The 134,406-nt window shown below is 52.0% G+C and overlaps 13 protein-coding genes and 2 long non-coding RNA genes across 20 annotated transcripts; 7 read left to right on the top strand and 8 right to left on the bottom strand.

The window, feature by feature from the left end:
* Positions 1–10,075: 10,075 nt before the first annotated feature.
* On the top strand, positions 10,076–15,855 carry Carns1 (carnosine synthase 1). The gene is made up of 6 exons (XM_038317091.1): positions 10,076–10,563; positions 10,790–10,964; positions 11,052–11,137; positions 11,787–12,018; positions 12,111–12,391; positions 14,629–15,855. Exons 1-6 carry the CDS (start codon positions 10,081–10,083, stop codon positions 15,853–15,855), a joined length of 2,484 nt encoding a protein of 827 aa, XP_038173019.1. The 5' UTR covers positions 10,076–10,080.
* Positions 15,856–18,869: 3,014 nt separating this feature from the next.
* Rps6kb2 (ribosomal protein S6 kinase B2) lies at positions 18,870–25,822 on the top strand. Of its 2 annotated transcripts, none has more exons than XM_038330971.2 (15): positions 18,870–19,027; positions 19,299–19,339; positions 19,437–19,557; positions 19,838–19,906; positions 21,628–21,775; positions 23,234–23,291; positions 23,366–23,466; positions 23,594–23,684; positions 23,767–23,857; positions 23,972–24,079; positions 24,564–24,626; positions 24,737–24,814; positions 24,908–25,012; positions 25,103–25,215; positions 25,414–25,822. In XM_038330971.2, exons 1-15 carry the CDS (start codon positions 18,950–18,952, stop codon positions 25,601–25,603), a joined length of 1,455 nt encoding a protein of 484 aa, XP_038186899.1. In that variant the 5' UTR covers positions 18,870–18,949; the 3' UTR covers positions 25,604–25,822. The 2 variants fall into 2 exon arrangements, with proteins under 2 accessions (XP_038186899.1, XP_038186892.1); XM_038330964.2 differs by having other exon boundaries at positions 24,905–25,012.
* An 82-nt stretch (positions 25,823–25,904) lies between these two features.
* On the bottom strand, positions 25,905–28,390 carry LOC119814915 (protein tyrosine phosphatase receptor type C associated protein). Its single transcript, XM_038331013.1, has 2 exons — positions 27,788–28,390; positions 25,905–26,705 (listed from the first exon to the last, which is right to left on the bottom strand). The coding sequence occupies exons 1-2, from the start codon at positions 27,788–27,790 to the stop codon at positions 26,100–26,102; spliced, it is 609 nt and encodes a 202-aa protein (XP_038186941.1). The 5' UTR covers positions 27,791–28,390; the 3' UTR covers positions 25,905–26,099.
* Positions 28,391–28,536: 146 nt separating this feature from the next.
* Coro1b (coronin 1B) lies at positions 28,537–34,078 on the bottom strand. 3 transcript variants are annotated; one of them, XM_038330995.2, is made up of 11 exons: positions 33,980–34,078; positions 33,145–33,347; positions 32,693–32,815; positions 32,460–32,589; positions 32,108–32,289; positions 31,904–32,023; positions 31,241–31,345; positions 31,010–31,155; positions 30,186–30,243; positions 29,073–29,336; positions 28,537–28,968 (listed from the first exon to the last, which is right to left on the bottom strand). In XM_038330995.2, the coding sequence occupies exons 2-11, from the start codon at positions 33,343–33,345 to the stop codon at positions 28,843–28,845; spliced, it is 1,455 nt and encodes a 484-aa protein (XP_038186923.1). In that variant the 5' UTR covers positions 33,346–33,347; positions 33,980–34,078; the 3' UTR covers positions 28,537–28,842. The 3 variants fall into 3 exon arrangements, with proteins under 3 accessions (XP_038186923.1, XP_038186931.1, XP_038186917.1); XM_038331003.2 differs by having other exon boundaries at positions 33,987–34,077; XM_038330989.2 differs by having other exon boundaries at positions 33,973–34,070.
* Positions 34,079–39,254: 5,176 nt separating this feature from the next.
* On the bottom strand, positions 39,255–40,910 carry Gpr152 (G protein-coupled receptor 152). Its single transcript, XM_038319316.1, has 2 exons — positions 39,783–40,910; positions 39,255–39,686 (listed from the first exon to the last, which is right to left on the bottom strand). The coding sequence occupies exons 1-2, from the start codon at positions 40,908–40,910 to the stop codon at positions 39,255–39,257; spliced, it is 1,560 nt and encodes a 519-aa protein (XP_038175244.1).
* A 3,291-nt stretch (positions 40,911–44,201) lies between these two features.
* On the top strand, positions 44,202–48,461 carry LOC119800719 (calcium-binding protein 4). The gene is made up of 6 exons (XM_038310899.1): positions 44,202–44,555; positions 44,942–44,972; positions 45,054–45,197; positions 47,237–47,346; positions 48,187–48,334; positions 48,433–48,461. The coding sequence occupies exons 1-6, from the start codon at positions 44,202–44,204 to the stop codon at positions 48,459–48,461; spliced, it is 816 nt and encodes a 271-aa protein (XP_038166827.1).
* A 4,514-nt stretch (positions 48,462–52,975) lies between these two features.
* On the bottom strand, positions 52,976–58,560 carry Tmem134 (transmembrane protein 134). Its single transcript, XM_038333429.2, has 7 exons — positions 58,326–58,560; positions 57,389–57,453; positions 56,893–56,982; positions 56,707–56,783; positions 53,604–53,648; positions 53,402–53,455; positions 52,976–53,322 (listed from the first exon to the last, which is right to left on the bottom strand). The coding sequence occupies exons 1-7, from the start codon at positions 58,497–58,499 to the stop codon at positions 53,240–53,242; spliced, it is 588 nt and encodes a 195-aa protein (XP_038189357.1). The 5' UTR covers positions 58,500–58,560; the 3' UTR covers positions 52,976–53,239.
* A 208-nt stretch (positions 58,561–58,768) lies between these two features.
* On the top strand, positions 58,769–61,990 carry LOC119812875. The gene is made up of 3 exons (XR_005285123.1): positions 58,769–58,847; positions 60,342–60,437; positions 60,981–61,990. It is a non-coding gene; the product is annotated as an uncharacterized LOC119812875 (long non-coding RNA).
* A 209-nt stretch (positions 61,991–62,199) lies between these two features.
* On the top strand, positions 62,200–71,010 carry LOC119812868 (aryl hydrocarbon receptor interacting protein). The gene is made up of 7 exons (XM_038327874.2): positions 62,200–62,301; positions 63,107–63,316; positions 66,577–66,756; positions 69,299–69,487; positions 70,006–70,182; positions 70,273–70,414; positions 70,689–71,010. Exons 1-7 carry the CDS (start codon positions 62,278–62,280, stop codon positions 70,892–70,894), a joined length of 1,128 nt encoding a protein of 375 aa, XP_038183802.1. The 5' UTR covers positions 62,200–62,277; the 3' UTR covers positions 70,895–71,010.
* Positions 71,011–71,498: 488 nt separating this feature from the next.
* Positions 71,499–85,189, bottom strand: Pitpnm1 (phosphatidylinositol transfer protein membrane associated 1). Its single transcript, XM_038327854.2, has 24 exons — positions 85,014–85,189; positions 83,985–84,103; positions 82,154–82,368; positions 81,943–82,064; positions 81,546–81,770; positions 79,876–80,202; positions 79,692–79,787; positions 79,494–79,601; positions 78,556–78,617; positions 78,216–78,466; positions 77,173–77,362; positions 76,962–77,069; positions 76,575–76,732; positions 76,288–76,493; positions 75,200–75,370; positions 74,525–74,689; positions 74,198–74,346; positions 74,000–74,110; positions 73,772–73,888; positions 73,475–73,623; positions 73,239–73,388; positions 72,978–73,161; positions 72,597–72,725; positions 71,499–71,995 (listed from the first exon to the last, which is right to left on the bottom strand). Exons 2-24 carry the CDS (start codon positions 84,060–84,062, stop codon positions 71,732–71,734), a joined length of 3,735 nt encoding a protein of 1,244 aa, XP_038183782.1. The 5' UTR covers positions 84,063–84,103; positions 85,014–85,189; the 3' UTR covers positions 71,499–71,731.
* Positions 85,190–86,260: 1,071 nt separating this feature from the next.
* Cdk2ap2 (cyclin dependent kinase 2 associated protein 2) lies at positions 86,261–87,937 on the bottom strand. The gene is made up of 4 exons (XM_038338496.2): positions 87,755–87,937; positions 87,351–87,451; positions 87,131–87,263; positions 86,261–86,766 (listed from the first exon to the last, which is right to left on the bottom strand). Exons 1-4 carry the CDS (start codon positions 87,834–87,836, stop codon positions 86,699–86,701), a joined length of 384 nt encoding a protein of 127 aa, XP_038194424.1. The 5' UTR covers positions 87,837–87,937; the 3' UTR covers positions 86,261–86,698.
* Positions 87,938–98,045: 10,108 nt separating this feature from the next.
* Positions 98,046–102,931, bottom strand: Cabp2 (calcium binding protein 2). 2 transcript variants are annotated; one of them, XM_038344467.1, is made up of 7 exons: positions 101,606–101,662; positions 100,967–101,125; positions 100,274–100,304; positions 99,502–99,636; positions 98,962–99,071; positions 98,698–98,845; positions 98,046–98,177 (listed from the first exon to the last, which is right to left on the bottom strand). In XM_038344467.1, the coding sequence occupies exons 1-7, from the start codon at positions 101,660–101,662 to the stop codon at positions 98,152–98,154; spliced, it is 666 nt and encodes a 221-aa protein (XP_038200395.1). In that variant the 3' UTR covers positions 98,046–98,151. The 2 variants fall into 2 exon arrangements, with proteins under 2 accessions (XP_038200395.1, XP_038200389.1); XM_038344461.1 differs by lacking the exons at positions 100,967–101,125; positions 101,606–101,662 and adding an exon at positions 102,369–102,931.
* A 5,811-nt stretch (positions 102,932–108,742) lies between these two features.
* Positions 108,743–111,438, top strand: LOC119823311 (glutathione S-transferase P-like). The gene is made up of 8 exons (XM_038343249.1): positions 108,743–108,856; positions 108,973–109,065; positions 109,168–109,203; positions 109,584–109,690; positions 109,802–109,889; positions 110,713–110,813; positions 110,921–111,028; positions 111,189–111,438. Coding segments are annotated over exons 2-8 (630 nt in total). The 5' UTR covers positions 108,743–108,856; positions 108,973–109,064; the 3' UTR covers positions 111,378–111,438.
* Positions 111,439–123,838: 12,400 nt separating this feature from the next.
* On the bottom strand, positions 123,839–126,199 carry LOC119800590. 2 transcript variants are annotated; one of them, XR_005283063.1, is made up of 2 exons: positions 125,637–126,199; positions 123,839–124,688 (listed from the first exon to the last, which is right to left on the bottom strand). It is a non-coding gene; the product is annotated as an uncharacterized LOC119800590 (long non-coding RNA). The 2 variants fall into 2 exon arrangements; XR_005283064.1 differs by having other exon boundaries at positions 126,050–126,199.
* A 67-nt stretch (positions 126,200–126,266) lies between these two features.
* LOC119817596 (glutathione S-transferase P-like) lies at positions 126,267–129,987 on the top strand. The gene is made up of 8 exons (XM_038334921.2): positions 126,267–127,224; positions 127,379–127,570; positions 127,817–127,852; positions 128,063–128,169; positions 128,265–128,352; positions 128,633–128,736; positions 129,474–129,581; positions 129,733–129,987. The coding sequence occupies exons 1-8, from the start codon at positions 127,182–127,184 to the stop codon at positions 129,919–129,921; spliced, it is 867 nt and encodes a 288-aa protein (XP_038190849.1). The 5' UTR covers positions 126,267–127,181; the 3' UTR covers positions 129,922–129,987.
* Positions 129,988–134,406: the final 4,419 nt, after the last annotated feature.

The following is a 134,406-nucleotide window of genomic DNA, read 5'->3' as shown; positions in this document are numbered from 1 at the left end:
TGGGCTACCTAGTGAGACCCTGTTTAAACGGCACTTCCCTATCCCCTGCCCAGAAAAGGAAGAAAAGCAAAGCACCCCATATACACTTTTGTGGTACCTGCCAGGTCCAGGCAGACCTGTTTCCCTCACATGAAGCCTGCTCTGGAGGAAATACAGAAGGCCAGAGCCTTATCCGTACTTTCCCTAGGGAGGCTGAGGCTTAGAAGTAGAGTGAACTTGGCTAAATCCTTACTACCATGTGAGACCCAAAATCAACCTCCACTCTTGGCATTCCATGAACCAGCAGTCCCTCCTCTCCCAACCCTGGACATTCACTTTGGCCTACTCTCCAGGATGGCCTTGTTAAACATCTCAAAAAGGTAGGCCTGGTGGTGCAGGCCTCCATTCCCAGCTACATGGGAGAGTGAGGCAGGAAAGTCACAAGTTCAAGTCTTGCCCAGCCTACTGAGTTCAAGGTCAGCCTGTGTAACTTAGGGAGACTGCATCTCAAAACAAGAAAGTAAATAGAGGGCTGAAAACATAGCTTAGTGGAGGAGTACTTGTCTAGCTTGTGTGAGACCTTGGGTTCCATCCCCACTGCAATAAGGGAAAGAAAAAAGACATGGGACTTCTGGGGCCTCCTTCCCTGCCTCTTCGTCACTCACTAGGGTATCTATTTACAGCTTATTATTTTATGTGGGGTTCATAAGGCTGTTGCTCAGATCCCTGCCCAGCTCTGAACAGGTCCTCACAGCCTTACTAGAGGAAAGGAGGCCAGGAGGGAAGTTAGCATGCAGCCCTAGGCGACAATGGGAGGCAGAGGCAGCTAGGACTTCCAGGGACATAATCTCAGAGCCTCTAGTCAGTGCCTAAACCTTGGCAGTCAGAAGTCTCTCTTGCCAGGAGATGGCACACACCTTAAATCTCAGCTCTCAGGAGGCACAGGAAGGTGAATCTCTGTGAGTTCGGGCCAGCCTGGTCTACAGAGTGAGTTCCAGGACAGCCAGAGCAACACAGAGAAACCCTGTCTCAAAACCCCCAAAACAAACAAACAAAACAAAAAAACTATCTGGAAAGGGGCCGAGTCAGGAAGTATACCTAAGGTGTCAGCCTGTGAGACAAGCTGGGATGACAGCCAGAGGCGTCTGTCAACCTGTAACTTTACAAAAGATGTGAACTGGGACAGGAGCAGGGCTCAGTGATGAATCCTCGCCCTAGGATGGGCGGGAAGGGGACTTCTGATCCTGATCTCCATCCTGTGCTTTCACCCACGACAGACGTCTCCGATCCCGCAGCCTCCCAGCTTCAGAGCCCGTTTTACTTTCATAATGACACCAGGCAGAGTCTGTCCTAACCCTGCCAGGCAAAGACATTGACACAGCTCTTCCCATATGCCTGGCCCACATCTCAGTGCCCTAAGCTCAGACTCCAGTTGCCCAACTTGGATTGGTCATTTCTTTCATAACTCTTGAGACAGAGATGTCCTTGAAATAATCGGCTTATTGAACCACCACAATGATGCTGGCCCGAAAACTGGAGCAGTTCTGCCATTGCCCAGCAGCAAGGGAGATCAAATGCAAAGAGACATAGGCTCACTTTTTTTTTCTTAGACAGGGTTTCTCTGTAGCTATGGAGCCTTTTCTGGTACTAGCTTGTGTAGATCAGGCTAGTGCCTTGAACTCACAGAGATCCGCCTGCCTCTGCCTCCTGAGTGCTGGGATTAAAGGCATGTGCCACACCGCCTGGCGAGGCTCACATTTTTGATGTTAAGAGTGTGTGTGTGGCCGGGTGGTGGTGGCGCATGCCTTTAATCCCAGCACTTGGGAGGCAGAGTCAGGCAGATCTCTGTGAGTTCGAGACCAGCCTGGTCTACAAGAGCTAGCTCCAGGACAGGCTCTAAAGCTGCAGAGAAACCCTGTCTCGAAAAACCAAAAAAAAAAAAAAAAAAAAGAGTGTGTGTGTGTGCGCGCACGCACTTGCACCATAGCATATGTGTAGGCCAGAGGACAACCTGCAGGGGTTAGGTCTATGGCTTCCAGGATTGCAGTCAGGTTATCAGGCTTGGCATCAAGTGTGTTTGTCCACTGAATCATCTTATCAGGTATTTTTGTTTATGTATATGAATGTTTTACACACACACACACACACACACACACACACACACACACACACACACACACACACACACACATATATATATATATATATATATATATATATATATATATATATGTACCATTGCTTGACTGATGTCCAAGGAGGTCAGAAGAGGATGTTGAATTCCCTGGAACTGGAGGGGGGAGTTGCAGACAGTTATGAGCTACTATGTAGGTGCTGAGATTTGAACCCGGGCCCTCAGGAAGAAAAGTGGATGCTATAACTACTAAGCCATAGACTGAGCCATCTCTTCAACATCTAACCTTTAACTTGCTAACACAGCCAAGGCTGGCCTTGAACTCTTAACTCCTGTTCCTGCCTCCATCTTTCTAGTACTGAGATTACAGGTGTGTACACTATACTTGGCTATTTTCCTTCTCTCTCTCTCTCTCTCTCTCTCTCTCTCTCTCTCTCTCTCTCTTCTTTTTTAGACATGCTATTGATAGGTAGCCTAAGTTGGGCTGAAACTTGCTGTAGACAAAGCTGGCTACAAAAACATGGTGATACGCAGGACAGTAGTGGCTCACGCCTTTAATCTCAGCACTCAAGAAGCAGAGACAGGCAGATCTCTGTGAGTTCGAGGCCAGCCTGGTCTACAGAGTGAGTTCCAGGACAGGCTCCAAAGCTACAGAGAAACCCTGTCTCGAAAAACCAAAACCAATATTGAAAGCGGAGGGGCACAATGGAGAAAGGTGAGAAGAAAGATGGGAAAGGAACAGGATAGGACCAACCAAAACTAAGTGGGTCATGATGATTGGGTACGTGGAGCTCTGTTCCATTCTGGGGGGAAGTTTATTTTGAGTTGTGCTGATGACAAAACTCTCCGTGTATGGAATTCCAAGAACAAGCGATGCATGAAGACCCTCAATGCGCCTGAACACTTTGTTACCTCCTTGGATTTCCACAAGACGGCACCCTATGTGGTTGCTGGCAGTGTAGATCAAACAGTGAAGGTGTGGGAGTGCCGTTGATTGAGTCTCATTTGGTTCTTCCTCCCTTTTTTCCCTCTGGATGCACTCTGATGATGCCATGGTTACCCCATTTGAGCTCTGTTTAAATAAATATTGTCCTTTCATGTAAACTTAAAAAAAAAGCAAACCAAAAAGACATGGTGCTCCTACTTTAGGATTACAGGTGAATGCCACTATGCCTGGCTGGTTCTCTCTTATTGAGACAGGGCCTTATTTGCTTGTGTTTCGAAACAAAATCTCATGTTGTTCAGACTGGTCTCAAACTCCATATGTAACCTAAAATGATTTTGAACTCCTCCTAATCCTCCTACCTGCCTCTGGAATGCTTGGATTACAGGTGTGGGTTACCATGCCTCCCTCAAGCCAGTCTTTCTGTGTAGCCCAGGCTAGCCTTCAACTCACCGTATTTCCTCAGCCTCCTGATTTGCTGGGATTGCCACACCCAGCTATAGTGTCTTTGTCTTGTTGGGTTTTGTTATTGTTTGGTTGTGTTTTCTTTCTTTCTTTTTTTTTTTTTTTTTTTTTTTTTGGTTTTTCGAGACAGGGTTTCTCTGCGGCTTTGGAGCCTGTCCTGGAACTAGCTCTTGTAGACCAGGCTGGTTTGGTTGTGTTTTCAAGTCGGTTTTTCTGTGTAGCTCTGGCTGTCCTGGAACTCACTCTGTAGACCAGGTTGGCCACAAACTCAAGAGATCCACCTGTCTCTGTTAACCAAATGCTGCAATTAAAGGTGTGAGCCACTACCACCTAGTTATCTTCTTTTGTTTGAGGTAATGGAATTGAGCCTAGACCCTTACTTGTGCCAAGCAAGCCCTGTTACTGAGTCACACCCCCAGTCTTCCCTGTGATTTTTCATTTTGAGACAAGGTCTTATAAAGTGACCCATGCTGGCCTTGGCTTGCTCTGTGGCCCAGCCAGGTATGAACTTGTCACCCTACTGCTTCAGACTTTCCAATATCCGGAATGGGGGCCTGTGACAGTTAGTATTACTTTAATTTTCTTGAGATAGTAAGCTTAGTAAGCCAACTAAGTAGCCAAGGTTAGCCTGAAATTTGCAGCAATTTTCCTTCCTGTCTAGTGCTGGGATTTTTTTTTTGATAGTGTCTCACTAAGTAGCCAAGGTTAGCCTGGAATTTGAGGCAATTTTCCTTCCTGCCTAGTGCTGAGATTTACAGCAATATTGCTTTTTTTTTTTTTTTAAGGCTTTTCCAGACAGGGTTTCTCTGCGTAGCACTGGCTCTCCTGGAACTCGTTCTTTGCCCTGTATACCAGGCTGGCCTCGAGCTCACATAGATCCACATGCCTCTGCCTTCTCAGTGCTGGTATTAAAGGTGGGCATCACCAATGCCGGGCTGCAATATTGCTTCTTAAGTGGTTGGATTGTAAAAACATGGCACCCTCATGGTTCAACTCCTGGAGTGTGGCCCAACCTTTCAACAGTTTAGAAGCTGCTAGTTGTTTACTTCTGTTACTTCTCCTCCCCTTCCCTCCCCTCCACCACTTGTAAGTACATTTAAGACATCTCGGAATTTTCTTTTTCACCTGCTAGGCAAACACAAGAGGCCTGACGCCTCTTCAGGTTTGCCAGGGGTGGACGGCATGCTGTTCCCTGAGCAGCGAGCACACAGTGGAGCACAGGAGGGATTCTAGCTAGCTGATTCTTACCAGTTGTGTGACCTTGGACAGAGCACACTACCTCTCTGAGCCTCCCTTCCCGCTTCCCTACGCATACTGGCAGAGTCCTAGCAGCTTTCATAGTGTTAGGAGCAGAAGTACGGCATGCTCTCACACAGGGCCTGTTACAGCAATAAGCACTTGCAGGCCGGGTAGTGGTAGTGGAGCACACCTTTAACCCAGCACTGTGGAGGCAGAGGCAGGTTATCTCTGAGTTAGAAGTCAACCTGGTCTACAGAGGGAGTTCCAGGATGGCTAGGACTACACGGAGAAACCCTGTCTTGGAAAGAGAAAAAAAGAAAAAAAAAAAAAAAAAAAGGACCGGAGAGATGACTCAGTAGTTAAGAGCACTGACTGCTTTCCCAGAGGATCTGGGTTCAATTCCCAGCACCCACATGACAGCTCACAACTGCAACTCCAAGATCTGACACCTTCACACAGACATACATGCAAATAAAATAAAAATAAATCAGGAAAAAAGAAAGAAAAGGAAGGAAAAAAGAACTAGAATTTGCTGAAATCACAAGCTCACCTAGTATCCAGAACCCCTACTCCGCCAGACCTGTAAAGAATGCACAGTAACCCCCATTTGGAAGTGAGAAACTGAGTCTCCAGAGGCTGCATGACCCGTCTGTACTCCACTTTGTCCCCACAGTAGGACCCCTCTGGAGCAAGGAAGTGGGCGGGGTTCCTGGGGTGGCTCCCCCTTATTGTAGGAATCAGAATGGTGACAATTAGGGTGTGTACCTGGAGCAGGATTGACGTGGAGGACTAGGGAGCCCTGGATAAGCCACCTTCCTTCCTGAGAGGTAGACAGAGGGGGCCCTCACAGACTACTGTGTCGGCACTCACTGAGAAACTACAAAAGCTGCTTACCTCTCCTCTGTCCCCAAGAAGTGCTGGGCCTCCTTAATGCTCTCCTTGCAAAGCTACTCTTGAGAACAGTACAGTTCTGGGTAGCTAAGCAGGGGGAGGGAGGATCAGAGTGTTTGGGGGAAGGTAGAAGCCGTATGGGGCTAGACCCTACGGTGGAACTGGGGCGGAAGGAAAGTGAAGGGCAGATGTCCAGATCCTGCAGCCCAGAGCTCAGATAAATGATATCCACAGCAGATGGCACGAGCTCCGAGTAGAATTGTGTGGTTCTCAGGAAGACTGTGGGTGCAACTGCAGGTGCAGTGGTCAGGTGTGCGGGCCTCTGGAAGGTCTCCTCCTGGCTGGTGGCCTTGCCATGGAAACCAGTGTATTGCTGGCTTCACACCAGCATTTTATTGGGCTGCTTTCATGCTACCTAATAGGCAGAGACCCTGACTCAGGAGGCGCTGTGAGAGTGTCCCTGGTAGCCAGGGGCTCCTGATTAGGATTGACAGCTGCCTGGCTGGGAGCACCAGGAGCTCTGCTCCAACTAAAGATAGACTTCAGCCTGTGCCCAACCCCAGGCAGTCAGTGCCAGTGACAGGCTGGGCTCAGCCCTCCCTACACTGCCTCTCCTCACCGTGATCACCCACAGCTTTTCCTCCCTTCTCCCTGTGGATCTCACTGTAGATCTGTCTGTGTCTGGACAGTCTTTGCCTGGGATCAGGGCTGTGTCCGAGGATACCCCTCTGTCCTGTGAACTACCTCTTTCAGTCGTTGATCCCAACACCCTCGGGCCCGCAAGTCCCTTGTCCTAAGCCTGAGGTGCAGAGAGGGGGAGCCACAAGGGAAAGGGGGAGGCGGGGCCCTGGCATGAATGCAGGCTGCCCCGCCCCAGCATGGCCAGGCTCACTATATAAGGGCACACCACTAGCAAAAGTGCCGCCACCACTGCTGTGCTCCCTCCATCTCTGCCACCCGCTCGCTCGACTGCCCAGCTTGGCTCAGTTGCTGCTACCAGCAGGTACCCCGTTCCTCTCCTACCCCAGGGGAAGCAGGGAGCAGGGATAAGTGGGAATGCAGGTTGGGAACCCTGAGAACCTGTAGAGCTGGACACTAACCTTACATACTCACAGGGACCCTGAGTGCAGGGGCTGAGCCAACATCCCAGTATAGCTGGAGTAACGCGGGGAGGGGTGAGGTGGGGTGGAGGACTCAGAGGTGCATGGCTCTTGGGGTCCATGGAGCAGAGCCTCTCTTTTTTCCTTGAGGTGGGGGGTGGGGCAGGGATAGGACAGAGGGTATCTGGGTTCCTTAAAGTCTTCAGGGCTGAAAGGTCTGTTAGGGACCTGGCTGCCCTGATCCCTGCTTTGTCTCTCTGTCCCTTAGTCTCTCAGCCTCTCCACCTCCAAGATGGTGAGTCTCTTGTGGTCCCTTCCCACAAAGGCCCAAGTCCCTGGATAGAGGGAGGGCAAGAACTGGCACCCAAAGAGTCCTGTTTCTGACAGCTCCCACCCCATAACCAGCTCCTTTCCTTGACCCCTACCCAGTGTACCCGGCACTCACCTGGGCCCCATTATTCCCAGGAGGTAGGTGCTGTCAGCCCAATGACAGTTCCTCATTCCCATAGCACCTACTGACTACCACCTGTGTGCCCAGGACTGGTCTGGGGTTGGGGACACAGCGATGAGCCTACAGTTCGTGATATCAGAGTACTTTTCTAGGAAAGGACACAAAGAATTCAGCCCTGGTGTCCTGAGATGCATGGAAGGTCTGAGGCCCAGACCTTGGATGTCTGGGGCATAGCTTACAGTTTCTGAACCAATAGATGACAACCCCTCCCCCCCGCCAGATGTTTCTTTGGAACCAATGGGGTGGGAATAAGTCCTGCACCAGGCATCCAGGTGAGAGCTAACCAAGCCAGAGAAAGCTAACAACCTGTCCAAGGTGGCTCAGTCTATCTCCTGAAAGACAGGCCCAGCTTCCAGGCTTGTATAGGTCAAGACACTGCAAGGAGAAATGTCTCCATTTCACACTGAGACTCAGCCTCAGAGAGGAGACAGGGGTGTCAGACTTCCTGCAAAGAAGACAGTGCCAGGACACCATCTACCTGTAGAGATGGTTAGCCAGGTGTGGTGGGATTGACAGTTCAAGGCCAGCATGGGCCACACAGCAAAACAGCAAAAGCAAAACAGAGCGGAGGGTATAATTTGTTTAGAGGAATGCTGGCCTAGCATGTGGTGGGCGGGCCCTGGTTTAATCCCCCTCCCTATGAGAGCAGATGTAGTGGGGTACACCTGTAATCTCTCCACTTGGGAAGTGGAATGCCTTCAGTTCTCAGCCTTGTCGAAAGAGCAAAACCCCATCTCAAAAAAAGAAAAGGAAAAATGAAGAAGAACAAGGATTGAATGGAGGGACTGAGGTTGAAGGCAGTTGGCAGAGTGCTGGCTCAGCTTACAGGAAGCCAGAGGCCAGGTTCCAGCCCCAGTACTCGCATGGAAACCTGTCATGGTGGCACACGCCTGTAATCTCAGTACTCAGAAGGAGAGACAGATGCATCAGAAGTTCAAGTTCAAGGCCATGCTCCATTACATACAAGCTTGGGGCAAGCCTGAACTATGTGAAACCTTGTCTCAAAAAAAAAAAAAAAAAAAAAAAAAAAAGAAGAAGAAAAAAAAGAAAAGGATTCCAGTCCACAGTCCACACCCAGAGGCCCTGCATAGGGGTGATGAATAGAAAATAAATTCACCTAATCGGTAATAGGTGACAGCAAGGTCGTGATAGTAGATGAGTCACTGAGGCCCAGAGAGACCAGAGCTGGACAATGGTTGAGGTATTTAGTGAGTAACTATCTGAGGAGCAGTTACTGTGTCCACACTGTGTGGAACTGGGATTGCAGTGAAGCAAAGAACAAACCCTGGGCTCCGGGAAAGCCAGTTAGTGTGGGGTGGGGCTCGGCAGTCCCTTCAGGGGACTAGCCTCAGGACACCATGTCTAGCCACAGGCCCCACTCGTAAGCCTTCCCTCCACCTAACTTCTTCCTCTTCTGGTCCTTTGAACGGGAGCGAGGTGGGAAGACTGGGAGGCGGGTTTATACCATTAAGTGACTTCAAGTGCTCCCTTGCCAATCCTGCCCAAGATGTACCGTTTCTGCCCCCTGCTCAGCTCTGCCAGGATCCACTGAGTACGGAGTGGGACTGTCCCCTGGGCTCCAAGGACCTGGATGGAAAGGAAGGACCATGGAAAGGAGGCGTTCCCCTGCCACCCACAGGCTGCTTCCCTGGGCCCTGGCGCCAGGATGTTAGGCTGGACTGCAAGGGCTCCCCAGAAGAGGCTGAGGCTCGGGCCTGGACTGTGTACTACTATGGTCTCCTTCAGAGCTGTCTGCAGCAAGCTGGCCTTCCTGAGACCCAGGACCGCAGCCAGGCACCTCGTACAGGTGCCTCCCGGCTCCACAAAGGGGGTCTCCCAGAGACAGGGAGGGACCTTCAGTCCAGTTGCTCCCCTGTCTGTTCAGGCTGTCTCCCCCAGGCTCTGGTTCTGTCTAAAGGCAAAACCAGCGGGCCTAAGGCAGGCAGGTATTGTCTCCAAGGACATCCGGTCAGGGCTCCCCACCATGTCCCACTCTACCCCACCCTGCTCCCTGGAATTCCACGGTATCATTTGCATATTCTGTGGAGCGGAAACGTCTAGAATGATGTCTTAGGAGATGCTGTGGAGGCAGCTGAGCAGTTGCGATCCCAAGATGCCTCTTGTTTCATAGATCAGGTGGGTCATGAACAATTTTGTGTGGACCAAATGATCTGCAGCTAGAACACAAACTTGTTCCCATCACACAGACTGGAAAACTGAGGCTTAGAGAAACAGTGACCCTTCTGAGGTCACAAGCAAAATCCAAACTCAGGTTAGACTCATCCTCCTGAGCCTTCTGGATCAGATGCAGATAAAACAGTTAGTCTCAAGGCAGGATGGCAGACCCCTCCCCCTTCACGTTCAGCTCCCTCTGTCCTCTGAGAGGGTGGGAATGGGAGGTCACAGGAAATGGGCAGAAGGGCAGCCAAGAGGAGGACTCCTGGTGGACATGGCGATATTCTCTTCCCTCAGGCCGCCCTGGAGCAGAGGTGACCTTGTGCATTCTGGGTTCCCCCAGCACCTTTCTGTCTCTGTTGCTGGAGGGTGGGGTCCAGAGCCCTGGTGAGTGTGTGTCCAAGTTCCCTACACTCTCCTCTCTCCTCCAGAAAGGGCAGCCCCGCCCTAGCCCCGCCATATCCCAAAATACCCACCAGCCTTGGCAACTGCCTGCATTCCACAGGACCAGCTGCTCTGAGCAGGGGTGGGTTCTGGGAGCCACTGACCCCCATGACACTGAAGCCTGGGCAGGAGGTGGAGGGTGTTGGCACCATTTAGTATTCCCTGGCCAGCCACTTTGTTCCCTTTGCCCACAGGAAACATGCTCCTTTGCCTGTCCCCTGCATGGCTGATGAAGGTGGCAGTTCCAGGCCAAGAGGGTGAGGCGTCCCTGCTGGTCTCCAAGGCCGTGAGCTTCTATCCAGGAGGCCTGACATTCCTGGATGATTTTGTTCCCCCTCGGCATGCCACCTACTTCCTGGCAGGCCTGGGGTCAGAATCTGGCCATGGCAGGGAGGCGGCAGAGCTGGCTCGGAACCTCGCTTGCCCCACAGGAGCCTCAGCGGAGCTGGCACGACTGCTGGAGGACCGGCTGTTGACTCGGTGGTTGCTGTCCCAGCAGACCGGTGTGGCGGTGCCAGCTACCCTGGCTTTCACTTATAGGCCTCCAGGGCTGCTTCGGGGAGGGGATGCCAGCCCTGGACTACGGCTGGTGGAGCTGAGTGGGAAGGAGGGCCAGGAAACACTGGTGAAAGAGGAAATAGAGGCCTTTGTGCACTCGGAGGCCTTGGGTGAAGCATCACAGGTAACAGGTGGTCCCTCTCTGCACTGAGGTCTTTGTGGGTACCCAAAGGAGGGAACCCATGTGACGATTACCAAGTCCTACTGAAAAACTCTCAGCTCTGCCACTGCCCCATTTCTCCACAGCAGTGCCCTGTGCCTCAGTTTTCATACTGAATATGTGGCTTGAGCACCCTACATATCAGGCCCATGAGGTGGTGGTGAGGAGGGTCCTCCCTTTTCTGCTGTAGGTGGCTGTGAGGCTTAGCGGCTGGCGCTGGCGGGGACAGCAAGCATTGCGCCTGCACCTGCGGGTGGAGCCGTCTGCAGTGGTGAACACGGTGCTGGCATTGCTGGAGAAGCTGGAGGAGGAAGAGAGTGTCCTTGTGGAGGCCATGTGCCCACCTGCTCGCCTACCTTTGCCAGGTTCTTGCCTGTGCTAGCCAGAAACTGGGAGCAGAGATTGGCCTCCCAGACCCCGCCTCCCGGTTAACTTCTCCCTGTTCCCCCCAGGCAGTCCCGCACCTGGCCCCGAGCTGGCTGTGCGAGCCTGCGCAGTGGTGTGTCGGATCCAGGGTGATAGGCCCCTACTGAGCAAGGTAAGAAAGCCATAGATCATGGCCCTGCCCCTAGCTCTGCCCAACCCCACTGATCTAATGAGGGCCTGGTGCAGAGAGGACATGATCTTTGGGGGGGGGGGGGAGGAGACTTCTGAGGTTGACACTTCCTTCTGTTCAACTCTCCTGATCCCTTCTTTATCAGGAGCCCGCGGTTCCTGTGCTCAAGGCCCATTCAGGACCCTAGGGGCATGATTCCTTTTCCAGTATGTTCCTCCTTACAGAAGAAACTAATTTAGGGTCAGTCCCACAGGAAGGTCTCCAAGCTGGGGAGCCTAGGAAGGCTGGGGGGACCTGGGTACTCAGCAGAACTCCAGGGGAGATGAGGAGGGTCTTCAAGAGACACCCTAAGGCTAGGAAAAACCAGAGTGCTTTATAAGTAGGAGCAAGCATGCTTAGAATCTTCCAGCTGGGCCTGGAAGGGAGCATAACCCCGAGGGATCTGGGGACCAGATGGCCAGTGTGAAGCCAAGAGTGATTTATACAGTTTAAGTCTTGATGGAAGAAAGGGGTTCTTGAAGCGCAGGAAAGGTGGGGCCTGTATTTTGGTGCAGGGAAGATGCTCAGGGGTCGAAGGGGTACTTAGAAAGGTAAGTCTTGGCCAGCCCCTTCTAAGCTGCACTGTGGTCAGGTGGTGTGCGGTGTGGGCCGTGGGGACCAGCTCGTGCGGCATCACAACACCCTGCCGAGGACACTGGAGGTGGCCCTGGCCCAGTGTGGCCTGGAAGAAGCGGCGCAGGTGGCGCTCCTGGGGCAGCGCATCAAAGAAGCAGCAGAAGCTGCGTTGGCCGCAGTGCTGGCCCTGGAGGCCGGATTGAGTGTTGAGCAGCGCGGTGGGCGCCAAGTGTATATCGACTTCCTCGGTGAGCACTGGAGGCGCGGCTCGGTCTGGGTGGCGTGGGGACCGGGTTGAGGGGAAGGGGATGCTTAGTTCGCGCATCCTCTCCCGGCCCAGGCGTGGACTTCGTTCTCACAGTGGCCGGCCGCACTCTGACCCCCGTGGTCCTTAAGCTGAACAGTGGCCTGTGCCTGGAGGCGTGCGGCGCGCTTGAGGGGCTATGGGCCGCGCCGCGCCTGGAACGCTCAGTGAAGGAAGCGGCGGCAGCACCGCTGGTGGAGACCATGCTGCGGCGCTCGGGGCGCCGCCTCATGGAAGGAAAGCAACTGCTGGTGATCGGCGCCGGCGGCGTCAGCAAGAAGTTCGTGTGGGAGGCGGCGCGCGACTACGGACTGAAGGTGGGCGGGGGCGGGAGCGGGTCCCGACTCCCAAGTCGCGGTCTGATTGATGAAGGTGGGGGCGGGGCCTCCTAACCGGGGCGGGACCGGTTGCTGTGAAAGGCCCCTCAGAGGGCAAAGAAGGAAAAGAGGTGGGTTAGATGGGCTGGAATGTGCCAGAAGCAGGTGGTACTCCACGTCAGCCCCAGAGCTCAGATCTCTATTTTCTTTATTTTTGAAAAAGGGTCTGCCGGGCTGTGGTGGCGCACGCCTTTAATCCCAGCACTTGGAAGGCAGAAGTCTGGGATTCACTATGTAATCAAGCATCAGACTCCCAGAGATCCTCCTGCCTCTTCCACCCTAGTGCTGGTACATTAAAGCGTGCACCACCTTGTTAATTGTTTTGTTTTTGTTTTTCCTTGCTGTTTTAGGGATTGAGTTTAGGGTCTTGCGTATTCTATGCGAGCAAGCACTCTATCACTGAGCTAGAGCCCCACTTTTCCTTTCTTTTCTTTTTTCTTTTCTTTTCTTTTCTTTTATGTATATGGGTGCTTTGCCTGCATGCATGTCTGTGCACCAAAGTGGTGCTTGGTGCCCACTGAGGCCAGAAAAGAGCATCGATCCCCTAGAACCGGAGTTACAGACAATTATTAGCTGCCGTGTGGGTGTTGAGAATCAAACCCGGGCTATGGAAGCGCACCCAGTGCTCTTCGCTGCTGAGCCATCCCTCCAGCCCTGATTTATTTTATTTTTTCAAATGTATGTGTGTGGGCCTGATGTATATATATGCACAAGTGTGTGCCGGTGTCAGTGGAGTCCAGAGAAGGGTGTCATCGGATCCAGAGCTACCTAATGTGGGTGCTGAACTCTGGTCCTCTACAAAACAGCAAGCGCTCTTAGTGGCTAAGCTAAGCCAGTTCTCCGGCCCTCAGTAGTTTGGGATCTTCGTGACAGGTTCTCATATAGCTCTTGGTGGTCTCAGCCCTCCTTATATAGCTGCAGCTGCCTTTGAATTGGTCTTCCTACTTCCATCTCCAGATTCTGGGATTTCAGACATGTTATTTTATTTTTGTATTTTTGTTTATTTCAGTGGTTGTTTATTTATGTCAGACAGGATCTAACTCTGCAGCCCAGGCTGGCCTGAAACTTAAAAGGAAAATCAGGCTGGCCTTCAACTTTCTGAGGTTCTCTTTCCTCTGTCTCCCAAGGGCTGGGATTACTCTCTTGAGTTGCCCCTCCATGCTTTGTTTTTTGAGCCAGAGTTTCACTATGTAGACTTGGCTCTCAAAACACAATCCTCCTGCTTCAACTTCCTGAATGCTGGACTTACAAGCATGTACTGCCACATCTTGTAGCTCCTAGGTCTGGAACAACTGGGTAAGGAAAAGGTCTTTGGAGTCGAATTCCTTCAGGACCCTTGGCACATAGGGTCCTCTGGGGGCGAAAGAGTAGTTTGCAGATCTCAGGTCAACTCTACTGTTGGGAGGAGGCAGGAACTCACGTTGTAGGATATGGAGTTAACCAGGCAACAGACATTCTCATTCCTATTGAAACAGAAAGGCTGAGGCTCTTCCAGGCTGGCCCTAGTCCGCCACAGTGGCCTCCTTGCCTTTTTTCCCACCATGCACAGTCCTTGAGGAATTTTCAAACAGCCTTGGTATCATAGTTCCTACCTGATAGTGTGTATGCCAGTTGAAATACTGAAAGACTCCTGATGCCAAGTTACCTTGCAAACAGCCCCTTCCCCTCATCAGTGGCTGCTTCTGCCCTGAGTATCAGCTGCCTTGTGCCTGTGTTTTCCCCCAGCAAACCACAAACTTTGGGGACACGGCCCCTCAGGAGTCCTGCACATCACATTACAGTGTTAGAACATGCAAAATGAGTGATAACCAAGCCACCTGTCTCCAGCCCCAGCCCTGATGGCTGGTCTCCAAGCCCCGCGGCGGGTGGGGGTGAGGACAGGGAGCTGCTTGTGAGCGTGTCCTAGTGAGCCCTCTGGTGTTCTCTCCTTGCTCCTGGCCCCTCAAGCCCAGCCTGCTCTTTCCTCCTGAAGTTTTTCCTTCTGACTTCGTGCCCCTCCAGTCTGAAGCAGGTGTCCCACCTCTGCACTTCCCATTTATTCAACATGTCATCAATAAACATATTCCGAGCTCCTGGTGTTTATGATTCAGCCTCCCCTGTGAGACACCATCCTGTCTCCTCCATGACCCAACACCTGCTGACACGGAGGCCCCTCCTGCTCACTTCTGTTTCTGCAGCTGCACCTGGTGGAATCGGACCCTAACCACTTTGCCTCCCAGCTGGTGCAGACCTTCATCCACTTCGATGTGACGGAGCACCGGAGAGATGAGGAGAATGCACAGCGGCTGGCTGAGCTGGTACGGGCACGCAACCTGAAGCTAGACGGCTGCTTCTCCTTCTGGGATGACTGCTTAGTGCTTACCGCTCTGCTCTGCCGTGAGCTGGGTCTGCCCTGCAGCCCTCCAGCTGCCATGTGCCTGGCAAAGCAGAAGAGCCATACCCAGCTACACCTATTGCGATGTCTGGGCCCACCCTGGCCTGCGACCTCCCTCCATGCTGTGGCCTGCTGCCCATTGGAAAGTGAGGCTGATGTGGAGAGAGCCATCGACCAGGTACCCCTGCCAGGTGTGATGAAACTGGAATTTGGCTCAGGAGCAGTGGGTGTGCAGCTGGTGAAGGATGGGCCCCAGTGCCACGAGCACTTTTCCCGGATCCTCCATGACTTGCAGGGTGAAGCTGACCACCCAGGCATTGGGCTGGGCTGGGGCAATGCCATGCTGCTGATGGAATTTGTCGAGGGCACAGAGCACGATGTGGACCTGGTGGTGTTTGGTGGACGGTTGCTGGCTGCTTTTGTCTCTGATAATGGCCCCACAAGGCTGCCTGGCTTCACGGAGACTGCAGCCTGCATGCCCACTGGGCTAGCACCAGAGCAGGAGGCCCAGCTGGTACAGGCAGCTTTTCGCTGCTGCCTGGGCTGTGGGCTGCTAGATGGAGTTTTCAATGTGGAGCTCAAGATGACTGGGGCCGGACCAAAGCTCATTGAGATCAACCCACGCATGGGAGGGTTCTACCTTCGAGACTGGATCCTGGAGATCTATGGGGTGGATTTGCTGCTGGCTTCTGCCATGGTAGCCTGTGGCCTGCAGCCGGCCCTGCCTGCCCACCCTCGTGCCCGTGGCTACCTGGTGGGCATCATGTGCCTGGTGTCCCAGCACATAGAGATGCTGAGTTCCCCTAGCAGTCGAGAGACTCTGCAAGCCCTCCATGACCAGGGTCTATTGCGACTCAACCTGCTGGAGGAGGCCTTGATACCTGGCCAGTATGAGGAGCCTTACTGCAATGTGGCCTGTGCTGGGCCCAGCCCTGCTGAGGCCCGTCTCCGCCTGCTGGGCATCTGTCAGGGCTTGGGCATTGACAGACCCAACTACCCAGTTGCCCATTTCCTGTCTCATTTCAAATAGCAGGGATGAAGTGCTAGGGGGAGGGGGGTAGTGATGCTCTGTTTCCCTGCCCCTCTTTCCAAACCTTGCCCAAACCTAGTTCAGCACACTCCTCTGCCTCAGGCCTATTCCAGAGCAGTAAAGCCATTTTGACATCATAGTCTTTTGCACTCAAGGACCATAAAACAAGTATCTGGACGTTTCTGGGTCTTCTTGACTTCCCAAAAGCCTCCATCTAATCCCAGGTATCCCCAGAACTCTAGTGTTGTGGAATATTATTTTAGCTAGGCAAAGATGTGTTACATTTGTTTATGCTGTGGAATATTACTTTAACAACTATGTAAAAGTGTGTTACATTTGTTTATGCTGTGGAATATTTAACTATGTAAAAGTGTGTTACATTTGTTTCTGCTGCCTTTGTTAATGTTGTAAAGATGTGTTACACTTGTTTATGTTGCATTTGTTTAATTATGTAAAGATGTGTTGTTATTTCGCCTTGCCTGCCTAAGGAACCTGATTGGTCTAATAGAAAGCTGAATGGCCAATACCTAGGCAGGAGAGGGGTATGCAGGGCTCGTGGGCAGAGAGAATAAGTACGAGGAAAATTCTAGGCTTGAGAGAGAAGAGGGGGGAGAGAACGAGGGAGAAAGAGAGGGACACACCTGGGGCCAGAAGCCAGGCAACTGCCAGACAGACAGACACAAGAAGCAGTGAAAGAAAGAAGAAAGAAAGAAAGAAAGAAGAAAGAAAGAAAGAAAGAAAGAAAGAAAGAAAGAAAGAGTAAAAAGCCAAAAAGCCCTGAGGCAAAACATAGATGAAGAGAAACAGGTTAAGTTATAAGAGCTAGCAAGAAACGAGCCTAAACTATGGCCAAGCTTTCATAACTAATAAGAATTCTCCATGTCATGATATGAGAGCTGGCTGGTGGCCTAAAAGATAAAGCCTGGGACACTCTAGCCTTTAAGTAACTAACGAACAGCAGCTTCATGTCCACACTGTCGTGCCCAGCCCAGATGGTAGTGGGTCCAAACCCAGGTCCTCCCCACCACCCCTTCAGGTCACCTATAGGAGGAGGGAACCTACATGGATCTCTGTCCTTGGTCAAAGCCCATGAAAACTGAGATAGCACTCCTGTCTAATGCCTAGGATAGTTGTAAAGCCTGCTGGAAATGTCTAGCAGTGTTTCACTGTGACTGTTGGCCTGAGCAGTAGGAATAACCATCTCCCATCACACCTCCAGGCAGACACTAATGTCCCCATGTCATGGATGAGGAAGCCGACTCAGAGAGTTGACTCTGCCTCCAAGGTCCTATCAGTGGATGTAGACAGGATGTACAGACCAGCCTTTTCTGTTTACTGTTTTTGCTTTTTGGGTTTTGTTTTGTTTTTGAGACAGATTTTCTCGGTAGCTTTGAAGCCTGTCCTAGAGCTGGCCTTGAACTCACAGAGATCCACCTGTCTCTGCCCCCCCCCCCCCCCGTGCTGGTGGGCGTGCACCACCACCGCCCCGGGGCCTGTTTACTATTTTACACGCTCATTCAGCTTCCAGGTCCTACCCACTCAGAAGTAGAACTCAGGCTCCTGACACCTTCCTCTGATGAACCCCACACAGTCTCTACCAGCTCCGCTGCTTTACCTTCCTCTGATGAACCCCGCACGGGCTGCTTTGCCCTCTGGGTACCTAACTAGCCTGGCTGCAGGACTTCTGTCTGCACCACCTTCTGCATTCTGGGAAGCTACTCTGAAAACGCCTGCTTCTGCCCAGCACGGGAACTGTGGACAGCTCCCCAGTCGTGCCTACCCAATAAAGACTTGTCAACTAATGAAGTTTTCTGGGCTAGGTTAGTTTCATACAGTGCCCCACCTAAGTTCAGTAGGTGTGGAGCTGGGGAGAGGGATGGAGAGGTAGGAAAAACACCCCATTGTCTGAGCCCCTGGGCTGACCTTTGCCAGGGCCTACCTTATACTTACATCTAGGCCTAAATTTGAGGTTTTCTTTTGGTTGAACTACAGCCCTATGTCACATGCAGATAGTAAACACTCTGCTGGCCTGGAAACCCATAAATTCTGTACATCTGAGTTCACACCCTGATCACAAGGGGCCTCTCCCGTGCAGTGGGAAGGTCCATCCAGACAGACTCAAATCCAAAATCACAGGTGTGGTCTGAAATAGAACCCAAGTGGTTAGGCTTGTGTGACAAGTGATTTTACCCCACCCCACCCCCTCACCCCCCTACTCTCCAACCTCCCCATCCTCCCAGCCCCCAGCCCAACCATCTCACCAGCTCTCCTTCATCTTTTCAACCATATTCTTTTGCTTTGGTTTGGTTTGGTTTGCGTTTTTGAGACAGGGTTGCACTGTGTAGACTGACTGTCCTGGAACTCACTCTGCAGAGATTCGCCTGCCTCTTCCTCCAGAGTGCTGGGATTAAAGGCCACCACCGCCTGGCCTTTCAAACACATTCTATTTAAGTACCTATTCTGAACCAGGAAGCAGGAACACTTAATATGCTTAAGTTCATAAAAGGCCATATTTATTTCGGTCTGCTGAGTCCTTCAGAACGGGAGCCTGGTAACAAAACCCAGGCAGTCATCCAGCAAATGTCAGACCTGCAGGATCTGTGAGCTTTAGGGAGATTGTGGGGAGTGTCCCTAATACAGCCAACTGGTTCCTGGTAGTCACTACTTGCCTGGCAACTCAGCTCCAAGAACGGCTGACGATTTGCTATTTTAACTCAAACCTGCATGCGCCTGTGATTCTGCCCATTCAATCTCGAACTTGCCCCAGAGCCAAAATAGGAGGCTCTGAGCTGCTTGCGTCGGGTGCGGACCCGGGAGAGCAGGATTAGGAAGAGACAGTCTAGTAAAGCCTGTTCAGAAGGCTGCAGGATGGATGGTCCAGATCTCGGGAACTATAACTCCCGAGAGACTTTGCGACAACCACCATCTTTCCTCCCCGCCTGGCTAAAGGGCTTGCGAGAGAGTAGGCGACGCTACTTGCGTCATCAGCGCGCGCGGCTGCCGTCGCGGAGAGATAACGCAGCGCCCAAGCCTGGGGCTGTCAGTCAGAACTCCGCCTGGTCCGGGCCAAGGGGCCGGCGGGACCGGCGGAGCCATGGCTGCCGTGTTTGACCTAGACTTGGAAACCGAGGAAGGCAGCGAGGGCGAGGGCGAGCCGGAGTTCAGCCCTGCGGTGAGTGTTTCCCGCCGGGCACGACTGGACCCGGGAGTCCAGCCGATTAACCAAAGGCATGGCACTCCCTACTCTGAGTGCCCCATCCTTCCCAGACCAAGCCCCAGCCCCTGGACCCAGTCTTCCCTTTCTGCCCTTGGTCGCTCTTCCCTACCCTTTCCCCATTCCTGTCTCCCATCCTTGGTCCTTTCCCCTGGGCCAAGCAGTTCCCCCTGGATTGGGAAGAGATGTTCTTGCATCTCCATGGTTCTTACCCCTCGGTTTCTCACAGGAGGTGTGTCCCCTTGGCGAGTTGAGGGCTGCTGGCCTGGAGTGAGTGAGGGTCTTTCTGGGAGCCGGGGGCTCGGAGTAGGGGATGGGACTTGGGGTACACCAGAGCCTTGCTCTCATTAACATTCTGTGTCTTTAGGACGGTGGGACAATATGAAGAAGTGGAGCTGACAGAGAGCAGCGTGAACCTGGGCCCTGAACGCATCGGGCCCCATTGCTTTGAGCTTCTGAGTGTGCTGGGCAAGGGGGGCTATGGGAAGGTACAAGCACCCCTTCCCCTCATGGTGACCTCAGCTCCAGCCTGGGGCAGCATATCATCCTTCACACCCCATAGTCTTCTGTGTGGAGCCTCTGAAGGGATTTAGAGCTGGAAACCTGAGGGAGGGAAGGGCAGATCCTCTCAAAAGCTGATAGAGATCTTTAGTGCTCCACCCTTGAGCTGAGTTTAGGCCTTTTGGTCCCAGTCCTAGAGCTTTGGGGTGGGGCTCCTTGAAAATAGGATGTGTGAGGAATGTTGATCCTGTCTCCCCTGTCCTACAGGTGTTCCAGGTGAGAAAAGTGCAAGGCGCCAACTCGGGGAAAATATATGCCATGAAAGTCTTGAGAAAGGTGCGCCATTTGCCCAGCCAGCAAATGCTGAGTCGCTACCACCCCACCACCTGTTCTGGGCTTTGGGAGGACAATCGTGAACTTGGTGGAGACAGCCTTCACTCCACAACCTGTTCCAGACTTTGGGAGGATAACTGTGAATACGATGAAGACAAACTCTGTCTTGTCGCTTGCTGGCTTAGTAGCTATTTCACGTACTGTTTTTCAGCCATTCTTGAATGGGAGTAACCTGCCTGCTGGGGCACATTGGCAAGTTTTGATGGCCAGGACTAGTAGGGGAAGTGCAGTTGACATTTGGTGACTAGAAGGTAGAGAGGCAGATAAACAGGAACCCACAACAAAGACTTGTCTGGCTCAGCGTGTCAGTAGTTCAGCTGAATTTGATAGGATACACCCTGTAGTCTCAGGACTTGAAGGGATGAAGCAGGAGGCTCTGAGTTGGTCTAGGACAGCCTGGGCTACATAATGATATCTTGTCTTGAACAACAAACAGTGTCAAGGTTGAGAAACTGAGAGGATAAACCAGTTCCTGAAAAGGTTTACTATTCATAGCAGTAGAATTATACAGAAATTCAAGTGGCAAAAGATGGCGCAAGGGCCGGGCGGTGGTGGTACACGCCTTTAATCCCAGCACTTGGAAGGCAGAGGCAGGCGGATCTCTGAGTTCGAGGCCAGCCTGGTCTACAGAGCAAGCTCCAGGACAGGCACCAAAGCAAAAGAGAAACCCTGTCTTAGAAAACAAAAAACAAAAATAACAAAAAAAGATAGCAGAAGGGCCGAGGCTGAGAAGCAAGAAGACAGGTGTGGTAGTGGGGTAGCCTTTAACTGCAACTAACGATCTTTCGCAAATCCTAATCATCTTAAACTAATGTATGATTTATACATGATAGAGGCCAGAGGGGAGCATAGGATCCCCTACTCTATCACTTTTATTCTCATGTGACTGGGTCTCTCACTGAGCCTGGAGCTGGGCTGGTGGCCAGCAAGCCCCAGTGATCCGTCTGTCTCTACCTCCCACAGTGCTGAGGTTACAGGCACACACAGCCATCCTTGGCTTTTTTTTTTTTTCTTTTTTTCTGAGACAGGGTTTCGCAGTAGTTTTAGAGCCTGGAACTGGCTCTTGTAGATCAGGCTGGCCTCGAACTCAGAGATCTGCCTGCTTCTGCCTCCCGAGTGCTGGGATTAAAGGTGTGTGCCACCACCAACCAGCTTCACCCTTGACTTTTTCTGTGAATACTTGGGGATTTGGACTCAGATCTCCAGGATTACATAGCATACACTTAACATCTGAGCCTTGTCCCCAGTGCTCTGGTCATCTTGTCCTGATGAGATGATCATGACATCACTGCATGTCCATGTCTACACAGACCTAGAGCCTAGACACTTATATGACCAAGTTGTATTTTTTTTTTTTTGACTCAAGGTTTCTCTGTAGTTTTGGAACCTGTCCTGGAACTAGCTCTTGTAGACCAGGCTGGCCTCGAACTCACAGAGCTCCGCCTGCCTCTGCCTTCCAAGTGCTGGGATTAAAGGTGTGTGTCACCACCGCCCGGTTCCAAGTTGTATTTTAATGTATATTTGAAACCTGACTTTCGTTGTACTTACTAGAACACCAACATGGTTGAATACTGGGGTTGAATGTTCTGCAAAACAGTAAACCAGCAGAGCCAAAAGGAAATCACTCTGGTTCTTCACCTTCTAACCCAGTCCTGCATCTCTAGGCCAAGATTGTACGCAATGCCAAGGACACAGCACATACCCGGGCTGAGCGGAACATTCTAGAATCTGTGAAGCATCCCTTCATTGTGGAGCTGGCCTATGCTTTCCAGACAGGTGGCAAACTCTACCTCATCCTGGAGTGCCTCAGTGGTAGGTGTGTGGGCAAGGCTGAGTAGTGGGGGGCAGGGCACGAGCATGGGGAGCATGAGGACTTAGGGAATCCTGAGTGGTGGAGGATGGCTGGAAGGCTCAAACACCATGCCTGGCCATATGTCCATCTGTCTGTCCTACATTTGTTCATTCATTCAGCAAACATCCATCCAGTGCCTAGTGTTTGTGGGGTGTGTGGGTCTGGTGGGAGTTTGTGTAGATGTCCAGAGGGAATCCATCCAGTTTTGCTCCCTTTCCTGCCTGTCCCCCATGTGCCAGGTCCCCATCCAGCTGCATCCTTCTTCATGTTGGACGTCTCATGGATAGTTACTGTTTCTATAAGGTCTAGTTTTTTTTTTTTTTTGAGACAGGGTTTCTCTGTAGCTTTGGAGCCTGGCCTGGAACTAGCTCTTGTAGACCAGGCTGGTCTCGAACTCACAGAGATCCGCCTGCCTCTGCCTCCCAAGTGCTGGGATTAAAGGCGTGCGCCACCACCGCCCGGCTGTTTTTGTTTTTATTTTGAGACAAGGTCTGCTTATGTGTAGCCTTGGCTTGCCTGGAACTTACTATATAGACCATGCTGGCCCTGAACTCAGGAGATCCACCTTGAATTGAGATCCTCAAACTCAGGAGGTCTGCCTGTGTCTCCATACTGAGCGCTGGGGTTGAGGCATGTGCCACTACACCTACTTGTTTTGACCTTTTGAGACACGGTCTCACTGTATAGCATTGACTGACCTGGAACTTACTACATAGAACTCAAAGACACTCCTTGTCCCTGTCTTGGATTAAGGCATGTGCCACCATACCCAGCAAGTCTGTTTCTAAACTGGCTTTGAGGGTCTAGCCCACTTGGGTTCCTGCATATCCTCCACTAATTGCAAAGGCCATCTTCCTAGAGCACGCACCTCTAACTACCCAAACAAAGCCTTGGCCTTTTCGGTCGCACCACTGCTTACCAAGGCTGACCGAGGCCCACTCTTTCCACCTGCTTCTCTCGTACCAGCTGAGCCCCACGAGCTTCTGTCCGCATTCTCGGCATCCTTCTTCACTGTATCGATGCCCTGAAAGCCATACCTGTGCTGCCCTTTCTCCATCTTTGTGTTGAGATTAGCTTCCTATGTCCTCCACCACGAGGCTCCATGGTGAGGTTCTCAGAGCTGTTGCCTGCGCCTGGCATCCTAGAGCACTGTGCACATGTCTGTCTCCCCCATCAGACTGAGCATCCTGAGGGCAATGGCTGGGTCTCCTCAACTCTGCCCCAGCTTCACCCAGCACAGGGCCAGGCACCGAGTGAGTAGGCGACGGTAGATGTTTGCTGATTGAATTGAGTCCCCACGGCAGCTCTGGGAGGCAGGTAGGGTGGGATCTACACGCCCCATTTTCCTCTAGAAGAAACTGGCAGGCAGCAGCAGGGCTGGGCCTGAGTCCGCAGCTGCTGTTATGCTTGTGTCGCAGGTGGCGAACTCTTCACACATCTTGAGCGAGAAGGCATCTTCCTGGAAGACACAGCCTGGTGGGTCTCTGGGGGTGCTTGTCCTTGCTTGCGCTCCACCTTTGCCCTGCCTTCACCTTGTCCTATCTCTGCAGCTTCTACCTGGCTGAGATCACACTGGCCCTGGGCCATCTCCATTCCCAAGGCATCATCTACCGGGATCTCAAGCCGGAGAACATCATGCTCAACAGCCACGGTGAGCATGTTGCAGGCGCGCATGCTCACACCCGGTCTTGGTGATCTGCAGGGCAGGGCTGAGGAACCCACCCGCAGGCCTGGGCCATATTTCACCCCATGTTATCCCTTTTAATGTTCTTTCTCAGGCCACATCAAATTGACAGACTTTGGACTCTGCAAAGAGTCCATTCATGACGGTGCCGTCACGCACACCTTCTGTGGCACCATCGAGTACATGTAAGTAGCACCTGACTGGCCCTGGGTCTGAGAGAATAACCAAGGAAGGCTTGCCCTTACTGACAGTTCACCTGCCTCCCAGGGCCCCAGAGATTCTAGTGCGCAGCGGCCACAACCGGGCAGTCGACTGGTGGAGCCTGGGGGCCCTGATGTACGACATGCTCACTGGATCGGCAAGTCCAGCTCCTTGGGAGGAGGGTGGGTGTTGGGGAGACCCCCCTTCCAGGCTGGGGCAGGACTGGGTGGGAAGATCCCCCTAGGCTGCTCTCACCTTTTGTCTCCTCCAGCCGCCCTTCACCGCAGAGAACCGAAAGAAAATTATGGATAAAATCATGAAAGGGAAGCTGGTGCTGCCCCCCTACCTCACCCCGGATGCCCGGGACCTTGTCAAAAAGGTGGGGCTCCCTCCTGTCCAGGCTCCCATCTCTTCCCCTAAGCCCTGTCAGTAAATCTGTACATATGCTTGAGTGTCCTTAGGCCCTGGGGGAAGGCCAGGCCCCCATCCTGTGCAGTTTGCCTCTGGAAATGATAGGAACATTGAGTGCAGGCCTGGATTCTGAGAGCCTCACCACTGCCCCTGAGCAGTCCCGGGTCTGTCTTCATCAGCAGGGTATTCTTGTGAGCTAGCCGTATTCCATCAGAAACGCTAGCATCATTCTGTTAAGGGGAGGAGTGTCACATAGATCCTAAGCCCTCTGAGGTGGCCTTGAGCAGGAGCTTTGCCAAGGCTTCATGAAGAGGGCACTCAACCCAGCTCTGAAAGTATTGAGGGGTTCAGTGGGCAGAGGCCATGTTCCAGAGCCTATACCTTGTTTCTGCTTGCCTTTTCCCCATTCTGGAGACTGGGCACCCACCCTCACCTCTTCTCTGCTTCTGCAGTTTCTGAAGCGGAATCCCATTCAGCGAATTGGGGGTGGCCCAGGAGATGCTGCTGAAGTGCAGGTGGGTCTGGGGTTAGCATAAGGAGTTGGGGCCAGAGGATGAAGTGGGCTAAAGCAGGGAGCTAGACAAGGTGAGTCTCTGACATGTTTCTGGGTACCCTCCACCCTCAGAGGCACCCCTTCTTCCGGCACATCAATTGGGATGACCTCTTGGCCCGCCGTGTGGACCCTCCCTTCAGGCCGAGTCTGGTGAGTATCTGGGGATCCTTTTGGCTCCCATGGCAGGTGGAGACCCTGCACTTTAGATCCCCCTAATTTTCCACATGGATCTTCCCACAGCAGTCAGAAGAGGACGTGAGCCAGTTTGATACACGTTTTACACGGCAGACTCCAGTAGATAGTCCAGATGACACAGCCCTCAGTGAGAGTGCCAACCAAGCCTTCCTGGTGAGGGCATAGGGGTTATGGGACCAGAGCAGGGATTGTAGCCAGAGACCAGAAATGCCAAGCATCGGCTGACCTGGCCTTTACCCACAGGGCTTCACGTACGTGGCACCTTCTGTCCTGGACAGTATCAAGGAGGGCTTTTCTTTCCAGCCCAAGCTGCGTTCCCCCAGGCGCCTTAACAGCAGCCCCCGCACCCCCATCAGGTACCAGGGACAGGGCCGGCGTGTGACTGGGGTGGGTCTCTTGCACAGACTACCTTTGGGCTATTCAGTCTCCTGCCCACCGTGGGACCCAACCTTATACATCTACAATGGGCTGCTAAAACGGCAGTTTGTGGACCTACTGCCAGTATTCCTGCCTAAGCTTAGGAGGCTCTGACTCTGCCTTGGTTTTTCCTGCAGCCCCCTCAAGTTCTCTCCCTTTGAGGGGTTCCGGCCCAGTCCTGGCCCACCAGAGCCCATGGAGCCATCTCTACCTCCACTCCTGCCACCACCATCACCACCACCACCCACAAGCACTGCCCCTCTTCCCATCCGTCCCCCCTCAGGGACCAAGAAATCCAAGAAGGGCCGTGGGCGCCCAGGACGCTGAGAACAGAGGAAGAGGGCAGCCCCGAGGCTGGCTCCCTGTCGGCTGTGAGGACCCGGCTGCCTCCCACCTGGGTGTATCTCTTGGGTTGCTGAGCCCTGTAATCATGTACATGGAGGGCTGCAGCGTGCAGCCCTGGCAGCGACTCACCACAGGTCTAACACCCATCCCACCAGAAGGGACTTCACCTGTGCCCTTAGAGAATTAAAGGACTGAATCATGGCAGAGTGGCTTTCGCTGGACTCCAGGACCCCAGAATGCCGGCCCACTTAGGGAGAGGAGGGATGATGAAGGACTCCAGACCTCAGGACTTAAGAAGTTTTATTTTCAGTATCTGCCCAGTGCCTGGGGAGTGGGGGGGGCACTCTGGGAAACTGATGGGGGTGGCAGTCTGAGAAGCTGCATGGGATGATGATGGTCCAGGCTGGTTTTTGTTTCATCAGGACAGCATGGAAAGAGAGTCAGAGGCTGGGGCAGGGACAGGAGAGCAGGCTGGCTCCTACAGTGCGGTGACATGAAGGCGCTGGCCCCCCGCTTTTCCAGCACTGTCATCCCAGGCTGCACTACCTGAAAAGGCGTGCAGGTCACTCAGAAGGGCCTCAGCACTGCTGCCTGAGCCCACGGGACCTTGCGAGCTGAGGCCCAGGCCCCCTTCACTGTCTGTGTCATATGCTGCTGGGGCCTGCTTTGCTTGAGCTCCGGCTTCACACCGCTGCTCCTCTTCCTGGGGACCAGCTTCCTCAGGGCCACCATCCATCATGAAATCCTCTTCTGCATCCTGCTCATCCTCTTGCTGCCCTGGTTCCTCTGGGGATCCCAGGTCAGTGCGGGCCCGAAGCCAGCGGCCTGCAGGGCTGGCCCAGAGTAGGCGGCGGGTGTGGCCCCACAACGCAGCACCCAGGCGAGCTGGGTGGTAGTAGCCCCCTGAGGCACGACTGAGGCGATGCCAGGCGAAGGCCAGGGCAGTGACAAGTAGCAGCAGGAGCAGGAACAGCAGGATGATGGTGACAGCACTGGAGCCTGCACCATCCTCTGTGCCTACCCCGGAGGCCAGGACCCCGGGCAGGGCTAACAGCACCCTAAATCTGAGGGTACCAGGCAGAGCCTGTGGGAGACAGCAGGGAGAAGTTGTTACTGATCTCTTCTGACACGGTCCTTAGTTGCCTCAGGCAAAACAGGGACAGTCAAGCAGAAAATCCCGGCCCTTATTTGGTTAAGGCCTTGCCCTAGTGTGATGGCCTTCAACTCAACCCAGCAGTCACTTCTCACTGCCCCTGGTCTGCCTTGCCTGAGGCCTGTGCACTGGCTGGCCCTCTGCTCAGATGCTGGACTTCCACAGCCTCAAGCCTGCCTGCTTGCCATGGTCTAGGCCCTGCTGATGAGACCCACCAGACCTCTACAGCTAACCGGCCCCTTAATTACTCTTCTCCCATCAAATCCCACACCAGAGAAAAATCCATTATTCTGTTCCCTCTCCCATCAGAATAAGCTCCTTAGATGATAGAATTGGGAGGGGGACACCACTTGAAACCATGGTGGTGCCTAGGTGTTCAGTGGCCATTAGCTGGATGTGTTAAAATGGCCTGCCTGGGCAGTGGGGGAGGCTGGGGGGCCCAAGAAGCAGGTGGCTCTTTGGAGGCCATGATGGAGGTATCTAGATCAACTCAGGTGGACTGGTCCTAGGATGGGGGGGGATCTTTGAAGCCCCTCCTCTCAACCATGGGACTGCCCCAGCTGCAGGGTTTCCGTTCAGCTCCCCGTTCTGCCCTGGAGGGCCTCAAGTGTGCAGGGCCAAGACTGTTTGGGGCAGCATGTATAGCTATCAAAGGAAGCCTGCGGTTGGAACAAAGCAGGTGGGGGGTGTGGTAGGGGTGGGGGAGGGGTGCTGGGTGCAAGCCTCCCTTAGCACACCAGGCTCCAGGGAAGGAGTCACACCCAAACTCAGCTCATGAGGGGATCAGAGAAGGGACTATTCCAAAGGTCTCAGAGTAAGGCCACAACTAGAATGAGGTACTGCAGGACCTACCCTGAATTCCAGGGAGCCCAGCTCTGAGGTGAGGGCCAGGTTCCACCCCATGTTAGTCCTGGGCTTTTCTACCCCAGGTCTCTTGTGAGGGGACCCACAAATCCCGAAAATCCATCCCTAGCCCACTGTGCCCCAAGAACCCAGAGGGCTCCACAGCTCACCATTGATCCGATGGCCTTTGCACGGGCACCCACCTCTGACTGGCTGTGTTTAGTGAGAAGTGAGCTCCGGAGCGCGCTCAAGTATAGTAGCTAGTAGGAGTTACTGACACTTCCGTTTCCTGCCTGAAACACCCCACCCACTCTAGCCTATCATAGGACCCTCATGGGGTCTCAGCCTCTCAGGATCCCCAGACCCATACCAAATCTTCCCAGGCCTCTCTAGGTGAGGTTGTGGCCACAGGATCTAAGACCAGAACTCCAAAGGGAGGAAGTGTGCATCTAACTGAAACAGGACATCCACTGTGTGGCTCTGGCTGGCCAGGAACTCAAGGTGATCCTCCTGCTTCTACCCCTGGAGTGCTCTGGGACTAAAGGTGTGTACCAGACTAGCCTTTAGAAATCAAAACAAAGGCAAAGGCAGGTGGATCTCTTGAGTTCCAGGCCAGAGTGAGTTCCACAATGGCCAGGACTATACAGAGAAACCCTGTCTCAGGAAAACAAATCAACTCTGCACATGTGGGTATATACGGAAGTTAGATCCCTCTATCGTGGGTTGCAGGGATCAAGTTCAGGTCATCAGGCTTGCTTAGCAAGTGATTTTATCCACTAACCCATCTCTCACACCCATTTTGCCTCAGTTTCTCTGCATGGTGGAATTCGAGTATGCAGGAGCTACTTTCCACATAAAGTTTGCAGTTTCCCTTCCTAGTGCTCCCCACCCCCAACTGTCCACAGCAGCAGGTCAAACCTGGCTTTAAAAAGAGCATTTTATTTAAAATGAAAATATAGAACCATCTCTGCTGCTTTCTCTGGGGAGGGGGCAGTGGGCTGGGCAGGTTGAGAAGATGGTCCCTTAAAGTACTTGGGAGTTTGCCTTGGTACAAAAATCTTCCGAAAGCCAGGTGGTGCTTCCAACCTGGGCCCCAGGCTGTGGAGAGGTGCAAACTGGCCGTGACCTGCCCCAGAGGCACTAAGCAGCCTGATGTGACCTGGCCACAGAAGCTAGGTGAAGGGGGTGCGGAGGAGGCAGTGTCCGGAGCAGGTTCCTGGTGGTCCTATGTGTCCCCATTCTCCATGCGGCCCAGCTGTTCCTCCAGGCGGCTGATACGCTCCCCCTGCTCCTTGACCAGCACCCGAAGTGCCCGAAGCTCTTGCATCACCTCTTCCAGTTTCCCAGATTCCTGCAAGAACATGGAAGTCAGAGGGCACCAGCCATAACCTACCCCTACAGTAAAGGCCCGAGGCCCAGCCAATTGAAAAGCACCCCCAAATGTAGGAAACATACACCAGCCCCAGCAAGGGCGCCAATGGGAACATCCGTAATTGTGGTAGCTGTGGCTGCTCCGGGACGGCTGGAACTGGCAGGCCGGCTGTCCGATAGCACATTTCGCCGGCTGACCTTCAGGTCCCGTTGTTTACTGGGCACATAGGCTTCTCGCAGTGAGATCAGGATCGGATCAGCATCCTGCCCGCTCACCCAATCCTCTGCCTCAAGAGCAGCCTCAGGTCCGGCTGTGTCAGGGTACAGATCATCCTGGAAGAGATCAGACTGCGCACCAGGTAGGAGAGGTCAGAATCAGTTGGGGGCCCTACCAGGGGTCTCGTATCTGGTCTGAGTAGCTGCATCCTCAACACCCTCCTGACTTTTTTTTTTTCTTTTTCTTTTTCAAGATGGTTTCTGTGTAGCCCTGGCTGACCTGGAATTCACCATACTGGCCTCAAACTCAAGAGATCCACTTGCCTCTGCCTCCCTGAGCGCTGGGATTAAAGGTGTGCGCCACCACTGCCCAGTCTGACTTGTGGACTCTTATCAACCCATCTTCCAAAGATCTGATCCCCAGGGACCTTGAGAACGCCAATCTCCCCTTTCACTTTCTTTTCCAATGTTCCCACTCAAGTCTTGTCGGATCCTCCTGGGCACAGCCCTTGCTGGCACCCTCTCCAGCAGACCACAAGGGCCAGCTGTATGGCTCTGTGAGTCCCGCGAGCCAGATCTGTGCCCCATAGAAGGATTGTGGGCTTTGCTCCAGGATGTGCCTGGCACACTGAGCCTGTGAATACCAAATGGAGGACAGCGGGAATGTGTTCCAGGCTCCAGGCTCCAGGCTCGGCATCCGAGGACAAGTCATTTGTAGCCAGGCCCCTCCCCATGGGATTCAGGGCCAGAGCCCCTGTCCTTCTAGACCCCTCCCAACAGAGCACCACCCGATCTTACAGTTGGTCCTTCCTCCTATGAAGGCCCTATATCCCTACCACCCTGCTCTTTAGTGCCTGGCCTCTGTCACTGCAGGGCCTCAGCGCACGGTGTCATCCCTCAGCTCATCTCCCGACCTCGCCCATTGCCCTGGCATGGCCCCTCTGCTGGGAAGGGCGTGGGGGGCGGGGTCAGCAGCCTCACCTTTCTTGGCACAGTCATGACTATGGGCTCGCACTTGCGCTCATGCAGTTTGTAGAACCTGGAAAAGGGAGGGGAGCCACGGTGGAACCTGGACATTTTACAGGCTGCCTGGTGACTTCCGCTTATGGCCTCCCTGTCTTAAGGGTGTCTCTAGAGTGATCCTAGGCAACTTTGTGATTGTGATTTTCTTTTCTTTCTTCCTTTCTTTCTTTGAGACAGGGTCTCATTGTATAGCCGTGGAAGTCTGAAACTCACTATGTAGACTGTCCTTTCTTCAAACTCATGGAGATCAGCCTGCCTCTGCAGGAAACTGGGATTAAAGGCCTATGCTATTCCTTTTATTTTTTGAAGCATGGTTTCCTATATCCCTGGCTGGCCTTGGACGTCCTAGAGAGCCAAGGATGACCTTGAACTTCTGATTCTCCCAGCTCTGCCTCTTGAACCGCAGCTTTCGCATTACAGTGCTGTGGTGGGACCCCGGGCTTTGTGCGAGGCAGGCACGCCACCAACTGAGCTACACTGTCAGCCCTTTCCTTTGCTTTCTGCTTGAGACAGGGTCTTGCTATACAGTTCAGACTGACCTTGAACTTACTAGGTAGCCCAGGCTAGCCTCTGTACTTGCAGTCCTCTGAACTCCCAAATGCTGGGATAACAGGTGTATGGCGCCATGCCTAACTTAGCTTAGCCTCCAGCATCTGAACTCTTCCTGTGGATACTGATGTCCTGGCTGTGCTCAGTCTGAGCCACCCCGCCCCTCCCAATCCTGACTGGGTCCTCAAAAAAAAACTCTGCCTATAGATAGCTGCCTCAGAGAACCTTCTTACCGGGCAATTTCACACTTGCTGACCTCCAAGCCCCTCTTAGGCATGCTACCCATACCCCTCTGGGGTTCTTTGCTCGTGAATGTGTTCAGGAAGTGAATATAGGGAGGCTCGTCTGTGATCTCAAAGTACCGGATGCTGGAGTCGCCCTGTTGTGGGGGGAAAGAAGTTCAGCACTTGACCAGACCCTTTCCCGGCCTCTCAGCCCCGGTCTGTTGCCCCACTGAGCCTCACCTTGCCACAGACATAGACCACACTGGTGTCTGGGTCATAGAAGGGCAGCAGGGCCCCATTGCTTGAATCCAACTCCTGCAGGGCCTTAGGCTCCTCAAAGTTGTCCTAAGTACATGGGGGACAATGGGGCCAAGTCAGAATCTTCTCATTCTGAACCCTCCAGGACTGGCCTTGGCCAGTCTCACACAACAGATAGCAACACTCCCAACATGCTAATGGTTTTCTCTATTCCCAGGTCCCACTTTCCCAGCCTTCTCTGGGCCATAATCCTATTCCCAAACCAACAGGCTAGGGCTGAGAAAGTCTGGTTACAGGAAGGCTACAGGGCCAGATGGTACCAGCCCAGGCCTCAAAGGGGCCCTCGAGTTCACTTTGCTGAGAGACAGAGTGTAGCAGGGCAGGGCCTGGGGGGCTCCCAGGAGGAGGGCACCTTTATGGTTTGTGCAAGCAGAAAGAAGAGTGTAGGAGGCACTGGAGGAGAGCCAGGGAGAGCCAGAGAGCTGGAGTCAGGGGAGGGAGGGAAGTCTCAAGGGCCAGGCTGAGGATCTAAGCAATGCAGGCTTCTCCTCCATGCTGATCTCTGTCTGCCTGGCCCAGGGAGGAGTATCCTAGGGTGAGGCCCAGGTCTCAAGCCTGCCCGCCTTAGGCTGGCAAATCACTCACTGGGTCCCAGAGTGCCAGCTGACGTTCACTCATGCGGCTGAAACCGGTGGTGAACACCTTGCCATCGGCCAGAAAGATGGCCCGCATGGGCCGAGCCCCCTCGTGAGCCTTCTCCCGCTCCTGTAGGATGGACAGGTGGTCAGTGCAGTGCTGGTCAGGACCCTGAGTCTCTATATTGCCATTCTTGCCCTCTGGGATACCTACTGCCACCAGGGTGCCCCGCCTGGGATCAATGATGCGGACACTCTTGTCCTTGCAAGCTGAGCAGAAGAGGCTGCCATTGTGGTTCCAGCTCACGTTGTAGATGAGGTCAGGGTGCAAGCTGTCGAGGCGGTACAGCTCTTCTGCAGTGCCCACATTCCAGATAAGCACCACATTGTCACAACCTGGGAGGCAAACGATCAGCAGCTCTATCAGGCTTGGGGCTGCAGCTGTGAGACCGTCAGCCCGCTAGACCCACTCTCCCCACTGGTGCTAAACTCGGTTTCCCTCTCTGTAGGCATCAATTTCCGGATTGGCCTGTGAGAGGGTATGAAGGGGCAGGGAGTGTGCAGACCTGCACTGAGAAGCACATTCCGGGCTGTGGGGTGCCAGGTGATGATGCCCACACGCTTGGTGTGCCCCTCAAGCACCACTACTGGCTCAGTCAGAGGTGAGGTCAGCCCATTCTCTGGAATCTGCCATACCTGTGGTAGGGAGAGGGAGGATGGGCACAGGCCTGTGTTGGCCCCACTGCCAGCAACCTTCGGCCATACCCCGAGACCCTCATTTGAACAGTCCTATGCTCACCATGACTGTGCAGTCCTCTGAGCCACTGGCAATGACTTCATCATTGTGGGGACACCAGTCAATGTCCAGAACAGGTCCCGTGTGCCCACACACTGTTGGGTAGGCCTTGTCAATGCGGCCTGTCTGTAGGCATTAAGGTGCAGTCAGAGGGGAACCAACAGCCCCAGTCCCCATTCCTCCCAGCATCTGTGTCCCTTTCATGATGCAAGAATGAGGTGATTACCCTCGTTTCTGGTGGCCCAGATGTGACTCCGTGCAGGAAATGCCTGCAGCCTACCATCCAAACTTGGTGGCAATAAACACATTTTATTTGCACCAACACCTCCTGGGCAATAAATCTGGACTATAACTTGTCCAGCAGTTGCCATGGGCCAAGAAATGGCACAAACTGCCCTGTCCACAGGTGTGTCTGTCCTCATTCCTCCTCTCCACCCTGACCCCCTGGGGCCCACCTTGCTTAGAGGGAGCACCATAAAGGCTCCCCCGCCACTGGCTTCCACAATCACTGCCAGGAACTTGGGGTTGACGGCGCAGAAGGTACTGTCCCAGGTGACCCGGGACACTCGAATGTCCTCATAGCACTGGTCATTCTTGACCGGCTGTCCGAACACATGCCGGAATTTGCTCTGTCGCACCACTTTTCGGAAGGACATGTCTACAGGGCAGAGACACCTGGATCAGCTCTGGCCTCCAAAGAGACATATTGGTCACGATGACATTGGGAATTCCAGTTTCCCCACTTATAGAATGGGTTCATAGGTGAAGACCAGCAGACTCTTCCCCCCAAGGCCTTCCGTGGCTCTGTTATCTGTGTGTGTGTGTGTGTGTGTGTGTGTGTATGCGCGCATGCACGGATGCTGCTGCAAGGAAGACAGAGCTTAGATCTATAGCTCCCAAATGATTCCAAGCAGCTTTACACGACCAGAGTTTGGAGGTTGGGTGATGGGGAGACGAGGCAGCAAAAGGGTTTGGTCTTCCAACTAGGCCGCAGCTGATTCCCAGGGAATGTGCAAAGAGGTGCAGGCAGTCCGGCATAGAGACCCTGGCAGGGCAGGGGTCTCGAGGATGCTACCAGGTCCTCAAAGTAGCCTCAGAGCACCGTCCAAAGAACACCAGAGACCCAACTTCCAAAGATCCCTGCCCAGGAAAGGAAAGATGGGCCGCTGGGGGAGGGGGGTTGGGATTGAGGGTGTGGCGCCGCGGAGGGGATGCACTCTTCTGACTCATGCCCCCCGCCCCAGCCCACGTCTGCGCCTCTACTCCGGCCACGCCGCGCTCACCGCTCACCGCTCACCGCTCGCCAGGGACGCCCGGGACTGCGGCAGCAACCTCGGGCCTCCGGATCCCGGCCTCTGGGAAGCAGGAAGCGGGAATCAGGAAGTGACAGAGGAGTGGAGCGGGGGCGGGGCAGGTCACGCGCAGAAGGCGGGTCTTTGTAATGACCCGCCCACGGGGCGAGGCCTGGTCTCTAGGCCCTCCCTGAACCAGCAGAGTTGCACCGGGCTGGGCCTGGTTGATTACTACCGCACAGGTACAACCACAACCGTAGAGTCTCCTGGAGAAGGGTGAAACTTGCCCTCCGATTTCCCTACCCGGTGCTACTGGCCAGGATCCTCTCGCTCCGCCTTCACCCTTTTCACGTGTTTTTTGTTTTGTGTTTGAGACAGGATCTTACTATGCACACTTGGCTGGCTTGGAACTGGCACAGAATGCACAGAGATCTGCCTGCCTGCGTTTGCCTCCCAAGTGCTGCAAATAAAGGCATGCGCCACCACACCCAGCCATAGGTGCCAGTTTCAAGGTTGGGAGTGCATGATGTCAGTTAGCTATGTAACCTGACGAAGTGGAAGTCCATCATACATCCTGGTGGACATTTGTGGTTCCTGCTTGGGCTTAGTAAAAATCGAAGTAGAAGATGACTTGTGGATCCTGTGCGCCTTCCTCTCCTCCATTTCAGAGGAGCCTAAATTCGCCTGTTTGCCTCCTCAGATTCGCCCTATCTTTTCTCTTTCTGGAGAACTTAGGGGCCCCCTTAGGACCATAAGATAGCATTCCTTCCGCTGCGGCCACCTCCCTGGGTGACCAGTGGTGACAGTGGGTGTCTTTCCCAGAAAGAAAACAGGTACATGGGAGGAAGCAAGAGCGGGGAGGTAAGAAGTGCTTTGTTTAGCCTGCACGAAGCCCCCCCAGCCCGCCCCTATGTGTGGGAGGGAGGTGGGCTTGTGACCCTTTTCAGGGGTCACCACACTCTGTGAAGTAACAGGCCGGGAGGGGACAGATGCTTGATTGAGGCCTCCCAGCTGGGATTCCGTCTTGTTCTTTTATTCCCAAAGACTTTGGGTTTCTCACTGTTCACAAACCCCGGAGCCAGGCAGGCAGGCAGGCAGGATGTGGCATGACAGGTGTTGAGGGGTTCTGTGGGAAGCCCACATCAGGTCAGGTGCGACAGTTCCAAATATACCCCCTCCCCCACATCACCCCACTGCAAATAGAATCCACAGTTCCCATGTTCCTCTCCCAGAATTCCTGCCTGACTCCTGCCGACCATTCTAGGACACCTACCACTAGTCCTCTCTCACTAGATACAAACCCTCACTACCTTCTCAGGCTGGCACATCCTGTTCTCTTCCTCCTTCTGGAAGCTCTTCCTGGTCTGGAGCTTCAATGACTCCAGGCCTCTGCTCAAGTGTTGCCTCTGCTGAAGTGTTACCTCGGCTGAGGGCCCTTTGGGCTCCCCTCTCACCCAGTTACTGCCTGGCTTTTCCTTATCCCCATTTACTGTTCTTAGTCCCAAATACCACACTGTGTAATTGTTTGGCACCCTGCTAAGATTCCTGCCAGCAAACAAAAGTGCCCCCCCCCCGCCCCCGCCTTGTCCTTCTGGTACCCAGAAGACCCCGCCCAGCACCCAGTGTCAAACCACTTCATGCTGGGTGAATAAATGAGCAGCAGGCCTGAATATAGAATTGCAAAATATTAATATTCACAATCCTCAGAACCAACATCTAGTTCCTTTTGGGAGGGCACAGGGATCTTACCTGGAGGAAGGAGTCCCCCAGAAGGCAGCAAGTCCCCTGGGGTGTGTTCCCTGAGCTGGGGGCTGTGCTCTCCATTTCTGGCTCCATCTTTTTTAACACAAACACTTGGAAAACTCCTCTTTATCCTGTAAACTTCCCAGGGTGAAGCTCTTTCTTCTGGGTAGCAATTCTCCCATACTGGTGAGACTCCCCCTGGGGACCTTGGAGATAGGACTGGCTCACTCCTTAAGGGGTAGAACTTGTGGGGTGGCCCACAGTTGAAGGCAGGGAAGTTTTATTTTCTGATCTGATGTTGAAGAGGCTTTAGGACCCCTGTCAGGAGAAGGGATAGGATCCCTGAAGAGTGCCCCAAAGGAGACCAACATCTAGGCTCTGCCCTCAGAGACTCCAGCAAGTGGACAGGGACGGAAGAAGGTAAGCCTTTCCTGAGGAGAAGGCTCCATGGTAGTGTAAGGAGATGGGTAATTGGTGCCCAAACTACCTGCCAGGAGGGCTCTGGCCTAGGCCTCATTTGGTTTCAGGGTGCCCATTAGCAAATCAAATTTAACGACTGGCTGTGATTGAAGGCTTACTCTCTACCAAAGAGCCAAGCATGACAGAGAGGCCAGTCATTATAATACCCATTTTACAAATGGGCAAAACAAGTCCCAAAAAGTCAAAGAGCTTTGCTGAAGGCCACACAATGAATGAATGGTGAAGCCAGGGCCCAGCAACCTTTAGAGACACCCTGAACTGTAAACATGAATCTCTAAAATGCAAGGCTGGTCAGAAAGCTATCTGGTAGGTAAATGGTCATTAAATATTTGTTAGAGTCAGTTAAAGGCAGTGGTGGTACACGCCTTTAATCCTAGCATTCAGGATCTGAGTTCGAGGCTAGCCTGGTCTACAAAGTGAGTTCCAGGACAGCCAGGACTACACACAGAGAAGCCCTGTCTTAAAAAACCAAATATATATATATATATATATATATATATATATATATATATATTCGTTAGAGGAGTTAATTCAACAAATACTTCAGAAATCTCTCTCTCCCACTGACTTTGTTGCCTGTGGTGGTTTGAATAAGAATGACCCCTATAGGCTGGCTCATATATTTGAATACTTAGGAGTAGGATTCATTGATAGAAGGATCCAGAGGTGTGGCCTTGTTGGAAAAAGTGTGTCACTGAGGTGGACTTTGAAGTTTAAAAAGCCCATGGGGCTGGAGAGATGTCTCAGAGGTTAAGAGAACTGACTGCTGTTCCAGAGGTCCTGAGTTCAATTCCCAGCAACCACATGATGACACACACCCATCTATAATGAGATCTGGTGCCTAGAACACTATATACATAATAAATAATTTTTTTTAAAAAAGCCCATGCTAGGCCCATTTCATTCTTTCTGCCTGAATTCCAGGATGTAGCTCCTGACTACTTCTCCAGCACCATGCCTGCCACAGTACTTCCTGCCATGATGATCATGGATTAAGCCTCTGAAACTGCAAGCAAGCCCCCCAGTTACTTTCTTTTAATGAGTGTTGCCTTGGTCATGGTGTCTCTTTGCAGCAACAGAACAGTGACTAGGACGGTGCCTGTCACCCCATCAGGCCACCATTACACTTTGAAACTGCCACAGCCGCTCTGTGCCTTTTCATGAGTGTACCCCATACTTGTGATCACCAGCAAGAGAACATTCCATCATTTTGCAGTGCTGTTGACTGAGCCCAGGCCTTGATTGTTTTAGGCAAGCCTCCTACTATTGAGTTGTATCCCTTGTCCCTCCTTTTTTCTTTTCTTTAGATCTATTTAATCCAATTTATATGTGTATCTGTCTGCGTGTGTATATGTACACACGTGTGTGCAGGTGCCCATGGAGATCAGCAGGGGGCACTGGAGTCCCTGGAGCTGGAGTCTCATGTGTGTAAGTTGCCACATGTGGGGGTTGAGAACCAACTTTGGTCCTTTACAAGAATATTCTATGCTCTTAGGTGCTGAGCCATCTCTCCAGTCCCACAACCCTTGTATTTTTTTTGACCCAGAATCTCACTATGTAGCCCAGGCTGACCTTAAACTTATGAGACTCCTGCCTTAGCATCCTGAGTGCTAGGACTGCAGGAGTGAGCCATGCCCGGCACATTACCCCCATCTTACAGATCAGAAAATCGACAGACGTGCAGATCTGGCTGCACCCTCCCCGTTGCCTGCATAGCCTGCCACCTTGCCTTTCTAAGATGCAAGTTTCCCAGGAAAAATTTCCCATCAACTCCCATCATCAGGGACACCCTGCTGCTGAGGTCATTCCCTCATCCACCCACAAATGGGAAGGGGGAGGGGGGGACCTGGTCTGGGAGAGGCTGAGAGGAGAACACTCATCTGGGTGAAGAGGGGCTCATGGGAGGGAGGTGGGTGGTAAACAATTTGCTGCACTTCCTGTTTCACTTTTCCCTTGCAGCATCTGCAGCTGGAGGGGAAGAACTGGCTTTCTTATGACTCTGGGAGCTTTTGCCCTTCCTGGGACCGTGGTGCCCAGGGATCTCTGCCTGTGTGTGTCCTGGGGTTTGAATTCCAGCACACTGTGCACCCTGCAGCTCCCCCCCACACACCCCGATCCTGTCCGGTCATCCCTGAAGGCTGGAGGCAGGTGACGTTAGTTAGGCTCTTGGATGGAGTCAGACTTTGAAGATTTGTGAGTCTTCCACTAACTTTGTCAACCTAAGCAACCAGAGGATCTTGGGTGCTCCGGGCAGATGGCGGCATTGTCCTGCGAACCAGTCCCAGCCCCTGAAGAGCCACGTTTGTATGTCAGTGAAGGAAAAGGTCATCTGGCCCAGAGCTTCGCTGTGTGACAGGCTCTTGTAGGTGCCCATTCACTCTCTCTGTTAACCCTCAAACAGCCCCAAAGCTTGCCCAGTTACCAGGCCAGGGTGTGGCAGAGCTGGATTTGAATCCAGGCTTGGCCGCTCCTCAATTTTGTCTGGTTGCTCCCCACTCTTGGATTCACCTTGCTAGGAAAATCGTGTCCCAGGCTCTGTGTGTTAGGGGCAGGAGAATGTCTCAGTCAGCTTGGCTGGGCTCAGCCAACTGGTTCCTGCTTTGGGTTGTGAGCTCCTAGAAGCCTCCCCTCTCTACAGGGACTTTTCTGTTTGATGTCCATGCTAGAGAACCGGACAGGGACGGGGAAAGTGAGGGAAAGGTTAGAGGGCCATCAGAGTAAGTGCCCCCTGTTGTCTTCCTCCACCAGGATGGAGGCAAGAAGGGGAAGCATGGATCTGGGGGCACTGGAACCCAGCAGGACAAGGATGTGGGGTGGCTGTGAGTGTGTGGGGTAGTAATGGGAAAGCCTGGTGAGGCCAGGGTGGAGATACAACACCCCAGCTTGGACCTTTGGCTAACCGGTTTCACTTCTCCTCAGCCCTCCCGGCAGGCTCAAGGGAATCAATGGGGTTTTTCACTGTTTCTTCATGTTCCCACCGCTTGCCTAGCTGCTCCATTGGCTCTCTCTGACTCTTCCTCCGCCCTGGTAAGCCTGGGCTTCCAGGTCACTCAAGTAGGACTTGTGCTGGGGGCCTCTTGTGGTGGGACACTACTCGGGCCTTCTCCCTCAAGAACAGCCGGCTCATCTAGGTTCTCGGGGGCCCCAAGCTTGGGATCTGGAGATGGACTGGGGGAGCTTTCCTCACCAGGGTTAGAGGCTGACTCAGCCCCATAGGCAGGGGTCTGGGCCTCTGTGCTTGTTTGTGGCTGGGCCATAGGATCCAAGTGTGCCTGGGATAGGGAATCCACTTGAGTCTGGACCACAGAATTTGACTGTGGTTGGGCTGGAGGATTCACTTGAGGTTGATCCATGGGTTCCAACTGTGACTGGGTTAAAGGGTTCACCTCAGGTTGAACTACAGGATCCAATGGTGGCTGGATTAGGGAGTCCACCTCAGGCTGGAACACAGAGTCTGATTGTGGCTGTACTGAGGGGCTCACCTCAGGCTGGACCACAGAGCTTGACTGTGGCTGTACTGAGGGGCTCACCTCAGGCTGGACCACAGAGTTTGACTGTGGCTGTACTGAAGGGCTCACCTCAGGCTGGACCACAGAATCAGACTGTAGCTGGACAGAGGGATTCACCTGAGGCTGGCTCACGGGATCCAACCGTGGCTGGCCTTCAGCTGTCTGTCCTGGCGGAGTCAGGCTCACAGAAGCCACCTGGGTCTGTGGCTGAGTTGGTGTGAAGCTGCCAGGCTGTTCCTCACAGGCAGCAGCTGCGAAGGAGGAAAGTACAGCACGCAGCAGGGTGCGGAGATCGGCACTAGCTGCCAGGCACAGGAAGGGGCTCAGGCAGCTGTTGAGCAGGATCAGGTAGTCGGAATAGACAAGGGCTTCCCAGAGCAGGTATCCAGGGTAGACATCCCATAAGAAAGCCAGATAGAGCAGCTGCGCCAGCTGGTAGGGCAGCCTCAGAATCACATAGGCGGACAGAATGGTCTTGGCCACACGGGCAAAGCCATGGCAGACCATAGGCCTAGGCTGGTGCCCACAACAGGTCCTGCAAGTGATGGCTTGGGTAAGCACGTGGCAAACCAGCAGCAAGAGGAAGGGCAGGAAGCCCCCCAAGATCTCAAGCATCCGCAGAGGCAGCTCCTCGCTGTCCCAGAAGTCCAGGCAGATGACCAAGTCATACCACCAGACAGCAGCCTCAGGGAAGACCAACCAGGGCACACTGAAGAGTGTGGCCAGCACCCAGACTCCAGCGCACACCCAGAGGGGCAGGCGGGCTGGGCGGTGCCCTGGGTACCAGCGTGGGCATAGTGCTAGCAAGCAGCGGTCCAGGCTGAGGGCTGTCAATAGGAAGAGGCCGGAGGAGTAGGACACACCCCATAGGAAGTAGTAGAAACGGCAGGCGGCAGTGCCCAGTGGCCAGTGCCCTCCATGCTGGATCTCCAGGATTTGGAAAGTTGCTGCTGCCAGGAATAAGAAGTCAGAGAGGGCCAGGCTGAGCAGGAGCAGGGCTAGTCTCGTGCCAGCCCCGTGTCGGGCCTGCGAGCCAGCCAGCCATGCCATCAGCCCATTGGCTGGTAGTCCCAGGAGCAGTAAGGCTACCAGAAAGACAGTGTCCCAGCTGCCCTGAGGGTAGTAGTCCTCGTCATTGAGCTCTGTGCGGGGACCGTGGCCAGCAGCGCCCAGGTTGGCTCCCATAGCGGTGTCCATCCCGGGTCCTCAGGGTGGTGCTGGACATGGACTGCCAGTCTGCTGAATCAACAAATGTGTGATGGCTTGGTGTGAGAGAGATGGTGCTGGCCACCCCGGGCCAGGCACTGCTCCTCTGTGGGCCAGCAGTTAGCCCGTGCCCGGCACTCACATACATAATCTCATGTGGTCCCCCTATAATCAATGTTACCAGTGAGGAGAGGACTGTCCACTAGCTCTGTGACTTGGTGAAGGTTCCAGATATGGTCAGCAACCCAGACTAGACTTAACCATCTTGCCACATAGAATCCACATGCTGAAGTGGACTAAACCAGAGGTTTTCAAGTTTATTGAGGAGGCTGTTAAATATTGCCTTGAAATAAGATCTTGCTGTGGAACCCTGGCTGGCCTGGCACTTGCTGTGTAGATCAGGACTGCCTCAAACTTGAGACCATCCTTGTCTTAGCGTCTTAAATGCTGGGGTTACCAACATGTACTACCATGCCAGCTTTGACTTTTTTTTTAATTTATTTTTTGGGGTCAGGCATGGTAACAAATGCCTTCAATTCTGGCACTTAGGAAGCGCAGACACAGGGGACTGAATTCAAGGCTAGCCTGGTCTACATAGCAAGTTCCAGACCAGCTATGGGCTACATAGTGAGACTCTGCCTCAAAAAAAGAAAAGAATTATTTATTATTTTATGGGTATGAATGTTTACATGAATGTATATATATGCACTTTGTGTGTGATGGTGCCTGTGGAGACCAAGAAGGGGCATCGGGTCCCCTAGAGCTGGAGTTGCATGGCTGTCGGGAGCTATCATGCAAATGCTGGGAACTGAATCTGGTTCCACTGCAAGAGAAGCAAATGCCTTAACAGCTGAGCCCTCTCATCTCTCCAGCCCAGTTTTTCAATTTTTGAGACAAGCCGGAGGGCAGTGGCATGAGACAAGATCCCATGTAGCCCAAACTGGCCTCAGACTCATTACAGAGCTGAGGATAGCCTTGAACTCCTGGTCCTCCTGTATTCGCTACCTGGTGCTCGGATTACAGCCATGCACCACTGTGTTCACCTTATGCAGGCTTGAGAGGATTGGACCGAAGGCCTCGTGTGTGCCTGGCACACCATCTACCAACTGACTCACATCCCCTGACCCTGCCTCTTGTTTCTTTGAGACAAGTTGTCACTATGTAGAGCAGGCTGGTCTCAAAGTTTAAATGATCCTCCGGCCTCTGCTTGTTGAGTATTGGAATTCTAAGGAGTGCACCATCATGCCCAGCCTGGTTCTTTTCCCTCTGCAGCTCCAAGTCTTGTTCTAAGGTAAAGCGCTAGAGTGGACCATCTCCATGGATGGAGAAGGGGTGCTCCGAATTAAAGGTGCAGGAGCAAGCCGGGCGGTGGTGGCGCATGCCTTTAATCCCAGCACTCGGGAGGCAGAGGCAGGCGGATCTCTGTGAGTTCGAGGCCAGCCTGGTCTACAAGAGCTAGTTCCAGGACAGGCTCTGAAAAAGCTGCAGAGAAACCCTGTCTCGAAAAACCAAAAAAAAAAAAAAAAAAAAAAAAAAAAAAGGTGCAGGAGCAACCCCCTAGTGTGCCCAAAGACAGGGTTTGAAAACCGTTTAAAGGTAGCAATGCTGGTAATCTCAGTACATGGGAGGCAGAGGCAGAGGAATTGCCATGAGTTTAAGGTCAGCCTAGAAAACAGGGTTTTAAAACCTTTCAAACAAAAGCAGCAACTTGTGCACATCCGAAGCGTCAACATTGGAGAGTGGAGCAGAGGATCAGGAGTTCAAGGCTAGCCTTTGATAGTTGGGGTTTTGAAGAGGATCAGGAGTTCAAGGCTAGCCTTTGATAGTTGGGGTTCTGAAGGCAGCCTGGGATACATGAGACATCATCTCAAAACAGGAAGAAAGAAAAAGAAAGAAACTATTGGATTATCCCTTCACATGATCCTGATATGGGGTTTCAAATGCTTAGAATTCCCGGAGGGACAGTGCCTTTAGTGCCCTCCTCAGGACGCCAGGTGAGGTCTGTGCCTCCAGACCCTGGCAGGCTGGCCTGGAGTGTCCTGAGAGAAGCTTAAGATTCTTCAGTGTCTTGCACTGACACCCATGCTGCTCCCATGTTTGTCCCTGGAGCTACTATAGAGAGGAGGCAGTGGGCTCAGTGGGATGATGACAATGAAGTGGGGGAGGGGCACCCGGGCATGAGTCCCAAGTGCCTTCTGCTGTCCTTACTCTACCTCCCCCAGCTGGTGGAGGGAAGAAAGCACCCCTTTGAAGGTTGAGAGGGACTAGCTACCAGCTACATACCGAACACGCCTGGATCATGCCTGGAACCCACGGTTGCAGCCACTATCCCCACAGCTTCCCACCACCGCCTCTTTCTTGGCAGAGTCTCCTGTATGAGTTCTAGCCCTGATGGCTTCAGATCCTGGATGCCCCTCCCTCAGGGCCTGTAGCATTTCCTAGCTTACCTGGGAGATGCTGACCAGGTAGAAGGAGCAGGGTGCTGCCTGATTGCCCAAGGTCCACCACCAACCAGCCCCACGATGGGGCCTGCCGCATGGCGCCCAGTGGAGATATGAAGGCGGACAGGCAGGAAACCCAAGCTGAGGGCATCAATCATTCATGGGTCTGCTCTCTGGGAAACCCTAACCGTGGCCCCATAGGGCTAAGTCACCAGCCAGGGCCCCCCATCCCAACAAGGTTAGGTAACAGAGACCCTTTGCTTGTGGCTCCTCTAGACCAGGGAACACTATGTCAATCCCACCCCTCTGTCAGCATCCAATGCCTCTTTTCTAAAATTTCATATGCCCTCTGCTCCAACTAGGATGTCACTTCATTGCACACCCAAGGTGACAACTCTTCAGTCTTTTCCAGCAGTCCTCATCCTGCCTCAGGGGCCTTCACTGGTCTTTGCTACACTAAATTCAGTCATGTCACACTCTGGGATGAGTGTGCTTAACTCTGCAGTAGTGTGCTCCCATTTCATAGATGGATAAACTAAGGCTTGAAAGGATGAATTGGCTGCTTTTACTAGGTAAGAAGTGGTTGAGTTTAAGTATGAGCTCATTGCAGCTGCTGTGTCCTGGTGTCCTCACTCCCAAGAACAGTTTTCAAGACCCATCTGGTGCTGCCAGGACACCCTAGGGCAGAGGGCACAGATTAGGCTTGCTGCCTGGTTCGTTTACCCTAATCCCCCTCACTGTGGATCCCAGGTGATCATCTCAAGCCCCTAAGCAGTTTTCTGGACCCTGAAAACCAAGGGCACTTCAGGGAGCTGCATCGCTGAGTCCCATTATCCTTTACATGGCAACAGAGCATGGCTCTCGGCGGATTCCTGGCCTCCAGAAGACCCCTGAAGGAGTTGTATCTCCCGGGAGTGCTACTGAGGGCCCCACCTTGACCAGAAGAAGGAGCAAGAAGGAGAGGCAACTGCCAGGGTCCCAGAAGGCCAGTTCTGGGAAGCAGTCCTCTGGCCAAGGCTCCGAGGCCTCAGGAAGCAGCAAGAACCCCCCAAAGACCAAAGCGGGACAGGGTGAGCCACCTTCAGCACCGCCCAGGCAAGCCTCTCACCGACAGTCCCACCGACATCGTTCTGACCCCCAGCAGGATGCTGCCCAAAGGACTTATGGGCCCCTGCTCAACCGCATCTTCGGAAAGGTCAGGGGTATAGAGGTGGGGGGTTGAGGCTAACTCTCCTTATCTTTATCCCTTCCTGACACTACCTGTCCGGGGGGCCTCCTGTCCCAGATTGGGAAAGACAGGACAGGGCAGAGTTGTGGCTTCTTGTACCCAGACGGGGGAGGGGGGAGTGAATGCGGGACAAGGTTGGCTTCTGACCAACTGGCATAGGGAGCAGAAGACTCCTCACACCAGGCATCTTGGAGAACCAAGAGCATGGGAGAAGGTGGCTCTCTACTCATGGGGTCTGTAGGATTTCGGCCGTCTTCAGGTGCTTCGGTGGGGCCAGCCCTGCACAGTGCACTTGGGGTGGGGGGTTGGAGAAGCTATGGCAAGTGGGGACATGTTGCCTTATTCCTATACAGGATCGGGAACTGGGTCCTGAGGAGCTCGAGGGTGAGTGTCTCTCACTGTTGCTGGGAGGTGGAAGGTGACCCTGGGTATGACTTCCTGGTCTGACTTCGCTAACCCCTACAGAGCTGCAGGCTGCCTTTGAGGAGTTTGACACTGACCAGGATGGCTGCATCGGCTACCGGGAGCTGGGTGACTGCATGCGGACACTGGGCTACATGCCCACGGAGATGGAGCTCCTGGAAGTGTCACAGCACGTGAAGATGCGCAGTCAGTGGTGGAGCCCTGCTGGGTGACTGGGTTGGGAGCCAGACTGGTTACCTAGAGGGTGGGTGGGCCACAGCCATGCTATTGTTAATTTTAGTTATTATTAGTGTGTGGGTGTGTGTGGGTGTCATAGCGTGCATCTGGAGGTCAGAATACAACTGTCAGGAGTAAGTTCTTCAATCGTGTGGGTCCCAGGGATCTACTCAAACTCAGGTCATCCGGTTTGGTGACAGGCATCTTTGTCCATGGAGTCATCTGCTGGTTTTGTTATACAATTTCAAAACGAGCATGGGATTTGAAATTGATGTACACATCCTGGCTTGATTTCTATTGTTGTGATAAATACCATGGCCAAAAGCAATGTGGAGAAAAAAGGGGGTTATTTCGTATTACAGTTTATAATCTATCATTGAGGGAAGTCAGAGCAGGAACTCAAGTCAGGAACCTGGAGGCAGGAACTGAAACAGAAACTGTGGAGACATGCTGCTCCCTGGCTTATCTCCAGGTTCCTGGCCAGCTACCTTCCTTATTTTTTTAAAAAAAGATTTATTTATTTGTTATGTACACAGTGTTCCGTCTGCACATATGCCTGCAGGCCAGAAGAGGGTGCCAGAACTCATTACAAAAGGCTGTGAGCTAACACGTGGTTGCTGGGAATTGAACGCAGGACCTCTGGAAGAAAAGCCAGTGCTCTCAACCACTGAGCCATCTCTCCAGCCCCTCAGTTCCCTTTCTTATACCTCCCAGGACCACCTTTCCAGAAGTGGACCCTCTCACATCAATCATTATGTCCCACGAACTTGCTTTGCCTATGGGCCACTCTAATGGAGGCATTTCCTCAATTGAAGTTCCCTCTTCCTAAATGACCTTATGTCAAGTTGACACACAAAAAAGTAACCAGAGCCAGGCGTGATGGCACATGCTTATAATCTCAAACTGGGGAGGCAGAGGCAGAGGATCTCTGTGAGTTCAAGGCCAGCCTGGTCTGCAGCGTGAGCTCCAGGTCAGTGAGGACTTAACACATTCCATGCCTCAAACACAACCAAGAAGCACAATGCACATTCGAGGGCCGTACATCTCTTTCCCCCAAAGCTGTTGCTTGATCCTTGGAGTCTTAGGGGACTAATGACATCTTAGAACTGACATGGCTGTGCTTTTTTTTTTCTTTTTTCTTTTTTTGGTTTTTCGAGACAGGGTTTCTCTGTAGCTTTTTTAGAGCCTGTCCTGGAACTAGCTCTTGTATACCAGGCTGGCCTCGAACTCACAGAGATCTGCCTGCTTCTGCCTCCCGAGTGCTGGGATTAAAGGCGTGCGCCACCACCCCAGGCATGGCTGTGCTTTTTAAATGTATTTTGTGTAGATGGACTTTTTTCCCACTGCCAGCCCCAAATAATGATACAGAGACTTATTATTAATTATGAAAGCTTGGTCTTAGCTTAGGCTTACCCCAGTAGCTCTTATAACTTAAATTAACTCATCTGCTTTAATCTCTGTTCTGTCTCATGGCTCATTACCTCATCTCTCCATACTGCCCATAATGCTTCCTCTGTGTCTGGCTGGTGACTCCACCTTTCTTTTCCCCAGAGTCCTCTCTAACCCTGGAAGTCCCTACTAACCTCTTCCTGCCTAGCTATTGGCCATTCAGCTCTTTATTAAACCAATCACAATGATACATCTTCACACAGTGTACAAATATCCCACAGCATTTTGTGCTTCCTGTTCAGCTCTACCCAGCTGAGACCTCATTTCCAGCAGCTGTAGCCCTGCTCCGTGAAGCACCTTCTTCCAGGCCCATCCCAGAGAGCAAGAGGATTGGTAAACCACCCGAGACCTCATACAGCAGGATTTGAACTCGGGCTGCCTTCTCTTTCTGGCCCACTGGGGCTTCATGGAGAAGAGGAGCATCCCTGACCCCCAGTAGCCAAGAAACCCCTCTTTGAGCGAGGAACTAGATATGCCTTCTTGGGCTCAGAGCCCTGGAGGGAGGGCAGAAGATGTAGCAGCCTCACTGAATAGGTTCTGATGCTCTGCCTGGTCCACAGTGGGCGGCTTTGTGGATTTTGAAGAGTTTGTGGAGCTGATCAGCCCAAAGCTGAGGGAGGAGACAGCTCACATGTTGGGTGTACGAGAGCTGCGCATAGCCTTCCGAGAGGTAAGGGGTACAAGCGGTGGCAAGCATGGACTAGTTTACTGGGAAATCCCTGCCTTCAGGGGGTCCGGAGAGGCAAGACTAGGGTGTAGGGACAGGTAGAGAGGGCATGGCTCATTCCCTGAGGTTTTCAGTCAGGGAAACTGATCTTTGAGGAGGGGGAGGTTTAGATACCTGGCAGGGAGCATCATGGCCCTGGGTCAGGCAGTGGCAAGGGCAGAACCAAGAATAGGACGTAGTTCAGCTGGCATAGTGCATATCTAATATGCACAAAGCCCTGGGCTCAATCCTTAGCACCAAACAAAGCCAGGGCATGGTGGTGCACATGTATAATACAAGGATTTGGGAGATGGCGAAGGCGGGAAGATAAAGAGTTCAAGGCTGTATTCCACTACATAGTGAGTTGAGACACTGTCTCGACAATATAAACCGAACAATTAAACAAACCCAAGGAGTTAAGCATGTTATGTTGGTTGGCCCATACTTTTTTTTTTTTTTTTGGTTTCTCGAGACAGGGTTTCTCTGTGTAACAGCCCTGGCTGTTCTGGAACTCACTTTGTAGACTAGGCTGGTCTCAAACTCACACAGATCCGCCTGCCTCTGCCTCCCAAGTACTGGGGTTAAAAGCATGCACCACCACAGCCCGGCCTGGCCCACACTTTTAATTTCAGTACTTGGGAGGCAGAGGCAAGAGAGACTGTGAGTTTGAGACCAGCCTGGGCAGGATGTCATAGTGAGAGACTATCTCAAAAAAAAAAAAAAAACCCAAACCAGAATGGAACCACGGAACCACATACAGAGACAACAGGGTAGGAGCCCTGCTTGGACTCTCTTTCTTGACAGTTTGACAAGGACAGGGATGGACTGATCACAGTGGCAGAGCTGCGACAGGCAGCGCCAGCTCTGCTGGGGGAACCACTAGAGGGCACTGAGCTGGATGAGATGTTGCGAGACATGGACCTCAATGGGGATGGCACCATAGACTTTGACGGTGAGTCATCCTCACAGACACCCCACCCATGCCTCTGGCACTTTGGATCTCCTTCAATCCCTGACCTGGGTTGGCCTTTCCCTACCTCTCTCCTACAGAATTTGTAATGATGCTATCTACTGGCTGAGGCACCCGCAGGGCGACCTACTGCCCCTGAGGCCCACATACCTGCGAGAACCAGACAACCACGCCCTTCCCGAGGCTGGGAGCTCCTCCCCAACTGTAGGCTGCAGCTACCCCTGAGCAGGCCTGCCTCCCCTATCTGAAGCGTTGTCTTCTCCTCCCACTCCCAAACTGTGGAGGGAAAAATCCCAGCTGGGTGCAGTTCTCAGTAGAGAACAAGATTTGAAATCTCTCCAGGCCCTGGAGAGGTAGGGAGTTCCCCAGCGTTGACTGCATTAGAATAAACCAGGCAGAGTGTGTTGTGGGGAATTCTTAGGGCCTGGTGGATTGAGAGGGCGGCCAAACCACTTCCCACTACTTGTGTGCAGAAAGTGCTGTTTTGAGAAATGAACTTGGGCCTGGTAAAAATGGCTCAGCAGGTAAAAGCTCTTGTCACCAAGTCTTGATATTCACATGGTGGGGGCCGGGCAGTGGTGGCATCCTTCTTTAATTCTAGCATTTGGGAGGCAGAGGCAGAGGCAGGTGGATCTTTATCCAGGCCAGCTTGGTCTACAGAGTGAGTTCCAGGACAGCCAGGGATACACAGAGAAACCCTCTTTGAAAAAGATCAAACCAACCCCCCCAAACAAACAAACAAAAAACAAACAAAAAATTCACGATGGAAGGAGAGAACCAACTTCATAAAACTGTTCTTTGGCATGCACATGTTCTGTCCAGCCCCACCCCCTGCCGCCCACCACGCACCCCTTTGCCATAAATGAAAAGTGAACTGGAATCTGGGTGTGGCAGCACCTGCTGGTAATCTCTGTACCAGAGGCCAAGGCAAGAGCCTTAGAAGTTCCAACAGTGAAAGAACGGGAAAGGAGGGGCTGCTTTTAGGTTCTCAAAGCTTGGGGACCTCAGTGTGGGATCTTGGAGGAACTGACACTGGGGAATTCAGTCCTGGATTGAGGCTTGGGGGCCTGGGCTCTAACACTCCTGAGTGATAGACCCCCATTTGAGTCTGGGGGTGTATGAACCACCTGCTTACATCCAGAATCTGAAAAGGCAACCCAGCAAAGGGGCCTCAAGGATGAGAAAGGAGCATGTTGGGGGGGGGTGGTCAGGGCCTTGCCTTTTTGCAGAGGCAAAAGTAGCACAAAGGAAAGATGTGACCTGGGCCTTTTCTACAGGTGTTGGAGAGAAGGGTAGAGTGAGTGACAGTGGACTTCACTGAAGCTTAGCCTGGAGGATAAGGGACACAGAATACACCATTCACTCATCCAACAGAGGAGGCAAGGAGGAAAATGAAGAATTTTGATTTAAACTGGGGAAGGCTGGGGAAGAGATAAGCTATTTTTTTCTTTTTTCTTTTCTTTTCTTTTCTCTTTTTTGAGACTGGGCAGCCTGGCTGGCCTGGAACTCACAGAGATCCTCTTGCCTCCACCCCGCCCCCCAATGCTGGGATTAAAGGCACGTGCCACCCACCCACAGCCGCTAAGGAAATACTTGTTTCTCCTATGAGTGTGCCTCAAGATAATGAGATACTGTTTATTGTGTCTGCGTGTCTGTTCAGATCTTAGAGAAGTGTCGTGGTCAGAGTCGTCTGGGTGAGATGGGTTAATCAGCAAGAGGCTAGCTCTGGGCTCTGGGCTGGAATGTGGCTTAGTGGCAGAGTGCCTGCGTGACATTGGCAAGGTCCTGGGCTTGAGAGCCTCACTAAAAAAGGAGAGAGAGAGAGAGAGAGAGAGAGAGAGAGAGAGAGAGAGAGAGAGAGAGAGAGAGAGAGAGAGAAGGGCCAGCAAGATCTGCGAGATGGCTCAGTGGGTAAAGGTGCTATGTCTGAAGACCGAGTTCAGTCTCTGGGCTCCACATGCCACAGAGTGACCCACATTTGTCCTCTGACACGCACACATAGGATGTTGCCTGTGTGAATCTCTCCTAAATAAATGATGTAACTTTAACAAAAGAAGAAAGCTCATTGGTTACATTTCAGCTTTAAGTGATATGTACTGGGTCAAAGAACGTAGTTGGAATTGAATCTATTTACTTTTTTTTTTTTGCCATGGTGACAGGTACCTTTAATCCCAGCCCTGGGGAGGCAGAGGCAGGTAGATCTCTGTGAATCTGAGGCCAGCCTGGTCTACGGAGCGAGTCCTAGGACAGGCTAGCATTGTTTGTGAGGGCAGATGAGTGCCTGCCACGATGCACATGTGGAGGACAGAGGACAGTTTTGGGGAGCCAGTTCTCTCTCCACAGTAGATCTGGGGGTCGTGTAATAGCAATAGTGCTCTGACCCAATGAGCCATCTTGCCAGCTCTCTTTTTAATGAATGGTTTTGAAAGTTCTCTTTTTTCTATGTTCTCATTATGTTTGTTGGATGATAACTGTGTGAATGTGCTGATAATACAAACTGTGGGCTTGGATTTTGTCTTTTTCACTTTTCTAAAAAAAAAAAAAAATCAGGTTGGAGAGTTGGCTCGGTGGTTCTTGTAAATGAACCTGTGTTAAATTCCCAGTATCCACATGGAGCCTCACTACCACTCTGGGCACCAGGCACACATGTGATCCACAGACATACACGCAGGCAAAACACTCATTCACACAAAATAATAAATATAAATTTAAAACAATCTAGGGGGTGGGGCAGGAGGATGCCATAACACAGATGTAGAGCTCAGAGGAAAGCCTCAGTTGGAGCCGGGCAGTGGTGATGCACACCTTTAATCCCTGCACTCAGGAGGCAGAAGCAGGCAGATCTCAGTGAGTTTGAGGCTAGCCTGGTCTACAAAGCGAGTTCCAGGGCAGCCAGAGCTGTTACACAGAGAAGCCCTGACTTGAAAAACAAAAACAAAAAGAAAGAATGAAGGAAAGGGAGGAAGGAAGAAAGAAAACCTCAGTTGTTCACCTTCCACTTTGAGATAGGCAGGGCCCTTGCTGTCTTGGAACTTCAGATACCAGGCCTGCAAGCTTCCAGGGACTTTCCTGCCTCCACCTCCATCTCTGTAGAAGCTGGGATGACAGACATCCACTGTGTCTCGCTTTGTGTGTTCTGGAGATTCGAACTCAGATCATCACAACTGCATAGCAGATGCTTTATCCGCTGCTCCATCTCCCAGTTCCTTCTGTTTTTAAAGATTTATTTATTGATTTATTATGTATATGTTCTGCCTGCATGTATGCCTGTATGACAGAAGAGGGCACCAGATCTCATTACAGATGGTTGTAAGCCACTGTGTGGTCTCTGAGAATTGAACTCAGGACCTCTGGAAGAGTAGCCTGCTGTGCTCGTAACCTCTGAGCCATCTCTCCAGCACATCCCTGGGTTTTCTCTTTATGGTGTGTGCATGCTTGCGTGCTCAAGCATACCATGGAGCATATGTGGAGCTCAGCAAAGAGCTTGTGGGAGTCTGTTCTCTTTCCATCGTGTGGGCCCCAGGGATTGAACTCGGGCTGTCAGGCTTGGCAGCAAATGCCTTAACCCGTGGTGCCATCTCAACAGACCTCTACGGTCCTTGCCTTGGCTGGTTGCAGAACAGCAAGTTACTTAAGGTGTTCTGACTGGAGGTCTGGGGGTGGAAGGTCTAGGTGGGTCAGGAGAGGAGCAGGTGAAAAGACTAGGTGTCCACTCATTCAGCAAAGGCAGAGGCCTCAGGTGCCCAGCCACCTGATCTCTCTGTGGACGTTCATGCTTTCGTCTGGAGGAGGGAGCACCTGCAGAGGACACCAGCCTTCTTCCATTTTTCTCCCTCTCCCTGAGTTTCAGAAGGGGCTCAGGTTGTGTTTTGTCCTTGATGAGCTGGTTCTCACCTGTAAACTGGAGGCCTTGGGCTTCTCGTGTGTGAAATGGCGCTGAGGCAGTAAGGGTTCTAAGAGTTGATTTAGGGAAGTGCTTGACACAGCTTGTTTCGTGAGAACTACCATGAGCTCAGATTTCCATACAGAGTTTGGGTTTTTTGTTTGTTTTAGGTTTTGTTTAACTTTTAGACATTATTAGAGGTCCAGATTTTCCAAAAATCTAAGATGGTGTTTCAAACATTTGGTGACAAAAGTCTTTGTCAGTGGGGTGCTCCCCTGAGGAGCTGTGCTCTCACACCCCCATCAACTCCCTAGTCCCCAGCTGCTGGGCCTTGGAAGTAGGGCAGTGGGTGGGGGAGCACTGTCCCACATAACCCTTATTTAGAGATGGATACGGCAGCCTAGGGCCCCAGAGCCAGGCTGGAACCGGGATACCAGCCTCCAGGCCCCAGACCTGCGTCATTTCTCAGTGCCCTTTGATGAGGCCACCAGGACAAGTACTGGCATGCTACATAGATGGGGACAGTTGAATCTCCTCAGGGTTGAAGGCAGGAAGGCCGGCCACTTCTCCACCCAGCTCCCCTGGACATAATGGTGACCTTGGCACATCTGAGATTACCAGGTTGTCCTAGATGCCATGAGAGATTGGTGGTCCTCCACACCCCAGGTGAGTCCTCCACTAAACCTATGTAGAAGGGGCTGGGCCAGACCTGGTGGGAGAGAAAACTGCAACTGTCCCACTGGGATTAATTACCCTTTTATTAGCACAAAATTACACCAACCCAGGAGTCCAGGGCCCAGGTTATGGGGCAACGCCCCCAGGCTGGCATGCCCCAAACTTCCTGAGCAAATCCAGAGGGGCTCTGTGGTTGTGAGGGTCCCAGAAGGCCTTTTTCCTTCCAAGAGAAAGGGACAGATCTGGGCGTAGGTTGGAGAACCGCCCCGGGGACATGTGGAGGCGGCCTGAGGCCTTGGAGCTCTGGTATCCCACTGGCCAGCTGCAGCTCACTTTTCAAAGTAGGGCAGGTAGAAGAATTGGAAGCCCCGGTGGCCCTTGACAGCGCAGTAGATGAAGATCACGTGGTAAACTGAGGGGTGGTGTCTGTCAGTAAGTGGATCTGGCCCCTCCCCACCCATGCTCCGCCCCACCTCACGTCACTTTCTCACCTCCCGGTACTAGCAGCAGGAAGCCTGGCACAAAGATGATGGCGCTAGAGACACCTGAAGCAGGAAGAAACGGACAGCTCAGGACTAGGGGTCCCTAGGGACGATGGCTGCCCGGGAAGGCCTCCCTCTCTCCTGGAAGATGGCTGATTCGTGCTAGAAGTTGGGAGGGTTTGCCGAGGACCCAGGCAGGAAGGGCGCTCACCTGGAGAGGGGGCCACCTCCAGTCCCACGCCGACCAGGATAAGCACTGTGTACACATGAGGTTGTAGAGGGGAAGGACGGGAGGGGTGAGGGTAGGGTCTTCCACACCCGACTCTCAGCCCGGCTCCCACCAGATGTATCTCCCACCTAAACTGATGCCCTCTGGCAGAATACCTTCCCAGGATGCTTACCAAGCTGTGTTTTCAGGGCAACATACTTGGCAGACCCTGGGAAGTAGCTATGAAATGGGAGTTTCTACTGCTGTTTGGTGTGACTTTCAGTCACTCGACAGCCACTTACAGAACACCCTCTGCATGCCAGGTACCAAGATTTCCATCATAAAAAGGCAGATGGGGCCTTGCATGGTGGTGCATGCTCTCTTTTTTTTAAAGATTTATTTATTAATTATGTATACAGGGTTCTTCCTGCATGTATCCCTGCAGGTCAGAAGAGGGCACCAGATCTCATTACAGATGGTTGTGAGCCACAATGTGGTTGCTGGGAACTGAACTCAGAACCTCTGGAAAAGCAGTCAGTGCTTAACCTCTGAGCCATCTTTCCAGCCCGTGGTGCATGCTCTTAATCACAGTATTCAGGAGGGAGAGGCAGACAGATCTGTGAGTTTGAGACCAGCTTGGTTTACATATGGAGTTCCAGGACAACCAGGGCTGTTTCCCCCAGCCAAAAAAAAAAGGGCAAATGGGGGGCAGCAAGATGGCTCAGTGGGTAGAAGAGCTTGCCCTTGGGCCCAGGTGGTGGAAGCAGAGAACTGAATCTTGCAGTTATCCTCTGACCCCTACCCTTGGGCTGTGGCATGCACGCGCTCCTTCTACCCCTGCACACGTACAAAGAATTAAGAAAATGTAATAGAAAGGCAGATAGGTGCTTGTCTGGCAGCATTTCTTACTGGAGGGACCAACAAGATCCACGTGTAGGAAGAGGTCTGTGGGAGCCTGAAGCAGCTGCCTCACGTCAGCCTAGGGAGCAGTAACATGGCACTGCCAGGCCCTGAGCTACGCATTCTGTGCCGTGCCTTAGTAGACTACACCATGACCCAGTGGGACCCAGGAGAAGCTGTAGTGTGGCCATCATACAAGCAGAGGTGACAGCACAGCCACGGCTCAGATCTTGAGGGAACCTGGTTTTCTAAGATCCACCAGCACTGGATGAGACTAAACAGGACTCTGGGCTAGAGAGGTCTGGGATGGCCTGTTGTCCCAGGCAGGGATATGGCCTTTGGTGGAGAGGTCAGACCTGGACACATTTTTTTGTATCCGTCCTTGAGAACTATGGGGTAGGGTGGAGCCAGTGGGCCCGCGGGGCTACCGTGGATTTTTGTAGACTCCATGTTCTACAAAGAGCACCTCAGAAGGGGGTTCACACTCACTCCCTGCCCCTGGCAGGGCTTCGGCTTCTGCTTAGAGTAAACATCTTTTTTCTAATTCCCTAGAGCTCTTGGTGGCCTTCTGGTGATCCTGAGGCTTGTTAGTCACAGGTGTGGGTCTAAATCCCAGCTCATCCTCCTCCCAGCTGCCGCCTGAGGAAGCCCCTCTGCAGTCCGAGCCTGTGTCCTTACTTCCAAAACCAGGACGCTATCAATGTTTGCCTTGCTGGGTTGGGGAGAAGCTGGCAGTTGGTGTCACCAGTGCCTGGCCTACAGTGGTGCTGGCAAGCTGCAGTTCTGTCCCCTGCACTCAGATACCTAGAGGTGGAGATTTGATTTCTGGCCAGGAGACCTAGTTGATTGGGGTCTTTGATCTTCCTAGAGAAGGAAGGGAAGGGGACCTAGGGTGGCAGCCATAGTTGGTCCTTCCTTATGGCCCCCTGTTGACCTCAACCCTGGATATTCTGGGGACTTTGCGTCTCAGTCCCAAAAAGAAGTAGAAATATCTGTCTGTGAAACTTGCCTGTGCTGGGCCTCAGTTTCCCCACTAAACAAGTTGGGGTAGAGAAAGGTCCTGGTCAGATCACAGACCCCAGAGAAGAAGAAGCAGGTCTGATACCTGACCTCAGGGACACTAGTATCCTGAACCCTGGACCTGACCTTCATGATCGGGCTCTGGACCCTGCCTCTCACTTGCCCCCTTGGTAAGGTAGGTAACACAGAATAAATGGAAGCTGTTAGCTCTCCATTCTCTGGTTCTCTGGTAGATTTATAAACAGGTCAAATTTAAAAAGAAAATAAGAAGCCAGGAGGTGGGGTGGGGTTTGGGAGGAGGGGTGAGGCACACGCCTTTAGTCCCAGCACTCAGAAGTCGGAGACAAGATCTCTGAGTTTGAGACCAAGGTCAACTTGGTCCACAGATAAACCCATTTCAAAATAATAATAAATAAATAATTCTATTAATTAAAAAGAAAGTAAGCTGGCATAGTGGTACATACCTGTAATCCCAGAATATGGGAGGCAGGGACAAGATGATCAAATGTTCAAGAACATACTTCACTTTCTGGGCTACATGAGACTCTGCCTCAAAAAAACTTAAAAGGGGGTAGGGGAGCTGGAGAGATGGCTCTTGCAGAGGACCCAGGTTTGGTTAGCATCCATGCAGTGACTCACAACCCTCTACAACTCTAGTTCCAGGGCATCCAATTCCCTTTTCTGACTTCATTGGAGACTGCAAGCACATGGTACATATACATACACATACAAAATAAATATTACACTTGATCTTAGCCAAAAGGCTGAGAAGTGATGACAAAATAAATATTAAAAATAATTTTTTAAAAACTTAAAAAAAAATAATTTAAGCCGGGCAGTGGTGGCGCACGCCTTTAATCCCAGCACTCCACTCGGAAGGCAGAGGTAGGCGGATCTCTGTGAGTTTGAGGCCAGCCTGGTCTACAAGAGCTAGTTCCAGCACATCCTCCAAAGCTACAGAGAAACCCTGTCTCAAAAAGCCAAATAAAATAAAATAAAAAAATTTAAAAAGCCCCAAGTCAGGTTCCAGTTCACCCTTTGTGACTATTGAGACAGATGATCAGGACCCTGGGGTTAATCCTCTTATGGCCCCAGTTGCTCCATTCTAACAGGGAAGCCCAAAAGGCCAGGTGGCTACAGAGCCTGCTCATGGGAGGGAGGGAAGACAGGCCATCAGGACACTCACCTAGCCCCAGCAGCAGGAGCAGAAAGGAGGCCAAAACTACCCGTCGGTTTTTCTGGATCAAAGGATGTTGGGTCCAGCTGGGTGGCAGGAGAGATAGATGGACAGATGTCAAGGAGGGGAAGAAGGTGGGGAGCCAGGGCTGGCTGGCAGACAGAAGCAGCTGAACTCCAAGTGAGGGGCTCTCACCTGCAGCAGGCATTGTAGGAACGCTGGGTGGTGTTGCTGATGGTACTGAAGGACCACTGAGAGCTACGGATGGATATGCGCCCAGAATCCCTGAAGGACAAAAGGATGGGGAGGGAGAGAGAAAGAAGACGATAGAGTCAAGATGAAATGGGTGTGTGTGCAGGGGCTGAGGCGAAACCCTGCAGGATAGAGGGCCCCAAAAGGGGACAAGCTTGGGGGTGAAAGTGAATTATAAAGTGGGGTGTGTGCTAAGACAAATGAAAGAGGGAAGGTGGGTGAGTTAAACTGAGCATCCCTAGGAGATAAAAAGCTTGGCAGAGATTAAGTGGGAGGCCCTGGGCACTAGGGGAAGGTGACCCAGCTGGCCAGGTGATCCCATGAGGGACTCCTTATAGGACAGATGAGTACAGTGGGGTGGGGACTGGGCAGATTTTTGCAGATAGGTGTCAGAGACATGGGGCTTGGGATGAAGGGTGGTTCCCCACCTGGCCCTGACCTTGTGCTGACTCCCCCATCGAGCTCTGGAGAGGCCTGGGCTCCGTCCTCATCATTTTCCAGGTTCTGTTCCAGAACACAAGGTTCAGAGAGGTTGCTGGGTTTGGGGCTTTTCACTCCCCTCTGGGGAGAGGAGAAAAGGTGCCAGCCAGACAACTTCTGCCTGGCATGTCTGGCAGGTGCTCTCCTGCCTCTCCCTGCCCTCCCAGCACAACCGGTTTGATGATTCAGAAACTGAAACCCAGATAGAAAGTAGGTGTCTGCTGGGGGCTTTGCACAGAAGTCAGCAGGGGTGGGTGGAGAGCTCCTGCTGACTCTCACCATGGATCCCAGGAGCAGGTGACCACCCAAATGGGGTTCTTGGGATTTTTCTGGGGTCCAACATAGAGGTTTTGGAATTGGTGTAGCAGAGCACAGGTCTCTAATTCCTATGTTTCAAAGAGCGCTAGGGCTGGGGGAGGCTATCTGGGACAATGATTTATGGTGTAGTTGGAGTCAAGAGATGGGCAAACACGAAAAGTGTGGCGGTCCTCCACTGCCAGGATGAGTCTCAAAACAGGATGCAGATTTTACATTGGTCGTGTAGCTTGGGGCTCAAGGGATGCTGCAAGGAATGGCAAGGTCTGGTTTAGATACAAAGTGCTCCCCAAACCCAGAGTGGTGGTACTGGGGTGTCACTCTCCAGGATGGGTGGGCTCTCCACTGTTGCTGAGTTCTGAGTTTTTGGTCCGGGCTTGTGGCTCTCCAAAGCTGCATGGGGACCGAACTCGAGTTCAGAGGGCAAGGCCATAATTCTGGATGAGCAGACACGACTGGGGAAAAGTTTCCCGCTCCGCTGGGGTCTCTAGGCAGAGTCTCCGGAATTAGGGTTCTCCGGGGCCCGGCATGGAGTCCCGCCCTATCCCGGACAAGAGGGTGAGATGGGCCGGGCCGTTCACCTGGTAGCGCAGCCGGGACTGCTTTTCTTCATCAGCCACCTCGAACCTGGACCGGCGGTCGAAGTGCAGAGGCCCGAATCGGGCGACCCCACTGGACTCGGGCCCAGGCCCCGCGTCTTCCAGGCTCAGCTCGAAGGCGTCATCGATACTGAACTGGGGTCGGGTGGCGCTCATGGCCCCCGCCCGCCTAGGCGCCCAGCGCCGCCGCCATCTGAGCTCTCCTCGGTCCCGCCCACCAAACAGGTCCCGCCCCCGGAGGCCCCGCCCCGTCGCTCTAGGCGAGAAGTCCCGCCCTCTACAACGGCCCCGCCCTGCCCGCTCGTTCTCCGCAGGCCTGGGCGGCGGAGCGCCGAGTAGATTCGGGATCACGTCAGCGTCTCGCGGGAGGCGGAACCCGCGGCGCCACCTAGAGGCTGCCTTGGTGAGCGACAGTCCGGACTGTGACCAGACACAATTTAGGCTCCTGCTTGCAGGGGCGGGAAGGAGGGGAGGAGTGCCCGTGCCAGCGGCTCAGGCCTCAAGGTGTGGCCTGAATTTCGGTCCGCAAGCCTGTGCCTTCCAGACTTTTGGACCTATTCCTCTATCCTACTCACCACGGCTTCCGGTGGAGGAGTGTTCTTGTCATTTTGCAAATATAGAAACTGAAGCTCAGCTCTTACATGGCTTCCTCCAATTCAGAATTCACGAGGCAGGCAGAGTGATTTTTTTTTTTTAAAAAAATATTTCTCGCATCATGTCTGCACTCCTTTCTATCTTAATTTTTCTTGGGAGAGGGTCTGTCTATGTAGCTCAAACTGGCCTTGTGCTCTGAATCTTTCTGCCTCAGCTTCTCAAGTACTGTGATTACAGGCGTACACCAACCACCATGATCTCTCTCTCTCTCTCTCTCTCTCTCTCTCTCTCTGTCTCTCTGTCTCTCTCTCTCTCTCTCTCTGTCTCTCTCTGTGTGTTTTAAAACAAGATTTCATGTAGTGCATGCAGCTGATCTCAAACTCTCAAACTCAATATGTAATGGAATAATGTCCTGGAACTTTTCCTGCTTCTGCTGCCATCTTGTATCACCATGCCTGGTTTATTCCATGATGGCAATTGAACCTAGGGTCACTGAATCGTAGACAAACATATGTGTGTGTATCTGTGTGTGTTCCAGGCTGGCCTCAGACTTTCAATGCTCCTGCCTCATTCTCCCATCACTGTGTTTGGGAGGTGGCTTCTATGTATGTGATGTGTATGCACATGCGAGTGAGTACCAGCAGACTCCAGAAGACCATGTCCCTTGGAGCTGGAATTGAACCAGGTCCTCTGCAGGGGCAGTACTTCTTCTTAATTCCCGAACCACCATTTCACCCTTTCTCTCTCTCTCTCTCTCTCTCTCTCTCTCTCTCTCTCTCTCTCTCTCTCTCTCTCTTTGGGCACTATTTTTGTTCACTGCTCTCTCCTCAGTGCCCAGGAGTGTTTGGAACTGAGTTTGTGCTCAGTAAATAAATACACGTGGCAGGACTGAGTGGGCAGGTTGCCAAAGTGGAGCATCTGGGATCTGAACCCACATCTTCCTAGCTCACAAAGTTTTTGTCCCCCATGCCCACCCACGCTCTCATTTTATGATCTCCCATAAAGAACTTAGGCGACTCCATTTCTCAGTTTATGCACCTCCCTACTGTGAAAGAGGCTCCCATCCAGTTATGGTGGTTCATTTTTCCCTCATCTTCCTCCTCTCCACTTCTCCCGAAATCTAGCCTCTCTGAGCTTCAGCAGACCGTGCCTGTCCTGTCCCACACATGGCACTGTCTTCTGTGTGGATGTGTTTGCAATTTACAAACATGGTGTCATGTACCAAGCTCATTTTGTTGTTTACATTTTCCTGTTTTTCCACTCAGTGATAATGGCTTCCACATGCATCCTGATGCTGTCTCTACCAGTCATAGGCACGGTACCAGTTGGGCTCCCAGCACATAGCCCCACAGGGACCCCACTCAGGTTGACCTCATGCACACATTGCTGCTATCTCCTGTGCAGGGTGGGAGGACTCCTCTTCCAGCAGGAGGATGACCAGGCCATAGGACATTTACCCTGGCAACTTCACAGAGCTTGCAGATGCTCTCCTGAGCTGTGGTGAGTTGACATCCATCTTGAGGCTTCTGGCTTTTTCTCAGGCCTTGGTATCATCCAGTTTCCCAGGAGCTGGCAGGTCTCCTGAGTACAAGGCAGTACTTCTCTCCTTCCCTAACTTCCTTTCTTTGTTTGTTTGTTTAGGGCTTTTTTTTTTTTCCTTTTTGGCACTGGTATCTGTCTTTGTAACTCTTACAGGGCTAGAACTTTTCATGTAGACAATGCTACAGGTTCTTCTGCCTCAGCCTCTTTGATGATGGGATAACAGGCCTACGTCACTACCCTTAGTTTTCTTCCTTTCTCTCCTCCCTCTTGCTCTTCCTTATTTATTCATGTATTTGCTTTTTTATTCTGCGTGTGCACACAAGCATGTATGTGAATGCATATGCCCTGGCACATGTGTAGGGCAGAGAAGGACTCAAAGGGAGTCGGCTCTTTTTGTCCACCGTGTGGCTTCAGGGGGGTCTTCCTCGGATTGTCAGGCTCTGTGGCAGATGCCTTTACCAGATCTCCTGTCTCTCTTCCCTCCCCCTTCTTCTTTTTTAGGTTGATATTTCTGTGTATTAGTGTTTTACATGCATGCATGCCTGTGCATCACATGTGTGCCTGGTATCTGTAGAGGTCAGAAGCGGGCGTCAGATCTCCTGGAACTGAAGTTATCGATGGTTGTGAGTGGCCATGCGAGTTCTGGAAACCAAACCCCAGTCTTCTGGAAGGGCAGCAAGTGCTCTTATCCTTGGAGGCATCACCCTACCCTGTCAAGGGCTTTTCCCATTGACATCGCTCACTCACTGGTCTTAGTGATGAATACTTCTCATGTTAATCCAGTCTTACATCGTTAGGGAAAACCCAACTGATCTTTAGTTTGTCTTCATCATCAGGCACTGTTCTGTATACGGAACAAAATTCATTCTGGAAACAAAATTTGTCCTTGAAATAAAATACACATTATATATACATCACATCAACACTCCCTCCTCAGTTTCAAACTGTACAGTTCCATTATATATTCACAGTATTGTGCAGCAAGTCTCTAGAGCTTTGTAATTCTGCAAAATAGAAACTCAGTTCTTACTTAAATTACATCTTCCCCATTACCACCCCACAATTCTACTTTCCCTCTACAAACTAGCTGTTCAGACACCCCAGTAATCATGATTGTACAGCATTTTTGAATGTGTATGAGTGTTTGCCTACATGTATGCATGTGCATTACATACATCTGGTGCCTACAGAGGCCAGAATCCTCTGTTACTGGATTTACAGGAGGTTGTGAATTGCTGTGTGGGTGCTGAGACTCGAACCCCTGCTCTCTGGAGAGAAACCAGTGCTCTTAACTGCTGAGCCATCCCTCCAGCCCATACAGTATTTTTTCACAACTGTATTTCTCTGAGAATACTGATATGTTTATGGAAAGTGTACTCAGCTTAATTTGTGGATATGCGTGCTGGAGAAAGAACCCAGGGCCTCTCACACGCTAGGCAAGTTTTTAATACTGGGCTACACCCTCAGCCCCTAGGTTAACATTTCATTACTTTTTCTGTGTATATATTTCTCTTTCCTGCTGTGGCATATACTTATTTGGCTCATGGATCAAAGTAAATCAGCCATGTTGGTCAGCTTTCATTCCTGTTTGACTTTCTGGAACATAAGGACAGCAGACCACCTTTTACTAAAATTTGATATAGCTTACCTGTACACTCTCAGTGTTGGTAAAAAAAAAAAAAAAAAAAAAACAAACAAGCATGTTTCCCCTTCCCTTCAGAAGCCTTGCCCTCTCTGAGGACTTCTTACTGGGAGATGAACCAGTACAAATATGAGAAGCATTTAGCACCTGGGACTCATGGGAAAGACGGTAATCCTCCAGGTATGGTGACAGGCTGAAGATGCTACAGAGGCCTGGAGACTCCCTTACCTGTGAGAGCAGGAAAGTCTCACAGCTATTGTTTACAGCTAGATTCCCGCCGGGGTTTCACCCCCTAACGTAGCTCTTTCCCTTTGTATTCATGGGCACCTATTATGTGCAATCACCCATAGGCTCACCCAACCCCACAAGCTGTTGGGTTCTCATAGGGATACTGACCCTCAACTCGCTTTGAACAGGTGGGGTTGGGGAGGGGACGGCTAAGCATGCCCAAGCAAGTGGTCTACCACTGAGCTACATCCCAGTCCAGTCCTCTTCCTATTGTTCTTAAGACAGGGTTTTATGTACCCCATGTTCGGCTATGTATAAACAAGGATGACCCTGAACTCCTGATTCTCTTGCTTGCCACCTTCAAAGCGCTGGGATTTTAAGTGTGTGTTACCACAGTAGACTTCTTTCCCTTTATCTGAAAAGAGTTCAGAATCTTTATGTCATAATTTATGCTAAGTACGCAAAATAAACGGGTCAAAAGGGAATACACGGGTGAATTTGTTTTTCGTTTTCATTTTCCTAACTGGAATGCCGTTAATAGGGCATCTACAACTTAAATGGAATGGCACCCAGCTTCAGTCCCAGTGAAGCCAACAGCACAATTGTTGGGGGAGGTCCCGACCGCGCCCCACTGACAATCAAGCCCCGCCCCTAGGTAGATTAGGGTCCCGCCCCCGGCGCAGCGTTAAAGCCGCTGCGCAGAGAGCCAATCGCGGCTCTTTTTTTCATTTCCTCCCTTTTTGGCTTCTGCCCTCAGCCAAAATGGCGCTTGCTCAGAAGCTGCCGAGGCTATAGGAGTTGCCGAAGCAGGTCCGGAAGCTACCGAGCGAGTCCGGAAGTTGCCGAAAGAGAGCAGCGGGGAAAGAGGATGGCGGATCTCATCGCAAGACTTCGAGAGGACGGGATCCAAAAGCGTGTGATACAGGAGGGCCAAGGAGAGTTGCCTGACTTTCAGGATGGCACTAAGGTTCGTGTCCATCATTTTCCCCCTTCCCCCCATCTCTCTTCTGAGGTGCAGTGCGCATGCCAGGCGGGAGGAGGACGTAGGTGAGAGGTTGCGCATGCTTAGAGAGCAGCCGCCAGTCACCCTACCTCTCACATGCCGAGCTCGACGCTGATTGGTCTGGATTTAAGTAGGAGTAAATTCAGATCTGTCTATCCCGCCTCTTGGCTTTGCTTTAGTACTGTATTGGACAGGGGTGGGTGTCAGTCATCTCAAACTGGTTTGGGGGAGGGTGTGAGCTCAGTGCTATTACTGGGACCTGAAGGTTCAAAGTTCACGCAGTTTATGAGTAAAAGGCCTTCTGAAACCATCAAGAACAACTGTCATTATTTAGATGGGAAGACTGAGGCCCTGCAACTCGAAAACCCAAAGAGTCCCAGAGATCTAGTTTTCCAGATCAAACTCCTTTGTCAACTTTCTGATGGTAGCATCGCGTTTATATCCAGGCGCCAAGTGCAGGTGCCTCTCCCTGAACCACTCCATATTTCTAGGTGTCCCTGCTCTGTTGTGTCATCTCTAAGCACTCTTGTGGGCTGATACCAGTGAAGACAAAAGCGAGAATTAAGTGAAAGTCTTCCCCAATGTAACAGCTCTGTTCTGGCAGGAGAGAGCTTCCCCAGTGAAACTTGTTACAGCTTGGCTCCTGTGTTCCGGAGTGTAGCAACTCTGCTCTGCTAGGGGAAGCCTTTTCCAGCTAAACAGTAACAGTCCTGCTCTGCTCTGGCTCTCCCAGAGAAGTTTGTGTAACATCTCCGTGCTGCTTGGGGAAGGCTCCCTCAGTGAAAGTGTTACAGCCCTGCTCTGCTCCTACAAAAGGTCATGCAACAGATTTATTGGGAGGGAAGAATCCAGGAGAGTGGCTGTCTCTTCCAGGGTGGAAAAAGAGCAGCAAACTGAACAGGTGCAGGGCTTATATAGGGGTGGATTTTTCTCCCCGGGAGAAGAGGGATTGGTTAGTTTTCCCTGCTCAGGGATTGGTTAGTTTAGTTGGTCAGGGGCAGAGATGGCTGATTTCAAGGCCAAACTGTGTTTCTCTCACTGACCATTTTTGGCTTTTTGACTCTAGTTTTGGGGCCAGGGTGTATTTCTTTCACTGGCTCTGATTCTAGGGTCCAAGTGTGTTTTTTTGGGCACTGGTTTCAGAGTCAGGGTGTGTTTCTTTGGGTCTGGGTTCAGGGCTAAAGCATTTCTTTCACTGGCTTGGGTCTCAGAACCAGGATGGGTTTCTTTGGCTGGCCCATTTACTCTACAGATTCTAGATGGAACAGACTAGAATAAAATAATATAAGGACAGAGAAATCTGTGAGCAGGGGTAACCAGTAAACAGGAACAGGCAGGGTTAAACCGTCATGGCTTTGGAGGTGGGGGTGATCTCCTGCTGGTGAGCTAGCTCAGTGGGTAAAGACACTTGCTGCCAAGACTGCTGATGACCTGAGTTGGATCCCTAGGGCCCAGATGGTAGATGGTGCACTATGCACATATGTGCCCCCAGTTGAATAAATAAATGTAATTTTAAAATATCACCAGGGTTAGGGATGTGACTTAGTGGTAGAGTACTTGTGTAAGATGTCGAGACCTTGGATTTCATACCAGAAGGAAGGAAAAGGAAAAAAGCCCAACTAGCTGTGAGCATTGTGGTACGTGTTCATAGGTTTATCTCCCACGATGCTAAACAGATACTGTTGATTCAATTTTACTGATGTGGAAACTGACTTCAGAGAGGCGGCACAGCCATGGAACAGTTGAGTGTGGGCTCAGCTAACCATATCCTGTTGAGATTTCCGTGTCAAGCTCCCTCCTGTCTGCCCTCACTCTAGCCTGATCTTATCTAGAGTCAACTGTTTGAAATGACTTCTTGCCCAGATTCCTCTTGCAAGGAGGTCTGGCTCTCCTTGCCCCACTGACCTTGATGTTGGAGTGGCACCACAATCTTTTTGTGTGTTTGTTTGGTTTGGTTTTTCAAGACAGGTTTTCTCTGTGTAGCTTTGGTTGTCCTGGAACTCTCTGTAGCCCAGGCTGGCCTTGAACTCAGAGATCTGCCTACCTCTACCTCTTGAGTGCTGGGATTAAAGGTGTGCACCTCCATGCCCCGCTGTGGCACCACAGGCTTAATCTGCTCCATCTGTGCTGCCTCCAGTCGACATCAATTCAGGCAGAGTTGCCTTTTTCCCCAGGTCATACTGTCCATCTTGCCCCCTCCTCCTATCCTTGTTCCTCTTAAAAGTGACCACATTGCAGCCACAGAACCTAAGTTGGATTATGTTTCGCTTCTGCCAGGTGCCACCCAGTAAAACCGAGTAAAACTCAGGTTCTTACCATATCCTTTTTGCCCCTTGGAGTTCATCTCTGCTCATCCCTGGGACTCCATGGAGTCTATACTCAGTGTTCACTCTGCCCTGTGGTACTGGCCTTGCTGCATTTGGACACCTCACATGTTGCCCCACTGTGTGGCTTTTGTACCTGTTGTTCATTTGGCCTAGAAAATTCCTGTGTCCCTGCCTAGCTCACTCTTTTCTTTATTCCTTTCAGATCTTTGCTTAAAATTTGCATCCTTGGAGAGCCCCACCCCCACCACACCCCCAGTTGTTTAACTTTTTTTTTTTTTTTGCTCAAGATGCTTAAAGAAAAAAAGGAAGAGCTGGGCGGTGGTGGCGCACGCCTTTAATCCCAGCACTCGGGAGGCAGAGGCAGGCGGATCTCTGTGAGTTCGAGACCAGCCTGGTCTACAAGAGCTAGGTCCAGGACAGGCTCTAAAGCCGCAGAGAAACCCTGTCTCGAAAAACCAAAAAAAAAAAAAAAAAAAAAAGGAAGAAAGAAAATAAGAAAAATCCCCTTCATCTTTTATAGCATGAGCTCTGTCTTACTCTTTCCTGTATTCTAGAAAAACAATGAGAGCTCAGCGGGTCTGTGGCTTCTGCTGTGTTTGTGTCTTGCACTGAATGTAGACAGATGGCAGGAGCTCAGTAAGTCCTTGTTGAAAGCATGATTGGAAACGGGCTCTTGTCTCAGCCCTGTCACCCAGTAGCCACCCAGTAGCCCATGCCTGGGCCTCTTACTTCTCTGCCTGTGGCTTAGCTCTCACTGAGATGGTGGACTAAAGCCAGGTGCAGAGCTAGCTGGTGTCCGAGGAGAGCTTCATCCCTTGTCCCATCTTTAGAAGTCAGGCTAGATTTGACCTTGCTGAAGCTTTGTACCTTTGCCTGATTTCCCATGTGGTCCCACAGGCAACATTCCACTTTCGGACCCTGCACAGCGATGGCGAAGGTGCCATACTGGATGACAGCCGAACACGTGGCAAGCCCATGGAGCTCATCATTGGCAAGAAGTTCAAGTTGCCCGTGTGGGAGACCATTGTGTGCACCATGCGTGAAGGGGAGATTGCCCAGTTCCTCTGCGATGTCAAGGTATCAGTCTTGGGGTCTGCATGTTTGTCTGGCCATGCCCAGGAGGTGGTGGCACATGCTTTTAATCACAGCACTTTCTCTAAACTGCCACCACTCTCCTGACTTGCATCCTGGCCACTATTCCGTCTTTTCCTGTGCATGAACCAGCCAGGGAACTCATTCTTAAGTGCAATGACCCATAGGACCCATTTACTCACATTCCTGTGGCTCTTGGTCACTGTTAGGATGGAGCTTATGTGGCTGTGCACATGTCCCTTTGGAGTCTGGTCCCTGGTAATGTCTCCTCATGTGCATCCCCTTGTCCTTCCTTTTCATTCATTTCCTGTAGCCTCGCATTCCAAACCCAATTCCTGGTCACCATCCCTGGGAAGCCTGACTGCTAGGGGTTTCCTTGAGCCTCCTCTGGGTCCTCCAGCCCCATACCTGCATGCTCAGGATCTGACCTTCTGTCTGGTTGCACCTACACCCGATGGGAACTGCCTCTCCTATCTCTTGCTTCCAAATGGAGCCAACCCAGAGCGTTATGTCCAGAAACATCTGCATGTGAATGTCTGCTCATCAGTCCACCATATGCAGAGAGCAGCAGACAGTAGGGAGTCCATTATGTGACTCCCACCATCTCTGCACCCTTCCTAAGGGAAGAATTCTAGGTTAAGTCTTCTGTTCCCATCTTCCTGGAGTTGTGTTTGTTGTGGTGGGATTGAAGCCAAGTCATTGCACATGCTAGGCAAGTTATGTTACCTCTGAGCTACATACCCAGCCTCACTCTTTAGGAGGTTTTTTTGTTTTGGGGTGCCCTGCTCTACTCTTTAGAAGCAGGTGTTTGTTTTAGGGTGTGTGTTTGTGTGCCCTGAACTGGCTTGGGAACTCCAGGGATACCCCTGTCCCTACCTCCCAGCGTTGGATTTGCAGGCACACTGGGACCCACACTCGGCTTTTACATGGGTACTGTGAATCTAAATGCAGGTGCTCATGCTTTACCCTTTGAACCATCTCCACAAGCCCTGATTTTTGTTTTGTTTTGTTATTTTGGATCTCTGTATTACCCAAGATGCTCTTGAACCCCTGGACTCAAATGGTCCTCCAGCCTCAGCTTCCTGAGTAGATGGGATAATAGGTACACCAAAGTACCAGGTAGTGTTGTTGGTTTTTTGACTCTTTGGGGACTCTCACCCAGCTCCCCAATAAATATATAGAGACTTATTCTTACTTATGAGTGCCTGGTCTTAGCTTGGCTTGTTTCTAACCAGCTTTTCTAACTTAAATTATCCTGTTTCTCTTGCCTCTGGACTTTTTACCTTTCTTAATTCTATATATCTCTCTTTACTTCTTACTCTATGGCTGACTGTGTGGCTGAGTGGCTGGCCCCTGGCATCCTCCTCTCCTTTTCTCCCTCTTCCCTCTCCCCACCCCCAGCCTAGATTTCTCCTATTTATTCTCTCTACCAGGCAGCCCCATCTGTTTCTCTTTCCTGCCTAGCTATTGGCCGATAAGCTCTTTATTAAACCAACCAGGTGTTTTTAGACAGGGGGAGTAACACAGTTTAACAGAGTTAAAACAAATGCAACATAAAAGAATGTAGCCTGTCTTTGCATCATGAAATATATCCCAGCATAAATTAATGTGACACATCTTAAACTAATATTCCACAACAGGGTAGCTCCTCCGAGGATTGTTTTTTGTTTTTGGAGACAGGGTCTCTCTCTGTAGTCCTGGCTGTCCTGGAACTTGCTCTGTAAACCAGGAAGGCTTTGGGTTTGCCTGCCAAGGTGTGTGTCACCACTCCCAGTTCTCCTGGGGATTTGAAGTTGCTGCCCTGCTCTCAGCTCTAGATGAACCTTGACATGAATAGGAGTGGGGTGGGAGAAGGAAGAGGTAGCGCTGGGAACAGGATGTGGTAATGAGCTTGGCTTGTGGGATGCATCCCTAAGGAGAGAAGGGGGAAGGGACAAAGAGGAGAGACTAATATTGGGTCTAGGACAGGAGACAGAAGTGAATTGTGGGTCTGTCTGTTTGTTGGCTGGGCAGGTGCAGGATTTGGTGGCCAGAGATAATGGCAAAGCTGAGGACTTGACTTAGAGAGTATGCTGAGGGGTAGAAAGGCACCAGAGGAAGCCGGGCAGTGGCAGTGCACGCCTTTACTCCCAGCACTCTGGAGGTAAAGGCAGCCTGGTCTACAGAGTGAGTTCCAGGAGTGGCACAGAGAAACCCTGGTTTTTGTTTTTTTGTTTTGTTTTGGTTTGGTTTGGTTTTCCTGGAACTAGCTCTTGTAGACCAGGCTGGCCTCGAACTAACAGAGATCTGCCTGCCTCTGCCTCCCAAGTACTGGAATTATAGCTGTGCACCACCACCGCTTGGCAAGAAACCCTGTTTTGAAAAATAAAACACAAACAAAGGCACCAGAGGGGAAGACCCTCCTGTTTCTGAGCAGGCGAGGGCTGGGGCTCGACCAGTTTTCCTTGTCTGAATGGTGATGGTGAGGCTTCTTTGTGCCCAGTGACCACCTGCACACATTGACAGAGCCTCTGCTGCCCTCCTGCAGCACGTAGTCCTCTACCCACTGGTGGCCAAGAGCCTGCGCAACATCGCTGAGGGCAAAGACCCCCTGGAGGGCCAGCGGCATTGCTGTGGAATCGCTCAGATGCACGAGCATAATTCCCTGGGTCATGCGGACCTGGACGCCCTGCAGCAGAACCCTCAGCCCCTCATCTTCCACATTGAGATGCTGAAGGTAAGGCCCCCTGCTGATGCTGAAGATGAGCCCAGGGCCTACTTCCCTGCTGGCCGCTACACCCTGCTGCCCTGAGTTAGTCTGCTGTGGAAAGGGGAAGGATAGGAAACTGCGTGGAAGCTTCTAGGGCCCCGCACTTCCCCTCAGGCCTCAGTGATCACCTCTGGGGAGGACTGACATCCACCTTGACTCTCATCCTTTGTCCGTGAGCCCATCTTTTCCTCCACAGTTGGCCATGCTTTGAAAGTACTAGGGGTTTAGGTAGTTCCTTTTGTCCACCTAGGTTATTTTCCATGGAACATAAGCTCTGCCAGGGCATGGGTGTTTGCCACCGTCTTCATTGCTATGGTCTTAGTGCCTGATGAGTGTGTGCTGGAGACCAGCGGACAAATGACTTGGTTTCCAGCATCTGATGTCAGAGACACAGCCAGCCTAGGGTTTGCTGCCAGTCAGGTTTGCTGCAGAGGACTTTGAGGTGCCCCATGGGCTCTGCCTTGAATTCATCCCTGCCCTGGCAGGTGGAGAGCCCTGGCACATATCAGCAGGACCCATGGGCAATGACAGATGAGGAGAAAGCTAAGGCAGTGCCACTCATCCACCAAGAGGGTAACCGGTTATACCGTGAGGGGCAGGTGAAAGAAGCCGCTGCCAAGTACTATGATGCCATTGCCTGCCTCAAGAACCTACAGATGAAGGTATACCCCAGAGGCTGCAGTGGGGGGAGCACGGGGAGAGCCAGGGCAAGGTCTCAGTATCTCCACTTTTCTTGCCCCCACACACCCCAGGAGCAGCCTGGGTCACCCGACTGGATCCAGCTGGACCTACAGATCACACCACTGCTACTCAACTACTGCCAGTGCAAGCTGGTGGCCCAGGAGTATTACGAAGTGCTGGACCACTGCTCCTCCATCCTCAACAAGTATGATGGTGAGCTCCAGACCCCGTGGCAGTCCAGAGTGGCCTCTTCTTGGGTCTAGCTCTCAGCTTTGACATTTCCCCATTCTGAACTCCCCACAAGAGCCTGAGCAGAGCCTCTATCCCAGAAGGCTAAGGGATGTGTTCAGGAAGTATGAGTGGTGAATGGGGTGGGGTGGTGCTGGGATGTTCAGAGTAGAGCAAATCGCCCCATGGCGGACCCAGGTGCCAGGAGACAGGCTGGCCAGTCTCCTCTCATGCCTTTTGCCTTCTGGTGTCCCTGCAGACAATGTCAAAGCTTACTTCAAGCGGGGTAAGGCCCATGCTGCTGTGTGGAATGCCCAGGAAGCCCAAGCTGACTTTGCCAAAGTGTTGGAGCTAGACCCTGCCCTGGCACCCGTGGTAAGCAGAGAACTGCGGGCCCTGGAGACACGCATCCGGCAGAAGGACGAGGAAGACAAAGCTCGCTTCAGAGGCATCTTCTCCCACTGACAGGGCAGTCCATCCTGCCCTGCCCTGCCCTGCCCTGCCCAGCTCACTGCTGCCACCACCTGTCCACCCCCACTGCCACCTCCCGCTTCTGTGTATATAAAGGCCTTATTTATCTCTCTGGTTTGCAGAGCTAATCTGTCCCAAAGGCTAGTCATCACTGGCTTAGTGGAAGGCAAAAGATCAGGTTCTCACCCTTCTTCCCCAACAGTCTGCTCTAAGGTCTCTGGGACTGTTTCTTTTTGGCCAGTACTGGGTAGCATCTGGAGCCTCTAGTATTAAGTAGTAGATAACACAGGCCCATATAGGCCACTCTGTTCCAGCCTCAGGTCCCATGGTCCCCTGGCTTTGGCTTTTGGAGACAGTGGTTTCCTTGGGGGCAGGGGTGAGAAGGTCTGAAGAGTAGAAGTCATAGGACTCTCATAAACTCAAACATTGTCTCAGGTTGGGCAGGGGAAGGACTAGGCAGACTATCTAGGAAGTGACCTTGGGAAAATAGCCAGGAACAGTGAGGAAAGTGAAGGCTCTAGCCTGGCCCTCCTTCGTGACCCTGAGCAGGTTCTCGCCCCTTCCAGCACTTCAGTGGCCCAGACAAGTGGGCACTTGGTAAGGTGCAGTTGTTTATTTTCATGGGTTCACACACTGGAAAAGCTGCTGGGCCCTAGCCCACTCCCTCCTTCCTTCCTTGGGGGCTAGGTCCCCCCTCCCATGGAAGTAATACTGAGGAGTAGCTATACAGGGTGTGAGGCCAGGACTGGGGTCAAAGGTCTGGGCCCCAGTTTCCCAGTCACTGAGGCCCCTTGAGTATTAATAAATAACCCAGGCCCAGCCACGGTTCGCTCACTCTTCACTGTCCAGCTTGAGGCTGATGCTTCGGGTCTTGCCCCTGGCCAGGGTGGTGGGAGGCGTTCCTGGACCCTCACGGTCCACCTGGCTGGGGCCTCTGGAGCGAAGCAGCTGGCTCTGCTTGCGGAGGAAGTCCACGGGGGCAGACACAGCATAGCTGCTTTTGGCCAGGGCAGCTCTTGGAGGTCCTGAGGGGGGGTGGGAGTGGGAGCCTGCCTCCAGCTGGCCCAAGTGGGCCACATAGCCATCTGACAGGAACTGTGGGTAGAAGGAGGCAAGGATGAGGGTACTGCCAACCTTACGCCCATACCCCACCTTCCCTGCTCTCACTAGGCTCCTGCACAGAATAGGTAAACTGAGTGATAGTGGCAAGTGACCGCATGGCCCAGCCAGGCCAGGAAGCTGCCTCCAGCAGACAACACCCCCGGACCGTGAGACAGGCACCTTGTCTACTCCCAGACCAGCCTCTCTCCCTGGACCGGACTCATCCTTAAGCTGGCATCTTGGGGAAATAACAGCAGTTAGCATTTAGTGAGCACCTGGGCCTCGCCCTGAGCCTTTGACCTGCAGTGAATGATGAGACCTTCGTTATAAGCTAGTGAGTATCGAGTGCTGGCATTATTCGCAAACCCCAGCAGAAGCGCAGCAAGGTCAAGCACCTGCTCAAGGCCACAATAAAAGTAAAAGGATCAGTATCTGAGGTGTTGAGCAGTCACAGCCTTGGTGATCACTTCTAGTCTGACCACAGCTGTACTTGCTACAGCTGTACTATGACCCCTGCCTCAGGTCTGACACTTGCAGGACTCAGCACAAGTTAGCCTTGGCCCTGGAATCTGTTCCCAGCCTTCTCAAGTCTCACCTGGCACTGTGCCTGAAGCTTACGTACAGCACGGCCCACAATGTAGGTCTGGTTTGGAGACAGTCCCAGAGCTGCGTACACTGCAACATCTTTTGGGGACCCGTATCCAGCCACGATGTTCAGTTCTACCTGTGTTAAGAAGTCAGTCAGCAGCCCTGCAGGTGGAGCCATAGGGCTAGGGGCATAGCATGCACTCCCCAATTGCTGTTTGGGGGCAGCACTGTTGGTGAGATGGGGACAAGGTTCCAGTGAACACAGCTCAGTCTCCCCTGTTGGCCCTAAGGACCACAAAGACTTCTTTAGGCCCAAGTTGATAGGAATGGGACCACTGTCGTATGGGATGAGGTGAGGGCAGGCTGGGACCACCTTCTGTCACAGTACCTCTTGCACCAGGCTCTGCAGAAACATAGCTTTCTGCCGCAGCGGGTCATGGGTGAGGCCATCACAGAAGGAGACAACACCATGGGGGAAGTTGTGTTGCGACAGCCAGGCTACCACACGGTGCTTTTGCATGTCAGGCCGGCCAGTTACATACACAATCAGGTAGCCTGCGTCCTGCCAGTGCCTGTGAGATGGAAGCCACTCAGCTCTACAATCCAGAGTGATGACCGTCATCGTGGCCAGGAGGGCTGCAGTTCCTACCTGACCACGTCCACAGCGCCAGCGCGCACCTTGGGGTCGCTGCCCATGATGGAGACACTGGCTGTGAAAGAGCCATCAATGCTGAAGACCACGGCCTCGGTGCCTCTGGCAACCACAGTCAGACAGCACTCAGCATAGGTGTGGTCGCCCCTAGGGTCCAGGGAGGAATAGCCTGAGTGGAGTGGGGAAGGCTGGCAGAGCCCAGCCCCACTGGAGCCCAAATACCTGCTGCTCACCTGACCACCATGCGCACGGGGTAGACGCCAATACCCAGTGCACGTTCTGAGGGCACTGGGAAGGTGAGGCGGCCCGAGCTGTTGGTGACCTCGGTGCCAAAGTGGATCCACTTGCCTGACAGGGGCTGTGTCATGACATAGATATCCACCTGGAAGGGGTGGCAAGGGTGATGGAGGCAGAGCTCTGTGCACCGCTCCACAGGGGGTGAGAGCAGAGGCCGGCTGGGCAGGAAGTGGGGGGTCAGGCCCCACAGAGCAACGTAGGAAACACCAGGAGCATGGGCATCCGGTCCTGACCTTCTCTCCAGTGAGTGTGACTACATCCAAGGGTCCATACATGAAGCGCCCGTTCAGCACCTGGGGACGGCCCTCACATACCACGGTGTCACTTGCCCGATGGTTGGAAGTGACGTTCTGGTGGGAAAGAGAGGGTACACTGGGACTGGGTAAGGATGCAGATGTGGGGAGGACTTAAGAGGATGCTGGGGAGATGTTTAAGTTGGCTTCTGGCACCAGGGCACATACCCGGATCTTGACCTGCGTGCGTTTACGCTGCCACTTCTCCCTGGGGAAGGCAGGGCTGTAGATGGACGGCTCCTCACACTCTGTCAACTGTGGCCGCTCCTTCTCTATGACCTGCTCAGGACACCCAGCAGGAAACACTAGCCCTCTTCCACAGTCCTAGGCTTCCTGCTTCTGGCCCACATCCCTGGCTTCACTCACCTGGCGCAGAATGAAGGCCACCACATCGGCTGACTCCCAGTAGCTGGCGTGGAAGAGGTGGGGCAGCGTGACCGTGGGAAAGGCGGTGAGTGCCTCAGGGCAGTACAGCGAATAGTCGATCCGCTTGGTTCCCCACCAGCGTTCCAGGACTACACAGCCATGGTGGGCAGCGCGTCAGGGTGGCCTGCTGCCCACTGCCCATCTACCTGGCCTATGGGGACTCTCCCCTCCCCCCTTTCCATCTAGCTAGGAGAATGTGTATGTACTTTATGAAGGGATACCCTTCCAGACAGGCTGATAGTACAGGCCAGTAGCTGGCCAACTTACTCTTAACCACCTCACTGGTGGTGCTGGGGGCTGCTGGCTGGGCTGTTTGCTCACTGCCTAATTCATTGCCCTTCCAGAAAGCACCACTGGCCGAGGTGGGCGTGGAGGGCACCATCATCTCCAGCTCTTCCAGGAAGAGGCCCGAGTGGGTCTGCAAAGTATCCGCTGGGGAAAGAGGACTAACCTGAGCACAGGCTGGGCCAGGTCCCCCCATGTCTCTTCTTCTAGAGGTCCCAGGATAACTCAATTCCTGGGCCGCTATTGTCTTCCCTTCTAGCCTCTTTGTTTGGCTGAGGCTGAAGATTTTCAGGGGACAGTATTGTCTCTGGTTGTACCCAGTAGTCAACTACATTCCTATCAGAATGCTTGCCACCCCCAAAACATGCAAACATATACTACATACTCCCCTCTCATTACATGCCCTCCAAGTACACATGGAAGCCTTACATGGTGCCAATATCCCTCCGTCTCCTCTCTAGATTAGTCACTGGCTCCTACGTTACCCACATCCAAAAGTCCTAGGAGTCCTAACTGCCTGTGTGACAAGGGGAAAAGGGGAGGGGTCCTTGCATTGGGAGGGGTGACATGACAGATTACCTATGAGGTAGGGGCTACTGCCTGTCTTTTACAGTTTCTATCTCCCCTTAATTTTGGCTAGGGGAGGAGAAGTTGTACCCAGCAGCAGGGATGAGCCATCTCCTAGGGGAAACTTCTGGTAACGTGGTACAGCCAGGGGGGCAATAGCCTGGAACTTGGGGGCCAGCAGGGGCTCCAGGCGGGAGGCACAGGGGTCAGCAGCATGGAAGAGGTTGTAGATCTGCTCGCAGGCTGGGCGCATCTGAGCCACTGGATACCCAGAAGATAGACAAGGAGAGGGTTTTTGTTTGGTTTGGTTTGTTTTTGAGACAGTCTCTCTACATAGCCCTGACTGTCCTGGAGCTCACTCTGTAAACCAGGCTGACTTATAATTCAAAGCAATCTGCCTGCCTCTGTCTCTTGAATGCCGAGATTAAAGGTGTGTTCTATGTGTGCCACTCCACCGGCCCGAGGGGGGCGGGGTTTAAACCAGGCATTGCACGGGTCTCCTGGCCAAGCAGCAGTAGAAGCCTTCAGTGACTGCTATGTTTTTGTTTTTTGTTTCTTGAAACAGGGTTTCTCTGTAGCTTTGGAACCTGTCCTGGAACTAGCTCTTATAGACCAGGCTGGCCTCAAACTCAGAGATCTACCTGCCTCTGCCTCCTGAATGCTGGGATTAAAGGCATGTGCCACTACCGCCCAGCCTGCTATGTTTCTTAAATTTCCTTTTAGATTTATTTACTTTATATGTATGAGTGTTTGTCTGCATGTATGTATGTATACCACGTACATGCCTGGAGCTCAGAGGGCAAGAAAAGGGCATCAGATACTCTGGAACTGAGTTACTACCGATGGTGGCAAACTCCATGTGGGTCCTGGGAATTGAACCCAGGTCCTTTGTAAGAGCAACAAGCACTCTTAACCACTAAGCCAACTTTCCAGCCTTGGGAGCCCGTTCTTACATAGAATACCTTTCACACAAAGAAGATCCCCCGATCCACTTTGGGACATAGCCTAGGCATATCCTTTCGGGCCTTCCACCTCTCCCTTCCTAGCCAAGCTATTACTTTGATGTGAGGAAGAACAGTAAGAATGCCCCTGTCTCAAGTGAGCCAGCAAGGCTAGCAGAGACGGGGAAGAAGCAAACCAAGCAGATGAAGAGCACCCCTTTTACCCCAAGGGCTCACCTTCCAAGGCGGGCATCACGGTTTTGCGTAGAGCCAGCACCAGGCCCAATGGGGAGCCAAAGAGGAAGAAGCCTGAGACCTTGAAGTCCAGGCGAGCAGCATTGGTGGGGCCATCAGAAGCCTCAGAACTGGCAGCCGGTGGACAGGAGGCTGTGCTTGCCCGACGGGGCTCCCCAGCAGAGGAGGCTGTGGAGGCTACCTGTAGGCTGTGGAGAAAGGAGAAACTCAGTGTTGCTTCTCAAGTTCAGCCTATGCTCAGGGCAAGGGTTATTAGGCAGGAATGTCACCTGTTCTGAGAGCCATCAGGCTCAGAACTGGCCATGTCACCGGAGGTACGCTGAGTAGGTAGCGTGGAGGGTTCTGGGCTAGCACGACCTAGTACCTCCACCCCATTTGCCAGTGGATCTCTTACTGGGCCAACCTCTGGGGAGAGCATCTCATTGCTCTAGAAGGAACAAAAGACAGAAGCATCCTTAAGCTTGAGACTATATGATTCCTACTTACTTTGGAAGTGAGAGAGACTTGGGGTTGGGATGGGCAGAGTCCCAGAGAGACTCAACTTTGCAGCTGGGGCCCTGCCCACATGCAAAGAGGCCATCCATATTCCAGGGGGGCAGAGACCTAGAGATGGAGACAACCCCCCTCCTGAGGAGGCTGGGTTTGGCCACACTGACCATGCTCCCACGGCGGCTGCTGCCCCGACTCCCTGTGCCTGCACTGGCACTGTGGCAGAGCGCATCAAAGCCCAGGATGCCACCAACACCATCTCCGATCAGCACCACCTGAGTGAGAAGGTGGGACAACTGAGAGGCTTTGTCACTACCCACATGGGACCACAGCTACAGGGGTACCAGATGCTTCCTGGGAGCATGTCTAACCCCTGACCTGCCCGCAGAAACCTGTGCCCTCCGACGAGCGCAGGAAGGCTGCATAGGCCTGGTTGGTACGAGCGATGACAGTGGCCACAGCACCCTGGTAGCGGGCAGATGAGGTGGCCAGCAGCGGCAGGGCGGCCAGCGGGATGTGGTCCTGGGAGCGGGACAGGCTATCACCATCATGGCTGTAGGGGCTCAGGCTGCAGGAGGAGAAGGTGTGGTGGGTGGGTAAGGGCCTTCAGTTTAACCACTGCCACCAACTCCCCTGGGCCTGCTAGCAAGCGTCCTTTGTGGGGTGTTAGACCTGAGAGGCATTTGAGGGGCACCACTGATCAGGTCTTTTCATATCCAGGCATGATGGTGTACCCTGTGACCCCAGCACTCTAGAGAAGGGGTTCTCAACACTCCTAACCCTGAGATTCTTTAATAATAAAGTTTATCTTGTGGTGACCCTCAATCATAAATTATTTTTGTCATCAATTCATAATAATTTTGCTACCATTATGAATTGAAAATAGTAGTGTTTGCTGATGGTCTTTTGGGGGTTGCAGCCCATGGGTTGAGAACCACTGCTCTGAAGGCTGAACTAGGAGTCTCACAAGTTGAGGCCAACCTCAGCCACTCTGAGTTCTAAGCCAGCCTGGGCTGGAGTGAAACCAGGTCTCAGAAAAGCAAAGTCAGGGGCTAGAACACTGTCTCAGCAGTTAAGAGCACTGGCTGCTCTTCCAGAGGACCTGGATTCAATTCCCAACACCCACATGGCAGCTCACAACTGTCTGTAACTACAGTCCCAGGGGATCAGATAACCTCTTCTGGCCTCTGGGCACTAACCACATACGTGGGACACAGAAGACAAAAAACCCACACACATAAACTAGCAATAAAATCAAAATCAAACAAACCAATACAGAACTAGTCCATTCATGACCAGGACTGGTTGCAGAATGTGATTCTTCTCCCATCCCCAGGACCTCCCCGATCTTGGGAGCCCCCCATAGATAACTGCCCCTTGGGACCCTGTGTGTGCTCCACCCTTCCACTCCTGGCCAGTACTTGGAGACGAGGGCATAGGCAGCTGCACAGATGGGTGGGCAGGGCACCAGCCGCAGCGCTACATGACCCAGGGCCTCAGGGAAATGGACTCGGGTGACGGCCTCAAAGGCTGCGCTCAGTGTTTGCACATCAGCCTGCTTGGAGCTGGTGTCTCCAGGGCCAGAGTCCAGGATGCTGCCGCTGTGAAGGATGAGGAAGAGGGCATGCACAGAGCATGCTTCAACCCCCAGGTCCCCCGCTCCATCCAGGCCCTGAGGGACACAATGCAGTATGAGGCATCAGATCAGTGGTCAGCCAGCAAGCGAGCAGAGCACGGACTAGGGGAGCTGAACATACTTGCCTCTGAGTCCCTGGGAGCTCGGGCCCCATCTTCAATGCCTTTGGTAGCCATAATTACAGGATCTAAGGGAAAGGGGAGCCAATGAGGGGACCGGAGGCCACTAGGATCCTCTCACTGGCACTTCAGGTACCCCAGTCATGACTGCCTGATGCTCCCTATCTTACTCTTACCCAAACCTGCAGGCCATTTTACATTCCAGCCTTTTCCTCATGCTAGCCCTGACCCATATGACATAGTAAATCACAGGATTGAGGACTTAGCTCAGTGGTAGAGCACTTGCCTAGTAAGCGGAAGGGCTTAGGAGCCTACCTCCAAATAAAATCACAGAAGATCAACAAAACATATCAACAACCATCTCAAGGAAACAACATTGCAACCACAAGCCACACAGGGCTATTTATACTGAAATGAATTAAAATGCAATATAAGAGTCGGGCAGTGGTGGCACACAGAGGCAGGCGAATCTCTGAGTTTGAGGCCAGCCTGGTTTACAGAATGAGTTCCAGGACAGCCAAGACTACACAGAGAAACCCTGTCAAAAAAATAAACAAAAAACCAAAACCAAAACCAAACCAAAAACCCATTTTAAGTCACACGGTGCTAGCGGTTATGTGAGTGGCTCAGACCTAGGACATTTCCACTGTCTCAGCTCTGTTGGGCAGCACTGGTTCAATCCTTTAAACCCAGTGTAGACACTGGACCCAGTGGAAAGTCTTCCTCAATACCCAGGGATTGCTTCCCTGTCGCCACCAGGCCTGCCTGCATTTCTCTCACCCATCATCTCACCCTTTATCCCTCCATTTGTCATCTGAATACTGATGAGATACTCCCCCCCCAGACTGACACTCCTCAGGCCCCTTTCACTCAGGGCTGAGCTGTTCTGAGTTCCTGCTGCACACTGGGTGCTGGTGTGTGGTACCCTGAGGTGAGGTCTTTACCTGGAGCCCCCTCTACCTCAGTTGGGGAGGCAAAGGCATCAATAAAATCATTGGAGTTCCACTTGGTCATCTCCTTGGGGAAGACCTCATCGCTGTCCGAGAAGCCTTCTGAGGGGACAAGGGGTTGTGTCATGGGATGGGGTGTCTTAAGAACTCTCCAATACTCCCACCCTCCACAAATATGGCTTCTCTGCTGACCGTGGGCATCGAAGAATTCTTCCTCAGAGCTGTTCTCTGAGTCTCGAGCAATGTTCTGCATGCGCCACTCAGACAAGCTCTGTGGAGACACACCACCTGCCGGACCACCTGGGCTTCAGCTTAGGTGACCAGGTCGGGGTGAGTGGCTCCCTCCCATCCCCAGATCCAGAACCCCAAGTCTCACCTCCATGTTGGGATGAGTAGGAAGAACGGGAGGATGAGGACCACTGCTTCCCAAAGCTGGCATCTGGTGAGGCGTCAGGACCAGGAGGGGCCTCAGGCCCATCGGGGGTGCCAGCAACGCTGGTCCCGGGCCGGGCCTCAGTGCTGGGTTTCCCAGGGGTCTGGGCCTCAGGCCCCTCACTGCCAGTGTTGCACTTGGCCATGCGCTGAGCTAGCATGCGTGCAGTCTCCTCCTCCAGAGCCCGGATGTCAGCCATGCTCAGTTCTATCCACTCATCCTGCCAACACCAGGCCTGGCGGTGGGCCCGAAGCATCACCCTGCGCAGACCTGCAGATGCCCTAGGCATCAGAACCATGCCTCCCACCACTATTTCCCTGCCCTTGCAGCCACATGCCCAGTCCTCAAGGGTAGGTAATGACTTCCTTAGGCAAACCACCCTCCACACAGTGGAGGAGGGTCTGTGCATTTGTCTCCCTGCCCTTTCTTGTCTATCTGGACACTTGGAGCACTGACCCCTGCACTTTAGCAGACAGGACTAAGGCTTGTGGCTGGCTTTCAGCAGCTTCCTGCTGACTTCTGCTGAGGAGCTAACAGTTAATTAAGGTGTTAACAGTTAATGAAATTGTCATGGTTAATGAAGGTGTTAGCAGTTAATGGAAATTTTGGCAATCCTCAAAGGGAGGAGCAAAAGACAATACTCATTCTGGGATATTTTCATCTTAAGGAGAAAAATAAAGTTAAGAGACTTGGAAGAATCTAGAAAGTAAAGTAATAATGGTTGAATTACAAACCTCTGGAAGGAGATGCATTAGTATCCTAATAGAAGTTGTATGTTGGTAATTCTCATTTTCTTATTTGTGCTTTCTGGTCTTTTCCAAGTGCATTACAGGGAGTCTGAATCACTTTCTAAATTCAGTGCCCTTGTCTGCCGAATGGAAATGGCAGTAGTCCCTGTCTTAGGGGGATGTCATGGGTGCCAAAGGAGGCCCCGCAATAAAAGTGACTTTCAAGGATCTGGCTGTCACTATCTTCACCTCTTTCTCATGTCAGAAAGCAACATGAAGGTGCCGAGATGGCTCACAGCTTGCTGGGACAGCCACAGGGGGTCAGCAGTGGATGAAGCAGAACCCAGGCTATAGAACTCCAGCACCTGGGGGTCTCTCAGACCTAACAAGCAAGCGGGGCTGGGTAGCAACTCTGCTGGGGTGGGGGTTGGTTCAGAAGAGGCTTAGAACTGGGTCTTCAACATCAGGGTCATAGCTGTGACCCTGGGTGCTGGGGAAAGGAGGGCACCCTGAGGAAAACAGTCCTGGAATTAGTGCTTCCTAGCATGCATCCTTCAACAAACCCTGTGAGGGCTGGTGAGCCTCCTGAGAGCCATTTGGCATTCCCAAACTCATCAGAACATCACAAAGGCCACTACATCTTTGAGGACCAGAGGCAGCATGGGCCTCGGAGACCATGCTGCCAACTGCTTGCCCCCTAATTCTTTCAGGTACCTCAAAGCAAGCTCCTTTGACTCGTAGACAGGCTACACTATGCCCCTGCCCCCTCCCCTGCCTGTGTTCTATCCTAGATGGCTTCATGTTGCCATGTCCCCAGTGGATGGGAGCATTCTTGGTTCCAAACAGGCCTAGTGCATGCTGGGTATTCCTCATCTGGATGCTCACCGACATCATGGATGAACTGCTCAATCTTGGCCTGCATGCCCCAGTAGCGGAACTCAACCTTGCACAGCTTATAAGCACACATGAGAGGTCCTGTCTGGGCCGCCGTCCGTGCCCAGTCATCAGCCAGCGGCCCTCGGCCGGTCTTGACTGAGCGGTACAGCCGGGGGTCCTCTTCTGCTTTGTACTCTCCAGGGGCCACAGCATCCCGCACGATGTCAATGGTGTCTGAGGAGGTTTCAGCCAGCACTAAGTAAATCAAGCCCCCCGTTTCTAATCTCTACCCTCACCCCAAGGGTTAGGAGGAAAGCTTTCCAGAGACAGGAAGATGAGTTAGAAATAGGGCTTGTCCGAGACTGCCCACCAGGGAACAACAGCAGGGGTCCCTAGAAGACCTCACCCAGGATTCTCTGTCTCCTCTCAGCCCCACTCAGGTTGAAGACGTTAGGCTGCTGCCCCCCATCAGGCAGGTAGTAGGTCTCTATCTCAATGGAGAATTTCTCCACAAAGGGGCAGGTGTACCTGGCAGAGGGCAGAATGAAAGTCAGTGCTGTGCCCACAAGCACTGTTTCCTTAACAGTCCTGAGCCTGTGCCCACTGCACACACTCACCGTGTTCGGGTGTAGGGGTAAGCATTCCAGGATTCTTCTTCTACCTGCAGAGCAGCCTTGGGCAGCAGTGCCCGGAACCAGCCTGGGATGTGGGAGCCCACGTGGTACACCTTATGTGTGTACTGTCCGCTGCCTCCAGGCCCGTCTGTGTAGGGCCGGTTGGCCAGGATCTCCACACCGCTCCCCTCACCGCTAGACTCCTCCCGGCTCTTTTTCTGCAGCCCAGGACAGAGAATAGGGAACTCAGCCCCTAGCTTAAATCCTGGGGTCCTCAGCTTGGTTCTGGTTCTTTGCATAGCCTTTTTTTTAAAAAGGCTTGTTCTTTTTTTTTTTTTTTTTTTTTTTTTTTTTTGGTTTTTCGAGACAGGGTTTCTCTGTAGCTTTGAAGCCTATCCTGGAACTAGCTCTTGTAGACCAGGCTGGTCTCGAACTCACAGAGATCCGCCTGCCTCTGCCTCCCGAGTGCTGGGATTAAAGGCGTGCGCCACCACCGCCCGGCTAAGGCTTGTTCATTTTATTCTGAGTGTATGAGCGTTTGCCTGCCTGTATTTATGTGCAGCAATGCATGTCTGGTGCCCAAAAGGGGGACTGGATTCCAGGATTTGGAGTTATAGTTGATTGTAAGTTGCCATATGGATGCTGGGAGCAAAATCCAGGTCCTTTGCAAGAGCAGCAAGTGCTCTTATCTCTGCAGCCTGCATGGTCTTTTCAGGTCCCTGCAACTTCCTGGAGTTGAGATCATAGGTTCTGCCCTGTTCCCATAGGGCTCTGCAACCTCACACTTGATCTGGTCATTAATTGTTTGGGATGGAGAACTGGGATTTGTTGACAAACAGAACCTCCACCTGCCACAACTTAGCAAAGGGAAACAGGAAACAGGAAACAGGAAGGAAGCACATGCTCTGAGAAAGGAAGGCAAGGCCAAGAGTAAAGAGCAGAGAATGTGAGAAGATGGGTCACGGGAGATCTGACCGAGAGGACGGCATGACCACGGCTGGAACATGTGGTGTGTGTGTGCACAGGGTAGGAGGCTAAAGCAGAAACGTCTGAGCAAGCTCAGTAGTAGAACATGATGAATATGCTCAGGAGTAGCAACACCACCACCTCTCAGACTTGACTTGCCTCCTTCCCTTCAGGACCTTATTCCCAGCTCCTGTGACATCTTTCACAGTGAGAGAGCCTCCAGCTGTCCTTTGATAGCTCTGTCAACCCCACCAAGGTGGGCTGTGGCCTTCTCTACTCCTAGACTCATACTCTATAGGTCTAGTAAACAGACCTGGCCCAGACCCTCTAAAGTCCTGATAGCTTGCCTTGATCTAGCATCTTTCTCATAGCCCAAGGAAGATGCCCTTCCTCACCATCTAGTCCCTGCCACAGTTTGGGGGCCTGATCTACATGCCATCTTTCTGATCTCCTGGGAACGCTACGATTCTACACTTCTTCCCAGAACCCCTTCCAGCTTAAGCTACCTACCACCTAGCATCCCTGGCTTCCCAGTCTCCTCATAGACTGCTTTCCCTTCCCCCACGGGATTACAGATTCTTAGGATTAAAGGAGACCATATGCAGGCTGTGCGGGCTGGGCATTTAATGGATGGAAAGCACCCCTTGGCCTTTCCTGCCCTTCTGCCCCTCTGCCCCTCCCTTCCGCTTTAATATCCAAAGGATGTCTGTTTTCCTCTTCTGGGCGACAGAACCCACTAACGGAACTGGTGTGTGTGTGTGTTGGGGGGGGGGGGGATCCAGCGGAACTATCCCCCTGCGGCCTGCGAATTCTTGCTTCACTCCACCATGAAGCACGGTTCCAGTACAGCCCTCCCCACCGTTCTCACCTGGATCATGTAGAGCTGGGCCACCTGGTACTCGTCCAAGCTCATGGGCAGCAGGATGTGGTACTCCTTGATGAGCATCCTGAAGATGCTCCGCTGACCGCGTGCGGCCTCCTCTCCTCCTAGCGCAGGGTACCGCGCGCCCGTCAGTGCAGGGTGGCGGTGCGCGGTCCCGAGCCCTGCACGCCCGCGGAGGGGCTCGGGTCGCGGAACCCCATGCCCGGGCCCACCGCGGGGGAAGCAGAGGCGAACCCAGTGTTGCCTCCCGCGCCGCCGGAGCCCGGAGCAGCAACGAGGCTCAGAGCTGACCTCTTTTCCACGCAACCCCCGCCCCCCGCCCGCCTGTCGTCATGGCAACCGCGCACTGACGCGGGCCCCCCAGAGCGGCGGACTCGGGCAGACACGCCGCAAGGCCAGCCTCGCGTCTCTACCGCGGCCGCGTCCAGCGCCCTTCCCAGACAGCATCCACGAACCGCGCCCGCCTTCCAAGACCAGAACCTTAGGGACCCGCCCCCTTCACTTCATCCCCGAAGTCGGTGGGGTTCCGTGGACCCCACTCCCAGAAATCCACTTAAATCCTTGTAACCCCAAGGTGTCTCTCAGGGAGCGGCCCCCATGTGCCTCTGCCAATGTTAACTTAACCTTTCGGTGCCAGATAAATCCCTCTACGCCCCCCAAACCTGCCTTCACCACCCTAGTGGATACCCGGGTCCTGAACTGTACCCTCGGTCCGCGCCGGCTCTCCACTCGTCCTTGCAGCCACCCATCATCCTCCCACGAGGTTGCCCATTCCGGGCTGGTGCAGGAACGGTCCATTGGTATCCCTCGGGCCTCGGCCCTGGGAGGCCCGCTCTACCCACCTGCGTCCCGGCCCGGCGCTACAGTTCCGCTGCAGACACCCCTCCTACCCCAACTCACCCAGCGGGCGGGCGGGCGGGCGGGCGAGAGGCCCTTGTCCCCACTTCCCCCTGCTAGGCGTCCCAGTCTCCAGGCGCGCTCTTGACCCGCCCGCTCACCGACGTCCCCGCTCACCTCTAGCTTCTGGCGGGCGCCCCTCACCCGGCCCGGGCAGGGGCGGCCGGCCCCAAGGTGGGAGTCCGTTGCGCCCCCAGCCGCGGCCTCGGATTCCAGAGGGAGCCCGACCCTCTGGAGGCGCAGAGCCGGCCCATAGCCCCGACCTTTTTCCCGATCTGCCCGCCGGCGCCCCTGCTGTCCCTCCCCGCCGCGTCACTGCGACCGCCCCGCCCCCTTCCTGGGCCCGGCAGGCCCTCCCCACCCCGGTAGGGTCGGGGCAGTCCCTCCTGCGGCGCAGCAGAACAGGCCCCTGCCTTCCTTCTCCGAGAGGTAGATGAGGTGAGGAAAAAGCCGGTACCCAAAAGTCACAGTCTTTTACTTTTGTGCTGTCTGGACACCCAAAGGATTCTCGGTTTCATTTCCCACCCTGGCCCAGCCAGGGCAGCCCTCCTGTGTGTGTTGAAGAGGTGGACTTTGACATGAATGGGTCCCAGGGTAGAGGAAACGCTGCACCCCAAAGTTAGCCAAAAACTTTCCGCTCTCACTTGCTTCTGCCTAGGGTTGGGATTTCAGGGTCACTCAGCTACATGCCCAGGTAGAGGCCTCTGTCACTACAATTCGCTTGGCCATCCCCTTAATGGAGCCCAAGTCCTTCACCACTTATGGCTGCTAGGTTCTCAAACTTGGCCGCCCATCTGAGCTGCCCGACTCTGTACAAAGGCCAAGACACCGAGTCTGGCTCATGGAGCCACACCCAGCCTGGTGGAAGTTGTCGGGACAGTGGATGCAGCATCAAGCCAAGGTGCTGGGGGAAGGGTGCATCTAACTGCCTCCCCGAGGAGTTAAGTGGCCTGGTGTAGTTCGTGCCTTCCCAGGACAATTTAGAATGGAGGGTAGTGTAGGAGCATTAGGGCATTCAAGGGAGAGGCTTAAGTGAACTGGTATTTTCACCCTGCCAGGCACGCCTGCCAATCCAGAGGAAGGGCCCTCCAGGCTGTGGCTGCCCCACAGTGCCTCCAGCTGTGATGGCAGCCAAGGTCCTGCGCTGCCCCCTGGTGGCACCGCACGATGCAGGCTTCCCCTCCGCTGGGGTTCTGGCCTTTCAGCTACTCCCCCAGCTGGAAGGCGGGCGAGAGCCGGAGAAGGTGGCAATGGACTGGGTAGGAAGGAAAACTAGGTTCAAGCAGCCGCCCCGATTCCGGCTCTGCCCTTCCCCTCCTGTCTGGTCCGCTCAGGCTTCCCCAGAGGAAAGGCTCAGAACTGAATGACTCCAAATCATCTTTTATTTATATAAAAAGGGCATATTTAGTAAAAGACACACCAAAAAAAGTCGGCTGTGGCCCCAGAGACGAGGCCGGGAGACCTGCACTCCTGCTGGAGGGGGAGGAGGCCCGGACTAAGACTCAAGAAGTTAAGTGCGATGTGGTGGGGCCGCGGAGAGAAGCAAGCTCCGGCTGGATCAGCACTGTGAGCAGGCCAGGGGTGGGACTCACGGCGACCTCTCTGCCCACTCGTGCAGAGGAGGAGTCCCGCTTGTACAGCCAACTGGAGGAAGACCTGCTACCTGGCTCCTGGAGGACGCCCACCAAGGGACACAGGACAGGAAGCCCAGGATAGGAAGCAACTTGGGGTGAAGGCCAAGGAGAAGCAGGTACTCTGCGGTGGCCGGAAAGGTCCCGACGGAAAGGCCAAGGTGCTTCCTGTTACGTGCGGGCGTTGCGTTCTGTCTCTGCCAAGCACTCTCTGACCAGCGCCCGGGCATGGATGATGCCTGAGGTGGGGTGGGGACAGGGAAGTCACAGACAGGGTCTCAGCAGCCTTCCACAGCCACCACTCCCACGCTTCAGAGCAGACGCTCCCCCACCCCCTTTCTGGTTCAGCAAGAGCAGCTCTAATCTAATATGGATACGATTAAGGGTTTAGCTAACCCTCACCTTCATCCTGAGCTCCCAGGCACCTTCTGGGAAACGGACTCAAGTTCATTTTGAAACACCTGTCTGTATCTAGAGGTTCTGGTTTAATCTAGGCTAGCCCAGGTGTCCGCACTGACTCTAGATAAACTCCTTAACGTTTCGTCTTAGCGTTCAGTGTTTGTGTCCTGGGCAGAGAACGGGCGGGACTGTGGCTTCCCTCACCTCTCTTCAGGCGCTCCATGGCACTCTTGCTACCAGCATAGGTGGGCCGGATCTCTTTGCCCATCTCCTCGATGACAGACAGCAGGTCCGTGTAGGTGCTCTGAGAGCCCTGGGAACCAGGCGGCTTCATCGCCTGCGTCCAAAGAAAATAGAGAAGTGACCTCAGACCCCGAGGGGATCTCCTGTCCTCCACCATAAGCAAGTTCTTGGCCACACTCACCTGTACATACCCCATGGAGGGCGGTCCAAAGTCGTTAAACAGTGGCCTGAAGGGTGCTGCAGCTCCAGGCACCGAGCCCGATGGCGATGGGACACTTCCGGCTGCAAAAGCAGAGTAAGAGGTCAGAGTGTGGCAAGGGCCTCGTCACAGCTTTCCAAGCCCTGGACTGTTCGCCTATCTCCAGAGGCAGGCTTCTTCATTCCAAGCCGAACAACTTCAGAGACACACTCCTCCCCGCTGCGCTCCACCTACAAGCTCTACGTGACCACGCCCACTTCTCAGGCCAGCAAACTGAGGCTGAGTAAGGCTCGCCTAGCAGGCCGCGTACGGCAAAACTCGAGCCTCTTCTCTTCGGGACCTAGACCGCCCGGGCAAGGGGAGCAAGGGTGGAGTTAGAGCCTCACCTGTAGGGACCGGAGTGCCTGGCCCGGGGGTACTGGAGCCGGGGGTACTGCTGGGGGCGGGAGCGATAGGTTTGTAGGACATCCCAACTCCTGGGTATCGCGGCCGCCAGCCGGCCGCTCCTCCGGGGTTGGCTGTCCGGCCGCTCAGCCGCTCTCTGATTGGCAAGCAGGCTGCACGCCCCTGGTAAATAGAGCTCCGGCCGGAAGGGCGGGCGGGCACGACCGCTCCTCACTCTCGATTGGCGCGCTCAGCTGTCACTCGAGAAGCCTCATTGGCTGAGCCCAGCCCCCGCAGGCCGCAACCGCTGCTGATTGGTCTCCAGCTTCCGGACCTCGCACCTGTCTGCCCCGGATTGGGCGGTGACTGCCGCCCTCCTCAATTGGCGAGTTCGGGGCCCGGGGCCGGCGCGCTTTCAATCCGATTAGTCCCGAGGTCCGAGAGGCGGGGCCTCGGCAGCGGGGCCGCTGTGGTCCTCGCCGTTCGCTCCGGTGGTGTGTGGCCAGGCGCCGGACACTCTCCGTCCTCTCCGTCTCGCGCCTTCTCTCTGCTGAGGGCACGAAAGGCTGCAGTTCCTACAGTGTGAGCCCTCCGCCCCACTCCGGGCGCTTTACGTCACCTTTCACCGGTTCAGCAACCCCCCCTTTTCTGGCTGTGCGCATGCGCGCGCCTCAGGCCTTCATTTGTTCCTATGACAACGGGTCCCTTGCCAAAGTCATCGCTACGCTCTTTCTCTGCGTTGGTTTGAGTCTTAGGTATAGGCAGGTCCTGGGTGCAAGACAGCCAACGACATCCCTCGAGACCTGCACCCTAAGTCCTCCACAGACAATAACAGGGCGTCCCGGCATCAAGGACTGCTTTGGAGCAAGCAGGACCTGGGTCAAGGCCCTTCCTTGGTTGGAATTTTAGCCCCTCAATAGCGATTTCTCCCGGGGCTCTCTTTTTGGAGGGTTGGGTGGGACTGAGACAAGGTAGCCCAGTCTGAACTCGAACTCAAACTCACTGTGTAGCTGAGGATGGCCTTGAGCTCCTGATCCTCCACCTCCCAAATGCTAGGCATTACAGGCACGTGCCAGAGTTTCTTGCCTTAATATGCCTCAGTTTCCTTATCTGAAACATGGAGACAATGATCCCTGGAAAGTAAACTAGGAAGTGGGCAGAGCAGGGGAGATGAGAGTTAGCCTCGAGTAGATGGAGCTGAGCTGATTGCTCTATCCATTCTTCTAACTTCATCCGCTAATAAAACTACCACCTGGGTCTGGCCATCTAGTCCTGTTTTCTTTAAATTGATTCATTTTTAAATCAAAAAATACTTTATGGGCCGGTTGGTGGTGGTGCACGCCTTTAATTCCAGCACTTGGGAGGCAGAGGCACGTGGATCTCTGTGAGTTTGAGGTCAGCCTGGTCTACAAGAGCTAGCTCCAGGACAGCTAGGGCTCTTACACAGAGAAACCCTGTCTTGAAAAACCTAAATAAACAAACAAACAAGTGAAAATTTAAAAATTATGCATGTGAGTGTTTTGCCTGCATGTATGTCTGCAGAAATGCTGAACCGTCTCCTCAGTCCCCAACCCACTGTTTTACAAACCTCAGATAAGAGGCTGGAGAGATGTCTCTTCAGTTGGGAGCACAGGCTGCCTTCCAGAGGACCCAGGTTAGAATCTAAGCATTCACACAGCTAATAGCCACCTGTAACTGCACTTCCAGTGGACCCAATGCCTGCTTCTGTTCTTAGTGGGCACCAAGCAAACATGTAGTACACAAACATACATTCAGGAAAAGCACACTAGACATGAAAATAAATCTTTTTAAAAACTTATTTTAGAGAGAGAGAGGTTCTCATTATTTACTTCTGGCTAACCCAGAATTTGTTGTATAAACCAGATGGGCCTTGAACTCACAGAGATCCTCTCTGCCTCCTGAGTGCTTGGATTAAAGGCATGCGGCATGTGCCCCAACTCTCAAATACATTTCCTTTTAAAGACTATTAAAAAAACAAACCAGTGTTGGTGATTGCTTTTAATTCCAGCACTTAGGAGATGAAGGCAATGGAAGTTCTGTGAGTTCGAGGCCAGCCTGGTCTACAGAGCTAGTTCCAGGACAGTCAAGGCTACACAGAGAAACCCTGTCTAGAAAACCAAACCAAACCAAACAAACTAACAACTCCCAAAACTTTAAATTAGAAATAATAATGGGGGTTGGGCGGTGGTTGTGCACGCTTTTAATCCTAGCACTCAGGAGGCAGAGGCAGGTGGATCTCTGTGAGTTTAAGGCCAGCCTTGTGTACAAGAGCTAGTTCCCGGACAGGCTTCAAAGCTACAGAGATACCCTGTCTTGAAAAACCAAAAAAAAGAAATAATAATGGGATCAGGCAGTGGTGGCGCACATCTTTAATCCCAGCGTTCTAAAGGCAGAGGTAGGCAGATCTCTGTGAATTTGAGGCCAGTCTGGTCTACAGGAGCTAGTTCCCGGACAGGCTCCAAAGCTACAGAGAAACCCTGTCTCAAAAAAACAAACCAAACAAAATAATAATAATAATAATAGCATTTAATCAATGCCTCTTCAGAATTCCCAGCACTCGGGAGGCAGAGGCAGATGGAGCTCTGTGAGTTTGAGGCCAGCCTGGTCTACAAGAGCAAGTTCCAGAACAGACTCCTACAGAGAAATCCTGTCTCAAACAAAGAATTCTCTAATACATAATTAAAATAAGAACTTGGGCCGGGCGGTGGTGGCGCACGCCTTTAATCCCAGCACTCGGGAGGCAGAGGCAGGCGGATCTCTGTGAGTTCGAGGCCAGCCTGGTCTACAAGAGCTAGTTCCAGGACAGGCTCTAAAAAAGCTACAGAGAAACCCTGTCTCGAAAAACCAAAAAAAAAAAAAAAAAAAAAAAAAGAAAAAAAAATAAGAACTTGGCATGGTGGTGAGTGCTTGTAACCTCAAACGAGGCTGGAGGATCATGAATTAAATCCTGTCTCAAAAAAACTGAAAAATAAAGTGCTGGTCAGGTTACCCAAGATCTCCCCGTAAGTGTGCCAGCAAGACTGCCCTGTGGGACAGACTCCAGTGGGTGGATGGGGGTGTGAGGAGGAGCCACTGTGAAATGTCCTTTGATGAATGTCCCAGTTCCCTCTCCTTTCAAACCCTAAGCCTTCCTGCTTCTCCATTGCTCCATATGTTCATCAGCTGGGCTGACTAATATCCAACAGAACGAAATACCATGGACTGAGTGGTCTAAATCACAGATTAGTTCTGCACAGCTTAGGGGCTAAAAGTCTGAGGTCAGGGTACCAGCCTCGTGGGCTCCTGGTGTGGGCTTTCTTCCTGACCCCAAACAGTGTTTCTAGCTAAGAGCCCTGACTTTTGACCTCTTTAAATTTTTGAGACTTCCTCAGAGACCTACCTCCAGGTTCAGTCACAGTGGGGTCTCAGTGGTGACTAAGGGTTCAGCCAATGAGTTTCAGGGAACACACAAACATTCAGTCCTTTTAACACCTGTGTTTGGGGCAGTGACAATTCGACTGAGGGAGTCCTTGCTGAGGAATACAATGTCTGAAGGACGGTAGAGCAGACAGTTGTGGCCCACCCAAAGAGCAGACTCTGCTCACGTGGGGGAAGATGGCAAAGCCCCTTGGCCAGTTTGTCAAGGGCACCCTTCCCCAGGCCTGGAATTGTACATGCATGTGTGCATGCGTGTGTGTGTGTGTGTGAGTGTGTGTAAGTACAGGTGAGTGCAGGTGACTGAGGAGGTCAGAAGAGGCTGTCAGATCCCCTAGAGTTGGAATTCCAGGTAGTTGTGAGTCATACCACACGGGTGCTGGGGATTGAACTCAGGTCCTCGGGAGCAGTGGGCACTCTTGACCCCTGAGACATCTCTCCAGTCCCTTTCAAAATTTTTTTTCTTTTTTTGAGACAGGATTTCTCTGTGTAGTTTTGGAGCCTGTCCTGGAACCTGCTTTGTAGACCAGGCTGGCCTTGAACTCACAGTGATCCACCTGCCTCTGCCTCCCAAGTGCTAGAATCAATTTTTAAAAATATTATATTTTGTTTATTTATTGTGTGTGTGGGTGCGCGTGCCATGGGGCATGTGTGATCGGAAGACAGCTCAAGGTGCAGGCACCTGTTCACGTCTTCTACCTTATGGGTCCCAGAGAACAGGCTCAGGTTGTCAGCTTGGCAGGAAGTACCTCCACCCACTGAGCCATTTTGCTGATTTCTATTTCTGTATATTTCTCCCATTTTATGTTTGTAAAGTTTTAGGGATGTATAGTTGGCTTGGACACTAAAGGCTAAGCTCACAACCCCCACCTTATGTTTGTAAAGATTTTTTTGTTTTGTTTGTTTGTTGTTTGGTTTTTCGAGAGAGGTTTTCTCTATGTGTCCCTAGCTGTTCTGGAATTCACTCTGTAGACCAGGCTGGCCTCAAACTCACAGAATCCACCTGCCTCTGTCTCCTGGGTGCTGGGATTAAAGGCATGCGCCACCTCCACCCAGCCAAGTAACGTTTTATAGTAGAATGTTGAAAAAAATGAATGGATGAGCAAGGAGCCGCCTCTTCACCCTTGTGAGAGAACCGCCCCTCATCCCTTGTTACCGTTGGCAGCAGCAGCTCTCTGCACAGTTGGTGGGCAGGCAGAATAGCACAGCCCCTGCAGAAGGTCACTCGGCAACTTCTTCCAAAATTATAGTCGTACTACATGATCCAGAAAATGTATTTCTGAGTGTTGACCAGGCTGACTTGAACATGTCTGTGCCCCCAAGGCAGGCGCACCTGACCGTCTATGGCCGTTTATGACCGCCAGCAGTGTAAATGTGCTTTCTGCTCATTGTTTGTCAGCTTTTCACGGCTCTGCCATTGGAGGAAGGCTTCACGTGTTTCATGGTTTCGGGTTTCAGTTCTTGGTGTTTTGACCCTGGGTGGGGCCTATGTCAGAGGACACCTGATCACATCCTGGATGTGAGAATCAAAAAGGCGAATGGCTCAGGAACAGTGCCCACATGTCTGGGTCCATGGTCCTGCCACAGCCAGGGGCTTTGTGGACACCCATGGCCCGTGTTGCCACCAAAGGCCACAACTATAACCAGTGTCTGGGCTTTCACTTGTGGTCATGTAGGTGTCCACGGGTCACCGCTGGAGCCATGCTGATCTGGGTGGCCTGTGCTGCCACCAAGGGCCATGCTGTCGTTCAGGCCCAAGCTGGGTCTGGGTGTGTCGTTCAGCTGCAGCTGGGGTCTGTGGCCCATGTCACCCCAGGGGGCCATAGGAACCATGTGTGATGAAATCAGAGAGCCCTGCTGAGCTGGCCCCACCCTTCCCTGGTCCTGGACACTGCAGGAAGAGAGCTGGCCCTGTCACAGGAGAGCTGACCCCCGCACTTGGGAGAAATGGCCTCACCCCTCACCAGGCTGAGGGAGTACTGATCCTGATGGCATGGGTCACTCCTCCCTGCCCCGACGCCCCACCACCTGAGGCCGGTGGCCGCAATGGCCCTGGGTTGGCCATCTAGGACCTGCTGGAGCTTGTGAAGGGACTGGTGCTGTGGAAGGCTCTCCATGACTTAGGGCAGCCTCGGGATATCCCAGAGGAGTTCCGGTGCGGATCCAGTGGTGACGGTGAACCAGAAACCAGAGGCCTTGAACCAGACCAGTGACTCACTGTTATTCTTTTGGTCCCCGCCCCTTTCCACGCCCACTCCCAGCGACCTCTGGTCTCTTGGAGTCATCCTGAATCTCTTCCCTCTCTCTCTTCTCACTGCCCCCCTTTTGCGTGTGCACACGCGCCCTCTCTCTCTCTCCCTCTCTCTCTCTCTCCCTCTCTCTCTCTTGTTCTCTCTCTCTCTCTTTCTCTCCCTCTCTCTCTCTCTCTCTCTCTTGCTCTCTCTCTCTTTTTCTCTCTATCTCTCTATCTCTTTCTTTTTCCTCCCTCCCTTGACCCGCACTGTCGAGCACCCCCTTCCTTAATAAATAATCCTCCCACGCACGTGGTCGCGTCCTGGGTCTCCCTTCCTCCGGCTCCGCGATACACCCCACGCCAAAAAGAAGAACAACACTCACTGTGATCAACATTTGCTAGTAGAGCTGATTGGACAAAAGGGTGACGCGTGGCTCCCAGTGCCACCAGGACGAATGAGGAGGTGTTGGAGAGGCAGGAAAGATGGAGGAGCGAAGAGATTTTTGTTTTGTTTTGTTTCTCTTTTGTTTGTTTGCTTGCTTTGTTTTGTTTTAGTTTAAAATTTAAAAATTTTTCTTTGGGGGGGTTAGGAGAGGACTTGGGGGGATTATTAGGATGCATGATGTGACATTCCCAAAAAATCAACAAGGAAATTATTATTTTTTAAATATTTATTTTTTATTATGTATACAATATTCGGTCTGTATGTATGCCCTCAGGCCAGAAGAGGGCACCAGACCCCATTACAGATGGTTGTGAGCCACCATGTGGTTGCTGGGAATTGAACTCAGGACCTTTGGAAGAGCAGGCAATGCTCTTAACCTCTGAGCCATCTCTCCAGCCTCAGGAAATTATATTAAAAAAATAAAAGGACTAGTGCCCAGTGACCTCACCTTAGGTGGCGACACATCCTAGAACTTCCGTCACGCCTGGTGAGCAGTGCCGTGAGCTTGGGGAACCGAACCTTCAACAAACACCTGGCCCTTTGGGGAGACAGCCAGGTTCAGACTTTACAGGTGGTGTGTGGTACACTCCTGTAATCCCAGAGCTTGGCAGGAGACTGAGGATCATTGCTGTGAGTCTGAGGCCAAGCTGGGCTACAAAGCCAGACTCTGTCTCACGAATAATTTACAAACTAAAACACCCTTCACCAGGTGACTAGGAGCAGCTGGGTTTAGTGGCACACACCGTTAATCCAGCACTCAGGAGGCAGAGGCAGGCAGAACTCTGAGTTTGAGCACAATCAGATCTACATAGAAAGTTCGAGGAGAGCCAGAGGTGCATAGACAGACTGTTTAAAAAAAAACGTAACTAGATGAATTAACTGTGGTGTATTCATAAAATGTAATATTATTTAGCAACAAATAGAAATCATATATCTAGCATAAAATGAAATAGATAAATCTCTTTAATTTTAATTATTTTATATTTACTGGTGTTTTGCCTACATGTATGTCTGTGCACTGCATGCATGCCTGATGCCCTCTGAGGGCAAGAACAGGATGAGACTGGAGTTACAGATCATTTGAGCCTCCATATGGTGCTGAGGACTGAGCCTGGGTCGTCTAGAGGAGCAGCCAGTGAGAGCTCTTAGCTGCTGAGCCTTCTCTCTCCAGCCCCATACAATGGCATAGATAAATCTTAAATGCATGGTGCTAAGTGAAAGAAATGCCTGATAAAGCCACAGCATGGATGATTCCGATTGTGCAGCATGCTAGAAAAGGGAAATTACCCAAAGACTGACAGGAGACTAGCTGTCGAGCTTAAGGAAGGGTCTGGGGGTGGGGCAGGGTCAGCAAGTCTAGGCAGTGTTTTCAGAAGAGTGAACCATTTCATATGATTCTACCAGGGTGACTAGAAGACACTGAATATTTGTCAATAAGTAGACGTCAGTGTGCATACATTTTAAAAGTCCATCTAGCAGGGCAGTGGTGGTCCAGGTCTTTAATCCCAGCACTCCAGGGGCACAGGCAGGTGGACATCTGAGTTCAAGGCCAGCCTGGTCTACAGAGAGAGTTCCCGAACATCCAGGGCTACCCAGAGAAACCTCAGCCCTCCCTACCTCTCAAAAGAACAAAAAACAAACAACAAACAACAAAAACCCAAAGTTCATCTAGGAAGTCAGCAAGCCGAGAATCTAGTTGTTTCACAGACACAGAAGGAACGCCACTTTGGGAGTGGACCACTGCTGACCTAGAAGGCCAAGGGCCAAGGCAGTGAGCATGCTCCCAGGGACGCATAAATTAGCAACTGGGAAACCCAGGCTCACAAACAGGCCACCCGCACAGCATAGACCTAATGTTCGCTCCCCTCCTGACCCTGACCCAGACCCACTCCAACTGGGATCTTTTGGGACATCTGGACTAGAGGCCTTTTTGTGGTGGGGGGCACATATGACCTCTGGGGATCCAGAACACTTTTAGTGTTAGGAGACACGCTGTGACTAAGACCTTCTCTGGTGGCCTTCACCATCCACCCACAGAGGCTTGGGTGGGGCTTGGGGGACAGTGGGCAGCGGACCCTGCCTGCTTTCCCCTCGATTGTGGTGGCTGCCACCCCCCAGTTCCTGCAGAGACATCTCACGGGTGATGCCATCTGTGTCGGCGTCTGGAAAAGCCACGGGACTGGGGCTATAGGCTTGGCAGCAGGGATCACTTAATTGAGGATTAAGGATTAATTGGGATCTGCAAGATGGGTGGGCCTGAGGCTGCTGAAGCCAGCCCTGGCACCTCAGAGTGCAGATTCCAGGCTGCTGCTGGGGGAACTGGGGTGCCTGCATGTTCCACCTTAGACCACCTTGCGAGGACCAGTGTGCTCCCAACACCTTGGTATTTCATTTTATTTATTGTGTGTGTGAGTCAGAGGTTGGCAGCCAATGTCTTCCCCAATCACACGCCTCCTCTTCAATATTATTATCATAAGAGACTCTATGTAGTCCTGCCTTAGAACTCCCTATGTAGACCAGGCTGGCCTCAGACTCACAGAGATTTTCCTGCCCCAGTCTCCTAAATGCTGGGATTAAAGGCGTGTGCCACCATGCCTGGTTCTCTCACTGAATCTGCAGCCCCTGTTTTGGTAGGCTGGCTGGGATTAATGGTGTGGATCCCCATACCCACTGCTCTTCTTCCACTTTTTGAGTCAGGGTCAGGCTAGCCTCAGACTCTTGGCCTTCCTACCTCAGCCTCCTGAGTGCTGGTTATAGGTGTACGTCACTGCCTCCTGCTCTGCCTGAATCTTGATCTCGGGCTTCTCAGTTTCTCGACCTGAGAGTGTTAAATTAAAATGCCTCAACAAACCGGTTGCTGTGGTACACACCTTTAATCCCAGCACTCAGGAGGCAGAGGCAGGTGGATCTCTGTGAGTTTGAGGCCAGCCTGGTCTACAAAGTGAGTTCCAGGACAGTCAGAGCTACACAGAGAAACCCTATCTCGAAAAACAAAACAAAACAAAAAAACAAAAAACAAAACTAACCAATCAAACAACAACAAAAACATCCAAAAAACAAAAATGACATTGAATGGAGACCTACAGCTTCCCAGCAGCCAAGAGCTGTGAAGGCTCTTTGTGTAGAAATCTGAGTGTCTAGTAGAGTGAAGACTTAGGTTAGGGATACTAGTAAAGGACAGCTAGTTAGGGCAGGAAGGTCCTGATTCCTGCTAGGAAGGAAGGACCTATGCTCTATGCTGACCTAAAAGACCCCCAACCCAGACTGTCCATTAGATGAGCCTTGAAATGGGCAGGGCTGACCAGTCCTAGTCCCTTCCCACTGTGCTCAGAAAGTGCTGGGGGTTCCCGGAGGAAAGAAATCCAGCTGGGCAGTGGTGGCAAAAGTCTTTAATCCCAGCACTCAGGAGGCAGAGGCAGGTGGATCTCTGTGAGTTCAAGGAACTGGTTACAAAACAAGTTCCAGGAGAGCCAGGGCTGTCTCGGAAAACAAAAACAATCAAACAAACAACAAAAAAAGAAGTCCTAGCTATCAGACAGAGGTGCAGGGTGGAGGTGTGTGCTTCTACCAGCTACCATCCTCCTGGAAGCTCTGAGGAATGCTACTTCCAGGCTGTGGCAGTAATACATGTATGACAGAGCTGGGAGAAGGGCTCTGTCCTGGGGATCTTCAAGCACAGAACTCAGAAGCACTGATGTGTGCATGTACATATGTGTGTGTGTGCACACGCACATGCACATGTTCCTCTCTGTGTGTGGTTTTTGTTTTTGCTTTTGAGACAAAATCTCCCTAGGTAGCCCTAGCTGGCCTGGAACTCACTTTGTAGACCAGACTGGCCTCAAACTCAGAGATTCATCTGCCTCTGTCTCCTGAGAGCTGGGATTAAAGGTGTGCACCACCATGCCTAGCTCAGAGATACCTTTTATCACTTGCTTTGGACTGGACGCAGGATCCAGAGAGAAAGAAGAGGGGATCTCCATACCCCCTGACCTCACAATTGAGGTAACCTGTGGTTGGCAGGCCAGCTCCAGGGGTTGACTTTTGGGGTGACATGCCAGACCGCCAGGATAAGCGAGTAGGGAAAACTCTCCACAAGCTGGAAAATGCTTTATTGTCAGAGAACCAGGGAGAGCTAAGGGTGGTGACAGGAGAGGGCACTGTGCCCAGGCATGGGTGGGAGGAGGCACACAGTCTGATTCGTAATGAGTTTCCAGGAATACATGGGATCCTCTGCGGCTCAGAGGCTGTGGTCCTCCAGGCTGGTCCACTCCAGCTTCTATACAGGCTCACCGAGACATCATCCGAACAAATTCTGCCAGGACAAGGGCAAGGATTCAGGTCTGCCCTCCTGACCCCATTTGGGATTGGCAGATCTGCCTGCCCAAGAGTGGGCTAGAGTGGGCTTGAGGAGACCTTCAAAGGCATCTGAGAACCAGGAAGAGGGGCCTCAGCTGCCCAGATTACAATCTTGGCTCTCCCTATTTCCTTATCCTAAGTAAGCACTTTAGCTATCCTAAGAATTGACACAGATTCCTTCTCTCGCCAGTAGGGAGTATAATAGCCCTGCCTCCTTGATCCTCCAATAATGTTTAACCCGGATCTGTTTAGGTCAGAGTTTCTCAACCTTCCTGACACTGTGACCCTTTAATACAATTCCTCATGTTGTGGTGACCCCGTCCATAAAATTATTTCCATTGTTACTAATTTTGCTATTGTTATGAATCCTAATATAAATATCTGATATGCAACCCCAAAGGGGTCAAGGCCCACAAGTCAAGAACTGCTGGTTTAGAATCTTCAGGGCATATTCAGCTAGACAGGGGAGGTGTTACCTTCAAAGTCAACCAAGCCATCTCCATTGAGATCGATGTCTCGGAGTATCTCATCTACCTCCCTCTGGCTGAGGCGTTCCCCCAGCAGAGCCTTGAGAGCTGCCCGGAGCTCCCCCACGCTGATGCAGCCATCTCCATTGGTGTCAAACTGTGGCAGCATCGATGGGGGTATGGGGTCACTGACTGAGTCCCACATCCACTCAGCCCTTAACTCCTGCAACCTCACAGTCTCACCCATCCTCCACCCCTCCCACCCCAGCGCACCTCCCGGAAGGCGTCTCGAAGCTCCCTCACGCCAATCATATCCGCAGTCTCTGCCAACAGCTTGGGACCCATCAGCTCCACAAAATCTTCAAAATCCACCTTCCCACCACCTGAGGGTGCATTCATCCATGAAAGACCCCGGCCTACCACCTGACCTGCCTTCCCCAGCCCACCATCTTCACTCTGGCCCCTAGTCCCCTCCTTCATGGCACTGGATGGGCTCTCATCCCTGGGTACCAGAGGCTGCATCATCTGTAGCTATTGGTGAGAATCATCCTCACACAGGTTCTTAAGACTCACTGTTCTTTCCCGAGCCTGCTGTGGACAAAGACTTTACCTCTCTGAGCTTCAGTAGCTATTGGTAAACGGGGGTGGGGGAGGAGGGATCGTGTCATCCTCTCCACTCTCCTAGTAGATTCTTAGGAGGCAGCGCTCCCTTTAATGACAGTTATGCCCTGTGCTCTTGGGACAGCACATGCAGCTACCTCAGGTCTGGGCCGGGGCTGAAGTACGGGGGTGGGGTGGGTATGAGGCACCTACTGATCTGCTGTGATATTTCAATGAGCTCCATCTCCGTGGGCATGTAGCCCAGCGTCCGCATGCAGGCACCCAGCTCCCGGTAGCCGATGTAGCCATCCCGGTCTCGGTCAAACTCCTGGAAGGCGACCTGCAGCTCTGCCGGGCAGAGTGAGCTTAGTCCTTTCCAAAACTCTCCCTGGCTGCCAGCTGGGACCAGCCCATCTGTCCCCTTTGTTCCAGTCCCTTCTTGCTCTTAAACCTCAGTTCCTATTTGCTGTCTAAGGGCTTTTGCACATATGGTCTTAAAATTCTGTTCTCTCATGGAATGTTTGGGAAGCATCTACTATGTGTCAATTATTAAAAAAGAGAAGGGAGAGGGGGAGGGGAGGAAAGCTAGAAAAGCTATGAGCTCAGGGAGACTCCGACTCCAGGGAGGCTTCCCTGCTCATTTCTTCCTCTCCAGCCCTACACAGCTGCCACTATAGCTATCTCCAGAAGGCGGGGCCTTATCTATTGGCTAGCAGTGCTTCCTGGTTCTCAGTGAGGGGCCAGGCCCACAGTGGGCAGCCAGGAAGTTGCCAGGCAGATGGACAAATACGAAAGAGGCCCTTGACCAGGGTGGTCACAAGGGGTTGGCAGCAGAAGAAGGGAGGGTTTGCCATCCCTCCCTGCCCAGTCTCACCCCATAACCTTCTTACCCTTCCTGGGCCCTGCAGAGGCCCCAGCCCCAAACCTCCTCTTCTAATCTCCATCCATGCCCCACCTCAACTAGCCCTTCCTTTGAACTCTTTACCTTCGATCTCCTCTGGTCTCAGCTCCCGGTCCTGCAGGCACAGATGGCTTAGGGATTCCTTGGCACACCCAGGCCTCAGCACCTTCCTTCTGTTTCTTGGGGTTCATCATGCAGCCCACACCACAGCATACCAAGGGCCGCGACTTATTCTGCCCATTCCTGCTCACCTGCCTGGGTGTCTTGGGGTTCCCTTTTCCTGTAAACCTGCCCTCAGGACCCCTGTTCCCACACTGTCTTCTGAGGTACATAGCTCCTTTTGACAGAGGTAGATCCCTGGGTCAGACAGAACCTCATACGCAACCCAGCTGTCCTCAATGTCACTGCAAGTCTGCTTTGCCCACTGTCCCTCTCCTGAGAACCCTGCCACCTCCAGCCATCTTCCCTTGGAAGTACTTACTTTTCTATTTTTGTAGCACTGAAGGCATAACCCTGGTCTTGCTAAAGGCAAGTGCACTGTCACTGGGCTGCACCCCCAACCCTTGGGTGGCTGTTTCTCTGGGTCCCTACCCACCCCCATGCCTGGCATGGCTCTAAGGGCTCCCTGAACTCTTGTTCTGGAGCTACCACTCTGGCCCCAACCCCAGAGTTGCGTGTCTATCCTCTGACGTCCTCTCCGGCCTCTCCCTCCTATTCAGGGAGCGATGAGGCGAAGGGACCCGGGCAGCAGGCTGGCAAAGGAGTGACTGTACATACGAACTGGGTGGCGGCGATGCTGGGTCGAAGGAAGATGCAGGCTGGCCCCACCAGGCTGCCAAGTACCGAGTAGCCCTGGGTGCCCTCCTGCTCCTCAGCTCTGGGGCTAGGGCCGGGACTGGGGCTCCCTAGGGGGGCTCCAGGCCACTGCCAGTGTTCCTGTGGCAAATTCAGCCATAAGCCGAAGCAATGCCCCCCCACCCTCCTCAGCCCCTCTCCAGCTCCGTTCTCTGGAGCCCAGCCCCTGGCAGAGGGGGCGGGGCCTCTGAGTACGCAAGCCCCATTAACTCTCTAAGATGGAAAGTTTCACCCATAAGAGGTGAGGACCTTGCCCAGGTCTTTGAGGAAACCTGTGGCCTCTAACTCTGATCACACTGGCCAAGGCTGAGAGAGTAGGGCCTGCCCAGAACCGGCAGCTGGACTATCAACTTAGCAGGGGAGTCCCAGCCAAAATCAGAGGGGCTGTTTGTCCAGGAAAATATCTCCTGGAAGAAAAGCGTACAGATGTCCCCTCCATCTCCCCTGGAGCCCACGGCCCACTCTAATCCAGCCCAGTACTCCTAGGTCTCTGGCTACTGCCTGCCCAACACATGGGGCCACCCAGGTTTCTGGTCTTAAGTTTCCCCTTCATCTTCCTACCTTAGGCCTCTGGCGCCAGGGCCGCTTGGCACAGTTCCCCATGGGTCCCTGAACCATGCCAGGCCCTGAGTTCTGGGAGGATGCTGTGGATTCTGCCAGCCACCTGCTGTTTCCAGGGACAGCCTGGGAGCACTGGAGAGGATTTTCCTGGGGTTTTGTGGGCAAGATCAGGGGCGGGTGGGCAGGCGGGGGGCCCTGGGCCCGGGGCTTGGGCCCTAATCCAATCCCGGATTATCTCAGAGAATCTCTGCAAGTAGGGGGGTACTCAGAGTCAAGGCCCCCTAGAAGGCACAGCCTCCTGGAACTTCCTCAGGAGGGTCTTCTGAACACCGCCCAGCCCTTCTCCTCTTAGCCTTGCACTAATCTCCCCAATCAGCACCTTCAGAATCAGGCTTGGATCCCCACGGAAGGAGCTGGCACCCCATGCCTGGGTCAGCTGGAGCCCAACTCTCTCAGAGTGGCACCTGGGGACTGGAAGATGAAGTCCTCAAAGAGAGAGCCTACCAGCTTTTACCTTTGGCCAGTCTGAAGTCTGCGGCCAGGACCCTGTCTCCATTCAGGGCCCTTTCACCCTGTAATTGGACCAGTGCTCGATACCTTACATAAGACATCACTCTGGGTACTGGATCCCTTAGTATCCACAGAGATGGGTCCCCCAGCTTCTTCTCAGCCCTCTGGTCACCTGTGTGTGAACTTGGCCCTGGGTCTGTCTTATATCCAGCTGGGATGTGGGATCCCCTAAAGGACAGTTCCTGCCCCTTACCTGCCCATAGGCAGCCTGCACCTGGGCCTCCAGCTCACGGAGGAGGGCCCTCCTGCGGGCAGTGGGGCTGGCTAGGTCCTGGCTGGGTCCTGGAGTGTCTGTGGAGGGGCTGGAGTCCCCTTCAGGGAGGCTGCCATCTGCCGGGCCCTCAGGCAGGGCCATGGCCCTGGGTGTAGTACCTTTTCTGTTCCTGCTGGGGCTGGTTGACCTGCAGGAAGGAAGCTCAGAGGGAGGTGTGGATACGGTTTCCCTTTTGGTTCTGGGGATTAGTAGAGCCCAACTCCCCTAAAGTCACTATCTTCTTCCATTGCCCCTTACTTAGCCCATCTCTGAAATCTTCACCTTCCTCCTATACTGCTTTCCGGCCTTCACAGACTGCACCCTAGGTCTCCTTGCTGACCCAGGTGGCTAGGCTCCCAAGTTGATGGGCCTCCTTCAGCCCCCATGTCCTGCTGGCACATCTCTAGCTGGTGGTCTGAGCATGTTCCGTATCCTGCTCATTCTCCATCTGTTCTGTCTTAGTCTAGCAGTGTTCCCATGACCCTCAGGCCCTCTCTGTATGGCTTGACCTTTCTCCGTTCCCCTCAGCCCCCCCACATCGCTCTCCTCAGCCCCTGTCTGCTCCCCTTGTCCCTTTCATTGATGCCAGAGGCTCTTTCTCACTTGCTTTGTCTGTCTGCCCTTCCTACTCTTTTACTCCAAGATTCTGGAAAAGCATTGCCACCTGCTTCGCCCTCCCCCATCTGGACCCCAGGACACCTCTGTTTCAGCCTCTGTCTCCCCACCTCCTCTGCGAACCTCTCCAGTGACCTTCAAGTTCTTCTCAAGGAACAAGGGTGGAGATGCCACAAACCCCTTCTCCCTTGCCACACCCCAGACACTCACCACGCAGCTGCTTAGGCCTCACTTTCAGAATGAGGTCAGCTGTGGCCTGCTGGTCTGCTGCAGGCCCCTCATGATTTATTCACCTGCCCTCTGCACCAGCCTTTGTCCTCGGGAACCAGATCCCACGCCATGTCTGCCATCTGAGCTGGCGACTCTATCATCCACTCACCGACTCGCTTGCAAGCATCAAGGCCAGGGGAGGGGGAAAGAGAGAGGCTGGGCCTCTAGGTCACTCAGTAGAGTGATTGTCTAGTATGTAGAAAGACCCTGGCCTCAATTCCCAGTACCGAATAAACCAGGCATAGTGGTGTACACCTGTAAAACACCCAGGAATGGAGGTGGAAGAATCCAAAGTTTAAGGTCATCCTTGGCTACATAGTGAGTTCTAGACCAGCCTGGGTGACATGAAACCACCTTGGTGTCTAGTCCCAGGCTGGGACCACATAACAGACCCCACCTGCCCTAAGAACTCCCGGTTCGGGTGACTTTAACTCAGACAAGGCCCCCCAAACAGTCTGTTTGTGATTGGGAACACCTACCTAGGCAGGGAAGAGGAACACTTGGATCTAGGCTGTGTCTACTAGTGTCAATCTAGACCTGGTTGAGGCTAACAGTCATCAACAGTGACCCGGCAGTGTCTGGGTGCTTACGTAGCATTGGGCAGAGCCCTCAGGAGGCAGGCAAGGGCATCAGTGCCCTCTGAGGAAGGTATGGGCAGCAACAGATGGGGGCATCAGAGGGTGGTGTTGGTTAAGGATCAGCTCTGAACCCTTTGATCCTGGGAGCAGGCAGCCAGCCTCACTTCTGGAAATTTTGAGTTGGTAGGAGCAACACCTCCAGCAATGTAGGACTACAGTTGATGGGAAATACAAGGAGAGTCCCAAAGACTGTCAGAGAGAGGCCTTGCGTGCTTGAAGACAAGGTGTCTGGGAGCAGGTGGCCTACGCAATGAGGGAACTCTGAACACAGCCTAGAGGAAGTTCTGAGATCTGAGACAGGCCAAGCCTGAGAGGTGTGTGGACTCTGGCCAGGCGGTCAAAGTTGGGAAGGGCTTGTTATTGTTCACAGTGACTCAGCAAGTGGCTCTTCAGTCCCTCTGAGCCAGGCAAGGCCATCCTTGAAAGCATCCTCCTGTTCTGCAAGAGGGGCTGCCAGGGCTGGGTCCCCGGGGGAAGATCTTTGCCTCCTGCCCCTCTTTTCATTGTTTTATTTCATTGATTAAACCCAGGGCCTCAACGTGCTAGGCAAATACTCTATCAACAAGCTCTGTGTCCAGCCATTTCTCTTCTCCCCTCCCCCCCTTTTACTTTCTCCTTTCCTTTTGTCAAACACCTGGGATTGTAGGCATGCACCACTCAGTGATTTCTCCAGAACTCACTCTGTAGACCAGGTTGGCTTTCAATTCAAAGAGATCTGCCTGCCTCTGCCTCCTGAGTGCTAGGATTAAAGATGTGCACCATCACACATATCTGGCTTATGTGGCTTATTTATTTATTTTTTTGAAGCTGACTCTCACGTAGCCCAGGTGCCCTTGAATTCTCTATGGAGTGGAGGATGGCCTTGAACCTCTGAACCTTCTACTTCCACCTCCAGAATGCTAGGAGTACAGGCAGGAGCCATCATGCCTGGTTTATTTATTTATTTTTAATATTTATTTATTTATTTATTTATTATATATACAATATTCTGTCTGTGTGTATGCCTGCAGGCCAGAAGAGGGCACCAGACCCCATTACAGATGGTTGTGAGCCACCACGTGGTTGCTGGGAATTGAACTCAGGACCTTTGGAAGAGCAGGCAATGCTCTTAACCTCTGAGCCATCTCTCCAGCCCCTGGTTTATATGGTGCTGGGGATTGAGTTCGGGCCAGCTTTATTCATGGCAAACATTTTACCAAGTGATCTGCATCTCCAGCCCTATACAATGGAGTTGTTTTCAGCCATAGTTAGAAAGTATTGATACATACCAAAAACGTGGATAGATTGTGGGAAAATGCTATGCTAAATGAAAGGTGCCAGAAAGACAAAAGATGACTACTGTCTGGGTCCTTTCATATGACACATCAGAAAAGGGAACCGCCGGTACCCTGGTGATGTGGAGTCACTGCTAATGGGGACTTTTGGCTCAATAACAATGTTCTGGACTTGGACAGTGGTGACAATTACTCAATGCTGAATACAATAAAATACCCAGAGCATTCATTATATACAGGTGAGTTTTACATAAATCAAAGCTGTATGTCTGTAAATTGCCCTAGAAACAGGTGTGGATAGACACACAGTCTGGAAGTTGGGGATGGACAGAGAGAGCTTGGCCCATTGACATGTCAAGGATATGCTTCTGGGACCCACAAGAGGAGGCCCTGGGGTGATCCCAGAGCCAGATCAAGTCTGGGTTTGTAGAACCAAAGGACTGTGATCTCAGGCAGTCGCATGGAACTCTGTAATGCAGGGGTTCTCAGCCTTCCTAATGCTAAGACCCTTTAGTATAATTCCTCATGCTGTGGTGATTCCCACCATAAAATTATTTTTATTGCAACATCATAACTTTTTTTGCTAGTTATAAGTCATTATGTAATGTAAATAGCATACCCTCAGGTTGAGAACCACTATTCTAACAATACTACATAGTCTGATAACCAAGTCTTTAATACATAGACCTTTGGGGTCACCTATTTAAACTATAGCACCTGCTTTCCAAAGTCTGTGATGCTTCTACATAATGAAGGAATGTCTGGCAGACACAATGTTCCATCTGCATAATGGCAACAAGCCTATCTCCCTCCCTTCCTCCTTAACTTCTTCCCAGGGTTGCATGGGAGATGAAATGAGATTGTCTATGAAAGCTCTTAGTAAGCGGCTCGTGCAGGGCAGATGTTCCTCCAGCTGTGAGCCAGGGATGAGAGCCCAGCTCTGGCACCACCTCCTGCACTTGCTCCCAGCCTCACAAAGCTGAGGGCTCATGGGAGAGGAAGTGCTTCCCAAACAAGAGCCTTGGCTGTTGGGGTTCTCTTGATTGGGGTAATTTTGGTTCTTCCAAGTGCTAGGTGGATAGTTCCGCACCTCCAGTTTCCTCGTGGCTCTGACCTACTGAGAGTCTCCCTTGAGGGACACGGTGGAGGGGGTGCTGGCTAGAGTCCTGGGCATGCCATAGGCCGGAACTTCCCTGTGTGGTTTGTCCTGTTCATCTCTGCCCCCAACCCTGGCCTGTGTGGAAAGGGCACAGGACACACAGACTCGGGAAGTGGTTTGGAGACTCCATGCTGGAGGCACAGGATGTTCTCCTTCAACCTTGCTGAGTTTTGTGGGAAAACCAGCCAGAGCTACATAGTGAGATCCTCAGAATAAATAGATGAAAACTCATCTCAAAAACTATAAAAAGCAACAAGTCATGGGAGAAACTTGGGCTTCCAGTTCCACCGACCAGCATCTTCCACAGGCAGAAACTGAAGGGTAGGGATGTAGTGAGAACTGAAAAGGGCAACGTAGGCATCCAGAGGGGGAACCAGCACAAGGAATACATGGCAGAAAGGAACGAAGTTGAGTTTGTCTGCACACTCCTTTGGGCTGATGAGGTTTGAGCTCAAGGAATTAGTTTCCTAGGCTTGGGAGATAAGATAGCTCTGTCTGCCAGCTGCTTGCCTTGCAAACACAAGGACCTGACTTGAACCCCCAGGACCCACATAAAACAACAAAAGGCAGAATATATGATGAAGAAAGGGTCCTCGGGGCTCACTGGCCAACCAGGCTACCCTGCTCCAGGCAGTGAGACCAGCACTTCTGTTCAGAAAAGCTGATGGCAGGAAAGACACCAAGGTTGCCCTCCAAGCTACATACACACTCTACATACAATAAATCATACATGCACCACATGTAACATGCACCACACACACATATACACATGCCACACACATACACACATTTATATATATATACACCATACACACATACACACACATCACACACCACACATACATAAATGCTTACAACGCAAATACACACACCCTACACCTGCACATGTACACGTGCACATACATGCAAACATACACATACATGCATAAACACTCAAATTTGTTTCTCACCTTTAAGCAGAAAGGGAGGAAGGGAGGGAGGGAGGAATCCTTACCACCATTTGCTATTCTCCGTTGCTCGGTTTTGCAGTAATTTTGCTTATTTTTTACTTTATTGCTGTGGTGTGAGTGCACGCCATGCTGTACAGGCTGTGAGGATCAGAGGACCGACTCCTGGGAGTCTGCTCTCTTTCCACTGTGGCTTCCTGGAGTTGAACTCAGCGTCAGGCCGGGTGGCATGTCCCTGAGTTTTCACACTGACTTTGATTTATTATCTTTGAAAAGGTTGTTTAGGGCTGGAGAGATGGCTCAGAGGTTAAGAGCATTGCCTGCTCTTCCAAAGGTCCTGAGTTCAGTTCTCAGCAACCACATGGTGACTCACAACCATCTGTAATGAGGTCTGGTGCCCTCTTCTGGCCCTCAGGCATACACACAGACAGAATATTGTATACATAATAAATAAATAAATATTTTTTAAAAAGATTTTTTATTTCTGTGTGTGTGTGTGTGTGTGTGTGTGTGTGTGTGTGTGTGTGCAGGTGCCCTCAGGAGCTAGAGGCTTTAGATCCCATGGAGCTGGAGTTATTGGTGGTTGTGGTCTGCCTGGCATGGGTGCTGGGATCTGAATCCAGGTCCTCTGCAAGAGCAGTATGTGCTCTTCACCGTTGAACCAGTTCCTCAGCCCCTAATTCTGTTTTCTGAGACAGGGTCTCACTATGCAGCCCAGGCTGGTCTCACTTGATCTTCCTTCTTGGATCTCACAAGGGCAGGGTCCAGGTGTGCACTGCCATGGCCAGCCTCAAAGATATGTTTTATGTTAGAGAAGCTTATTTGGAAGTGACACATTCTGATTTTCTTCAACAAGGTACCAAAGAGAAAAAAAAACAATGGGCTTAAAAAGTGAGGTTCACCAGGTGGTGGTGGCGCAAGCCTTTAATTCCAGCACTTGGGAGGCAGAGGAAGGCAGATCTCCGTGAGTTTGAGGCCAGCCTGGTCTACAAGAGTTAGTTTCAGGACAGGCTCCAAAGCTACAGAGAAACCCTGTCTCGAAAAACTAACTCTCCCCCCCAAAAAAGTAAGGTTCCCAGAAACTGGCCAGACCAAGGCTGCGGTGGTTTAAACCCTGTTTCCCGGCTGTGTGGCCTTGAGCACAGCACTTCAGCTCTGTTTCAGTTTCTGTCTCTAGAAGGGGGAACCGAGCTAGTCTTGAGGATGTGATCCCTATAAGTCTTTTTTCTGTTACAGTGTCACCAAGACAGGAGCGGATAGTGGATTTCTGAACATTTCCTTATTCTTTTCTTTTCTTGAGAAGACAGAAGCTCTGGCTGGCTTGGCACTCACAGAGATCCACCTGACCCCTAACGCTGGGATTAAAGGTGTGCCCACCACCGCCCAGCTACATTGCCTTATTCTTACAGCAAGCATTTATTGAGCAGTTACTATATATATGCTGTTGGCTGGAGACCTTCATGCGTGCAAGGCATTGTCCAAGCTCCTGAGTACACGAAGAACCGTGCGTTTTGAGCGTGTTAAGGTGTGAGGCTTAGCACGCGTGCCTCTTGCAAAGCCCCAGTACAATCCCCGCCCCACCTCACCTAACCTTAGCCTAGAGCCTAGTGTACTGAACTCAGAGACTTGGTATATTCCTAGGGCGGTCTGAGGAGGCGGAGCCTCGCTGTAAATATAAGGCCCGGTTCACTCCTGTCTTGCTGCTGAGCTTGCACCTCACCTCATCACCCACAAGTAAGTAGGAGCTGGGCGGTGAGGGCGGCGCCTGGGCACAGTTGGCACCCCACCTCCAAACCCCATGAGGTCTTCCTTCATTGTGTTTTTTATCTCTCCTAGTGCCGCCTTACACCATCGTCTATTTCCCCTCCCGAGGTGTGGCCTCAGCGCTTTCAAGATGAAGGGCCCAAGCTGTAGTCCTCGGCTCGCTCCTGTGGCTCCGCACCGTCGAGCCTGGGGGCGTGGCCAAGGCCGTGTTGGGGCGGGACTACAAGCTGGGGTTGGTGGGGCCAGGACAGCCCTGGCAGCAACCTTAGGCAGCCGCATTTTGCCACGCTTCCCTTCCTAGGACGTTGTGGGTGAAGATGGGTCCCCGCTCTCAATGATACTATTAGGGCTTGGCCTCTACTACATTTCTCCCCTCCCAACGAGGCTCCAAAGCTAGTGTTTCAGTTCCGTTCCCGTGTCTGCTTCCCACTCTTCCAAACTCCCAGCCCTTCACTGTTCCTCAGTTCCTGTCTTGTACCCCAACACAGGGCGCTGCGAGGTTATGCGCATGCTGCTAGCCGACCAGGGTCAGATCTGGACGGAGGAAGTGGTGACTACGGACGCCTGGGGGCAGGGGACACTCAAGGCTTCATGTGTGAGCTCCTACACTTCAGTGGGGCTGGGGTTGGGGCGCAGCCTTAGCGTGCTGTGACTAGGGTTGGGGGCAGCCAGAGTCAGCACCTCTTACAGAGCTGTCTTCTCCCAGCTGTTTGGCCAGCTCCCCAAGTTCCAGGATGGAGACCTCACCCTGTACCAATCGAATGCCATCCTGCGGCACCTGGGCCGCACCTTCGGTGAGTTCTGAAGCGCAGCATCTGTCAAATGCCCTGGGGCTTCGAGCTGCCTCACCTGCAGCAACCAATGTCTCACCTGGATAGAGGGCAAGAGGGTTGCCCTAGAGGAAGGTTGCAGGCCCAGGTTCCAGAAGGCGCCTAGGTGTGTTAGGGGGCTGTCTGCACAGACAGGGGCTGTGAGTTTCCGTGAAACTTGTATCATTTTTCCTAGATGACCCCTCATAAGAGGCGGGCCACCAGTTTCTATGTGTGACAACGCAGTGGGGCTAGAGATTTCTTAGTAGGCTTTTCTGTCCATTTCTTCCTCGCCTGGCCATACCTGAGTCAGGGAAACCCATGACCACAGTGAGGAGGCCTCAGCCTGATTGAAGAATGACAGGAAGGAAGCTGAGGCAACTCTTCTCTGTGGGCCTACTTAGGAAAGGGGGTGCCTGGAGTTCCATAACTTCTGCAGGGCCTAGAGAGCAGACCGAGGCCTTGAGCTGGGGCCTGCCACTTCGTCTGCCTTGAGCATCTCAGGATGTATATGGATAGCGGTCTTCATACTTCACTCTGTCTAGGCCCCTAGACCGCCTGTTCTAGGGGAGGGACAAACCAGAGTCTTTGCCTTCCCTTGGTGTGACAGACCCAGTGACAGGTGCGGCCCAGAAAACAGGCCTGGGTTTCAGTTGGTTGTGGCCTTGGGCTGACTGACCCTTGTGAAGGTGGTGTGGCTGACATAGGCAGGGAAGATCTCCAAAGCAAAGCTACAGAGTAGGGTCCTGATGGCCCAGGCTGAGGTCTGAGTCCAGAGCCTGAGCCTGCTGCCTGCTTCCTGACCTAGGGCTCTACGGCAAAGACCAGCAAGAGGCAGCTCTGGTGGACATGGTCAATGACGGACTGGAAGACCTCATCAGGCATATTGGCCAGGTTCTCCGTAAATATGTATGTAGGGCTACAGGCTAGTGCCCAGTAGGGTGCTCAGGAAAGGGAGATCACCTTGGGCAGTCTGGCCGCACATCCCCAGCTGAGGCCATCATTTCTGCCCACAGGAGGAGGGCAAAGCCCAGTATCTGAAGGAACTTCCGGGACACCTGAAACCATTTGAAACTCTGCTGGCCCAGAACAACGGTGGCCAGTCCTTCATTGTGGGTGACCAGGTGAGCACTGGGTCAGGCCTTTCCCACTCTACCCCTTTCTCTTAACTGAGGCCAAGTTGCCTGATACAGCGGTGGAGGCGGGAAGCGGCCAGCGTTTGGCTTCATGGAGCTTCTCCCTCTGGCCTCAACTCAAGCCCTGCCATATACCCTCGTCCCATAGATTTCCTTTGCTGACTACCGACTGCTAGACTTGCTGTTGAACCATGAACTCCTGTTCCCTGGCTACTTGGATGACTTCCCCCTGCTCTCGGCCTATGTGGCACGCCTCAGAGCCCGACCCAAACTCAAAGCCTTCCTGGACTCCCCTGAGCATGTGAACCGCCCCATTTCTGCTCGCCTAAAGATATGAGCCCACCTGTCTCCCCCAACCCCTACCCATGGACCAATAAAAACAATGGCAGAAACCAGTAGTGGTGGCACATAGTGCCCCTTTCTTCCCAGCACCCAGGAGGCAGAGGCAGGCAGATCTCCGAGTTCAAGACCAGCTTGGTCTACAGAGTTAAAGGACATTCAGGCTACACAGAGAAACCTTGTCTCAAAAAACTTAGAAAAAGAAAGAGAAAAACAATAGTAGGAAGCTGTATTGTGGTCCTTAGGGGTAGGTGTGAGGATACTGGTGACCTTCAGCAGGGTTGATACCTAGGCTACTCAGGCCCAGAGCAGCCAGGGAAGAAGGCCTTTGGGGCTCCAAGCCCTCAGGTCCCAGTGGAGGGCTTCCTGCTGGGAGGTGGTTGACCTTCAAGCCCAGAGTTCCTTCAGCTGAGAAAAAAGACAGCCAGTTAGCGATAGCCTAAGGGTATCGGCTAGTTGCTATCCCAGTCGGTGAGACTCTTACCCTCAGGGCTGACACACATACTTGGGTATATCACGAGTGCATTCGGAGGACTGTTGGATGTTCCTATCCTGCGTAAAGGCAATGTGCAGGTCTCCGGTGCAAGGGTCCCAGGCAGGCCAAGGTCTCCCAGCTGATTTGAAATTGGGGACATTTGGAGACTAGTGACTGGATCTTTGCCTGATGGGGGGTGAGGCATACTTTTGCACACAGGTGGAAAAACACTGGCCAGCTGCTGCTTGGGATGGAGCAGAAAGGGTAGATTCAAGGGGACGGCCTCATTCCACAAAAAAGTTTGTCCTTTCCAGGATTGAGAGGGCTGGGAAACAAGAGGGCTCTGGGCTCAGCCTGAGGGTGAGGTCTCCAACCTGAGATCAGGGATCAGCTCAGGGAGTAGGTTTAACCCAGGGGCCAGGGCTCACCGTGAAAGAGCAGGTCTTAGGACTGGAATCAGGATTCAGATCAGGGATCAGGACTTAGTCCAGGGATTAGAGTTCAGACCTGGGATCAGGGCTTAGCTCAGGGATGAGGGTTCAGTCCTGGGATCAGAGTTTAGCCATTGTCTTGCACTCCTCAGCTACATCATGAAGGCAGGACATCTATGGGAATTTTCTACCATCTCTCCCAGGGTTACCTCCACAGCCACTTGTCCTGAGGACTCTATACCCCCAAGGGCACTGGGCTAGATGGCAGCCATTCCTGCCTTGTCCTGAAGACTCTCTATACCCTGGGGGCACTCCAGCTAGACAGCAGCCACTCCTGCCTTGTCTTGAGGACTCTCTATAGCCTGGGGGCACTCCGGCTAGACAGCAGCCACACCCACCTTGTCCTGAGGACTCTCTACCCTGAGGGCATGCCGGCTAGACTCTCTCCTGCAGCTCTCACCTGTACGTGGACCCTTGGAAATGTAGCCTTAGCCGCCCCTCTCTGAGTGTTTTCTCTCTCACATTGAGGCCAGAGCTGGAATTTGCACCCAGGCAGGTGGCCACTAAGCCTGCATTCCTTTCCCAACAGCCCCAGAGACTACTTTTGCGAATGTTCTCTGGACAAGTGCAGTGGCTATTTAAAACATTCATGGTAGTTACATTTTAAATACGCAGGCTGAAGTCAAGCGGTAGAAATTTTGGGTCACGTCCAAACCCCGGCAGCCTGGATGTTTGCATCTGGGCTTGAAAGGCTGCACATTGGTTCTATAAAACTGGGGGATAAAGTTGGGGTGAGCTCCAGCCACAAGCCTCTTCTCATGCTACCCATGGACATTCCAATCCCCCAAACTGCCTAGTGCTTCTCTGTTTGGCAGCAAACACCCCCTATCAGCTTTGGACAGAGGCCAGAGGGAGGAGCTCGGCTTTGCATGCCTGCATGGTTATTTCCTGTTACAAGACAGAAATGTGGCCCTGGATCCATGGGCGCAAGCTTTGTTGCTTCCATTCGACTTGGTTCTGTCCTGGTCCTGGTTCTCAGCAGGAGAGAAAATGACAAGAAGACTTTTGCTCCTGGGATTGCTTTGATCTTAAAAGTGTGGTGACCACCTGATGTAGTGGCCTCTCCCAGGTTCAGGTCCGATAGTCTTAGGCCTTCCCACAGATCTGCCTAAGCTGTTTTTGTGGAAAGTTACCATTTTGCAAGTTTGAAGCAATGCTTTTTCCTGCTGTTCCAAAAATAGGGCGAGCATGACCTTTGCCTCATAAACTTGGCCACGGGAACAGCTGCACTCACATTTGGGATGGCTGCCCAGTTCCATCCTGGCAACCGCCGGGCAGCTCTTCTCTCTGCTGCACGTGAGTCCCCAGTATCTCCTCCTGTGCTGGGCCTTGCCCTCTAGATGCAGGATTAACATGGGACCTGCAGTTAGCTAATCACAGAGCCCCAGCTCTGGCTGTAGGGATGGGTGCAGAGGTGAGCTCCCAAGGCACAGAACTGAGCCTTTCTGGGTCATCTCTGACCGGCTACCCCACCTCCCTGGCACAGTTGGTCGGAGGCCAGGACCACCCCCACTGTGCCCCTTACTTCACCTCCTCTGCATGGAGCCTCCTCTGAGGTGGGGGTGGGTTGGAGTTGGGGCTTCATTCTGGTCACTTAAATAGACACCTCTATCCTTGCTGCTCTCCTTCTTGCCCTCCCTGCCCTCTTCTTCCTCTTGTTGTCTTCTTGCCTCTCTTCTCCATCCAAGTAGGATGGGAGAGACTTTAGGTTCTTGGCTCCAGGCTTGAGATGCTAACTTCACCCCATTCTTCTCCTGGGTGGTGGTGTGAAACACAAACGCTTCCCTTTGAAAATACAATTTGTGCCTGGCGGTGGTGGCACATACCTGTAATCCCAGAACTCAGGAGGCAGAAGCTGGCGGATCTCTGTGAGTTCAAGGACAGTCTGGTCTACACAGTGAGTTCCAGAACAGCCAGGGCTACACAGAGAAACCCTGTCTTGAAAAACAAACAAACAAACAAACAAACAAACAAACAAAGGGTGAGGACCTGAGTTCCATCCCCAGAACCCACGTAAAAGCTGACTGTAGCAGCCAGGTGCTTGAATTCCCAGCAACGGTGAGATAGGAGGATGAAAACCTGGTAGGTCCCTGGAGTTCACTGGCCTATTTAAAAAAAAAAGAATGTAAACAAACCATCATAGCTGAAGGAATTGTGTGTGCGTGTGTGTGTGCATGTGTGTCTAGTGCTAGGGATGGAGCCCAGAGTCTTACAACGCTAGAAAAGGACCGTCCTATGAGTGAAGACTGTATATCTTGTAATTGTGACCTCACAAAGTCAGAGACCACCAGGAGCTTACCAAGGAGCAGACGGATAAAATATCACTGGGAAAACCTGCATGTGGCATGGCCTCCCCTATCTACTTCCCCTCGATCCTTAAATAATGAGCGGTCTGTAAACAAGAGGGAGAAAGTGTGCTTATTGGCACCTCTCTTGGCTTTCTGTGTGGGGTCACTAGAAGTCATCATCAATTGGAAGACAGTGCTTCCTCACCACACCATAGGGTCAGGCTGTGTGTACTGACAAGTGTTGAGACAGGTCTACCGATGTAACCCAGGCTGGCCTTGAACTCCTGCCTCAACCTCACAGGTGGTGGGAAGACCACGTGGCATCCTCTACCACTGGCACTGTAAGCCCTAGAACCTGTCTCCTGGGAAGGGAACACTCAGAGGACACCTCCTCCCATCTCAGGGCTTGGGCTGTGGAAGAGAGGGACACTGGGTATGTAACCGTGAGGTGTCTGCCAGCCCATCCAGATGACCCCAGACAGTGGCTGAGTGAGGAGAGTGTCTAAGTGTTAGCTGCCATCTTCGGAAGGCTCTGCCCCTGAATCTGAATGTATCCCATTTATACAGAACCCAGTGTGTGAACGAGAAGGAACGGTGGGGCTGGGGAGGCAAATCAGTCAGTTTGCCACACAAGCACCAGGACCCGAGTCTGAGTGGGTACTGAGTCCCGGGATGTAGGAGGTTTTTTCTTTTGGACCACCAACTAGCTCCCAAATCACAGCACAAAGATTTCTTATTAGTTATAAATACTTGGCCTTATCTTATGTTTGTCTCTTATAACTTAACCTGTTTCTTTTCATCTATATTTTGCCTTGGGGCTTTTTACCTTTTTTCTTTCTATATATCTTACACTTCTGCTGTCTCCGAGTCTGGCGCCAGCTGCCTGGCTTCCGGCCCGGAGCGTGCATTCTTTTTCTAGTTCCCTCTGGAGCCTAGATCTCTCCTCCTTACTCCCCCTGCCTGCCAGCCCCGCCTATCCCTCTCCTGCCTAGCTATTGGCCGCATAGCTTTTTATTAGCTCAATCAGGTGCCTTAGGCAGGCAAGGTGAAACAGAACACATCTTTATATAATTAAACAAATGCAGCATAAACAAATGTAATACACCTTTGCCTAGTTAAAATGACGTTCCGCAATGCCAGTGTCCATATAGAATGCCAGTCACTGGGCACATATACTTCTCACCCCAGTGCTGAGAAGGCTGGGCCTGGAGGGTCCTGGAGCTCAGGGGCTACCTAGTCATCAAATCAGTAAGCTCCAGGCTCATGGAGAGTTCTGCCTCAAAAAATAAAAAAATAAGGTGGAAAACAACAGAAGTATCCTGCATCAACCCCTGCCTCCACACACAAGCCTGTGCATACAACACACACACACACACACACACACACACGATAGAGAATTAGAAAAGCTTGTTCTCTGAAGAACAAATGTTTTGTAGGCTTCTTTGGTCTTGATTTGTGAGGTTCCACTTCTTAAAAACATAAAAGGGTCACCAAGCGCAGCACAGTGACATTTGCTTATAATCATAGCAGTAGGGAGGTTGATGCAGGAGGATCATGAGTTTGAGGCCAGCTTGGACTATATACAGAGTTTAAGGCCAACTTGGATTACATGAGCCATACAAAAAGAAAAAAGAAAAGAGAAATTACATACAGAAAAACAAATAAAATATTAGGGTAAGAGCTCAGTGGTGGTTGCACACGCCTTTAATCCCAGCACTGGGGAGGCAGAGGCAGGCGGATCTCTGTGAGTTCAAGGCCAGCCTGGTCTACAGAGTGAGTTCCAGGACAGCCAGGGCCACAAAGGGAAACTCTGTCTTGAAAAATCAAAGTAATAATAATAATAATAATAATAATAATAATAATAAATAAATAAAATATTAGGGTGCATACTAGCTAAGCCATGCCTGTAGGAAAATGTTGAAAAGTTTCCATACCCCGATAAGCCTCTCTGCCGACGCAGCAATCCAAATCAGACCAAATCAAACCGAATTAGAAAAAGTCCAGGTTTAATGAATAAAATAGCTCCCAGATGATTTTCCAGTCCCCCAGAGAGGAGACAGGAAAGGAAGACTGGAAAACCATGTGTCTGTTTTTGGGGGGCGGGGGGAGCAGTTTAAGTACCATCTTGAGCATCTCTGAGATGCACAGGGTTTGGAGAGAGATGGGGAAGAGGGCTTGGGGTGGAGCTTCCACCAGAACATTCCTGACTCTTTGGGTATATGGATGTCAGGGGCCTGGGTGAAGCTTCCAGAAGCTTCCGTGCTATTATGGCAAATACCCTAGTTTCTCAAGGAGCCAATGTGATACAGAAGCTAAGGGCTTCAATCAGACCTCTGAGTCACAGAGTTTGTCTTCAGTCATTTGCTGATGATGTATTGTATGCCAGGCTCTGTGCTGAGCATTTTAGATATGTTGTGTTGTCTTATCCGTGTAGTTCAAGGTAACAGACCATGGGCAGGCCCGGTGCTGCTCTCTTACCTACTGTATTTCTTCACCTTTAACCTTAACCTCCCTCCCCCTTTCTCCCTTTCCCTCTGTCTCCCCTCTCCCCTCTTCTTCCTTTTTTTTTTTTTTTTTTTTTTTTAATGTAATTGTGATGCTAGCAAATGTTCTACTACAGGCTGATGCACCCGTGCCAAGGCGGAGACTGGACTTCCTGCCTTTCAGCACCGGAGTGGGGAGGTGGGGGATGGTCCAGCAGGCAGTGGAGGGGCCTGCGGCAGCAGATCTGAGGGATTTCCCTCAGCGTGGTTTCCATTCTCACTACCAGATGGCCAGCACTAGCTGTAGGCTCACAGCTCAACTCCATTTCCACACTCAGCTGCCCCAAGCCAGCACAGATCCCCAAGGGGAGGTCTCATCGACCACCCCAGCTTCAGACCCACTCCACCAATCACGAGCCTTGGGCCTCCTGGCTTTTTGTTTTTCGGACAGAGTCTCATTATGTGACCCTGACTGGTTAGAACTCGCCATGTAGATCAGGCTGGCCTCAGACTAACAGAGATCCATCTGCCTTTGTTCTTCTCGGTAGTGGGATTAAAAGCAAGTTTAGACCTCCTGCACCCTGATAAATTTACTACAAAACTGGGGGGTGCCAGTGAACTCCTCGGCAGGTTCATCGATTTGCTAAAATGGCTCACAGAACTCAGACAAAATTTCACTCTCATTTATGTAGTCGCCAAAAAAGGCATGACTCAGAAAAAGCAGGAAGAAGCGTTCCAAGGGGCAAGCTGTGGGAGGGACAGAGAGACACAGAATGCTCACGCCCTCTCCTGGGCAGAACGCAGGGAAGCACACTGGGGAACCTAGACTTTCCTTTGTCACCTGCCATGAGAGCCTGCAAGATGCAAGACTCTAAAAATAGAAACATGTTGGTAGCATGTTAGCATTCTTAAAAAAAAAAAAAAAAAGATTTCAGGAGAGCAGGTGAATCGAAGCAGCCCTCTGTCTCAGCCTCTGTATGCCAGCGCCCCCTGGTGGCAAACACTTTAACTCTTAGATCTGGGTTTCCAGGGGTTTACTCTTTGTTGAGAAAGTAATTTACTCTATATTACCGTTGTTTCCCAACAGCTCGGAGCGGTCTCTACTGATCTGCTTCACAGGCGAGCAATGTCCCCACCCCTTTTGCCTCTCTCCCAGGGAGTACAACCATATTTTCAGTTCCTCTAGTTTGGAAATGAGATTATTGTAACCACATTGCCCTCTTTTTATATAGAGTCTTGCTTCCTCTAATTGGGGGAGAAAAGCCCACCTCCAGGACAGCCAGGGCTACAAAGAGAAACCCTGTTTCAAACAAGAAACCCCAACAACTATGGGGTTTTTCCTGGGTGGTAAAACATGTTTGCAGTACCAGGATTTGGGAGGTTGAGACGGAAGTTAGTTCAAGGTCAGTCTGTGGTAATATGTCTCAGGGGAAGAAAAAGAACAATGTATCCAAAACAAACAACCATGCTATTAGTTAGAGTTCAGTGGGAGATTAATAATTTAGCAAGTCCAAGGCCCAGAGACTTAACTCACACACAAAAGCTAAAAATGGGGCTGGCAAGATGGTTTGGTTGGTAAGGGGGCTTGCAGACCAAGCTTGACAACCTGAGTTCAATCCCACAGCCCACAAGAAGTAGAGAGAACGGTCTCCACGAAGTGGAGACCTTCAGATTCTTCTGACCTTCAGATGTGTGCTGTGGCACTTGGTGCCCACAAACACACATCATACATATACAAACATACAATCAAAATAAAAAATTTTAAATTGAACAAACAAAACAAACTATGAAGCAGGAGAGACAGCATCGTGGTTAAAACAGCATATTGCCCCAGCAGAAGCCTGGTGGTTGGAGCCCAGCACCCGACTGGGGCAGCTCACAACCTCCTGAGCGCTAAGACATCTGATGCTAGCCTCTGAGCCCTGCTGTCAGGAAGCAGAGCAGATGGGTCTCTGTGAGTCCGGCCTACACAGTGAAGCCCTACCTCAAAAAACAGGATCTTCATTTCTGCTGCTGTAAACCACAGACTCCAGTTTCTAATTGTCTCCCTTGCAAAGGCCTGGGGAAGGCTCCTCCCTTTCCAGCTTCCATTCTCTGGCTTTTATTATTAATGTCTTTACAAAGTCGAGGTTGACGATGTGATCATCTAGTCTGTCGCTACCGTTGGGATTCTAAGCTGCGGTGAGTCTCACACAGCGCCAGTCACGGAGGAGACACCAGCGCTCACAGCCTTCACGGCACATTTTCACCCCCTTTCCTCTTCACCTGGAAACCGTGCCCTTGGCGGTGTCGAGTGAGACAAGCTTGAAGGAAGTGGAAATGCTTCCCCTGTTTTGTTTTGTTTGTTTGTTTTAACTTTTTACTATTTTGGCTTTTCGGGGGGGGGGGGGGGGCTGCCACCCAGTTCCCAAATAAATGCACATGGAGTCTTATTATTACTTATGAGTGTCAGGCCTTAGTGTGGCTAATTTCCACCAAGTTTTTCTTTTTCTTTTCTCTTTTTTTGGTTTTTTCAAGATAGAATTTCTCTGTGTGACAGTCCTAGCTGTCCTGGAACTAGCTCTGTGGACCAAGCTGGCCTTGAACTCACAGAGATTCACCTACCTTTGCCTCCCAAGTGCTGGGATTAAAGGCGTGCACCACCACCGCCTGGCCACCCATCTTTTCTTAATTTATTCCATCTTCCTTTTGCCTCTGGGATTTTGCCTTTCTCTATTCCTGTGTATCTTTTCTTTCTTTCTTTTTCTGTGTCTGGCTGGGTGTCTGTGTAGCTGGATGGCTGTGTGGCTGTGTGGCTGCGTGGCTGCGTGGCTGGGTACTGTGTGGCTGTGTAGCTGGGTGGCTGTGTAGCTGTGTGGCCGTGTGGCTGAGTGGCTGTGTAGCTGGGTGGCTGTGTGGCTGTGTAGCTGTGTGGCTGTGTAGCTGGGTGACTGTGTGGCTACGTAGCTGGGTGGCTGTGTAGCTGGGTGGCTGTGTGGCTGTGTGGCTGTGTGGCTGTGTAGCTGTGTGGCTGCGTGGCTGCGTGGCTGTGTGGCTAGGTGGCTGTGTAGCTGTGTGGCTGTGTAGCTGGGTGGCGGTGTAGCTGTGTGGCCGTGTGGCTGAGTGGCTGTGTAGCTGTGTAGCTGGGTGGCTGTGTGGCTGTGTAGCTGTGTGGCTGTGGAGTTGGGTGCTGTGTGGCTGGGTGGCTATGTAGCTGGGTGGCTGTGTGGCTGGGTGGCTGTGTGGCTGTGTGGCTGTGTAGCTGTGTGGCTGTGTAGCTGTGTGGCTGTGTAGCTGTGTGGCTGTGTGGCTGTGTAGCTGTGTGGCTGTGTAGCTGGGAGCTGTGTGGCTGTGTGGCTGGGTGGCTGTGTAGCTGTGTGGCTGTGTAGCTGTGTGGCTGTGTGGCTGTGTGGCTGTGTAGCTGTGTACCTGTGTGGCGGTGGCTGTGTGGTCGTGTGGCTGTGTGGCTGTGTGGCTGTGTAGCTGGGTGCTGTGTGGCTGGGTGGCTGTGTAGCTGAGTGGCTGGCCCTTTCTTTCCTCGCTCCTTGATCTCTCTTACTTCCTGATCCCTCTTTTTCTCCTTATATTTATTCTTTCTGCCTGCCAGCCCCTTTCTCCTGCCTTGCTATTGGCCGTTCCGCTCTTCATTAGAGCATCAGGTGTCTTAGACAGGCACAGTAACACAACTCCACAAGTTAAACATAAAATATAAAAGAATGCAACATGTCTTTGGATCATTAAACAAATATTCTACATCATAAGCAAATACAACACATCTTAAAATAATATTCCACAACACTTCCTTTTCTAGACTTCTATATCAAAGTCTAACTTGCACAGAATAAGAATCCAGAACCTGCTGGACGGTGGTGGCACACACCTTTAATCCTAGCATTCAGGAGGCAGAGGCAGGCGGATCTCTGTAAATTTGAGGATAGCTCGGTCTACGGAGCCAGTTCTAGGACAGGCTCCAAAGCTACACAGAGAAACCCTGTGGCCTATGAAAATGTGAGCGTTCAGCCAGCCCAGCAGAGTGCTCTTTGTGGTCCAGAACAGTGAAGTAGTATCCTCAGCTGCCTGACTGCCCTCTGAGCCTATTGCAGAGATATCTCTGTGGCTCCCACCCTGGCATGGACCCTGAGGTCAGTTCAGGGATGTTGAGGGGATGCTGGGCATTGCTCTGGGTCACTCCAAAGCAACGGTCCTGGTGAAACAAATGATACTGAAAGTTGCTCATGATTCAGTGTCTCAGAAAACTGGAGTTTGTATAAGGGGTCACCATGGTTTCCATACAAGGCAGACAGCAATTGCTTAATCCCTGGGAACAGCACGAAAGCTGTGAGGTCCATTATCCCTGCTGCTATTTAACCAAAGCAAACATCCCAGCACTTGGGAGGCAGAGGCAGGTGGATCTCTGTGAGTTTGAGGTCAGCCTGGTCTACAAGAGCTAGTTCCAGGACAGGCTCCAAAGCTACAGAGAAAAACCAACCAACCAAACAAACAAAAAACAAACAAACAAAGAAAGCTAGAGCTGGAGAGATGGCTCAATGGTTAAGAGCACTGGCTGCTCTTCCAGAGGTCCTGAGTTCAATTCCCAGCAACTACATGGTGGCTCACAACCATCTGTAATGAGATCTGGCGCCCTCTTCTGGCATGCGGGCATACATGGAGGCAGAATGTTGTATACATAATAAATAAATAAAACCTTAAAAAAAAACAGATAGCCATGTAAAAGACAAAGATGACCAGGATCCAACAAAAGTTTGTAGGGGCAGATGATGCCAAGGTCCACCACATGGCAGCCCTCACTTTCTTTGGTACCCTAGTATGCACTGAACTGCAGTAGGAAATTGCAGGGATAGGAGGGGCTGCAGGGGAAAGTGGAGTAAACAAAACATGAGCTGGAGCAAGGGCTTGCTGGTCAAAAGCACTGGATGCTCTTTCAGAGGACCTGGGTCCAGTTTCCAGCGCTACCATGGTGGGTTGGCAACAATATACAGATACAGTTCCAAGGAATCCAATGCCCACTTCTTATCCCAAGACCACCATCATCCATGTGGTGCACATACATGTATGTGGGGCAAAACACCGTGCGCATAAAATAAGATAAATCGATATTTTAAGAAAATTTTAAAATGTTGGAGGTTGTTGATAAGACATACTTCTTAGAGATAAATGGTTGGTTTGAACCTGTGTGTCTGTGCATACAGGTGTATGTGTGTGTGTGTGTGTGTGTGTATATGTGTGTGTGTGAGAGAGAGAGGGAGAGAGAGAGAGACAGAGAGAGAGGGAGGGAGGGAAGGAGGGAGGGAGGGAGAGAGAGAGAGAGAGAGAGAGAGAGAGAGAGTGTTTTACTTAGTCCTTACTACTGCCAGGGTTGGGGAAGGGCTGTCCTTGTCACCCACACTGATCTAAGGCAGCTGCAGGCATTCCCAGTCAGCGGGCTGGCTGCAGAGGCACTAGGGGAGGACCTCACATTCTGCTTGGGGAGTGACAAGGGAGATTGGTTGTCACGGCATTTCCCTGGAATTCAGCTCCTTCCTTCTTGAAGCCACAGGCTGGCAAGTTTGGCAACTAAAACCGGAGTTTTAGTAAGTCATAGTTTGGCAAAGAAAAACAGCATAGACTCATCAAGTCCACCAGGGGCACAGGCTCCCAAGTCCTGGCTGATGGCTCAGCCTTCTGCAGAACCACATACACCCAGAGAACAAACATTCTAGAAACACGGAAGTACAAAGGGGATAGTTATTAATGCAAAATAGAAGGAATAATCAATGCAAAACTAAGAGTTGAAGCACCAGCAAGATGGCTCAACAGATAGACCTGCTGCCAAGCCTGACCACCTGCAGATGCCCGGAACCCACATGGTAGAAGGAGAGAACTGATTCCTGCAAGCTGTCCTCTGACCTCCTCATGCGTGCTGTGGCACCCCCTCTCACAACACAGCAAGTAAATAAATAATAACTTTTTCAGAGTTGAAAGTGAATAATGGAATCATTTGTCATATAAAACTGATGGCTAAAAAACTGGTTGCAATAAGAGGTGATTATAGTTCTAGCTACATGAGAAGCTGAGGCAGGAGGATGGCTAGAGCCCAGGAGCCAAAGGCAATCCTAAGCAACATCCTGAGACCCTGTCTTAAATAGAGATCAGTAGAGCTGAACCTCTGCAGAACGTTTGCCTAGTATGCACAAAGTCCTGAGTTCTATCCCCAGCACCATAGAAACTGCGGTGCTACATCCTGCATTCCCAGCACAAGGGAGGCAAAAGCAGGACGATCAGAGGGTCAAGGTTGTGCTCCTCCACACAGAGAGTTTGAGCCTGTTGTAGAGTGGACATGGCCAATAAATAGCTTTCAAAAGATCTTAAACCGCAGAATAAGATGGTGAGTGACAGATGAGGAAGAGACTGTCAGAAAAGATAAACCAGACAATGTTATATGTTTCATACGTGGTAGCTAGAACATAGCCCAGCATTGACTTTGGCCTCTGTTGTAGGGCAGGTGTGCCCCACCATGCCTGGTTCAGAAATCTCCCTTTCTCTTAGATTAGGCAGACTTCTCCAATCTGACAAACTATGGCAGTTGTCATGCATGGTGGCTCATGCCTAAAATCCCAGCATGTGGAAGCTTGAGACAGGAGGATTACAGAAAATTCCAAACAAGCCTACCCTACATTGAGACCTTGTCTCAAAAACAAAACTTCAGAAACAAAGTGACAGTAGCAAGAAGCCCACAACTGATACACTTTTTAAAATGTTTGTTTTTATTAATTATGTCTCCTAATGCAGGGTTTTTTATCTGGTCTGGACAGCTAGCCTAGTCTCTTCCACCCTCCAGTCCTGGGTCTTACAGTTCCTTAAAGTCACTAGAAGGGGACCCGGGAATCCCCTCAGGGGCCTACCCTTCCCACTTCCAGAGACCTTCAGTGGGCTGAGAGGCCCCAGGTGCTGCAGCCTCTCTGGTGGGGACCCAGAAATGTGAGATCTTTCTGGAATAAGCACTCCAATACCAGTAAGAGTGGAAGAAAGGAGATCCAGACTGAAACCAGGATGGCTCATAGAAGGCTTTGATTCCTTGTCCAGTTTGTATTTCCATTTTATACTCTGAAAGCACAAGGTGGGACTGACAGGCAAGCAAGATTTTGCAGAATCAAAGGCAGATTGTTAGGTTGTTAAGGGCAACAGCCCATTGTCTCAGCTATTTCTCCGTGTTCTTTAGCTATTTAAATGTGTTCTTCATGCGTGACTCGGCCATTTTTGTACTAGTTGGAGCACACTCACACTGCTGTTTATTTAGCCAAGATGCAGCCACACAGAGTGACTGGATCCATTCTCTCCATGAGTTCAAGCGCGCTTCATCCTGCAAATGAATGAACTGTAGCAATCGAGTCAACTCACTATGATTCAGCAAGAAAACTATCATGTCCGCACAAGCCCCATCCCTTTGCCGGGTGAGGCTCACCCACCTCCAGCCCCTGGCCATCCTTCACCTGTTCCCTCCTGTGAGTTTCAGCTTTTTCTCAGTGTCGTGGACATGAGACTGCAGTTTGTGGAATTGGAGTTCACCTCTCTTTGGGATCTGATTTGTTCCTGCTGGAGAGGATGTAGGAATTCCTTCCACACTGTTGGTGGAAACAGAATTCTCTGCCCTCCACAGCATCTTAGGAAATTATTTTAAACAACGCCTCGGTATATAGATCAGGTTCCTTTGAAGTCACAATCCTCCTGCCTCAGCCTCCAGAGTGCTGGGATTCTAGACATGTACCATCATGCTCAGCTCAGCTCAATTTTCTTTTTGCATGTGTATATGGTATCCATGTACGTGTGCATTTGCATGTGTGTAAACCATGTGTGTGTTTGCATGTGTGTGGTACCTATGTGTGTGTGTTTGCTTGTGTGTGTGGTACCCGTGTGTGTGTGTGTTTGTATGTGTGTGTGATACCCATGTGTGTGTGTTTGTATGTGTGTGTGGTACCCATGTGTATGCATTTGCATGTATATGTGGTACCCATGTGTGTGTGTTTGTATGTGTGGTATCTATGTATGTGTGTTTGCATGTGTGGCACCTATGTATGTGTGTTTGCATGTGTGTGTTACCTATATGTGTATTTGCATGTATGTATGGTACCTATGTGTATGTGTTTGTGTGTGTGTGCAGTACCCATATGTGTACGTTTGCATGTGTATGGATGCATGTGCACATGTGTGTAGAAGTCTGAAACTGACACCAGGCACCATCCTCAATTGCTCTTTGCTTTTTTTATATTGAGGCAGAGTCCCCTGATAAACTAAAGTCCACCAGTTCCAGCTAGTCTAACTTGCTAGTTGGGATTCCCGTCTCTGTCTCTCAGGTGATGGGATTACAGTCAAAAATCTACACTTACAGCTATACATAAAGTCCCCTAGCTCTCTGGCCAAATTATCTGAACAAGGCAGTAACCCAAAGCACATTGAGCTGTGTGAGAGAGTACAGGGATCCCCTCTCTTCATTAATACCCACCAACCCCTTTGAGACCAGAAGCAAAAGGTTTAGTGACATACCTGTAATCCCAGCGCTTGGAAGCTGAGGCAGAGGAGTTGCTACAAGTTCAAGGCCTGTCTATGTGATCTTAATAGTGAATTCAAGGCCTGTCAGGACTTCTCGAGTTTTGTTAGATAAATAAATAAATGTAAAAGTAAAAAAAAATCAATAAGCGATTAACATGTAGAATAAAAGAAGACCTCATGCTTAGAAAGAGAGCAGCAGCTTCAAGGAACGAAGCCCAAGATTAGGAAAACGCAATTTCCACAAGGGGAGGGAAAAAAACCCAGAAAGAACACAGTAAAGGCCCGAATCCTCAGTAATGAAAAGTGGGGCCTGAGTGAGCTCTGAATGGAATGAGGTTTGGATTGGCACACATAGTTCTTCCGGAGGGCCACCTGGTTCTACTTATGCAAATCAAGTGTCCACATACCTTGGGACCAGTACTTCCACCCAGGAGGCATCCCAGACACAGCCAGGAAGTGAGAGTGGAGTAGATGAACGCTCGCAAGAACGAAAGGGCTCGGACCTGTGTCCAGTATGGAGCAGGAATCCAGGAAACCTTAACAGCCCCATACACGAGTCTGCGCACTACTGAACGGGCAGAAAGGCCCAGGGTTCTGTGGGAAGAGGGAGGGACTGGCCAATATTTTGGGTCCACAGGACACAGGGACAGAGCCAGGGCTGAGAAATGCTTCTACCAGTTCAGTCCAAAATGAGAAGCTTATTCGGGTTCCTTTGAAGCAACCAGAGCGGGAGAAATGAGGGGACAGACTCCAACTGGGACGGTGGCAGACAGGGTTGGGGAGGAAAAAGTGAGACAGACATGGCCACCGACTTACATTGCAACTTATACCGGGAGACACTGAGGAGAGAGAAGCCAGTCAGGCAGGGAGCTTGAAGAAAGCCGCAGCGCCGACTCCCCCCCACCGCCCCCCCTTTCCGACCCCCGGGAAAGGCCGAAGGCAGAGGAGGGGGTCTCTGCTGCAGCCAGCCCAAGGGCATTCATTCTCTCTCTCTCTCTCTCTCTCTCTCTCTCTCTCTCTCTCTCTCTCTCTCTCTCTCTCTCTGTTCCCTCACACTCTTGGATGTGTTAAACAGTGAGGTTGTGTGTGCGGTAGCCTTTGGAGACACGTTTCTTTTGTTAAGATTTATTTTTTGAAATCCTGTGTTTGTGCGCGTGAGTGCAGAGTCGGAGGAAGATAAAGGCGTCAGATCCCTCTGGTCCTGGAGTTCCAGACAGTTGTGAGCCACCTCATGAGGGTTCTGGGAAGTGAACCTGGGTCCTCTGCAAGCGTTGAAAGTGTGCTTAACTTCGGAGCCATCTCTCCAGAGCCAGCAGTTAATTTGGAAGATCTGAAGAAGTCGCGCAGAAAGTAGAGGAAGTGTCCACTGTGAAGGTTTTTTGACATAAAACTGCAACTTTGTCTCTTCGCTTGGTTTTTTTGTTTGTTTGTTTTGTTTTTTGTTTTTTCCCCCTCTCTCTCTTTTTGAAACTCCTCAGGTTCCTGGCATAGAGGATCCAGGACTGCAGTGGCTACTTCTGGGGAAGGTCAGATGGTCAAATGAAGCTCTTTGGGCGGGAGAAAGAAGGGGTTAATGAATTAGGTTAGTCACTGGCAGGCTCTGCGGGAAGAGTTTGGTGGATGGGGACAAGCGGAAGGGGGACAGGGGTCCAGTACAAAGTGGAAGGGAGCTGGTCACACCCTTCTCTAAGCAGGACCTAATTTTGACCCAAAAATGAACCCAGCATGTGCTTTAGACTCAGGTTCAGCTCGTGAGTGTCCCAGGCAGGAGGCACCAGCGGAACTCCGCAACCCCCCTTTTCCCTCCACCGTGGTGACTCAGCATCCGGGGCGGGGCGCGGTGCCCCTTATAAGGCGAGCGTCCCTGAGGCCTGGTCCGGTACCATCGGTGCAGCTCGGAATTCGTCTACGCCGCAGCGCAGCAGCCAGTGAGTACACGCTGCCCGGCTTCTGCAGACTACCAGCATGCAGCTGGTCCTGGTCTGGGCTCCCTCGGGATTCAGAGCTCCCTGCACCAGCAGCTGCACCCAGAGCCGGGCGAGGGGAGACTTTCAGGAGGTTTTGGGAGGCCCAGAGCAGGGAGGGGACCCGGAAGGTGGGGCAAGAGGGTGCACCACTCTGAACCCTAGTCACCCCGCTTCTCCCAACTAACATCCTTCTCCTGTGATCCCCAGTGCCGCCGTACACCATTGTCTACTTCCCAGTTCGAGGTAGGAACAAGGGACTGCAGGAAGGGGAGGGGAGGGACTGCGGACTGCAGCCCACCGTTCCCATCCACCCTGGGGAAACTCCAGTTCATCTTTGACCCTTCTGGTTACAAGACTGTGCTTCCTTCACCATACCCAGGCCCGCCCCGCACGTTGCTTGAGGCTGGGTCTATACACTGTCCCCAAAACCTTGCTTGCCCTGACTCTTTACAGGGCGCTGTGAGGCCATGCGCATGCTACTGGCTGACCAGGACCAGAGCTGGAAGGAGGAGGTGGTGTCCATAGATACTTGGATGAAAGGCTTGCTCAAGTCCTCCTGTGTGAGTGGCACACCTGGCGGAGGGCCAGAGGTGGGGCTTTAGGAGGGCTGAAACTGGGAGACCGCAGACTCACCAAGTGTTGCCCCCTCCCCCAGCTGTATGGGCAGCTCCCCAAGTTTCAGGATGGAGACCTTACCCTGTACCAATCTAATGCCATCTTGAGGCACCTGGGCCGATCCCTTGGTAAGTCCTGAACCTCAGGTGGTCCAGCCAGTGGGCAGGGTGTGGTGGGGGCATCGGTTGTGGTTTCAAGGTGTCTGCCCTCCCAGCCACTCCCATTTTATTCCAGATTAGACAGCAAAGCAGGGACACACAAAGATTATGTTTGTTCAAGCTGCAACTGTGGTCGGCCTGCCCTCACTTCCTGTTGCCTCTTAGACTGGGACCTGCAGACAGCCTGGGGGAAGGGGGCTGAGGTGGGGAAATCAGATGTCAGTCAAGTGCTGTCTTTTCCAACCTGCAGGGCTTTATGGGAAAGATCAGAAGGAGGCTGCCCTGGTGGATATGGTGAATGACGGGGTGGAAGACCTTCGCCTGAAATACATCACTCTCATCTACACCAAATATGTGAGCCTGGACCCCTCCCCCACACCGCGGGTGGTGCACAAGCAAAGGGGCTTTTTGCGCTTTTGGCTCCATCCTGTCTGTCCCCCTGCCAGGCTGGGTCAGGCAGGGCAGATTGAAGAGGACCAATAGACAGCTTCAGGAGCGGGAAGGGCTGGTGGTGGCAGATAGTAAGAGTATGTGTGACCACAGTGTGTGGGTGTGTGCATAGGGGCAGCAGGCCAGGTCCTAAAGCCCTGGGACTAGATTGAACCTGGGTGAGGGGGAGCGGTGTTGAAGAGTCTGTCTGTGGGATGGGTCTAAAGGTGAAGCACGGAATGATCCTCAGAGGTGTCTGCTGGAGAGTTTTACAATAATAAAGATAATAGATCTTGGATGGGAGAGTTAGCACAACCCACAACAGGCCTCAGCAGGAGGGTTACTCCAAACAAGTTCAAGGCCAAGCCTGCTCTGCTACCTGAGTTGTCCAGGCCAGCCTAGGGTAGAGAGGGAAATCTTAGCAGGAATGGGAAAGAATTAGCAGCTGAAGTGAGACCAGGTCATAGCCTGGGTGTAGGGAGCAGGCAGAGGGGTGGCTAGGCTGTCTCCAGGCAACCCAAGAGGTCGTTAATGACAGGGGCATCCCTGGGGGTGGGGTCTATTGAGAAAGGGTAGCATTCATTACAGGGCAGCAGGATTCCAGTGCCCACTGCCCTGGGAGGGTGGGAGGATGGTACAGCTTTGGGGGGTCTCCCTGGCAGGAGGAAGGGAAGGATGACTATGTGAAGGCCCTGCCTGGACACCTGAAACCTTTCGAGACCCTGCTGTCCCAGAACCAAGGAGGCAAAGCCTTCATTGTGGGTGACCAGGTGAGCAGCTCCTTCATTGCCTTATAGATAAAGCCAGTTGTAAAATGGAGCGGAACCACTGGAGGATGGGTGGGGTGGGGTGGGTCAGCTCTCTGCTCCCCAGCCCCAGCCTGCTCCCACCTGTTAATATCTAAACCCTCCACCCTTTCAGATCTCCTTTGCCGATTACAACTTGCTAGATCTGCTGCTGATCCACCAGGTCCTGGCCCCTGGCTGCCTGGACAACTTCCCCCTACTCAATGCCTATGTGGCACGCCTCAGTTCCCGGCCCAAGATCAAGGCCTTCCTGTCCTCCCCTGACCATGTGAACCGTCCCATCAATGGCAACGGCAAGCAGTAATGTCCAGGAGAGACCGGAGCTGCCTGTCCTCCTTTCCCCAGCACTAATAAAGTTTGTAAGACAGAAGAGGTGCTGCAGGTGCTGTTTCCTGGACAGGGGACTCTGGAACCATCACAGTTAGACTGGGAAAGGGCAGAGGACCAGGAAGCTTGCACCCTAGGGTGGGACCAGGGCATATTCCTGCATAATGTTTGCTGATCTTTTGAAACAAGAAAAAGGGAAAAAAGAAATAGGAGGAGGGATAATGTAACCTGTAGTGAGGAGAGCCTCGTGCTGATTCACCAGTCAGTCCCAGGAACAGGCAACAGAGTCCCTGACTGCAAGCCAGAGTCAATTCCCTGGCCTGGGACAGGCTGAGGCATGTGACCCTCAGACTGGCCAGGGTGTGGTCACAGACTCTGCAGAGGGACTCTGCTTGGCATGCTGGTGATGCATGAGTTTTGTTGCATTCTACACATATTTACAAGCCAAGATGTGTTAGCAAGCATTCTCAGGCTAAGTCAGAGACCAAGGAGAAGGTCAACTTGATCTCCAAACACTTCGAACCTGTTAGCGGTTTTTGTTTGTTTCTACTAGGCCTGACAGTCTTAGCAGGAACAGGGCCCAGTGTGGTAGCCCGTACCAGTAGTCACAACTCAGAGGCAAGATAACCTTGAGTTAAAGGCCACCTGGGCTACAGTGAGCCCCCGACTCAAACGGGTCAGTGTGTTCATGTGTGTACTCATGCACGTGTAGAGGCAGGTGGGGAAGGTGAGTAACCTGCTCTGCGGTTCTCCGCCTTCTCATGAGACAGGATCTCTCTAAAATAAAGCTCAGCTGGCAGCCAGCAAACCCCGTCTCTGCCACCCTCCCCACCCTGCACTGCAGTTACTGGGGATTCAGACTCAGATCCTCATGTTCAGCAAGTGTTCTCATCCACGCAGCCATCTCCCCGGCTCTGGTACTGTTCTCCTGTATCCCAGAAGGCTTCGAGCTCTGTGTAACCAGGACTGACTTAAGCTCCCAGGCTCCTGCCTCCACTTCCCAGTGCTGTGATTACAGGTGTGGACCCCTGTGCTCAGACTGTGCAGATTTCCCTTGGCCTCAGCATTCTGTACTTGGTGATAAAAAGGACATTTTCTCCTTTTTAGTCTTTGTTGTTGCTGTAACATAACAACCAAAGGATAGGTACTTTGGAGATTGGCGCCATACTCCAACTGTTGAGTCACTACTGTCTGACTTGTTTGAGACAGTGGCTTTCAGGCGGAGAGGCTCCATTTGGAGTGTGAATGCAGACTCAGGATGACTTGGCATTTCCTCTGTTCTTTTTTTTTTTTTTTTTTCATGGTTTATTTTTTTTTTTTTTATAAACATGCCAAAGATTCCAGAGCAAGGAAAAGCGCAATACTGTCACCAGACCCCATAAAAAGAACTACAACTGTCATGGGAATGACCTCACCAACCTGTCATCAAACATCTGGTGTGGGCATCCAGGGACCAACTGGCAGAAAACCTCTGTGTCCCCTAAGCTCCAGTGCCCCATCCCCACTGCCTGACGAGGTCCATTTGAGTTGTCCATCCACCCATCCACACTTCTGGACCCCAGGTCGTCACCTTGGGGATCCTGCACTTGGGTAGCTGAGCCCTACAGTCCTCTTCATTGGGCTCTGTTAAGCCACCTGCATCTGTGTTAGCTCTTAGCTTGTCCTCCAGTAGTTCCTCTTTGAAGTCCACAGCCTCGAAGAAGCATTCTGAAAATTCATATTATTAATTAGGACAAACAGGAAAGAGGCTATTGCCAACTGTCGCAGGAACCTGGGATTGCCAGGTAAATCACAACTAGCAGGGACAACACTGGGTATGAACCATTATTACCGGATGTAACGCCTGCCTGCATTACTCTGGGTACAGTTCACGCCACTGTACTGTATGTGAGCAGGGCAAGGGCCTGGAGATTGAAAGAACACACAAGAGACCTAGGTCATTCGAAAGGAGATCAGCCGAATGCCGTTTATTCAAGCTTAGGAAAATCCTCTGTACCTAGCTGCTGCACAAGGAATTTCCCCCAGGCAGGTGGGAAATTGCCACACCCAAGATAGAGTAAACATTCACTATAGCTAATCACCAGGCCAAGTAGAGGGAGCACAGGAACAAACAGGAAAGGCTGGCTGGCCAGAAACTGTTTTCAAAATAGACCCATGGGCCCTACAACTGGATACACTTTAACAACTTGAAGAACTCACGGCTGCCTACAGGAAAGAGGCTTGTTTCATTATTCGATACACTCTAACACTGAAAGAACACACATCCATCTACAGGAAAGAGGCTTGTTTGGGCTCAGAGTTCTGGAGTTGGGAAAATATAGTATCTGATTTCTCTCAGCTTCCAGCAAAGAAGGTACACACCCGAGGAAGGACACTAGTTTCATGGGAGTCCAGAAAACTAACTTATTCCTACAGAAAAAGCATTCCTGAAGGGTCTGTCACAACACCTCTTACTGGCCTCAGTATTTCTTTTCCTTTCCTTTTTCTTCTTTATTTTATTTATTTATTTATTTATTTATTTATTTATTTATTTATGTTTTTCAAGACAGGGTTTCTGTGTAGCCTGGACTGACCTGGAGCTCTCTGTAGACCACGTTGGCTTCAAACTCAGAGATTCTCCTGCCTCTGCCTTCTGAGTGCTTGGATTAAAGACCTGTGCCACCAGTAACCTGCTATTTCCTGATACCGTCATATTGGCAATTGAATGTGACTGTGAGTTTTAGTGGGAGAAACCACATCAAGCCACAGGGTCTTCCATAAAGGGATTTCATGAACTTTTTCTTTTCCTCCCCTCCCCTCCTCTCCCCTTTCCTCCTCCCCTCCTTTCCCCTTCCCTCTCTCTCTCTCTCTCTCTCTCTCTCTCTTTCTTTCTTTCTTTCTTTCTTTCTTTCTTTCTTTCTTTCTTTCTTTCAAAAGATTTACCTTTATTTTATGTGTAGGAGTATTTTCTCAAGTGCTGGTGCCCATGGAGGCCAGCAGAAGGTGATGGCTCTTCTAGAAATGGAGGTACAGGTAGTTAGAGCTTTCCCGTTGTGCTGGAACTAAACCTGTATAGAAAAGCAGCCCGTGCTCTAAACCACCTCTCCAGATCCTTAAAATAATTGTAGCGCAAAATAGTCAATGGGCTGGAGCACATGCAAAGCTCCTTTATCCCCTGTGCAAAATTTCCTCAGAAATTTCACGTATTAAAAGCTGAATTGTGCCTCGTGGTGGTGGTGCAGCATGCCTATAATCGAAGACTTGCGTAGCAGAGGCAGGTAGATCTCTGAGTTCAAAACCAGCCTGGCCTACATAATAAGTTCCAGGACAGCCAGAGCCACACAGAGAGACCCTGTCTTAACAAAACAAACAAAACCAATGACAAAAAGCTGAGCTGTGCTTAAGGGAGGGAAGAGTCTGGCGAGGTGGGGAGCATGAAGATGAGCAAGCATAGAGCTCTGGGAAAGTGATCTCTCCTCCCTGGGAGCTGGTCAGTCCTATGGAGTTCCACCCCTCGCCCCTGGGATCTGGTCAGTCCTATGGAGCTCTGGGACCCCCGCTCCTGGGAGCTGGTCCATCCTACTAAGCTGAACTTCTTATGAGAAGGCGAGTGTTTACTTTGTCCCTCCAAACATATGGATCAGAGGTTGGAGAGTGTGAACACTTGGCTCCACACCCATGAGGACCAGAATTTGGATCTTGGCTGTTAGGAAATGATCCAGGCATGACCTATATGCACTTGTAACCCTAGCTTAGAGAGGGCTTGAGGTCAGGAGGATGACTGTGGCTCTCTGGTTTCCAACCTAGCCTAAGAACTCCCGAACTCTAGCTTCAGGGAGAGACCCTGCCTCAAAGGAATAGAGTGATGGGGAGGAAGCATAATGCCCCTTTCCTGGCCTGTTTGTGAACACAGGCTCCTGTCCTCAGAATCATTTGTGTACACACACATGCACACACACACACTTTTCTAAAAAAAATTATTCGTTTTATTTTTCAATACAGGGCTTCTCTGTGTAACCCTGGATGCCCTGGAAGTAGCTCTGTAGACCAGGCTGTCCTCGAACTCACTGAACTCTGCCTGCCTCTGCCTTCCAGTGCTGGGATTAAAGGCTTGCGCCACCACCGCTCTGTGATTTATTCATTTTTATTGTATGTGCACTGGTGTTTTGCCTGCATATGTGTGTGAGGATGTTAGACATCCTGGAACTGGAGTTACAGTTGTGAGCCACCACGTGGGCACTGGGAATTAAATCTGGTCCTCTGGAAGAGCAGCCAGTGCTCTTCACCACCGAGCCATCTCTCCAATGCTACTTATTTTATATGTATGGGTGTTTAGCCATATGTATGTCTATAGAAATCAGAACAGGGCATTGGATTTCCTGGATCTGTAGTTTAGGATGGTTGTGAGCTGCCATGTGGATGTTGAGAATTGAACCCAAGTCTCCAGCTCCTGTACATAAATAAATAAAATAAAAATTTAAAA

This window comes from Arvicola amphibius, chromosome 1, assembly GCF_903992535.2.
Source record: "Arvicola amphibius chromosome 1, mArvAmp1.2, whole genome shotgun sequence".
Classification (NCBI taxonomy): domain Eukaryota; kingdom Metazoa; phylum Chordata; class Mammalia; order Rodentia; family Cricetidae; genus Arvicola; species Arvicola amphibius.
This window is presented reverse-complemented; position numbering and strand designations above follow the sequence as displayed.

Coding starts and splice junctions, on each gene's coding strand:
- Carns1 (XM_038317091.1), top strand. CDS start 10,081: ATGCTCCTTTGCCTGTCCCCTGCATGGCTGATGAAGGTGGCAGTTCCA. Junction 11,138..11,786: donor ATAGGCCCCTACTGAGCAAG/GTAAGAAAGCCA, acceptor CACTGTGGTCAG/GTGGTGTGCGGTGTGGGCCG. Junction 12,019..12,110: donor AGTGTATATCGACTTCCTCG/GTGAGCACTGGA, acceptor CTCCCGGCCCAG/GCGTGGACTTCGTTCTCACA.
- Rps6kb2 (XM_038330964.2), top strand. CDS start 18,950: ATGGCTGCCGTGTTTGACCTAGACTTGGAAACCGAGGAAGGCAGCGAG. Junction 19,028..19,298: donor AGCCGGAGTTCAGCCCTGCG/GTGAGTGTTTCC, acceptor GGTTTCTCACAG/GAGGTGTGTCCCCTTGGCGA. Junction 24,080..24,563: donor CCCGGGACCTTGTCAAAAAG/GTGGGGCTCCCT, acceptor CTGCTTCTGCAG/TTTCTGAAGCGGAATCCCAT.
- Coro1b (XM_038330995.2), bottom strand. CDS start 33,345: ATGTCCTTCCGAAAAGTGGTGCGACAGAGCAAATTCCGGCATGTGTTC. Junction 32,816..33,144: donor TGGTGCTCCCTCTAAGCAAG/GTGGGCCCCAGG, acceptor TAATGCCTACAG/ACAGGCCGCATTGACAAGGC. Junction 32,024..32,107: donor GGCGGGGCACCCTGGTGGCA/GTAGGTATCCCA, acceptor TCCATCCTACAG/GAGCGGGAGAAGGCTCACGA.
- Gpr152 (XM_038319316.1), bottom strand. CDS start 40,910: ATGGACACCGCTATGGGAGCCAACCTGGGCGCTGCTGGCCACGGTCCC. Junction 39,687..39,782: donor ATTCTGTGGTCCAGCCTGAG/GTGAGCCCTTCA, acceptor GTCCAGCCTGAG/GTGAGCCCCTCAGTACAGCC.
- LOC119800719 (XM_038310899.1), top strand. CDS start 44,202: ATGGCAACAGAGCATGGCTCTCGGCGGATTCCTGGCCTCCAGAAGACC. Junction 47,347..48,186: donor TGCGCATAGCCTTCCGAGAG/GTAAGGGGTACA, acceptor CTTTCTTGACAG/TTTGACAAGGACAGGGATGG. Junction 48,335..48,432: donor TGGCACCATAGACTTTGACG/GTGAGTCATCCT, acceptor TCTCTCCTACAG/AATTTGTAATGATGCTATCT.
- Tmem134 (XM_038333429.2), bottom strand. CDS start 58,499: ATGAGCGCCACCCGACCCCAGTTCAGTATCGATGACGCCTTCGAGCTG. Junction 56,784..56,892: donor TCCTACAATGCCTGCTGCAG/GTGAGAGCCCCT, acceptor CCTGCCACCCAG/CTGGACCCAACATCCTTTGA. Junction 53,456..53,603: donor GGAGGTGGCCCCCTCTCCAG/GTGAGCGCCCTT, acceptor TTCCTGCTTCAG/GTGTCTCTAGCGCCATCATC.
- LOC119812868 (XM_038327874.2), top strand. CDS start 62,278: ATGGGAAAGACGGTAATCCTCCAG. Junction 63,317..66,576: donor ACTTTCAGGATGGCACTAAG/GTTCGTGTCCAT, acceptor GTGGTCCCACAG/GCAACATTCCACTTTCGGAC. Junction 66,757..69,298: donor AGTTCCTCTGCGATGTCAAG/GTATCAGTCTTG, acceptor GCCCTCCTGCAG/CACGTAGTCCTCTACCCACT.
- Pitpnm1 (XM_038327854.2), bottom strand. CDS start 84,062: ATGCTCATCAAGGAGTACCACATCCTGCTGCCCATGAGCTTGGACGAG. Junction 73,889..73,999: donor GCACGCAGGTCAAGATCCGG/GTATGTGCCCTG, acceptor CTTTCCCACCAG/AACGTCACTTCCAACCATCG. Junction 73,389..73,474: donor CCCGTGCGCATGGTGGTCAG/GTGAGCAGCAGG, acceptor CCTGGACCCTAG/GGGCGACCACACCTATGCTG.
- Cdk2ap2 (XM_038338496.2), bottom strand. CDS start 87,836: ATGTCCTACAAACCTATCGCTCCCGCCCCCAGCAGTACCCCCGGCTCC. Junction 87,452..87,754: donor AGGCACTCCGGTCCCTACAG/GTGAGGCTCTAA, acceptor CTGCTTTTGCAG/CCGGAAGTGTCCCATCGCCA. Junction 86,767..87,130: donor CATGGAGCGCCTGAAGAGAG/GTGAGGGAAGCC, acceptor ACCCCACCTCAG/GCATCATCCATGCCCGGGCG.
- Cabp2 (XM_038344467.1), bottom strand. CDS start 101,662: ATGGTTCAGGGACCCATGGGGAACTGTGCCAAGCGGCCCTGGCGCCAG. Junction 101,126..101,605: donor CCTGGCGCCAGAGGCCTAAG/GTAGGAAGATGA, acceptor AATTTGCCACAG/GAACACTGGCAGTGGCCTGG. Junction 98,846..98,961: donor TTCGAGACGCCTTCCGGGAG/GTGCGCTGGGGT, acceptor ATGCTGCCACAG/TTTGACACCAATGGAGATGG.
- LOC119823311 (XM_038343249.1), top strand. Junction 109,204..109,583: donor CGTCTATTTCCCCTCCCGAG/GTGTGGCCTCAG, acceptor ACCCCAACACAG/GGCGCTGCGAGGTTATGCGC. Junction 111,029..111,188: donor CCTTCATTGTGGGTGACCAG/GTGAGCACTGGG, acceptor CTCGTCCCATAG/ATTTCCTTTGCTGACTACCG.
- LOC119817596 (XM_038334921.2), top strand. CDS start 127,182: ATGAAGCTCTTTGGGCGGGAGAAAGAAGGGGTTAATGAATTAG. Junction 127,571..127,816: donor ACGCCGCAGCGCAGCAGCCA/GTGAGTACACGC, acceptor TGTGATCCCCAG/TGCCGCCGTACACCATTGTC. Junction 128,737..129,473: donor CTCTCATCTACACCAAATAT/GTGAGCCTGGAC, acceptor TCTCCCTGGCAG/GAGGAAGGGAAGGATGACTA.